General features: G+C 40.6%; 3 protein-coding genes across 5 annotated transcripts in view; 1 reads left to right on the top strand and 2 right to left on the bottom strand.

Annotated features, from left to right (window-relative positions):
- Nucleotides 1–2600: 2600 nt before the first annotated feature.
- Psmd1 (proteasome 26S subunit, non-ATPase 1) lies at nucleotides 2601–106663 on the bottom strand. The gene is made up of 25 exons (XM_090355020.1): nucleotides 106526–106663; nucleotides 98217–98260; nucleotides 97525–97598; nucleotides 96166–96335; nucleotides 91021–91226; nucleotides 88672–88815; nucleotides 86822–87048; nucleotides 86443–86503; nucleotides 84205–84333; nucleotides 82075–82163; nucleotides 81068–81146; nucleotides 80003–80176; nucleotides 77727–77838; nucleotides 76377–76573; nucleotides 72218–72313; nucleotides 70155–70219; nucleotides 37484–37598; nucleotides 26116–26232; nucleotides 18131–18233; nucleotides 15760–15929; nucleotides 13833–13925; nucleotides 12037–12123; nucleotides 11330–11476; nucleotides 4105–4260; nucleotides 2601–2816 (listed from the first exon to the last, which is right to left on the bottom strand). The coding sequence occupies exons 1-24, from the start codon at nucleotides 106539–106541 to the stop codon at nucleotides 4114–4116; spliced, it is 2862 nt and encodes a 953-aa protein (XP_090211146.1). The 5' UTR covers nucleotides 106542–106663; the 3' UTR covers nucleotides 2601–2816; nucleotides 4105–4113.
- Nucleotides 50984–68908, top strand: Htr2b (5-hydroxytryptamine receptor 2B). 3 transcript variants are annotated; one of them, XM_090355019.1, is made up of 5 exons: nucleotides 50984–51068; nucleotides 51753–52233; nucleotides 58036–58236; nucleotides 64458–65389; nucleotides 68781–68908. In XM_090355019.1, exons 2-4 carry the CDS (start codon nucleotides 51885–51887, stop codon nucleotides 65348–65350), a joined length of 1443 nt encoding a protein of 480 aa, XP_090211145.1. In that variant the 5' UTR covers nucleotides 50984–51068; nucleotides 51753–51884; the 3' UTR covers nucleotides 65351–65389; nucleotides 68781–68908. The 3 variants fall into 3 exon arrangements, with proteins under 3 accessions (XP_090211145.1, XP_090211143.1, XP_090211144.1); XM_090355017.1 differs by lacking the exon at nucleotides 68781–68908 and having other exon boundaries at nucleotides 64458–65592; XM_090355018.1 differs by lacking the exons at nucleotides 50984–51068; nucleotides 68781–68908 and having other exon boundaries at nucleotides 51746–52233; nucleotides 64458–65592.
- A 10976-nt stretch (nucleotides 106664–117639) lies between the features above and the next one.
- C21H2orf72 (chromosome 21 C2orf72 homolog) overlaps nucleotides 117640–121896 on the bottom strand; it is an 8929-nt gene continuing 4672 nt past the window's right edge. The window contains exon 4 of the mRNA XM_090355016.1: nucleotides 117640–118705. Coding sequence (XP_090211142.1) covers nucleotides 118566–118705 — 140 coding nt within the window. The 3' untranslated portion in view covers nucleotides 117640–118565. The remainder of the gene's footprint in view (nucleotides 118706–121896) is intronic.

Genomic DNA, 121896 nt, shown 5'->3' with positions numbered 1-121896 from the left:
CTGTCCCTGAGTTCTTCAGCTCAAGGCTACCACCCTATCCCTTTAGCCACAGACCTACTTCCTGTCTTCTAGTGGTTAATTAAAGATAAGAGTCTCAAGGTCTTTTGTGCCTGGACAGGCTTTGAACTTTGATCCTCAGATCTCAGCCTCCTGAGTAGTTAGGATTACAAGCTTAAGCCACCATGCCCAGCTGGCACTTTTCTCCTGTTAATAACCAAAAAGCTGGAAGTAGAGGTACAAAGCCAGGACAGGAAGGAAAGTCTGTGACACTTGTCTCTTATTAACAATTAACAGCCAAAAAGCCAGAAGTAGAGGATCAAGTGGTAGAGTACCAGCCTTGAGCAAAAGAGAGACAGTACCCAGGCCCTGGGTTCAAGCTCTAGTACTGGCATGCATGCATACATTAAAAATACTCCAACAACATTACTTCCACTGGTTTCATGGCTGTCTATCTCACTTGTACTCTGGAATAGTGTCCCATGGCACCTTTAGGAGTGGGTTGCTGCCAGGCTTCCTGCTTTTATTTATTTTTGCCAAATCTGGGCCTTGAACTCAGGATCTGAGCACTGTCCTTGGACTTTCTCAAGGCTAGAACTCTACCACTTGAACCACAACACCACTTCCAGCTTTTTTCTATGTATGTTGTACCGAGGAATCGATCCTGGGTCTTCATGCATGCTAAACAAGCACTCTTCCACTAGGCCAAACTCCTGGCCCCTTTTTAATTTTGCTAGTCCTGGGGCTTGAATTCAGGGCCTGAGCACTGTCCTTGGGCTTTCTCCAGGCTAGTGCTCTACCAGTGTCATCTCTAGTTTTTTCTGTATATGTGGTACTGAGGAATTGAACCCAGGGCTTTGTGCATGCTAGCCAAGCACTCTACCACTAGGTCATACTCCCGGCCCTGCTTCTTCTATTAAACATGCCACCTCAAGTTCCTATCTTGTCCACATGATTTAATTCCAGCATGTTAGCTCTCAGTGCCATGCACTCTCTAAGAAATCTTTTGTTATTGTTGTTGGTGTGATTCTCAGAATTCAGAGTAGCTAGGATTACAGGCATGAACTACCAGCTCTCAGCTTCCTAAGAAATATTCTATGGAAAAATAAATATCAGAAAAACAGAGTACTACCATAATCAGATCCAAGCTGCCATTCAACTATATAGTATGCATTTTTTTTTTTTTTGGTCAGTCATGGGGCTTAAACTCTGGGCCTGGGTGCTGTCCCTGAGCTCTTCAGCTCAAGGCTACCACCCTACCCTTCCAGCCACAGCACAACTTCCGGTTTCTTAGTGGTTAACTGGAGATAAGAGTCTCAGACTTCAGTACCAGAGCTAGCTTTGAACCACGATCCTCAGATCTCAGCCTCCTGAGTAGCTAGGATTACAGGTGTGAGCTACCACGCCTGGCTTATAAGGTATACTTTCAAAGCTATAGCCTTCTCAAGATTTAAATTCTGAACTGCACTGCCTAATAAGAACTAGTGCATTGCCTAATAAGACTAGTGTTGACTGCCTCCAAAAGCTCAATCTATTATTTTGGAAGGAATGAAATAGCTTTGGCAGGCAGCCAGCAAATATATCATCCTGCCCACATTACTCAACTCTGGACAGTGACATCACTGAGAAACTTCTGTTCTTTTCAGCATTTTGTATATTAAGGGAAATTCAAGAGATAACTGTCCGAAATACAAGCAATGTTAAGAGCTTGAACAGGAAGGACATAGCTAATGAGAGGCTAGGAAATGAGATAATCTCTTTTGTAGAATCATCTGATATTGAGGAAATAAGGAATTTACAAACAGGGGACACAATGAAATTAACTGAGTAGAGCCATCCTTGGGGATCAGTAACCTTTAGACCTGGACTTAACAGCAAGACTGTAGATGATTGTGTTAGGGCTGAGCTATTCAGGAGTTTTGTTTGTTTGTTTGTTTTCCAGACTTAAAACCTAAGCTAGAGATGCAATTCAGCAATAAAGTACATACTTTTAGTATGTTACAAGGCTCTGGATTCCATCCTCAGAACAGTGAGAGAATGAGGGAAAAAAAAAGTCTTTCAGACTCAACTTTTTTTTTTTTTTTTGCCAGTCTTGGGCTTGAGCTCAGAGCCTGAGCACTGTCCTTGGACTTGCTCAAGGCTAGCGCTCTACCACTTGAGCCATAGCACCATTTCTGGCTTTTTCCTAAGGATGTAGTACAGATGAATCGAACCTGGGTCTTTGTGCATGCTAGGCAAGCATTCTACCACTAGGCCAAACTCCCAGCCCCTCAGACTCTATTTTTATTATTTATTTATTTTTGCCAGTCCTGGGCGTGGGCTCAGGGCCTGAGCACTGTCCTTGGACTTTCTCAAGGCTAGAACTCTACCACTTGAGCCTCAGCACCACTTCCGGGTTTTTCTATATATGTGGTACCAAGGAATCAAACCCGGGTCTTCGTGCATGCTAGGCAAGCACTTTAACCACTAGGCCAAATTCCCGGCCCTCAGACTCTATTTTTAATGTAGCTCAGGTTGGTCTCAAACTCAAGATCAACCTGCCTCAGCATCCTGACGCAGTCTGCCTGGCTTACTGGGGGAGAAAAAAAAATAACAGACTAATGTCTGGAGATTTTAATATATTTATTTCAAAACCAAGTTCTGTGAAAGAACACACTAAATAGTCATATATCTTCTCTTCAACCAAAGACTCGGAGACAAGGTTCTTCAGATGAGCACAGAGGCAATGATACATGCATTGAGCGGCAGTCTCAGCACGAGGTCCCTCACAGGCATTTCCAACATGAGCCTGGAGTCTTCTTAGGTAAGCCAATGAGATCCTGGGATAGAGGAATGGGTTGTGATGGTAGGAGTTGACGTCATTCTTTGTTTCAAAATTACTTAAAAACAATAACAATAAAATCCACAACTACCAGCAGATGATAACTAGAACCGGTCCCCAACTCTGCCTCGGCATCCATACTTTGTTCAAGAAGCCAACAGACCTCTGAGCTGTTCCATGGTTAGCTGCTCTGAAGCCCATAATTGGGAGATTTCAATAAGGAACCAAGAAAGGCTGCATTAGCTGACTGACTAAGGTCAATGTGTCATGGTCTGAGCAGTCACAATACACCGTTGCGTGCTGGTGAGTAAAGCTTAGGAAACCAGGGCTGAATGCTAATTCTCAACAGTAGGCTTAAGTGGTGGAGAAAGCAGTGTATCTCCCCTTTTCTCTGCCTTATTCTGAGGCAGGAATACATTTTATTATGAACAGCAAATATTGTCTTAATATAGCTGAGATTTTTGTAAAACTGCTAATCAATGTGTAATGCTATGCTAGATTTGCAACCTAAAAATGCTTCCATTTATTTATTTTTTTTGGGGGGGGGTTATTTGGGGAAAAAGTAATAAGAGTATGAATTTAGGGCCTTGAGCCATGTGTCCATCCCTAAATGTACTTTTTATTTGAACAGAGTGAAATAAGTTATAAAGTTCTAATTTTCCTTCACGAGTAATAAATTCTTATTTTTTTTGAAATTGCAATAGGATGACATCATTAGAAAAACCCAATTATCATTCACAAGAGCCTTCATACATGTGATAAGTATTAAAAACACACAGGAGAACTGAGCATTAATCTCATACAATTAAATTATTCCTATCTTTTAAATCTAAAGATCGACTTTAACATCCTTTCCACCTGTATGAATCCAAAGTTTCTAGAAGCATCACGTCTTCAGCACCTCTGAGGTGTGACTGCTCCATCAAGCACGTCAGTGCCGGGCTACCGGTGCTTCTCATAAGTCTAACTGACCCACAGCAAGGCGCCTACAGCAGAATTTTCTCTATGGAAGATGTACAGTATATTTACACTCTGCAGCAAGCTTCCTATCTCTGTAGGAAGCTCTAAAAATAGTTACAGACTAGCCACTGTGAATAACATGGTACATTATACTATTTCAGGTTGAGAGTCAAAGAAGAAAGAAAAGAGAACCTGTGCTTTTATATATATACAGAAGGGGTCAAAAAGTGGGCAAGTTTCCGATACAGAAGGCATGCCCACGAGAAGAGCAAGGTGAGACCACGTCCTTGCCAAGTCTTCCTGAAGTGATTATGGTGAGCACTCACCTGTGGTCCTTAATCATCAATGTATTCAAATGGCTCTGGGGGCTCTGGCTCTTGCTCTTCCTCCTCAATTTTTGGGCCATGTGCTGCCACAGGTTCCACCAGCTCTTCAATGTCCTCACTGGTGTCCTTCAGAATTATGATGCCCCCAATGGAGAGCTGAAACACAGCACCATATCAGCCTCACTCAGGTTTCCACATGTTCTACACTTACAAAGGCGCACGGAGACCTGCTAAATAGTACTTGGTGATTCGCCAGGTAATGACTGAGGGGGAGCCACATTAGAATAAAGACAATTGTAGCCCCTATGGAGTGTTAAATATCCCATGCTGAGCCCCAGTAGCTCACACCTGTAATCCTCCATATTTAGGAGATTGCAATCTAAGGATCATAGTTTAAAGTCATCCCAGATAGGAAAGTCTGTGAGACTCATCTCCACTCTATTACCAAAAAAGCCGAAAGAAGAGCTGCAGCTCAAGTGGTAGAGTGCTCTCCTTGAGCAAAATAAGCTCATGGACAGCACCCAGCTCGGAGTTGGTCCCAGGACTGACACCAACAAACAAAATTTAAAAAAAGGAAAAACCCCTACCAAACAAAAACTTTATCCCTGTGGCTCTAAATGTGGCTCTGTTTGAAAGCTGCATCTCAATTTAAGAAGTGTCTCCTGGCCAAAGAGCTGAAAACTAACTTTACTTTGACTGCAGGTAGAATATTTATATTTTTTTCCTGAGATGGGGATTTGAAGTCTTGATCTAATGCTTTAGCTCACTAGCTGACACTCTCACACCTAAGCCAGAGCCTCCAACCCTCAATGTTTATTATTTTAATTTGGCATTTCAGTGCCTTCCTACTCAAGACAGTGGCCTAGTGGTGGAGTGCTCCCCTAGCATGCACGAAACCCTGAGTTTGATTCCTTGGTACCATATTCACAGAAAAAGTCAGAAGTGGTGCTGTGGCTCAAGAGGCAGAGTGCTAGCCTTGAGCAAAAAGTGACCAAGGACAGGGTCTAGGCCCTGAGGTTAAGCCCTGGGACTGGCAAAAAAAAAAAAGAAAAAAAAAGAAAAAATCGGGAGCAAGTGGCTCATGCCCGTAATGCTAGCTACTCAGGAGCCTGAGATTCAGAGATTACAGTTTGAAGCCAGTCTGCCAGGAAAGTCCATGAGATTGCCTTCAATGAACTACCAAAATGCCAGAAGTAGAGTGGTAGATCAACTAGTAGAATACCAGCTTTGGTTAAAAGCCAAGCAAGAACAGTAGGCCCCAGAACCAACTCACAAAGACATACAAAAGTAAAAAAGTGCTCCATCCTGGATCTGCATCTTAACAAGCCTCTCAGTTTGACATGCAAGAGAAATACACACAAAAAAGCCAAGTGAAGTAAGGCAGACCCAAAGAGAAGTGGGTTGCATGGTTTTCCACTTTTGTAAAAACTAGAATATGTCTATAATATTTTCTTTTCTCTCTCCTTCCTTCTTCTTTCTCCTTCCTTTCTTCCTTCCCTTCCCCCTTTCTTTCTTTTCTTCCTCCCTCCCTCCCTCCGCCTCCCTCCCTTCCCTTCCCTTCCTTCCTTCCTTCCTTCCTTCTTTCCTTCCATCCATCCATCCTGGGATATGAACTTAGAGCCTGGGCAGTATCCCTGAGCTGCTTTTACTCAAGGCTAGTACTCTACCACTTGAGCCACAGCATCATTTATGCCTTTTTCTTTTCTGTTTATGTAGTACTAAGGAATCAAACCCAGGGTTTCATGCATACTAGGCAAACACTCCACCACTAAGCCACATATTGAATCATATCTATGATTTTTTTTGTGTTGGTTCAATGTAGTGTTCTACTCCTTGTGCCACTTCTGGTCTTCTGGTGGTTAACTGGAGATAAGAGTCTCATGGACTTTCATGCCTGAGCTGGCTCTGAACTGTGATCCTAAGATCTCAGCCTCCTGAGTAGCTAGGATTACAGGTGTGGCCCTCGGCTTGGCTCTATGATATTCTTCTTTTTTTTTTTTCCCTGCCAGTCCCGGGGCTTGAGCTCAGGGCCTAAGTACCGTCCTCAGGCTTTCTCAAGGTTAAAGGTCTACCACTTGAGCCACAGTACCACTTCTGGCCTTTTCCAATATGTGGTACTGAGGAATCAAATCTTTGTGGATGTAGGGCAAGCACTCTTACCACTAGGCCAAACTCCCGGCCTGGCTCTATAATATTTTATTTTATTTTTTGTCGGTCATGGTACTTGAACTCTGGGCCTGGGCGTTGGCCCTGAGCTCTTCAGCTCAAGGCTATCACTCTACCACTTGAGCCATAGTACCACTTCCACTGGCTCTATGATATTCTTAATAGGGGATCTCAATAACCCAATTGCGTAGTGCATAGGTCCATCTACAATGAAGCATATCAACATGAACTCTCAAGACATGGAAATAAGAGGTTCTTCTTATGTCCTGCATGCAGTTTTGTTCTTTTTGTTTTTCATTTCTCTTGGTTTTCTGTGTCTTGTGTCCTGTATATAAGACCATTCCAGACGTGGAAGGGAAAGGGAACCAGAGATGGCAGGACAAAGGAGGGAGGAACCAATGTAGCATTGACCCTCACTTGACACTATGTTGAATAGGAACAGGTTGGGGAGAAAGGGAGTAGGAAGGGTAAGAAGGAGAAAATGAGGAATGAGGTAACAGTGTTTAAAAACAAATTTATTCATTATCTTATTTATGCAACTATAACCCCTTGCTCATCATCTTTTCAATTGAAAAAAAAAAAAGCCAAGTTTTCCTCCAGAAATTCCAGAATGATGGAGAAAATAAAAAATAACACAGAGAGCAGACACCTACATGTTTCATTGTAATCTCTTAAGTCCTTGTGATGCAAGAAATGAGAAGACACATGAGAACAAAAGAAAAGTAGAAGACTGAAGCAATTCTATTCGGTCCTCTCTCAATATATTAGCAGAAGGTAAATCTAAACATCAAACTCTTCACCCATCTGTGGTGTGCTAATCTCATTCTGCTTGCTCGCCTGTGTCAAAGGAAATGGAAAGCTGCGCTCTGTAATTCAATCAGTCAATGGTGGCGGCACATCTGGGAAAAGCACATTTCTACCACAGCACATTCTGGGCAGGCAAAAGCAGCCCAGGCTCATCAGTGAAATGACTCCTGTGCCTATAGCCGTCTCTGCAGCTAAACCTAATCCAATTTTCACTCACTACCATTCTGCCCTGCCATGCTGCAAACCTGGTGTGCCTTCACGAACTGCCAACTCCTTTCCCTCTTCCAACAAACATAGCCACAAACACGAAGCCCTAACTCTTCCTAAGCAGGTTTGCTTTTCTTGAAGAGAATATATTTTGACTAGACACTGCTTTTACTGCTGATTCCCATGGCAAGAACACAGAGTATATGACCACTGTTCCAATCCTCCAAGGCCTGTAATGTTAGCTACTCAGGAGGCTGGGATCTGAGGACTACGGTTCAAAGCCAGCCTGGGCACGCAAATCTGTGAAACTTTTATCTCCAGAAAAACAGAAGTGGCACTGTGGCTCAAGTGGTAGAGTACTAGCTTTGAGCTGAAGAGCGCAAGGACAGCACCCAGGTCTAGAGTTCAAGACCAAGGAGGAAAAAAAAAAAAGAATGATACGAACATTAGTGTCCGAGTTTCTGTGTGGACATAGCTTTCATCTTACTTGCACATTTTCATGTACCTAAGAATAGAATCATATTATAGGGTAAGACAAAATTTGACTCTTTTGACTTTTTGAGGGACTGCCAAACCTGCTTTCTTTCAAGATTTTTCAAAATTTAATTAATTAGTTAATTTTTTTTTTGCCAGTCCTGAGGCTCCTGGGCACTGTCTCTGGGCTTCTTTTGCTCTACTACTTGAGTCATAGCACCACTCTGGCTTTTTCTGTGTATGTGGTATGGAAGAACCAAACTCACGGTTTCATGCATGCTAGGCAAGCACTCTACAACTAAGCCCCATTTGCTGCCTCTGATTTTATTTTTAAAAATGTTGTTATTATCATTAAAATTTTATTTTATTATTATTGTAAAGGTGATGTACAGAGGGGTTACGTTGCATACATCAGGTAATGAGTACATTTCTTTTTTAACAGTGTCACCTCTTCCCTTGTTTTCTCCCAGTTCTCTCCTCTCACCCTCATCTCCTTTCCCCACAAGTTGTGTAGCTCATTCCTCCCCCTCCCTCCTCCTCCCCCTCCCCACCCCTCTCTGCCAAGGGGCTTGAATGGTTTTTGTCCTAGCCCCACTTCCCATTTTCTAGAGGTTAATTGGAGATAAGAGTCTCAGGTCCTTTTGTGCCTGGGCTGGCTTTGAACCTTGATCCTCAGATCTCAACCTCCAGAGTAGCTAGGATTATAGGTGTGAGCCACTGCTCCCAGCAGTTTTCAACATAGTGCACTGCAGCATTTGTTCACCTTTTGTTCCTCCATTTCTGTGCTTCCCCTTCCCCAAACAGATAAACATATATAAGTCAAAGGGTACAGAAAAAAAAAAAGTTACAAAGGAAAACAAACAAAAACCAGCCAAAAACAAATAGCAAAAAACCTTGTTTTCACTTCTTAGAGTCCCAAACTGTTTTCATTAGTAACATCCTTGCCAATATCTCTGTTTCTAATCCATCTATCCATCCATCTAAATTAAGCAATTATACTGGTATTAGGGCTTAAACTCAGGGCCTCTTCCTTGGCTTTTTCTTTTTCTTAGTCATGGCGCTTGAACTGAGAGTCTGTGCACTGTCCCTGACCCTTTTTTCCCCCTTGTGCACAAGGGGAGCCACAGCACCACTTATGGTTTTCTGCTGGTTAATTGGAGTTAAGACTTTGATAGACTTTCCTACCCAGGCTGGCTCTGAACCTCGATCTTCAGATCTCAGCCACCTGAGTAGCTAGGATTACAGGCATAAGCCACCAGTGCCCAGCTTGGCTTTTTCACTCAAGACTGGTTCTCTACCACCTACACCTCCAGTTCTAGCTTTTGGCTACTTAACTGGACTGTCTCATGGACTTTTCTGCCTGATATGACTTTGAACTCTCAGTCTCCTGAGTAACTAGGGTTATAAGAGTGAGCCACAAGTTCCTAGCCATATCTTATATGTGTTGCCCTAATATCTCTATTTAGTCAGGTTACTAGTTAGCTATTAATGATTTGGTAGACATTTTCTTCCTCCTCCTCCTCCTCCTCCTCCTCCTCCTCCTCCCCCTCCTCCTCCTCCTCCTCCTCCTCCTCCTCTTCTTCTTCTTCTTCTTCTTCTTCGTCTTCTTCTTCTTCTTCTTCTTTTTTGCCAGTCCTGGGCTTGGGCTCAGGGCCTGAGCACTGTCCCTGGATTTTTCTCAAGGCTAGGGCTCTACCACTTGAGCCACAGCACCATTTCTGGCTTTTTGCTATGTATGTGGTACCGAGGAATCGAACCCAGGCCATCGTGCATGCTAGGCAAGCACTCTACCACTAGGCCAAACTCCCAGCCCTGGGTACACAAAATACCCCAATCTTTGTTCTCAGAGTGGGCTAAACCTTTGACAGTCAGCCAATCAACTGACAAGTCTTTGTTAGTCTACTTTTGCTTGCACATCTACAGATGGATCAATTTTTTTTTTGGTGGGGGGGAGGTCATGGGGCTTGATCTCTGGCCTGGGCATTGTCCCTGAGCTCTTCGGCTCAATGCTACTGCCCTACCCTTGAGCTAAGCCCCACTTCCTGTTTTCTAGAGGTTAATTGGAGATAAGAGTTTCAGGTCCTTTTGTGCCTGGATGGCTTTGAACCTTGATCCTCAGATCTCAGCTTCCTAAGTAGCTAGGATTACAGGCATGAGCTACCCAGGCCCAGCAAGATGGATCAATTTTTATAGCTATCTCAGGCTTTTTATGTTTTTGCCAGTCCTGGGCTTTCTTCAAGTTTAGCACTCTCCCACCTGAGTCACAGCACCACTTCTGGCTTTTTCTGTGTGTCACAGAGGAATTGAATCCAGGTCTTCGTGCATGTTAGGCAAGTACTCTACCACTAGGCCCAACTCCCAGCCTGTCTCAGACTTATTTTGAGTATAAGTTCAATAATCACAGGATTTCAACTTGTAGTTACCAGTGTGTTCATATGGCTTCATGGTCTTGAACATATGCCTTTCTGATTTTAGCTCTTTATAACAAAGAATGAGGGCTAAGTATCTCTAGGTGGGTGCTGGTAGCTCACCAGGCCACTCTTACAAACAAACCTGAAAGTGGAGGTGTGGCTCAAGTAGCAGAATACCATCCTTTACTCAAAGAGCTGAAGAACAATGTCCAGCCCTTGAGGTCAAGTTCTACTACTAGGGTGCACATGTGAGCTCATGCACACACGTACACACAATATTATTTCATATACTATATTTACTAGTTGTTTCTTAATATATATGTTGAGATATAGCTCAACTGGCAAGAGAAATTTATAGATGCTGAATGTGGAAGATATCGCTAGAATGAAATGAGTTCCAGCTCAGACAATGAATATACTTCTTTGGGGTTGTCAGTTTATTCAATTATTATTATAGATCAGGTAGTGTTAAATCACTGGATGCACCATTTTAAGTATTTAACAAGCAACAACCTATTTAATGTTTGCAGCATCCTCAAAAGTTACTTCCATAGGGCTGGGAGTTTGGCTTAGTGGTAGAGTGCTTGCCTAGTATGCACGAAGACCCCAGGTTCCATTCCTCGGTATTACATGCATAGAAAAAAAAAGCTGGAAGTGGTGCTGAGGCTCAAGTGGCAGAGCTCTAGCCTTGAGAAAGTCCATGGACAGTGCTTAGGTCCTGAGCTCAAGCCCAAGACTGGCAAAAAAAAAAAAAAAGGTTACTTCCATATAAATTTCACTGATGAAGAAACTGAAACACAAACAAATTAAATGGCTTGTCTTGTTTCATGTGGAAAGTGAGGTAAACAGAAGTGGTATGTGGGCTAAGAATCAAGGCTCAAATCTGGCATATCCAGCTCTACTGTTTGTTTCTAATCACCATGCTGTCTTAGCAAAGTCTGTGGCACAAGAGGGGAGGAGTTCACAGGGTAAAGCACTTTAAAATCTAGATGAAAGAGGAAATGCCCTCTTTTTTTTTGCTAAGAATAGACTTATAAGTATTAGTAAAGTTGTTCCAATTTCTTGGGATACGAGCATAATTGTGATTCATTCAATATCATATACACAGATGACCCCTCCCCTCCCCCCATATATAGCTCTTAGAGCAGCCAGTTACTTACTGGTTTGAAAGGCTGGTATCTACAGGTCTCTGGCATGGTTAAGACTTTAAGCTGGGCAGGCATAACTCGAGCTGGGTTATCCAATAATTGGAAGTTTGGCTCAGGTTCCTTTTTCTTCTCTTTTTCTTCCTTTTTCTCTGCCTCATCCTAGTGGGAGAAAAAGGCAACTCAATAAATGTTCACGTTTGTTCTATGTCACTGAGTAACATTCTACTTAGGGAGTAACTATGAGGTGCAAAATACAGTGATATATACAATGGAAGTTTGAGTCAAAAGCTATTAGACTCGAGAAGGGAGAGTAACTTTGCTTAGGGTAAGAAAGGCATTTGCATTGGTCTTAAAGGACAAGATTTTCCACCAGCAGAGATCAAAAAAAGAGAATCTATTGAAACAAATGATAATGCTTCATTCTCAAAGGTGTTTTCTTTCTCCTTCTAGAACCTCCATGGATGTTACTCTGCCCTTCAAAACCCATTTTAATCATCATTTTTCTCTAGGAACTCATTCCTGATTGGTGTCCTTTCATTCATTGTACAAACGGATAATCTAGATTTTTCTAATAGTAGGATATGATTCTGTATGCTGAGAACAGAATAATGAATCTGTAAAAAGGCATAAACAAAGCATAATCACGTTTACGTAATAAAGACTAAATCATGATAAAGATGAGATACATCTAACTCATATAGCCAGTAAGGTATACCTACCACTTCCATTTTTTCTTCCTCCTTTTTTTCTTTTTCCTTTTCTTTCTTTTTAGCTTTGGCAGTAATAGATAGCACAGCAGTAGAAACCTAGAGAACAAGATAAATTATTGTAATCTGTTACCTACATGTAAGACTTAAGTTCAAAGAGAATTTAGTATCACTTCCTGAATTTTCTTATTTCCTGGCAGCAAGTATTATAAAGAACAAAATAATTGGGGAATACATGGGAAAAGCAAGCTGAGTATTTACATAACTTACAACTACTGTCACCAGGTGAATCTTGGCTCCTATAGCCTACTCAGGATATGAATGTGCTGCCCTACTTCTCAGATAAAAAAATCTGAGTGTTATATCCTTTCTTGCTTTATAGGGAAAACACTGGAGGACACAGAAATTTCCTCTAGTCCTAGAGATGTTCTCATGACCAGCTGTCTTGTAATGGCAATACACAGAGACAAGTAGCAAATCAAAGGTAGAACAGGGTTTTGGAAAGCTGAGCAATATGACTGGACAAGCTGATTGTTTCAGTACCTTAGAGGGGGTCTGAAGCAAGGATATTTGTCACTTGACACTCATGAATTTGGTCAATTATATAATTATTTCTACTTATAAACAAGTCTTATAGCAAATAATCCTTAACTGAGTAATGTGAAACAATATATCAAAAGAAAAGGACCACTTTCTCATATATAAGTACCATGAAAGGATAACTTTAGTGGGTATAATTTCATGGGCAAGTGCACCCCTTTAAGTGATCCATCTTTTTATTTTTTAATGTATCAATCTTTATTACATACCACTGAGTATCCTATAGGTTATTGGCAGGAATATGTTATATTCATTTTGAAAAGCAGATTAGTTAATTCTTGTAAAATAACATGTATTACTTTGCACAAATAATTCCACACCTAATTCTATCCAACTAGAAGATGTACTTGCACAAGTATATAAGTGTTCGAAAAAATTCTTATTTCATCTGTACTAGAGACGATGAGAAATAATCTTTTTTTTTTTTTTTTGGTCAGTCGTGAGGCTTGAACTTGGCCCGGGCGTTGTCCCTGAGCTCTTCAGCTCAAGCTACCACTCTACCACGTTGAGCCACAGCATCACTTCCAGTTTTCTGGTGCTTATTTGGAGATAAGAATCTCAGAAACCTTTGTGCCCAGGCTAGCTTTGAACTGTGATCCTCAAATCTCAGCCTCCTGAGTAGCTAGGATTACAGGTGTAAGCCACATATACCTGGCAATAATCTTAAATGTATATCTGATAGCTTGATAAACCAAATGATAGTCTACACTTGAAGGTATTGCTCAGCAGCTTGGGAAAAAATGAGATCCATATACACTGAAAATATTATGGTTCCCCCCCCCTTTTTTTTTTGCCAGTCCTGGACTTGAGCTCAGGGTTTAAGCACTGTCCTTGGACTTTCTCAAGGCTAGAGCTCTACCACTTGAGCTTCAGCACCACTTCCAGCTTTTTTCTATGTATGCGTTACCGAGGAATTGAACCCGGGTCTTTGTGCATGCTAGGCAAGCACTCTATCACTAGTCCAAACTCCCGGCTATGATTATATTTTTAAAATAAAAATAAGACAGGTTGTGGAGAATGACAGTGGTACACAGACACACAGTGTACTGGCATACTCAAAGAAAACTTTCAAGAGACAGTAGTGGGGATTCTGACAACACGGAACTTTAAATCCCAAGAAGAAAAGGATTAATGCAGTGAAAATAATCTCAACGAAAACACTGTGGTTCCATTATATAACTGGCTGCTCAAAGGAACAACAAGCCTACCTTTTCCTTTTCTTTTTCTTTTGGAACTTCCAGAGGGGCAGGATATGCAAATGTGGATGGTTTACAGTTTGATTTATACTGAACTTTCGGCATCTGAAGAAATGAAAGAAATTTGTAAATAAGTAAAACAATCAGCATCAAGATTTAGGTATTAGAAGTGGAGGTGTAACTCAAAATGGTAGAGCATTAGCTTTAAAAAAAAGATCTCAGGGACAGCACTCAGGCCTTGAGGTCAAGCCCCACAAACATTTAAGTTCTATGTTTTTAGCAAACATTCAGATGCAGTTTCCATGCAGGTTAAAAAGGTAAGGGACTGGGAACTGATCCCAATCTAAGCAAGTAATACTTGCTTCATCATATCAGTATGATGAAAGAGTCAACCAGTTAATTTTTCAGCCTAGAATTTTTCCATTCTGTAATGTGGCAAAACATTTTAATGTTGGTGATGATGACCAGACATAAGAGTTATTTAAAGGTCAAAAAGCCTTGGATCTTTACAGAAGAACAAGATGAATCATCATATCACAGGACTAAAAAAATCTAAATACAAACAAATATCATAAAAAGGGCTAGAGGCACGGCGCAAATGATAAGAGTGTGAGTTCAAACCCTCGTACTGGTAAAGGAAAACCATTTTAAAAAATGTGATGATAGGGCATGTAGTCTTTAGCCTATGTTCACTTGTTCACTAGCTTCGTTCTGTCCGAATTCCTCATTCTTGGAATTTTTCTTTGCCATCACCAAGGAAAAATGTTCTTATTTTGCTTTTCTCTTTAGTAGTTAACTCTTTCATCAGTTACTCTAGTATTTCAAAATTTGAAAAAGTATATTTGTCTCAAGTCCTCTTTCATTAATTACCAAAGATTTAAGTCCTTCCTTCCTTCCTGCTTCCCCTGCTCCTACCCCCATCTCGTGTGTGTGTGTGTGTGTGTGTGTGTGTGTGTGTGTGTGTGTGTGTGTTTGTGTGTGTGTTGGCCCTGGGACTTGAATTCAGGGCCTGGGTGCTCTCCTTGAGCTTTTTTGTTCAAAGCTAGTGATCAACCATTTGAGCAACAGCTCCACTTTTGGCTTTTTTGGTGCTTAATAGGAGACAAGAGTTGCATGGACTTTTCCTGCCTGTGCTGGCTTTGAACTAAAATTCTCAGAATCTAGCCTCCTGAATAGCAAGCATAGCCTGGCTAGTTTAGGTCCTTATTCCTCCCCCCCCCCCCCCCCGCCCCACATTTACTTTTTTAAATTTATTTTTATTTATTTATTTTTTTTCTTTTCACATTTACTTTTGTCAGTCATGGGGCTTGAACTTGGGGTCTGGGTGCTCTCTCTGAGCTTTTTTTGTTCAAGGTTAGTGCTCTACCACTTTGAGCCATAGCAACCCTTCTGTTTTGTAGTTAATTGGAGATAAGAGTCTCCAGGACTTTCCTGTCCTGGCTGGTTTCAAACTGTGATTTTTAGGTATCAGCCTTCTGGGTAGTTAGGATTACATGCATGAGCTACCAGAGCCTAAGTTTTTTTTTTATTCCTTTTTATTCAAGTTGTGGTACAGCACTGTAACAGCTTCTATTGATACTAAAATAATCTTCCTAAAATGTAAACCTCATGCATTTACCTTATCTGACTGAAATCTTTCACCACCTTTAGGATTAAATAAAATCACTTAGAGTAGTCTATAAATCCTTTCCTTATTCTTGCATTAAGATTTGTCTTTCACAATTCCCTCTCAAAATATGTACCTAATTGCTAGTAAGGAAGCTGGGTTTCTAAGACTTACCTTACACTAACACATTCCACTAACCAAGGTGATGACTCAAGCTGAAGGGAAATACTCTATTGGAGATGGACTTCTCTTTAAAATTTCAGAGGAATCGTGTGTGTGTGTGTGTACACTATGAATAGGTTACATTGCAATGATGAGGGCTCACAAACAAACCTTTAAGTCCTTGTTAAGGCCAATGACACAGGTTGGGGTATAAGCCAATGACAGGAAGTGTGAAAGAGGGAACCAGAACCAGAACTGGGTAAAGACAAGGACGCCAACCACGGAAGGCATATGAGTGTGTCCAGTCCTGGACTGTAAGGAGATTGTGACGTTATGACCACCTGTAGAAAAATAGAGAGAAGCCATGAACAGCAATCCAGCAGTACTTCAACAACTCAAGAGGAAATACAGAAGTCTATAAGTGGCAGTTCAAAAGAAAACTAAGATGGAGCTAGGCACCAGTGGCTCATGCCTGTAATCCTAGCACTCTGGTTCTCTAGAAAATTATCTCTGAGAAAAAAAAGAAAAAGAAAAAGAAAATTGTCTCTAAGGCCGGGAGTTTGGCCTAGTGGTAAAAAGTGCTTGCCTAGCACGCATGAAGACCCAGGTTCGATTCCTCGGTACCACATACATAGGAAAAAAAAAAGGCAGCAGTGGTGCTGAGGCTCAAGTGGTGGAGCTCTAGCTTTGAGAAAGTCCAAGGACAGTGCTCAGGCCCTGAGCTCAAGCCCAGGACTGTCAAAAAAAAAAAAAAAAAAAAAAAGAAAATTATCTCTGAGCTGACGCTGACAGCTAACACCTGTAGTCCTGTCCTATCTATTCAGGAGGCTGAGATCTAAGGATCATGGTTCAAAGACAGCCTGGGCATGAAAAGTCCAAGTCTGTGAGACTTTTATCTCCAATTAACCACCAGAAAACCACAAGTGGTGCTGTGGCTCAAGTGGTAGAGCAGTAGCTTTGAGCTGAAAAGCTCAGGGACAGCACCCAGGCCCAGAGTTCAACTCCCATGACCACCACCACCACCACCACCATCAAAAAAACAACCAAGATTGAAGGGCACAAAAAATGTGATTTTATGGAGCTGGGAATTTGGTCTAGTGGTAGAGTGTTGCCTAGCATGCACGAAGACTGAGGTTCTATTCCTTGGTACCATATACATAAAAAAAGCTGGAAGTGGGGCTGAGGCGCAAGTAGTAGAGCTATAGCCTTGAGAAAGTCCAAGGACAGGGCTCAGGCCCTGAGCTCAAGCCCAGGACTGGCAAATAATAATAAATAAAAAATAAAGTTAAAAAAGGAATTAAATTCCACAAGACAAAGACACAGTAAGAAGAAAGAATCATATACAAGAACAATGAAGTAAATTAAGTATATGTTTCATTCTTTCCTTATTTATTTATTTATTTATTTATTTTTTGTTGGTTATGGGACTTGAACTCTGGGCCTAGGGGCTGTCCTTGAGCTCTTCAGCTCAAGGCTCCAGCCCTACCCTTGAGCCACAGAGCCACATGTGGTTTTCTGGTGATTAACTGGAGAGAAGAATCTCCAATTAATCACCAGACTTAATCTCTGGGACTTTTTAGTGCCCAGGCTGGCTTTGAACCTGGCTTTAAACTGAGATCCTCAGATCTCAGCCTCCTGAGTAGCTAGAATTACCAGTGTGAGAGATCACGCCCAGCATTTTTTTTTTTTTTTGGCCAGTTCTGGGGCCTGAACTTAGGGCCTGGGCACTAACTGAGCAAAAGTACTCTTGGGCCACAGCACCACTTCCGGCTTTTTCTTTGTATGTGACATCGAGTAATCACAGCTAGGCCACACTCCTGGCCCTGCTCTTTCCCTCTTACCTCACTGAGATGTTCCCAATAATAAAGTTAAGGAATAACAATGAAAGGATGTTAATGTAACATATTAAGAGAAACCATTCTCTCATTGAAAGAAATCATAATGTAGTGGGCAAAAAATGAATTCTGGAGCCAGATGGCATGCTCAAAACAAATAGTAAGAAAATTAAACCCAGAAGAGACTCTAAAAAAGAAAATAAGAGCAAACAAGCAAATAAAGTTAAAAGGGGCACTAGAAGTTTATGTCTGTATTCTTAGCTTCTGAGGAACTGAGATTTGAGGACCACAGTCCAAAAGCCAGCTTGGGCAAAAAAGTCCATGAAAATCCATGTCCAAAATGACCACCAAAAAGCAAGGGTAGATGCCCAAGTAACAGAATGCCTGCAGCCCCAACCAAGCCTGGGGCGGTCTTGAGAAATTGCCAGGCATGTGATGCTTGTCTGGATTCCTCGATAGCTGAGGATAGCAAAATGAAGGCCAGTTTAGGCAATTAGCCTACTTAAAGAGAATACAAAAATTAAAAAAAAATTAAAATAAAAAGGATCTCTATGAACTGTAGCTAGAAATGTGTACTTGGATGTTTTCCAGAAATAATCTACTTCAAACTCAATCTCCACTATGGCACATAATTAGGATACTAGATTAATTATTTATTAATTTGGTTTAAATAAGTAAGTACAGTTGGAAGATGAAAAAATTCTTACCTGCATCCAGGATGCCCTGGGCCAAAATAGCGCCAAACTTGGCCATGACATCATCATGTTTATCGTTGATGACTTTGGAATATAGCTGTCTAAACTGATTCACCTGAAGGAGCAAGAAAAGGAATCATTTAATAACTATTTATTTGTGGTATCAGTGAAGCGCAACCAATAGGTTGCTCAAATGGTAAATGAGACTGGGTTCTGAATTTCACAACATGTAGAAGAGAGGGAGGTAGACCAGACATGAAGCAGAACAGTGCTGTGTTTGACATCATGAGTATTATTACGACTTCCTGCTTGTGGGCATTTGGTCTGTTTTCAATCATCACTTACACTGCTGGGTTCAAGGGCTCAAGGAACACTGAATACGATTTCATTTTGCACTACTGTCAGCTGTCTATGGCTTTGACTGCACTCAGAATTACAGTTGTGCTGTGAGTACATTACTGATACACTAAAGATTTTCAATATGTGCACACATTCATTTTCTGTGGACTTGAGAATCAGCACACTTATCTAAAGGAATACACCAAATCAGAAAATGTGCTCACAATCAGGCTGAGATTTCCAGTAATTTTTGTTCCCTTCTTTACTCTTTTCTGTAGTTTCTGAAATTCCTCCCCCCCCCCAATCTCTTTCCTTCTGCCTTTGTCTTGGTCTGAGAGGCCCACAAAGGCAGAGTGATAGATTCAGACAACTGTATCTTATAGATATCATTGCTCTTACAAGCCACTAGAGGAACTCACTAAGCTTTTCTGGGCCTTTTCTTTTTGTTGAGATAGGGTCTTACAATGTTGCCCAGGCAGGTCTTGAACTCCTGAGCCTAAATGATCCCCTTACCTGACTTCCTAAGTAGCTGGGGCTATACATATGTACTACTGTGTCTGGTTATTATAGTTTTTCTGAACCTTAGTTTCTTCATTTCTACTTACTTATTACTTAAGGTAACATATATATTGTAATAATGTACAAGGCATCTCATCATTCAATAAACGTAGCTTTCTTACCCTATGAGGACAAAATCACCCTCGTACTTTTTGACTATTAATTCTGCATCCTAATAACTGCTAACAAAATACTGTTCTTAAGCATGCTTCTCATTTTTTATTCAAGGGAGCAATAGATTATAGTTGGAGGAAAATAGTGAGATGTCACTGTTGAGAAAATAACCATTTATAAGTCACTTCCCTAGGTCTTACTTTAACTATAAAACCCAGAATGATTAAAACACCACTAAATTCCCTTCTAGTTTTAAAAATCCTAACATTTGGTTTACGCTGGTTCAACAGGTCAAATTCCTTTGATCTGAAATTTATTTTAGATGAACACTTACATTACCTTATATAGGATAGAAATTTATGTATGAAAGGTTTATGACACATTTCATGAACTTACAAAAATAATACATTGGGCAAAGTATTGTATGTAAATTAGACAATTTAAATACAAAATAGCACTCAAAAAAGGAAAGCATGCAATGAAATTGAAAATGGGACTTTAAAAGTCAATATAAACATAAAACAGGTTTATCCAATTAATAGTAAAAAGCGAGTTTAAAAATTTTTATTAGTAGCTGGGTGCGGTGGCTCATGCCTATAAACCTAGCTATTCAGGAAGCTGAGATCTGAGGATCGAGGTCCAAAGCCAGCCCAGGCACTAAAAGACCCTAAAGACCATTGAGCCCAGGCTGGCTTTGAGTAGCTAGGATTACAAGCATGAGTCACCGCTGCCTGGCTTTTATTAGTTTATATTACTTACATGTATGTGTGGGTGTGGGGGCACTTCACTGTTATTTCCCCCACATTTGTTTACACTGCGCTCCAATCATTTTCATCTCTCACTCATGTTCCTTGCCCTGTCCCACCCTCCAAAATAGCATCTTCAGCAGGTTTCCTTGTTTTGTTTTGTTTTTTTCCCCCATAATTGCAAATAATCCATCTTGACAGTATTTGGCTTCCCTTCCCAGTCCAGTATGTTTCAATTGGTCCTCAGCCACCTACAGAGTCTGTTCCCCACCCCATTAATAGCTTTTATTCAGTTTCTTCTCTATGCTGATTTCATATATGAAACATTTCCTTTTATTTAGCACATTTCGTGAGCCACCAACACCCAGATCAAATGAGCAATTTATAGCAGCAAAACGCTTGAATATTTATAACAAGTAAAATAAGACCCATAAATGAATTTATAATTTCATCAGTTTTATAACCAAATGAGGTCTTAAAAGTAAACAAACCTACTCAATTATTGGAGCTTTTTATGTTTTACTATTGTGAAAGGCTTATGAATTAATTTTCTGGCAGATTTCTAGATCTCTCTATTCCATTATGATTCTTTCATATGTTATTATTTCATTTCCAAATGACATAATATCTCAAACTCTGTGCCTAAAGTGAAAAATGGGGAGTAGGAAGTTGGCCTGGTCGCAGGGTGTTGCCTAGCATGTATGAAGCCCTGGGTTCAATTCCTCACTACCACACAAACAGAAAAGTAGCTCTGGGGCTCAAGTGGTAGAGTGCTAGCCTTGAATGAAAGAAGCTCAGGGATAGTGCCCAGGCCTTGAGTTCAAGCCCCAGCGCTGGCAAAAAAAAGCCTCCAGCTGCTTCCAGCTTGCCAGCCTGAGCACTGTCCTAGGGTTTTCTCAGGGCTAGAGCTTTACCACTTGAGCTACAGCACCATTCCAGCTCTTTTATGTGGTATTGAGGAATCGAACCCAGGTCTTCGTGCACGCTAGGCAAGCACCAGTAGGTGAAATTCCTGGCCCTTGATGATGTTTTTTTTTTTTTTTTGGTAGGTCATGGGCCTGGGCGCTGTCCCTGAGCTCTTCAGCTCAAGGCCACTGCCTTACCTCCTGAGCCACAGGAACACTTTGGGTTTTCTGGTGGTTAATTGTAGGTAAGAGTCTCACAAACCTAGTGCCTGGGCTAGCTTTGAACTGCAATCCTCTGATCTCAGCCTCCTGAGTAGGTAGGATTACAGGTGTGAGCCACCGAACCCAGCTTCATGATATTCTTGATACTTCATAATTTCTGTGGGTTGGTTTTTTTTGGTTGTTGTTTTGCTTTTGATAGTCCTGGGGCTTGAACTCAGGGCCTGAGCACTATCCTTGGGCTTTCCTTAAGGCTTGAAATCTATCACTTGAGCCACAGCACCACTTCCAGCTTTTCTATGTATGTAGTATAGAGGAATCAAACCCAGGTCTTTGTGCATGCTAGGCAAGGACTCTACCATTAGGTCAAACTCCTGGCCCATAATTTCTGTTTTGTTTTTGTTGGTTGTAGGGCTTGAACTCTGGGCCTGGGTACTGTCCTTGAGCTCTTCAGCTCAAGGCTAGTGCTCTACCACTTAGAGCCACAAGAGCACTTCTGATTTTTTGGTGGTCAACTGCAAATAATAGTCTCATGGACTTTTGTGTCTGAGCTGGCTTCGAACAGTGATCCTCAGATCTCAGCCTTCTGAGTAGCTAGGATTACAGGCATAAGCCACTGCACCTGGTGATGTATTCTTCTACATAACGACTATCTCAAATTGTGCAAATGGATGACCCATATAAAGGCCCAGTTTGGCCAATCTGCGATTTTTAATCTTTAAATTATAGAAGTTTACCAAGCTGGGATAAAAACATTCTACTTATGTGTGCATTTGCACACATGTGTGCTGAGAAACTATGACTTGAACCCACATCTCAGCCACCAGAGTAGCTAAAATTATAGCCATAAGCCACCAGTTCCTGGCTACAACCCTACTTCTAAACAATGTACTTGTCACTGGCACTGCTGGCTCCTGTGTATAATCCTAACTATTCAGAAAGCTGAAATCTGAGGATAGTGGTTCTAAGCCAGTTTGGTAAGGAAAAATTTGTAAGACTCTTATCTCTAACGAACCACCAAAAACCTAGAAGTGGAACCCAGAAGTGGAACCTAGAAGTGGCAGAGCTCTGGACTTTTATGTTCCCTGCCCCCCTTTATGGTTGTGGGGCTTCACAGGGCCGAGGCCTGGGCACTGTTCCTGAGCCTCTTTGTGCTCAAGGCTGGTGCTCTACCACTTTAAGCCACAGTGTCACTTACAATTTTTGAGTGGTTAACTGAAGAGTCTCATGGGGACTTTCTGTCTGGACTGGCGTCAAACTGTGATCCTCAGATCTCAGCACATCCTGAGTATCTAGGATTACAAGTGCAAAGTCACCAGCATCTGGCTAGAGCTCCAGTCTTAAGCAACAAAGCTCAGGGATATTGCCCAGCGCCACAACTGAGGGGGAAAAAAAAAAAGACAGCCTAAGCTTTCTGATGGTCTGATGGTCACAGGTGAGGAGTAGTGTACCTGTTTTTACATTTATCTATCTATTTATTTATTGAATCAGACTTTAAAATTTAGTAAATCTGTCTGTCTTTAGATACAGTACTTGCTTCAAAGACCTGCTAAAGGTGGATTTTACTTAAAGACAGATACTCCATTAAGAGCTGCATCCTTTGCATGTGTGTGTGTGCGTGCATGTGCGTGTGCACACACGAGTGCATGCGCAAAGACACACACCAGTCCTGGGGCTTGAACTCTAGGCCCGGGCACTGAGCCTGAGCTTCTTTTGCTAAAGGCTAGTGCTCTACAACTCGAACCAAAGCACCACTTGTGGCTTTTTCTGTGTAAGTATTATGAGGAGGCAAGCACTATACCACTAAGGCACCTTCCCAGCAGATGAACTGTATTCTTAAGAGAAAATAGTGCCAGGGAGAGGGAAAGTGGGAGAAAAACATGGAAAGGGGTAACAATGTTCAAGAGTTTATGTACTCACTATCTGATGAATGTAAGTGTATCCCCTCTGTACATTACCCCAACAATAAAATACAATTTTAGGGGGCTGGGAGTTTGGCCTAGTGGTTAAAGTGCTTGCCTAGCATGCATAAAGACCGGGGTTCGATTCCTTGGCACCACATACATACAAAAAAGCCAGAAGTGGTGCTGAGGCTCAAGTCGTAGAGCTCTAGCCTTGAGAAAGTCCAAGGACAGTGTTCAGGTCCTGAGCTCAAGCCCAGAACTGGCAAAAAAAAAAAAAAAAATAGTCATAAAATACAATTTTAAAAGGTGGGGGGCAGGAGTTTGGCTGAGTGGTAGAGGCTTGCCTAGCATGCACAAAGACCTGGGGTTTAATTCCTTGGTATCACATACATAGAAAAGCCGGAATTGGTGCTGTGGCTCAAGTGGCAGAGTGCTAGCCTTGAGGAAAGCCCAAGGACAGTGCTCAGGCCCTGAATTCAAGCCCCAGGACTGGAAAAAAGAAAGAAAGAAAGAAAGAAAGAAAGAAAGAAAGAAAGAAAGAAAGAAAGAAAGAAAGAAAGAAAGAAAGAAAGAAAGAAAGAAAAAAAGAAAGAAAGAAAGAAAGAAAGAAAAAGAGAAAGAGAGAGAGAAAGAAAAGAAAGAAGAAATTTACAGAGAAAAATAAGAGAGAAAATAGTGCCAAAGACATATAAAAAGATGCTAATTGTATAAACACGACCCTAAAGGTCTTTCTAATTGGGTTTTAACAATCCAGGCGTTTATGTATGTTAGTCTATGTTTGTGATGTGAACAAGTAAGAAACTAATAGAAACAAAGCAAAGATGTATTAGAGTTACTTAAATTAAATGCCACCCAAGGAGGTGGCATTTAATATTACACGAAAACATTTCCTTTGGAAATTTCCTTAGTGAAACTCAGAACTTTATCTAGTTTCTTTTTGGGGGCAGGTTACAATTTTTGATGAAATTAATGTCTGTTCTATAGATGTAATATCTGTTTGAGATGTAAACAAATCAATAGAATAGGACTCTATAGATAAGCAAAAAATTTACATCTCATCAGAAGTAGAGACATTGTCATAGTTTTGCTTTTGTGCTCAGTGTGAAAACATTTACATTTGCACACTTAATTTATTTTAATGGCAAGGCTACCACTACAGGTTCATTTCAACATTCTTTTTCTCTTTGAACTAAGTGAGGTTTGAACTTGGCATCATGTGAACCTTACTTTCAGCCGTCATTTCAAAATTTTTTATTAATCTCAATATTCTGATACGAGCTGAAGATGGGAATGTGACCCAGTTAAGGCTTTAACCATCAATGTAACTTTGAGTTATTAAAAAGGCTAAATTATATAAATTCCTATACATTTTCATCTTTTCTAAATATGAAAACATTTTAGGGTTGAATATTTTCCCCCTCAAACTATCTAGTTTGCCCTACTCTAGCCCCAAAGGATTCAAGGGTATGATTGAAAAATCAATGGAATCATACAGAAAACATGGTAAAACATGTATCTTGTTGATAATACAAGTAACATGAAAGCAGTACATGAAACCAATGTGACAAAATATCTACATGTCTGACTGTTCAAGGAGGTACACTTGCTTCTTTAATGATATTAACTTAGTTGGATAACCTCCAAAAGCTCAGTGCAAGATCAAAAGCAAAAATAAAAGCTACTCATGATAGCTACTATATTTAAAAATTTTTGAAATATGTTTATATCAGGGCCAAGAGTATGGCCTAATGGTAAAGTGCTTGCTTAGTGTACATGAAGCCCTGGGTTTGATTCCTCTATACCACAAACTCAGAAAAAGCTGGAAGTGGTGCTGTGGCTGAAGTGGTAGATCATTAGCCTTTTTGTTTTCTGCCAGTCCTGGGGCTTGAACTCAGGGCCTAGGCACTGTTCTTGGACACATTTTGCTTAAGGCCAGTACTCTGCTACTTGAGCCGCAGTGCCACTTCTAGCTTTTTCTGTGTATGTGGTACTGAGGAATTGAATCCAGAGCTTTATGCATGCTAGGTGAGCAATCTATCAATAGGCCACACTCCCGGCCCTTTGCCCTGAGTTCAAGCCCAAGGACTGGAGGGTGGGGGTGGGGAAGAGTCATAAAATTAGGTGAAATGTCAATTGATAGTAAATGCTTGGGAATTGAACTTAAATGAACAAAATTCTATACTTCAATGAAAATGAAGATGTTCTCTATCTGCTTAACAAAGCAATTTGTCAGAATTCCAACATTTTTTTTCTTTAACTTAATTGCTTCTTACATATATAAACAGAACTCATGAGGCTACTAAGGCTCTAAGTTTAAGAATTTGAAGATAGGGGGCTGGGAGTTTGTCCTAGTGGTTAAAGTGCTTGCCTAGCATGCATGAAGACCCGGGTTCAATTCCTCGGCACCACATACATAGAAAAAAGCCAGAAGTGGTGCTGAGGCTCAAGTGGTAGAGCTCTAGCCTTGAGAAAATCCAAGGACAGTGCTCAGGCCCTGAGCCCAAGCCCAAGACTGGCAAAAAACAAAAACAACAACAACAACAAAAAAACAAAAACAAAACATGGATGTACTTTTTAAATATTTAGGTCGTGCTACATAATCATTAAAAGACCATTGTCTCAGAAGGATGGGTAAAACAGTCAAGGTAGCAGGGTGCTGGTGGCTCTCGCCTGCATTCCTAGCTAATTAGGAGGCTGAGATCAAGGTTCAAAGCCAACTGGGGGAGGTGGGGAGGAAGGAGGAAGGACCTGAGACTCTTATCTGTATTTAAACTCTAGAAAACAGGAAGCAAGGCTAGGCTCTAGGGTAGGGTGGTAGCCTTGAGCTGAAGAGCTCAGGAACAGCGCCCATGCCCCACCCCCCAAAAAAGTCAAGGGTGATTTGAATTTATACCCTATATAGAGTATCAAGTCGTTCCCACTAAACAGCTTTAAAGGACATTGGGAGGCAATAAAGTTTATGACTTTGCCACATGAGTTATACTTTTTCAAGTATTACTACCTATTTAAATTAACAGTGACTATAAATCCACGAAACATGCAATATTACATATTTACACTTTTCCTGTTCTCTGTCCCTAAAATGGTTCTCTTCATTTCTTGTGACTTTAATGTTCAGTATATTTCAAATAAAAATACCCTCTAAAGAAGGCAAAATAAATGAAGGAAATTCTTAGCCAGTTTTCTCACAGAAAACTTTCTTGTTTTCTTACCTTTGGACAAGTGATTTCGGTCTGCTGGATCATGATGAGAGCTGATGCTATGAGGGCGCCCTGCCTCACGTAGTTCACAGGGTCATTTGTCATTGGTTCTAGCAAATTAATTGCTTCCTGAAAGCCGTAACAGAAACAAAACCAAGAGCTTTATTTTCATCTAAAAGTACAGCAACAAATTCATTTAAGACTACCTGAAGTACAAAAGTTCAGAAATAAGGCCGGGAGTTTGGCCTAGTGGTAGAGTGCTTGCCTAGCATGCACGAAGACCCGGGTTCGATTCCTTGGTACCACATACTTAGAAAAAGCCGGAAGTGGTGCGAAGGCTCAAGTGGTAGAGCTCTAGCTTTGAGAAAAATCCAAGGACAGTGCTCAGGCCCTGAGCTTAAGCCCAGGACTGGCAAAAAAAAAAAAAAAAAAAAAAAAAAAAAAGTTCAGAAATAAGTATTGTAAATGAAAAGAAATAAGTATCGTAGAACTCGAGTGCTCCTGTCGTCAGGTAAAAGAGGTTATAAAAAAATTATGGAAGGCTGGGTGCCAAATGCTATTGGTGCTTGTGATCCTAGCTACTCAGGAGACTGAGATCTGAGGATCACAATTCAGAGTTTGCCCAGTCAGGAAAATTTATGAGACTCTTATCAACAGTTAATCACAAAAATAAGCTGAAAGTAGTAAGAGTACTACTATCTTTGAGCAAAAAAAGCTCAGGATAGCACCCAGGTTTTGAGTTTAAGTCCTAGGATCGGCATTAAAAAAAAAAAAAAGAAGAAAAAACAAATATTATGGGGGGAAAATCATATAGAGGAAATGGGATTAACCTTTTGTAAAGTACCTATTATTGTTTGGAATAGAATTTGGTGTCATGTTATCACATTACATTTCTACAATTAGGCCAAACTCCCAACCCCATCCCATTTAGTCTTAAAACACAAAAAAACTAACCATAATTAATGGAACAATCTTCATGAACAAAGAAACTCAGAGTTTAAAAGTTAAATATCTTGGCATCTGGAGTCCGGCCTAGTAGTAAGAGTGCTGGCCTAGCAAGCACGAAGACCAGGTTCAATTCCTCAGTACCAGATACGTAGAAAAAGCCAGAAGTAGTGCTGTGGTTCAAGTGGTAGAGTGCTGGCCTTGGGAAAGTCCAAGAACGGTGCTCAGGCCCTGAGTTCAAGCACCAGGACTAAAAGTTAAATATCTTGTTCAAAGTAATGTATTACTAGCCCCCAAACTTCTTCTATGTATTTAAACTCTTTCAACTATTTAGTGCAAAATAACTTCTTTAGATGATTTCACAAGCCTAATTTAAAAATTAACTTTGAAACAGTTCACAGCTAGCCCAAGCAGGAAAATTCCAGGTTATTATCATGAGTTAGCTAGCAAAAAGTTGAAAGTGGAGCTCAAGTGGTAGAGTACTAGCCGTGGGCAAAAAAGCTCAGGGACAAGACCTAGCCCCCAAATTCAAGCCCTTGAACCAGAACCAGAAATAAAAACAAAGACCAAATCAAACCAACAACAACAACAAAAAAAAACCCCTACCCTCCCACTCAAAATAAGAAAGATTCTACTTAGTATGGGAAACAAATTAATAGACTATGTATTTAATGTACTTAATTGTTGCAAATAAAAGGCAATATGCAATGGGATTTTTCTAAACTTTATTAGTTATTTCCCCAATATAACAGATTTATAAGAAAAGGATTCCTCAGTTAAATAAGGGCAATATATTTATTGCTCATCTGGTAGACTCAAAATGTATACAAGTAGGGCCAGGAATTTGACCTAGCAGTAGAATGCTTGCCTAACGTGCACAAAGTCCTGGGCTCCATTCCTCGGTAGCACATAAACACAAAAGGCCAGAAGTAGTCATGTGGCTCAAGTGGTAGAATAGTCTTGAGAAAGCCTTTAATAAACAAAACATGTACCTTGTCCTAGCATTTATCCACTGCATTTGCCCTATACAACTTCTGTAATACCCTGAAGATTTGGGAAATATCAACTACAACTTATCAATAGGAAAATACCTATGAGGGACAGAAAAATGGGATTATAGCATCACCACACTCATTTCTAGATTCGTAAATTATTTACCATGTACCTTTCATTCTAAGATAAAACCAAGAAAAGAAAGACTACATTGAATTTTTTTTTTTTCTTTCTTCCAGTTCTGGTGCATGAACTCAGGGCCTGAACACTGTCCTTGGGCTTTCTCAAGGCTAGAGCTCTACCACTTGGTAGGGCCACAGTACACCTTCCAGCTTTTGTCTATGTATCTGGTGGTACTGAGGAATCGAATCTGGGTCTTCATGCATGCTAGGCAAGCACTCTACTACTAGGCCAAACTCCCAGCCCCTGAATCTTTTTTTGGGGGGGTGGGGTGGGTGGGAAGGGAATTATTTTAGATTCTTCTACATGTGGACTTAAACTATCCTTGGGCTTTCCTCAAGGCTAGGGCTCTACCACTTGAGTCACAGCACCATTTCTGGCTTTGCTATGGATGTGGTACTGAGGAATCCAACCCGGGTCTTGGTGCATGCTGGGCAAGCATTCTCCCACTAGGCCACACTCTCGGCCTGCATTTGAATTTTTATAGTGTTGGGGACGGTGGAGTGAACACCTAGCGCATCCTAGCCATTTTTACCAATACACCACTGAACCATACTTTGCTCCTTTGTTTTTATTTTGGAACAGGGTCTGGATAAATTCTGTAGGCTGGTGTCCTAAGGCCTGAGTTTCCTGAATAGCTGGGATCACAAGCATGTACCATCAAGCACAACGTAAACATATACTGCTCTTCTTTATGAAGCAGTTATGATAAAAATCACAGTCAGATAGCTTCTGATAACCAGGTCAAACAAATTATCCAGAAACAAAGCAGACTTGTTTAAGTCTGAGTAATAAACATTTTTCATTGGATTAACTTGTCAGATTCTGTGTCTCAAAGAACATTTGCTCCTAAATATTACATTACGTGTAGAATAATCTGGAAAGAAAATCTAATTTATATTTAATGTATGAAGTCTGACATAAATGTCAATTAAAGACAGAAGAAAAAAAATGGCAAGTAAAATGTCCAATTACTTTCTTCCTTTGTATACAGAAGATATATTGTAGGGAGAAAAAAAAAATACAGGCCAGTTTCTACAAAGTGAGTTTTGTATGCCCAATGACCGCTCTCTTCATTTTTTTTTTTGGCCAAAAAGTGGGGCCGTGGAGTAGGGCAGTAGCCTTGAGCTAAAGAGCTCAGGGACAGTGCCTAGACCCAGAGTTCAATCTCCATGGCCTACGATAGGAAAAAAAAAAAAAAGTAAAAGCAAACTTTTCCAGTTAATGCACAAGAAATAAAAAACAAAGTTGTATATGTATGAAATCCCTATTCTAGATGCTGATTTTTTTTTTTCTGTACCAATTTAGACGAAGTTTAGGTAATCTCTTTGAAAATCTTGTTCCTTACCTGAAAACAAAAACAAAGCCCAGTAGTTTTGTAAAGTCAGTTCCAATTTTATAGTGCTCTGGCTTTTTTTTTTTTTGCCAGTCTTGGGCTTGGGTTCAGGGCCTGAGCACTGTCATTGAACTTTCTCAAGGCTAGCACTCTACCACTTGAGCCTCAGCACCACTTCTGGCTTTTTCTATGTATGTGGTACCAGGAATCAAACCTGGGTCTTCATGCATGTTAGGCAAGCACTCTACCACTAGGCCAAACTCCCGGCCACTCTCTTCATTTCTTTTTTGCCAGTTCTAGGGCTTGAACTGAGGGCCTGGGCTTTCTCAAAGCTAGCACTCTACTACTTGAGTCATAGTACCACTTATTTGTGTGAATGCAGTAACAAGGAACCCAGGGCTTCGTGCATGCTATGCACACATTCTACTGCTAGGCCACACTCCTGGTCCCCCTAATGACCTCTCTAATAAAACAAAAGATACATTTTTTTTTTTTTTGGTCCATCATGGGGTTTCCTGCTTGTTGTCCGTGAGCTCTTCAGCTCAAGGCTAGCGTTCTACCACTTTGAGCCTAGCACCACTTCTGGTTTTCTGGCAGTTAACTGGAGATAAGTCCCACAGACTTTTGTGCCCTGGCTGTGATCTTCACATCTCAGCCTCCTGGGTAGCTAGGATTACAGGTGCTTGGCCAAAGGATGTGTGTGTGTGTGTGTGTGTGTGTGTGTGTGTGTGTGTGTGTGTGTGTGTGTGTGTGTGTGTGTGTGTGTGTGTGTGTGTGTGTGTGTCTTGGGGCTTTTTCTATATGTGGTACTGAGGACTCAAACCTGGGTCTGCATGCATGCTAGGCAAGCACTCTACCTCCTGGCCCAGAAGATACATTTTTATATGCAAGAAACTCCTCGAAAGAAATTGTATCAAAAGAATATGTAGTTAGCAGTAATCATGTTGTTCATAAGACTTTACGTATCAGTAGTGGGAATACAAACAGCAGCTAAACAGTCAAATATCATGTGGGAATAAGGGTTATCAGGACAGGATGAAATGTCTCTGTAAGTTTTTACATAGCCCTTGCCAATATACTAAAATAAATTTATTTGATTCGTATCTTGAGTAATGTGACTAGATAAAAGTTACTAGGAAAAGTCACTTCACATTGATAAAAGGAATATCCACCAAGAGGATATAAAAATTATAAACACATACACATCAAATTTTGGTACTTCCAGCTTCATTAAACAAACACTATTGGGCATAAAAACACAGACAGACAACAACATAACAACAGTGAATGACTTCAATATTTCACCCCCACCAGAAGATAGGTCATTTAGATTTAAAAAAAAAATCTGAATTAGGGGCCGGGAATTTGGTCAAGTGGTAGAGTGCTTGCCTAGCATGCATGAAGACCAGGGCTCAATTCCTTGGTACCACATACATAGAAAAGGCTGGAAATGGTGCTGTGGCTGAAGTGGTAGAGCTGTAGCCTTGAGGAAGCCCACGGATAGGGCTCAGGCCCTGAGTTCAAGCCCCCGGACTGGCAAAAGAAAAAAAAATTAAATTACTGCAATGCTAGGGGCTCATGCCTTATAATCCTAGCTGAGATCTGAGGTCTATGATTCAGAGCCAAACTAGAAAGACAAACTCTGAAAGACTGTTTAATCTCCAATTAAAGAGCAAAAAGCTGGAAGTAGAAGTGTGACTCACGTGGTAGAGTGTCAACTTTGAGGGGAAAAACTGAGTGAGAGCATCAGGCCCTGAGTTTAAGCCCCAATATCTACCGCCACCACCAACTACTTCAGAATTAAATGATACCACAGATCAAATGGACTTAAGAGACATCTACAGAATATTCCACATAACAGCACAGAATATATTTCTTCTCAACAGTCCACAGAACAGTCTCCAAAATAAATCCTAGTTGATGACATAAATCAAGTCTTTAAAAACACAGGAAAACTGAAGCAATTTTCTCCGTTTTATCAGACCACAATGGAATAAAACTAGATATTAGCAACAAAAGATACTACAGAAAATACATGAACACATTAAAACTAAAGAGTATACATCTGAATGAGCAGTAGTCATGGAATAAACACATACTAAATCAGAAAAGTCTTGGAAAAAAAATTAAAAGCAGAACTTAATAACATTTGTGTTAGGACCGACATTATAGAACCAGAAAGTTTAAATTAATGAGCTCAAAACCAAATAATTCTGAAGCTCTTAGACAGACAGGGCAAAGCAAACCTCATATCAGGTGAAAAAAATGATAAAAATCAGAGCAGTAAATTAATGGAGACAAAAAAAGAAAGAAAAAAGAATGAACATAAGTTCATTTATTCAAAGACAAGATTGACAAGCCATTAACTTAATCAAAAGATAGAGAAAACTTAAATTAATAAAACTAGGAATGTGCTTGGCACCAGTGGCTCACGCCTATAGTTCTAGCTACTCAGGAGGCTGAGATCTGAGGACAGTTCAAAGCCAGCCAGGGTGGAAAAGTTTGTGAAAGTCTTTCCAATAAACCACTTAGAAAAAGGCAGAAGTAAAGCTGTGGTTTATGTGGTAGTGATAGCTTTCTCAAGGATGGCGTTCTGCCACTTGAGCCACAGCACCACTTCTGGCTTTTTTTGTGTTTCTAGTACTGAGGAATCAAACCCAGGTCTTCATGAATGCTGTGCAAGCACTCTACCACTAGGCCATGCTCCTGGTACAAACCCAAGACCAGCAAAATAAAATAGGAATAAAAAGGGGATATTCATAACAAACACCAATGAAATTCAGGGGACAATTAGAGAACATTTCAAAAAACTCTATTATAATAAACTGGAAATTAGACAAAATGGATAAATATCTAAAGCCATCTGGCATAGTAAAATGGAGACAATATATACAGAATTACAATAATGAACAAGATTGAAACCATAAGAGTCTCCCAACAAAGAAAAGTCCAGGGTCAGACAGCTTTACTGCTGAATTCTACCAGACATTCAAAGAAGAACCAACACTGATGCTACTGAAACTACTCCATAAAACAGAAAAGGAAAGAATGTTACAATCATTCTATGAAGCCAGTATTACCAGAATAGCCAAACTGGATAACGACACAACAGAAAAAGAAAATTCCAGACTAACTACCTTGATGATCACTATCTCAATAAAGTACTTACAATTCAAATTCAACAACACATTAAAATGGTCATGCAGCTTGGTGTAAGTGGCTTACGTCTGTAATCCTAGCTACTTAGGAGCTGAGATCTGAGGATTTGGGCTCAAAGCCGGACTGAGCATTAAAAAGTCTATGAGATTCTTAATTTCAATTAACCACCAGAAAACTGGAAGTGGTGCTGTGGCTCAAGGGGTATGGCAGTAGCTTGACCTGAAGAGCTCAGGAGAAATGCTCAGGTCCAGAATTCAAGTTCCACAACAGACCCCCCCAAAAAAAAAGGTTGTGCACCATAATCAAGTTGATTTCATTTCACTCCAGTTCACACAGTTCACACAATCCTATGTGTGCACTATCGAATATAAACAGAATAAAATACAAGAACCACGAGATCATCTTAACAGTTGCAGAAAAGGCTTTGGGCAAAATCCAACATCTTCTGATAAAAGCCATGAAGAAACTAGAAATAGATAGAACATGCCTCAACATAATAAAGAGTATATATAACAAATTTATACCTAACATCGAGTCAAATGGAGAAAAAGTAAAAACTTCTCTAAAATCAGGAATGAGACAAGGGTGTCTACTTTTTCACATTAAGAGAAAGAAAGAAAAGAGATTCAGATAGGAATGGAAGAAGTCAAGTGATCTGTATGCAGATAGGATTCTAAACTTGAGAGAGCAGTGTGGCTGCACTGCAGCAGCAGGCTACAGTCGCAAAGTTGAAGTCTTGGATCTGTATAAACACAGCCACAGGAGTGCACACAGGGACTGCTGTATTTAGATAAAGCTTCACTGTGAATTTACTGGGACTCTGGACACTGGGAACAGTGAATGTCTTTTCATAGCTGTACTGCAGCAGTGCAAGGACAGCTCCCAGCCAGGCTTCAACAACTTACCCATGCTAGAGAGGGCATGCTAGAGCCCTAACAACCAGCTGGCTCTGCCTGCCATGTGTCTCTGCAAGAGGGTGCTCAACCAAGCCCCAATAGCCTGCCAAATTCTCTGTATGGATCACAAAAACAGTGCCCACAAAAGCAGTGCTAATAGCCAAAGAAATGGTGTGTCAGGACCACAATCTTGCCGGACAGGGAGCTACCCCAAAACAGTAGGAAAAAGGGCTACAGATCTGAGTCCCATCATGCTACAGACCAACCTGCCCTAAGCAAAAGGGCTGAGAACCTCTGTCCTCCCTTCCCGTCCCGTCCCCCGCCGGCCAGCCCTGAACTACTAAGAAGAGGGCTGCAGAAGTCAAGAGAACAGCAAAGACAAAAATACTCCAACTCACCGGAACTAATACATGAACAGCTCTCCAGCACATTAGAGAATTCTCTCTTGCTCACTGGTCAATCATGGGGCTTGAACTTGGGACCTGTGCACTTGTCCCTGAGCTTTTTGCTCAAGGCGAGTGCTCTACAACTTTAAGCAACAGTGCCATTTTTTTTTTCCTGGTGGTTAACTGGAAGCAAGAGTCTCACAGACTTTGCTGCTTGGACTGGCTTCAAACCACAATCCTTAGATCTCAGCTTCCTAAGTAGACAGGATTATAGGTCTTTGCCACCAGTGCCCAATTCCCCCCCCCCCTCTCTCTCTCTCTCGTTAATGCACTTAATCAGGTTTATCTGTTGTTTCGTTCACCTCACTTTTTTCTTCTGTTTCCATTGCCTCTTTTTACCTGGCTTAGGTTGTTTAGAGTTGGCTACAGCAGCGTTTAGACCTTGAGACTCACGGCTTCTGAACTTCAGTGGAGTAGACTGCATAGTTTCTTTCTTTCTCTTACTATTCTAGTCTTATATACTCATCCCTTCCCCTCTTTTCCTTCTTCTTCCTTTTCCTTCCACTATAATCAAGAACTGCATTTCCCCATCGATCTCTCTTGCGAACTATTACATCTCCATTCTTTCCTTACCCTATCCATAAAAAAGCTCTTAGATCTGATTAATGCTGTAAGCAAAGTACCATGACTCAAAATCCATATACAAAACTCAGCTTTTAAACTAATAGACTGAAAAACAATTAAGACAACAATCTCATTCACAATAACCTCAGCAAGGACATATTTAACTAAGGTGAAAAAAACAACTCTATTAAAAAAAAAAAAAAAACCCTGGGGGGAAAACAAGATGAGAGGAGGGGGTGGGGAGAGGGAAATGGGGACAAAAACATGTGAAGGGATATCAGTGTGTGAGAAGTAATGCACCTTCTATCTGGCGAATATAACTGCAACCCCGCTATACATTACAATTTAGAAAAAGTAAAAAAACCCAAAAAACAAAAAACTATAGAATACTGAAGAAAAGCTGAAGACACTAGAAGATGGAAAGATCTCCATTTTCACAGATTAGAAAAACACTGTGAAAGTAATCACCCTACTAAAAACCCACTTAAAGCAATCTCTGTCAAAATTCCAATTACCACTGAAACAGAATTCACACAGCAGCACCAAAGACTAGCAATTTTGAGCAGAAAGCAATGGTGATAGTATCACAATGTCCCACTTCAAATTACACTACCAAGTTATTATAACCAAAACAGCATGATATCAGGTAGAAAAGCAGACACAAAGACATATGGAATAAAAGGCCCAGAAATAAGCTCATATAGCTATAGCCTTTTGATTCTCGATAAAAACATATATTGGAAGTAGAAGTAGAAACTTTACAGGTTGATTAAGAGTATTATACAGGAAATAGGAACAGGACCGTTAACCCTGTTCCTGCTTGTCTCACATTGTTGTTGAGTTACTTATTCTGTGAGTTGCATTGATCTAACCATATCAAATTATGTTAAATGATTACATATCTTTCTTGATTATATTGATTTTCTTACTCTGGTCTGCATCCCTAACTCTCTATTACCAGTTTTGTTTGTGTGTACTTTAGCTGGCTTTCTTTGACCTGGAAAAATTCATGAAGTTGTGATTCTTTTATTTTTATTATCTGTAAGTAGTTGTGCAAAGAGATTTCAGTTCAGTGTATAAGTTTATAAGTACCATTTATAAACTTGATCAATGTTATCCCTTTCTGTTGCTTATTAATTCTTTAAAAATATGTAGAAACGTAACGCTATTTGGTTCCTCCTTCATGGAGAACTGTAGCTAAATGTTTTTACAATAATTTGAACTACATCTATTGGATAGCACAAGATTTAGCAGCGAGATAAAAGCTGGATGAAAACATGTAGTTTCAAAGGGTTTTGTTTCATATTTCTCCAACTTACCCTTTAAATATTACTGTCTATGCAACAAGCATCAGTAATGTTTTGGTAGTACTAATTTTGTGGTCATTGTTACTCGTCAATAAATTTATTTTCATTTATACTTGAGTGTTTTAAACCTTTTTTTAAATACTGTGTGAACTGTGGAACATTTCTGTCTTTTATATTGAAGTAATTAAAGATTAAAAAACCTAAAAAAAACCCATATATTGGAAAAAAGACAGCTTTTTTTTTTTTTAAGTTTCTTGGAAAATTAGATAGCTACATGTAGAAGTCTGAAACTGGGTCCTTATATATCACTCTGTATGAAAGTCAATTTAAAGTGGATCAAAGACCTGAAATTTTGGAACTACTATAAGAAAACATAGGCATGTGCCTATCAGAGGCAAAGTGTGACTATTTTGTAGATACTATGAAGACTACTTGTTCATCAATAGGGAGTTGTGGAGGTAGTAGAGAGGGGTGATGTTGGTCAAAATAAAAATAAAAATAAGTTCTGGTGCAGAATGGATAGCAGGGTGAATACAGATAACGACTATGTACTGTGTATTCTTAAGCACAAGAAGCATAGATTTAGCATGCTTTCACCATAAAAATGTGTGAGAAGGTAGACATGTTTAACCCGATTCCAACATTATGAACATGGCACCTCATTAATGACAGTTTTAGCCACGACCAAAGGCTCACACTTATAACAGCTAATCGTGAGGCTAAGATATAAGGATCACAGGGGCAACGCCAGTCCAGGAAGTGCCTATTAGATTTGAGACTCTCACCAATTAGACAGCAAAAAAAGAGAACTGGTGGTATGGCTCAGATGGTAGAGCACCACTAAATAAAAGCATGAGGTCCTGAGTTCAAGACCCAGTGCTGGCATAAACAATTTGCTTTTATTTACTTTTTAGTTGGTTGTGGGGTTTGAACTCAGAGCTGAACACTATCCCTATATTTTTGTGTTCAAGGCTGGCCCTATACAACTTTGAGCTATGGCACCACCTCTGATTTTCTGGTGGTTAATTAGAAATAAGAGTCTCATGTATTTTCCTGCTTGGGCTGGCTTTGAACTGTGATCCTTAGATCTCAGCCTTAGTAACTAGTATTACAGACACAAGCCTCCAGCACCTAACTATATGAGCTGATTTTGTTGGCTTCAGGTAAGAATCATGTTTTTTCTAATATCAATTATACAATTAAACACTGAAAATACCCATGTAAATGACCAGACCAGTTCTTTAAAGGATGAAAAAAAAAAAAAGCTAGTTTATTTTATTGTATTTCTATATCATTCTCTCCCCACCACCAAAAAGAAAAATGAGTGATTTCAAACAGAGACTCACTGTTATTGTTTCAGAAAAAGCATTTCATGTAATGTGACTTTGGGCCTTCCCACAAAGCACTGAGAGAGTACTAGGAAGCTGTATGAGCCAAGTTTGGTCTTAGACATCAGACCACTCTTATATTTATACAGCTGTTACATAAACTTCTCTACAAGGAAAAACAGTCTGGCGCCAGGAAAGAACCCACCCCACTGGCTTTGAGCTTTACCTTGTTTCCTGTGCCAGCACAGCAGATCCCCAGGGCCATCGCCGCTCCGTAGCGCACATGAGGGTTGTAACTCTCTGACAACAAAGAAACCACACTGGGGCACTGTTCAGGGGTCCTGAGGAGAAACAGAGTATGACGGCATGGTTATAGGCAACAAGTCATAAATAAAATGGGAAGAACTTTAATTTTTTTTTGTTTTAAAGCTATGGGTATCAAAGTCATTGACAAATAAATTGCAGAATTAAGACTTCCCACAATTCTAATTGCTGATAGTGGAAATATATCTTCAACCACAGCTTTGCACTCCAGTCATTCTCTGGTTCCCTCTACAGAGACAAATGGCCATGTAAGGGATAACATACTGCTCCATATCCACTTTCCTAGTCACTACGCCTTCTGTTCCAGAAGTCATGTCATAGAGACTGCTAGATGTTTCCAGAGGTGCATGAAAGACCATTTTAAATACTGTAGTGTTATCCTACTTATATACCAAGGTGGTTAGTACAAGACTTAGGTAACTGTTTTTTTTTTTAATTTATTTTAATTTTTTGTCTGTGGGTGGGGCTTGAACTCTGGGCCTGGGCACTATCCCTGAGCTCTTCAGCTCAAGACTACTACTCTACCCCTTGAGCCACAGTACCACTTCCAGTTTTCTAGTGGTTAATTGGAGATAAGAGTCTCATGGACTTTAGTGCCCAGGCTGGCTTTGAACCTCAATCCTCAGATCTCAGCCTCCTAAGTAGCTACAGTTATAGGCGTGAGCCACCGTGTCTGTCAACTGTTTTCTTTTCTTTTCTTTTTTTTTTTTTTTTTGCAAGTCCTGGGCTTGAGCTCAGGGCCTGAGCACTGTCCTTGGACTTTCTCAAGGCTAGAGCTCTACCACTTGAGCCTCAGCACCACTTCTGGCTTTTTTCTATGTATGTGGTACCAAGGAATCGAACCCGGGTCTTCGTGCATGCTAGGCAAGCACTTTAACCACTAGGCCAAACTCCCGGCCCATCAACTGTTTTTTATATTTTAGTAAATGATAAAGTTTTTTTCTCCCTCTAATGCTCCCCACATTTTTCATATTTCTAGCAATGGTAAGAAGAGGCCAAACCTGACTAATAGAATCCTGACTCTCCTTTCCTGTTCCAGTGGCTAACCCTGTGAGTCTGCAGGACTAGGATAGTCAAGACAAGAAGGTAAGATGGAAACTCTAGGAAACTAGGAATATTGTGATTCGGAACCTTGGAGGAGGTATTTTTCACTATTCTACAAGATACTATAAAAATATATACTGTGGGTGCTGGTGGCTCATGCCTGTAAATCCAAGCTATTCAGGAGGCTGAGATTTTTTGGGGGGGAGGGGGAGGAGGGAAATCAAAGCAAGCCCAGGCAGAAAATTCCACCACAGCCCATCTCCAAAATAAATAATAAAACACTGGCTAGAGGCATGGCTTAAGTGCTAAGAGTGCCTTAACAAGTAAACAAGCTGAGTGAGCCCAAGGCCCTGAGTTCAACCGCCAGTACAAGAAAAAGAAAAAAAAAGGGCAAAAAAAGTAAACGCACTGGGCGTGATAGCTCACGTCAGTAATCCTAGCTACTCAAGAGGTTGAGATCTGAGGATCGAGGTTCAAAGCCAGCCCAGGCACTAAGGAATGTGAGACTCTTATCTCCAATTAACCAGCAGAAAATGAGAAGTGGGGCCATGGAGTAGGGCAGTAGCCTTGAGGTAAAAAGCTCAGGGACAGTGCCTAGACCCAGAGTTCGAGCTCCATGGCCTACAATAGAAAAAAAAAAAAAGTAAAAGCAAACTTTTCCAGTTAATGCACAAGAAATAAAAAACAAAGTTGTAAATGTATGAAATCCCTATTCTAGATCCTGATTTTTTTTTTGCTGTACCAATTTAGATGAAGTTTAAGTAATCTCTTTGAAAATCTTGTTCCTTGCCTGAAAACAAAACAAAACCCAGTAGTTTTGTAAATTCAGTTCCAATTTCATAGTGCTCTGGCTTTTAAAAGTGAACCATAGATTTAAATCAACGCCCTTACCCTTATTTCAGGACAACTTTAATGAATAATACTCCTGTGGAATAAACAGGACACCACAAAGAATACTGGAGAGTTTCCACAACCTAAAATTGACATCACCATCATACAACTTTTTCTACTCCCAATCAAACTATGAATTTAAAGCTCTTCCTGGGCCAGTAGTGGTAAAGTGCATGCCTATCATGCACAAAGCCCTGGGTTCAATACTACATATACAGAAAAGGCTGGAATTGGTGCGGTAGCTCAAGTGGCAGAGTGCTAGCCTTGAGAAAACCCAAAGACAGTGCCCAGGTCCTGAGTTAAAGCCCCAATACTGGCAAAATAATAATAATAATGATGATGATGATGATGATGCTCTTCCCATAACTGATACCTAAATCCTGATAAATTCACATTTTTTTTCACCCAATTACCAATAGAATCACTGAAGACTCAGGTCCCAAGAATTAAGGGGTGAGATTGAATACTCTACATAACTATAATTTTTTAAAAATTACTTAGTAAGAAGCAAAGAGATTCAAACTCAATTTATAGACTTCACCAACGAGAATCTTCTTTTAGGTTTAATGTATAAGAAATACACCAAGCCCTTTGTATCCTTTCCTCTCAATTTATAATTCTGCTAAGAAATAAAAACCAGGGATAATTTTAACATACACATGAGCAATAGTTCATAAAGGCTAACCAAGTGTTTTTAATTTAAACACTGAGTAGAGTATCTCTCAAGGGCTCAGGAAGAGCACACAGGTGAGATGTGTGCTGGGACTTGGTAGAAGGAGCTATTGAACACAAAGATAAATGTGAACAAAGAAAAAATAATGGCGTAAACTATTAATGAGACAAAACATTGAAAATAAAACACTGGGAATACTGACACAGTGGGTATCAAAGCTTTTTAATAGCATTCTCCAACTCCCTGAACCTTCTACTTTGTCAAACCAATTCTAGTGAATATGTCAGTCTCCATTCCAGTGGATGTGTCACTTTATTTTCCAGTATTCTGCTTTTTCCTATGTCCCACTTTTGCTCATGCTATAATCTGTTTAAGTCTTGCTAATGAAGCATATGTATGCTTTATGTGTACATTTGCACTACCAGGCTACTTGTCCCAAAGACCAAATGAGATCATGCATGTGGAAGAGTTCTGAAATATACATGCAGTACTAGATAAATACATATTATTTGTGGCAGTCTCTCTGAATTGTTATACCTCAAGGATAGGTCTGGTGAATCATACTTACTGAGTGCTCGTGATTCATAAACTGGTGGGTTTAAATGCTAACAAACATTCAGGAAGAATGGGTTCTGATTTAAGCTCACTTAGGTCTTGTTAGTGACTATTTGCCAATCATTTGATAATGAGGATTCTAAATCACTTTTGGGATAAGAGTCACTCCTCCTAACGCCCTAGCCTCTGTCATAATGTGTAGAAGCTATTTTGGAAGTCTGGTATTCCCATATAAAGAAAGAAATGTATCCTTTTGGGATTTAAATTTTAGTTTACATAGTATTATGTAAAGAAAATGGGGAAAAAATCTTATTACTTTCACATGTATAAGCAGCAACAGTAAAAGGAGTACATTAGTCCCAAGTATGTAATTGACTTTATAATGTAAAGCTGTTATTTTGTGCTTTAAAAAAAGGAAATACACACTGAAATAAGAACCAAAATCTGGTTTTGTGTTTCAGTAAAATTTCTTGGCTTGTAGCTAACAGCTATTTTGCCAGTGTTGCTATTTGAACAAGCCTTTCACAAAGCAAAGACCGTTCAAGACCATGTGCCCCAGTCACTGACATACTACCCAACCATAAAGTGCACATATCAATTTCTTTCTTTCAACATTCTGGCTTTTAACTACTTTTTTTTATTGACTATTTTCTGTCACCCCAACATGAAATCATGTCCATAAATGAAGACATTTTCAAGAGTGTGGTATCTTTTTTCTCCTCACCCATCTTCATTAATAGGAAAAACACAGCAATACATGCACACATGCAGAAACATTCTTCCTAACAAGGATCATCACAAAGTAAGTTTTTTTGCCAGTCCTGGGACTTGAACTCAGGGCCTGAGCACTGTCCTTGGGCTTTCTCAAGGCTAGTGCTCTACCACTTGAGCCACAGCACTACTTCTGGCTTTTCCTATATATGTGGTACTAGGAATTGAACCCGGGACTTTGTGCATGCTAGGCAAGCACTCTACCACTAGGCCAAATTCCTGGCCCCATAAAATAAATTTTGTAGTTAGAAACCTTAGGATAGTTCCCTGGCAGAACTCCTAATATATAATAATTTTCATTCAGTTATTAAGTTTCACAATGTCAGACTACAAACAACACATTCCTGTTGTGTTGTGTACATGCCTCTATTTAAGTCCTTTGTACTCTCTAGCAGATTCAAAAATTGAACAGTATCCTGAATGATGTAAGAGCCTGTTGGATATTTAAAACAAAATATGTCAGAGATGCTACAGTCAATTTAAAAAAAGAGGAAGAAAGGGCACCCCCACAATGACACTCAGTTACATAATCCCCACAGCCAGCCATATCCAGTGGAATCCTTATTATCTCCATAAATGTCCTCTAACTTTCCTTTTTCTTTTGTTTATTATGGTAGAAAGAACAAAGGAATAAGACTCAGAAAGAGTTGGACTCTGATTTTAGTACAGCCATTTATTAATAGTGACAAGCACTGAATCTCTCTGAGGCTTATTTGTTTCATCCATAAAATTTAGTATCTGCTCCCTTTCATGCTTGCTGCAGAGAGCTGATAGTGTAGTAGAATAAAATACTATGCCACATCACTTAGGCAAAGAACCAGAAACTGGCTTCCGACCAGAACCAGGAATTTGTTAATATACTGTAGTTTGAGGATATTTTTTTGGGGGGGTGGGTGCGGGTGGAGGTGTCCATCCTGGGGTTTGAACTAAGGAGCTGGGTTGCTGTCCCTGAGCTTTTTTGTTCAAGGCTAGTGGTCTAACATTTGAACCATAGCTCTACTTATGGCTTTTCAATGGTTAATTGGAGACAGGTCTCAGAATTTCCTGCCAAGGTTGACTCTAAACTGCAATTTTCAGATCTGTGCCTCCTGAGAAGCTAGGTTTATAAGCATAAACCAGCAATGCCCTGCTATATTTACATTTACATCTATACTTATATTTAGGAGTCTGATCTCTAGATTTCTTCATCTTTTTTTTTTTAGAAAGAGCTAATATAGACATTATTCTTAAGCCAACTACAAAATAAAACTCATTCCTCGCCCTGTTCCATCCTAGTTATCAGCACTTGAACTCAGAGCATCAGTTTCTTGCCCTGATTGCTTGCTTCCACAACTCTATCTGGTGAAGTCTCTTCTGCCCGGGCTAGATCTGAACCTTGATTCTCTGGGTTTTAGTTGCCCAAGTAGCCAGGATTACAAGCAAAGCCACAAATGCCTAACTCAAATACTAAAAGCCTAATGTAGAACAAGAAGATTACAATAAAGACTGAAATAGGTTTTGTAAAGACTATGAACTAAAAATCATTTTTAAAACATCAGTCACTTTCAATCTAATAATTCCAACTCAGACACATTCTTTAGAAAAAAATAAATGTTAAGACAAGGAATGACATGTTCATTAATAAAATAACTTAAGACATTCATCTCTTCAAGAATATAATAAAATCATAATATTATGTTTATTTCAATGTTCCAGCAGGCAGCCCTGAAAGGACAAAGGCATGTTTCTAAGCAATGATTAGAATGCAAACACTCACTGAAAGCCAAATTTGTGCACATTAATCTTTACACACAAAAATCACATATGGTGTATATGTGTATAATTTTTTTAAAGTAATGCCTAATAACCTCAGAGATGATAAGCTTATATCACCATTTGCAACCTATAATGAACCAATGGATCACAGATTGGTTATCAAGAAATAACATCACCAGCTGGGTGAGGTGGTTCATGCTTATAATCCTAGCTTCTCAGGAGGCTGAGATCTGAGGATCACTGTTCAAAAGCCATCCTTGGCACTAAAAATTGAGATTCTTATCTCCAATTAACGACTAGAAAATTGGAAGTGGCACTGTGGCTTAAGGGTAGGGCAGAAGTCTGAAGCTGAAGAGCTCAGGAGCAGCGCCTAGGCCCAGAGTCCAAGCCCCAGGACTAGCCAAAAAAAGAAAGAAAAAAAAAGAAATAACATCACCAAAACAAAAATAACTACATCTTATATATACCATCAATCTTAAATTTATAGGAAAATGGTGAGCGACAACTTGAACTGAATCTGAACATGGTCAACCTAGAGTTAACGTAGACATCTCTATTGTATGACATGAGAATCCAGTGCAGTGAAGCTGGCAAGCTGCATTCCTAGGATAGATGTATTAATGTCAGAGCTCTGGAGAAAAGCATACTGGATTCACATAGAACTGTGGTTGGTTTTACCTCCAGTACAAGGGCTGGCCTTTATTTCATTTGACTCAGGGTTCCAAGGCTATAGCACCCTACCAATAGATGCCTGGGGCCAGGGGTATTCAAATATGCAATGAACAGGCTGGAAAGCTGGTGAAACAAGAGGTTTAGAAAGGAGGTAAATGGGGGCAATGAGGACTTTAAGAAGCTCCCTGCCTGTCAGCAGAACAAAGACCACAGGCATAGCCAGAGTTGGATGTTTGTCCAGAAAGGGCTTGAAAATCTCTTACCTTTTACCGCAGGCTCCACATAAGCAGGAGGTAAAGATGGAGCAGAGCACAGTGCAAGTGCCTGGCGTGGCTTAAATGGATGCCCCAGAAGAGGGTCAACCAGCAAAACTAGGAGATTTCCTTCTTCCCTTCCTCTCTCCCTCCCTCCCTCCCTCGCTGGCTCCCTCCCTCCTTCTTTTTTTGGCAAAGATGTTTAAGAATTCTGTCAAAACACCAGCTCATAAATGAAGGAAGTAGTGACAATGACCAAGAAGCACTGTACTTGTAACCTGACTTACAGAATTGTAACCTCATTGTACAACTACTTAATAATGATAATGAAAACAATGGCGCACCACTAAGTTAATAGAGCACAGACTCCAGTGGCCACACGCAACAATGAATGCACACTTATTACAATATAAAAATACTTTGGAAAAAAAAAGTATTTTGAAAATGTTACTAAGCAAACAACATTCCACAAGAAAAACAAATCTATAGAAGAGAAGATAATCTGATTTCCTGACTTGCCACATTATAATGTTCAAACTGTTTGATTATCAACAAAATTTATGAGGCATGCATAGAAATATGTCCACTCACAGGAAAAAATAAATTAACAAATTATTCCAGAGGAAGCCCAGGCTTTGGGTGTAAATCATTTTAAATAAAATCATGGAGGGCCGGGAGTTTGGCCTAGTGGTTAAAGTGCTTGCCTAGCATGCATGAAGACCCGGGTTCTATTCCTCGGTACCACATACATAGAAAAAAGCCGGAAGTGGTGCTGAGGCTCAAGTGGTAGAGCTCTAGCCTTGAGAAAGTCCCTGAGCTCAAGCCCAGGACTGGCAAAAAAAAAAAAAAAAAAAAAAATACATGGTGCCAAATAAAGTGCATATTTCCTTGTGAAAACGGAAAATATTAAAAAAATAAAATAAAATAAAATCATGGAGTCAGGTGTCAGTGGTTCGTGTCTGTAATTTTAGTTACTCAGGAAGCTAAGATCTGAGGTTTGAGACTTAGAGCCAGATGAAGCAGAAAAGACCATGAGGAATGGAGTGGGACTAAAGTGGTAGACAGACTGGTAGCCCTGAGTGAAAAGGCTAAGTCCTGAGTTCAAACTCTAGTCCTGGCTTGATAAATACATACATATTTATATACATATATACATACATACATACATACATACATACATACATACAGTCAAGAACGAACTCTAAAGAAATTGGGAGAACAAAATATCACCAAATAAAAAGAGAAGTATCAACTCAACAAAGGAAGAAATAGAACAAGCAAAACAAATTCTACAGCTGAAAAGCTCAACAACTGACACAAAAAGTTTAATAGCAGCACTGAGCAGTCAGAAGGAACAACCAAGTAGGCCTAGTGGGAGATGACTGTAATAATCCCAGTACTTAAAAGGCTGAGTCAAGGAAGAGTCTATGCTGAGATTGGAACCAACTTGGACTACATAGTAGGGTACCAATGACTGTGATGAAGACAAAGAAGAGGAAGAACAAAGGCAATGAATATGATAACAGAGATAATAACCAATGATTTTAAAGACAGATCAACTGAAGCTACTCTGAAAAGCAGAAAGAAAAAATTAAAAGGAACAGAGCCTAGGATGTCTATGGTGGGTCAGGATATTTATGGTTTGGCCTACAGGTGGAGTGCTTGCCTAGCAAGTACTTGGTTTTGATTCCTTGGTTAATTACCACATACACAGAAAAAACCAGAAATGGTGCTATGGCTCAAGTCGTAGAGTGCTAGGCTTGAAAAAAATCAAGGACAGTGCCTTGGCTCTGAGTTCAAGCCCCCAGGACTGGCTAAAAAAAAATCTGTGGGAAACCATCCAATTTTCTGATATATGTGTAATGGAGTCCTGAAAAGAAGGGAGGAAGTTCGGAAATAATGACCTCAAACTTCTAAAATCTGATGAAATACAAATTAAATTCCAAGCAGTGTAGACTTAGTGAACAAGCAGGTTTCTAGCAGCAAACAGCTAATAAATAATAATAAATGAATAATAATAATGATAATAAATTACCAAATGGTGAAGTTCAAAGGAGAAGGACAAAGGGGATGAAGGTGAGGGATTCTGAAGTGTCAGGATAGGGAGGTTTAGTGCAGTATTTGTTAGTGGGCTGGGTAGGCATCAATGAGGCGACATTTAAATTAGACAACAGAAGGTTGAGGAAATAAGCCAAATGTTTACCTAAGTTAGACAAAAGTAGCAAGGCCTTGAGCATGTTCAGGAGCAGTGAAAAAGCCAATGGTTTAAGTGCAGTGAAGAAGGGGAAAGCAATCAAAGACACAGTCTGTATATTAGAAGAGTATGAGGAGAATGAGAAATACAGAACCAGAATGAAGTGCCTTGAAGCCATGAAAAGTTTCAAGGAAAAACGTGTAGTCAATAGTGCTGAACACGGTATGTTACTATTAGTGTTAATGGGTTGTAAGAATCACTTTCAATCTACCAAAAGCATATTTCTTTCCTAATAAACATTCTGTCATTTTCACTGTAATTCAAAGAGTTATAGAGGTCATTCTCTCCCTTGAGATGATTCACTTTCAATCTATAGAAAAAAAATATATGCCTGAAAGTTTATAAAACTACGAATGATATAGCTTAAAGGCCAATGTCATAAAATTCTAACCAATATAGCCAAGCCTAGATCAATGCAGTGCCTAACTGTGCTTTTTTTTTTTCTTTACCAGTCCTGGGCTTGAGCTCAGGGCCTGAGCACTGTCCTTGGACTTTCTCAAGGCTAGAGCTCTACTAGAGCCTCAGCACCACTTCTGGCTTTTTTCTATGAATGTGGTACTGAGGAATCAAACCCAAGTCTTTGTGCATGCTAGGCAAGCACTATACTACTAGGCCAAACTCCCGAATAACTGTGCTTTAAACTTGGGAATCTCCTGTCCTCTTATTCCTCTGGATTCAAAATATATGGCTCCACCTCCTCAAATGTGACACCACTGATGATGGTCTTCTGGAGATCAACCTCCTGGTGGCTCAACCTCCTGAGTATCAAGGTTCAAAGCCAGCCTGGGCAGTTAAGTCCCTAAGACTCTTATCTCCAGTTCCCCAGAAAACATAAGTGGAGCTATAGCTCAAGGTGGCAGAACACTAGCCTTGAGTGACAGTGCCTAGCCCTGAGTTTAAGCCCCAAGACAGGGACAAGCAAAAATGTAAATGCTCTCAGTGTTGGTGGCTGGCACCTGTAATTCTTGCTATTCAGGAGGCTGAGATATGAGGACTGCAGTTCAAAGCCAGCAAGGGCATGAAAGTATGGGACTCATATCTCCAATTAACCACCAGAAAACTGGAAGTGGCACTGCAGCTCAAAGTGGTAGAGTACTAGCTTTGGGCTGAAGAGCTCAGGGACAGTACCCAGGCTCTGAGTTCAAACCCGACAACGACAGACGAAAAAAAAAATTGTAAATTCAGTTGTCAGGGAGGGTTCAAAAACAGACTGTTTGGAATTCTGTTTTAACCTGCTTGCTGATTTGGTCAGAAAAAAAAACAAAACAAAAACAAAAAAGGAAGCTAAAGAATCCCTGATATGTGCTGTGAATACTATTGGTAGCTTTTTTTTTTTCTTGCCAGTTCTGGGGCTTGAACTCAGGGCCTGAACACTGTCCTTGGACAGTCTTTGCTCAAGGTTAGCACTCTGCCACTTAAGTCACAGCACCTCTGGCTTTTTCTGTGCATGTGGTTCTGGGAAATCAAACCCAGGGCTTCATGCATGCTTTCGGGGTGAGCAGGCTACCATTAGGCCATGCTCCCAGCCCTGAGAATCCTAGTGGAATGAGCTAGTTTTAGCTCTGAAACATTTGTATGATTTATTTTTCCCATTTGTGTGTTTTAGATGAAAATCTTAAAAAAAATGCATTTTAACATCCTGATATCCAAATCATGGATGAATGAACATAATTTGGCCTTTTCTGAAATTCACGGGAACTATCACACTAGGCTACCAGTTACTATCCCACATAACTCTGTGGAGGGCTCAGTTTTATGAGAGCTGCATGTATTTATTCTGAGTAGATCCATATGTTTATAAATTCTTTAAAAAATTACTTTCCCCCAGATAACCCTGATTGCTATTATGAAAGTATTTGTTTACCTTTTAATTTGTTGCTCTAATCTGTAATAGGCAGAGAAGCATGTTTATTAAAATTGCCTGCAGTGAGCTGTTCACTAGACTTTCTTTCTTACTAATCAGGTTTATCATCATGTGAAAAATTAGTTTTTATTAAAGGGAAAGAGAGGCAAAATATGTGTGTGAACAGTAAAAAGACTTGGAGTGGGGACTTACAGATTCCTTTCTAATGGAAGTACACAAGGATTTTGGAGAACAGGTCTAATTATTTGCTGACTTAAGAGAATCATCTACTTTTTTTTTTGTCAGTTATGGGACTTGAACTCTGGGCCTAGTCTCTGAGCTCTTCAGCTCAAGGTTACCGCCCTAATAACTCCTTGAGCCACAGCATCATTTCCGGTTTTCCAGTGGTTAATTAGAGATAAAGAGTCTCATAGATTTTTAGTGCCCTGGCTGGTTTGAATATTGATTCTCAGATCTCAGCCTCCTTAGTAGCTAGGATTACAGGTGTGAGCTACCACACCCAGCTGAATCATCTACTCTTTACATAATTATTTACTATTACTTTTCTTTTTGACTTGTAGCTATGCTTCTAGTAACCTGAGATTGCCAAATGGGCAGTTGTTGCAAATAGTTATGTTCCATAGCCATTAACCCCCTCACCCCTCTCTCTTGTTCGTCGTGGGGCTTAAACTCTGGGCCTGGGTGATGTCCCTGAGCACTTCAGCTCCAGGCTACCAAACTACCCGTGGAGCTACAGCACCACTTCTGCTTTTCTGGTGGTTTATTGGAGATAAGTCTCATGGTCTTTAGTGTGCCCAGGCTGGCTCTGAAACAGGATAATCAGATCTCAGCCTCCTAAGTAGCTAGGATTACAGGCATGAGCCACTATGCCCAGCTGCCTTTATTTATTTTTTTATTTTTTTGCCAGTCTTGGGCTTGAGCTCAGGGACTGAGCTCTGTCCTTGGATTTCTCAAGGCTAGAGCTCTACCACTTGAGCCTCAGTACCACTTCTGGCTTTTTCCTGTGTATGTGTTACTGAGGAATCGAACTCGGGTCTTTGTGCATGCTAGGCAGGCACTCTACCACTAGGCCAAACTCCCGGACCCTATTTTTTAATTAGTGCAAAAAAATTTTTTTAAGGACCATTTGTCAAGAACTGATCAACAAAAATGCAACAATCAAATTAACCAAAGTACCATTTAAGCTACTTTTTGCATAATGAAAGAGAATGAGTGAATGGAAATGAAAGGGTTAATGCTCACAAGACACTGCAGCAATCACTATCATCCATGGTTGGCACTTTAACATACTCAACCATTATTGAACATGTTTTTAATCTACAAACACAAATAGATGATTTATTTCACACAGGACTTTGAATATAATGATTGTGCTATTTTCAATCTGACATTATTTCTTTTATAAATTTCTACCAGTCTGTGTAAGCACAGAGGCCAAATTGTTATGGGGGGAGGGGCAGTATTTAAAAATAATTTATTCCTAAATAGAAACCCTGGCACACCCAAGTCCATCTGATTGCTTAGTAATGTATATTCCCATCTAGAATTCTGAACATTTTTCTAAAATATAGCATTTTAAGTTTTAAAAGAAAATACTACACTGGGTGCTGGTGGCTCACACCTATAATCCTAGCTACTCAGGAGACTGAGATCTGAGAACTGTAGTTCCAAACTCAGGCAGGAAAGTCTGAGACTTACCTCCAATTGAATACAAAAAAAAAAAAAAAAAGTGGAGCTGTAATTTAATGGCAGAGCATTAGCCCTGAGCAACAAAAGCTCAAAGAAAGTGCCCAGGCCCTGAGTTCAACCCCCCCAAGAACAGCACCAAAGCAACAAAGTTCTTAGCAGAACTGAAATGAAATATTTCCTAGTAACTTTCAACACAAGCTAAAGAGCATACATTGCAAACAACAAAATAGCACAAACACCATTAGCGATCTAGAAGTAATGAAATACAGCAAACACTAGCATTTTCATACTAAGCCAGCCTTACAATTTAGAGAAAATAGCGTAACTATCAAAATTTATACATCAAATATCTGAAATAAGGCAGCAATATATTTTCACCAAAGATTATACACTTTCTCCTGTGTAAAAGCTGTGTACCAAGTTCCAAACACAAAAGCTATTTAAAAATGAACAGTAACAAGGTTAGTGCCAAAACCTGTGTATATATGTAGAATTTACATCTTTCTGTGTTCTTCTATATAAGGTTGTGACCACAGCAAATTAACTGTACTCCACAGCAAAGGCACAAGGCTAGGTAAGAATCTCGTTTCACTGCTAGAATACAGAACTGTGAAAATCACTGTGTGGTTAACAGGGCAGAATGTTCACAAAATAAAAGCTCTAAAATTTCTAGATTATATCTTACTTTTTTCTTCAAGCAAGAAAAACAACCTATGCTTAATCTCAAATGCAATTAATGTAAGTTAAACTAACAGTTTACTGTAGTCTTCAATATCAAAGAGCTCTTAAGAACTTAACTTGAGTAACAGTCATGAACTGGTTCAACACATTTAAGTGGTCATTTTATGAATTGTAATGAGCGCTGCTATGATCTAAAAATGATGTAGCAAAGAGGAAATAACCTCCTTGGCATGCTTGCAGCTATTTCACTGATTGTAAGCGCCAGTGCTGGACGTGGATGTTCAGAGTAAGTCAAGGAAGGAAGATCTCGGTTACAGCAAGTGGGTCCACTGAACAGATCCAAGAACAACTTGCTTGAGAAAGGAAAGCCACAGCAAATGAGAGGTAAGTACTGAACCGATACCTAGGAAACTAACTAAAGGGTCTGTGGTTTTGCTTTTTAATCTTGAAGACCTCTGCTTACAAAATCTTTGATGGTTTAGAATTTACAATTGTTAAAGAGTAGATTTTACATGAGATTTGTAAATCTAATTTTTAAAATGGCTTATTCTGTCTTTTAGCCTCTCCTACTTCCCAATTAAACCAAAAATAGCAAGGAAAACATAGTATTTAAACAAAAAGTGAATTAGTTCAAATTTGGCATATTTGGTAGCTAAATTAAAGAAAGTATTTGTTCAGATATGCTACAACAAATGAAATTACTAAAAGCAATTATTTAGCTCCTAGTAATATCTATTCTTTATGTTCTTTTAAACTGAAGGGGTTCCAAAATGCATAATAAAAATGGCATTTTAGGGCTGGGAGTTTGGCCTCTAGTGGTAGAGTGCTTGTCTAGCATGCATGAAGACCCGGGTTTGACTCCTCGGCATCACATACATAGAAAAAAGCTGCAAGTGGTGCTATGGCTCAAGGGTAGAGCTCTAGCCTTGAGAAAAGTCCAAGGACAGCGCTCAGGCCCTGAGTTCAGTCCCCAGGACTAGCAAAAACAAAAAAGCATTTTAATCAGCAGTAAGATAGACTTTTCTTTATACACACACACACACATATAATTTTTTTTTTTTTTTAAAGAAAGGACATACATCAATTCTGGTTTCGTGTGTTTGGCATGAGCATGATGCCTTCAAAAGGCAGATAACCAACCTATCTACTGACTATGCTAAGCACTGTTTGGAACTGGATCGAATTGCAGCAAAACAGCAAATGGCAATCTCCTCCAGAATGTCAGAACAAAGCACAATTCCAGAGCACGTTTTTCAGAGTACATTTGATCACTTGATCTCTTCTAACCAGTCTGGATTACAGACAGAATCAATGCCAGAGGAAATGAAAGCGCTTGGTAAGGAACAGGGAAATAAACTGCACTGGGCAGCTCTTCTGATTCTGGTGGTGATAATACCCACGGTGGGTGGAAACACCCTTGTCATCATGGCTGTTTCACTGGAGAAAAAGCTGCAGTATGCGACCAATTACTTTCTAATGTCCTTGGCAGTGGCTGACTTACTGGTTGGATTGTTTGTGATGCCGATTGCCCTCTTGACAATAATGTTTGGTAAGTATTTCCCTTTCTTTTGCCATCAAACCATTAAACTATGATACACTATTAGCAAATTAGATAGTCATTTGCTCTTTATAGTCTTTTGAATAAAAGATGGATTGGGGGGCCGGGAGTTTGGCCTAATGGTTAAAAGTGCTTGCCTAGCATGCACGAAGACCCGGGTTCGATTCCTTGGTACCACATACATAGAAAAAAGCTGGAAATGGTGCTGAGGCTCAAGTGGTAGAGCTCTAGCCTTGAGAAAGTCCAAGGACAGGGCTCAGGCCCTGAGCTCAAGCCCAGGACTGGCAAAAAAAAAAAAAAAAAAAGATGGATTGGAACCAAAGATACAGCAGGTAAAAGTTCTGCATTTTTCATTATTTTTGACCCCCCTCACCTCATAATATTGGGAATAAATCAACTCTTTTCTCAATCATCTAATGAAATCAAATAAGCCATTTAAGCTAACAATATTCATAAATTCTGCCTACTTTCCCTAAAATCAAAAAAAAATAGATTCAATGCCTTAACTTTTCTATCTTCCAAATGCCATTCCTCTTCATAAAGCAATTTGTAACTAGGAATAGGTATGCACTAGGTTATGTACTAGTAATTAGGTTTAGTAGTTAATTACTAAATTCAAAGTTCAATCACTAAACTCCAATTTAAGTTTGGTATTATTATAAAAATTCCTGCTACACTCATTGCAATTTTTTTATTTTGAAATGGAATACAATCTTTGCATATGTGTTGTTTTAACAGCAAGTTTAGATGCTAAAAGAAAGGTCCTGGTTCAGTGTCCCAAAAGATACATCTGCTTAATTTCTTTTGTCTGGCCCTATGTGTTCACAGACCTTTTAAGAAAAATGTGGATCAAAGCCCTAGTTTTTGTAATAAAAGAAATTGTAGTTGATATTGAAATCTTTGTTCTAATAAGATAATGATATTAATACAAGCATAAGTAAGTTCTAATTTATTTATATCATTTCTACTTATATCTGTTGATGAATTATGAGTGTTTCTACCTTAAAGTCAGGATTAAAAGGATTTAACTTAATATTTGGTATAAACTGATATTCCATTCAAAAATCACTTAAGATAAAAGATTATCCATAGCAAAAATTATATGTATGTTGAAAATAAACACTAAGTTACAGGAGTAAAATTTATTAAGCTAGGATACATTAATTTAGTACAAAGTAAGAAAATTTGGTACTTTAACTATTTCTATAAATAATAGAAATATACCTGAAGCTAAGTACTAGTTTCCTAGATAAAATGTGAAGGTGAGGGGCTTAAATCTTCTATAGTAAATCAACATCTGCCCGGGCTTTAGTAAATCAAGAAATTCTGTGATAGGACAAGCCAGAAAGAATAAGCTATTCTGCTTTTACTCAGGTTCTCCAGTCATTAGTATGTCTTTATCTATTAGAGTTCCCCTTTATAAATTCATAATCCTTTGAATAGTCGAATGCTACATATAACCATAAAAATAGTCTTATGGGGAATTTAAACAACTTAATTCTGAAAAGTATAAAAGAAATAAGGTAAAGATTATGTAGTGGTATATGGGTAATTGTAAAAACCGTATGCCATAAACAATAATTTGCAGGGTATACAGAAACTGTCAAAGCGCTTATTTTACACTATTGCAAAATTTAGCTAATATGCTATGATGAATAAATAATTGAATGGGTGATGCAGAAGTGGATTTTAACTTTGAGATCCTGAGTTCATAAATATCAAATATCTACTTCATGCGAAACACTGCGTTAGATACTTAAATTATAAGCTAACTGCTAAGATTAGAATCTTAAAAAGAGAAAGCAAGCCGAAAAATGAAATTAAAGAACAGATAACAAAGATTTCCCATATATTCTGTAAGAATTTTTTTTTTTGGGGGGGGGGTCAGTTCTAGGGCTTGAATTCTGGCCTAGGCCTGAGTGCTGTCCCTTAGCTCTTCAGCTCAAGGCTAACCGCTTTACCACGCTGAAAATGGCAGGCAGCACGACGATTTTCTGATGGTTAATTGGAGATAAGAGCTCAGGCTGGTTTTGAACCTCAATCTCAGCCTCAGATTTCAGCCTCCTGAGTAGGATTACAGGCATTAGCCACCAGCCCAGTGGCCATGAAACTCTTATCTCTAATTAACTACCATAAAGCTGAAAGTAGAGCTGCAGCTCTAAGAGGTTAAGCAGTAGCCTCGAGTACAAAAGCTCAGGGAACTGCTCAGATGCTGAGTTTAAGCCCTAAGACAGGCACATTGAAAATAAATAAATAAAATTAATATATATGTATATTCTAAGAATGCTGTGCCTACAGAGTTCACAGTGGTACGTAGTTTATGAATTTATTAGAGCAAGACAAATCCTAACCACCTTTTATGTTTAAAAAGGACCTGGTTTTCAAGTACTTTTTTTTCTTTCTTTTTTTAAAATGGCAGTACTGGGCCTTGTACTTGCTACGAAGGTACTCTATCTCCTCAGCCATGTTTCCAGCTTACTTTGTTTTGTTTTGTGATAGGGTCTTTTTGCCCAGGCTAACCTGACCACAATCTTTCTAATCTTCCTATTATCCATGCTGTAACTCAAATGACAGATATGCACCACCATACTAGCTTTGTTTTGTTGAGATGACTCGATACATTCTTAAGGTTTTATCTTATTTCACCAAGATGACACACAAGGGATTACATTTACGTAAGCCAGGGAATGAGTACATTTCTTTTCGTACAGTGTCATCCCTTCCTTCCCTCCCTGTCTACCTGAGATTTCATAGTTCATTTTCTTGATATTTTCTTAAACATTCTGTCTGTAGTTACTTCACTTCATTATTTCGTTTTAGATTATGTCTAAGTGCTCTTGGATATAATACATTATAACAAATAAATGTAATTATAAATCTTGAGACAAACTACAATTCCTAAGAAAAACAACCATAATGGGTGAATCAATGTAACAGCGATATTCACAAGACAATATTCTGGAAATGAATTTTACAACTTGGGAGGGGATGGAGGAGGGAACGTGGGAGAAAAACATGAGAAGGGGTAATGATGTTCGAGAAGTAATGTACTCACTACCTCATGAATGTAACTGTTACCCCTCTAAGCATCACCCTGACAATTAAAAAAAAAAGACATGTTAACTATCTTAACACATCAATATAATACCATACCAATTTTCAGTTACTTGATAAATGGAAGCTTTTTGTTTATGTCTACCAAAATAATACTAACTTGAAACAAGTTTAAGAATTAAAATATAAGAACCAGGAAACGCCCATTTATAAAAATGTCCAGAACTATTTTTACTTTGTATAATTCATAAATTATCTGAACTTATTACATTAGGCAATTATAAAAGTCTTTTCCCCTGGCTTCACCCATGTAAGGCAAGTGCTCCACCATGAATGAAGTTTCTTTTTTTTCTTTTTGATCTGGCCTTGAATTCATACTATCCTGCTTTAGCTATTATGTGCTGGTATTATAGGCATGTACCACCACATCGTTATTCCCCCCTCCTTTTTTTTAGCCAGTCCTGGGGCTTGAACTCAGGGCCTATGCACTGTCCCTGAGCCTCTCTGTGTTTAAGGCTAGTGCTCTACCAATTGAGCCACAGTGCCACTTTCAGCTTTTTCTGTGTATGTGGTACTGAGAGGAATCAAACCCAGGGGTTTGTGCATGCTAGGCAAGAACTCTACCACTAGGCCACACTCTCCCCAATCCCTCCCTTTTTATTTCTTATGAAAGTTTCCAATAATTTCAGTAAGTTGTATAGCCTCGTTAATTTCACATGTATCTCATGAAATTAGGGATCCTAAATATTTGGGCTAGTCTTGGTAATCCTTATTCTCTCATTCTTTCTTAATGTATTCTGCCAGGAAGCAAGGCTAACAAGGCTTCATAGACTTAATCAAATCAGTGCTGGAAAGCTTTCCCTCTTAGCCCTCAATTAGGAATATGCAGGTCAGATAGTAAAATTCCAAAGACATGCGCTTTTTACATGAGTTCTCTTATGGCTTCCTGTTCCTGGCTACAAGATTCACGACTAGAATTTTCCAGACTTTAATTTCAAAAGAATAATCCAGGGCCGGGAATTTGGCCTAGTGCTTGCCTAGCATGAACAAAGACCAGGGTTTGATTCCTTGGTACTATATACATAGAAAAAGGCTGGAAGTGGTGCTATGTCTCAAGTGGTAGAGCTCTAGTCTTGAGAAAGCCCAAGGACAGTGCTCAGGCCCTGAATTCAAGCCCCATGACTGGCAAAAATAAAAAGCCAAAAAAAACCCCAAACACCCCCCCCCTCCCCAAAACCCATAACCCATGATCAAAATTGTGAAATAGCTAAATTTATTATCACAGTATTTAAAAGGACTCTGGAGATTACATTCATTTATACAACACAATAATTACATGCCTTTTTAGATCCTTAGTATTATATTCCCTCCCTCTCCTTTTTCTTTTTTTTTTTTTGGTGCCAGTTCTGGAGTCTAAACTCTGTTTTTTTCTGCTCCTCACTGACACTACCACTTGAGCCAAAACTCCAGTGCCCCATTTTGATGTTCAGCTGGAGATAGAGTACTGAGGATTGTTCTGCCGGGGCTGGTTTAGATTTCAGCTTCTTGTGCAGCTAGGATTACCAGGCAGCACTCTTCTCATCCTTCTCTGAATACAGTTCAAGGCAACTATACAGTTTGAGGCTATTTCACTGAAACCCTGTTAGACTCCTGAAAAGTACTATATTCAACACTATTTACAATTCTTTCCCTAAATCATGGTCTGGGCTTCTAATCTCTACCTATAAGAGCCTTAAATATAGACAGCTCACAGCTAAGTGTTCTGTCATCCTAAAATGGTTATCTTGATTTTCCTTCAATTTCCTCAGTCACTTTGTACCAGTCAAAGTGAGGTATATTTGCAAAGCCAAGTGTAGGAGACACATATTTTAAATTTTATCAGTATACATACAACAGTCAAATTGTAAAATGGACTGAGACAATCTCATATGAATGGTGTATTTTGGTAAATGGATTTTAACTGAATTCTAAAATAAAATTTAGTTGTTTTAAAACTAGAAATATATACGTAGTGGGCATATATACAACATATAATTTATTAAATCCAAAAGAATATGGACACTTGTGGTAGAAACTTATTGAAAAGCTCTGCCAAAACAATCACATTCAAACCTAAATTTGATTAAGTATTTCTAAAATACTTAAGACTGCAGACGTAGTTATTAGAGGTTAAATAACTTAAGTATTTAAGATGCTGATTGCATCTCCAGTTCTTGGAATGAATATAAAGTTTGAAAAGAACAATGTATTTCATTAAGGAGAATCTGAAGCTATTATATTTACCATCTCTACTCAAGAACTATTTGTGACAAAAGAAAAAAAAAATCTCCAGGCTCAGTGGCTCACTCCTGTAATCCTAGCTACTCAGGAGGCTGAGATCTAAGGATTGTGGTTCAAAGCCAGCCCTGACAATAAAAAAGTCCATGCGACTATTATCTGCTGTGGCTCAAAGGGTAGGACAGTAGCCCTGAGCTGAAGAGCTCAGAGACAATGTGCAGGCCCAGAGTGCAAGCCCCACAGCCAACCAAAAAAAAAAGTATCATGCCTTGAAATACTATATTTAATATTATTGTCTTAAGGACCTGAAGTGAAACATTGTCTTATAGAGATTAAGTCATAACATTTCAGATGAGTAAATGAAAAAGGTTCAAAAATATGTATTATTTCTTAAAAAAAAAAAAAGCTTAAACTGAAGGTTGTCATTTTGCAAGAGAAAATGTTTATTTTTCTTTCTTTCAGAGGCTATGTGGCCCCTTCCACTTGTTCTGTGTCCTACCTGGTTATTTCTTGATGTTCTCTTTTCAACTGCATCCATCATGCATCTCTGTGCCATTTCAGTGGATCGTTATATAGCCATCAAAAAGCCAATCCAGGCCAATCAATGTAACTCCCGAGCTACGGCATTCATCAAGATTACATTGGTGTGGTTAATTTCAATAGGTATGTGGGGAATGACAGGCTGTGGGTAGAGTGCATAGCCTTTAATTCCTTTTGATTAGGAGCATGCCAGTTTTAGTAGTCCAAGAAACTCTTCAGAATTAAATAGTAAGACACTCTATATTAATATACTAGTGCAACTGGTACTATGTTACAGAAAGTTTCTATAACATTCTATAATAGCTGGAAAGAAGTGGTAAGGTTCATGTCCCTAGAACCAACTTCAGTCTTTATTACACTACCATCCCACTTTAATTTTGATATGCAAAAAAGCTATGAGTAAAAAATTATCATAGCCAGGCAGTAGCCTTGAGTTGAAGAGCTCAGGGACAGTACCCAGGCCCAGAGTTCAAGTCCAACAAACGACAAAAAAGGAAAAACAAAAAAGATGGTCATCATATTTATCAATAGAGAATTAAGGTCTAGCTAGTTATGAGTACCATCACTTAACAAAGAGATGCATCTTAAGCTGTACTGGAAAAAAATAGAAAAAGATAAAGAAAAAAAGCACCCAATAAACCCAAACATTCTGTAACTATTTATCAAAGATCATAAATTCAACTAGGAAGCCAATATTCCAACATGGATTAAAAAAGCAATCAAAACTTTGTTTTTGTTTTTTTTTGCCAGTTCTGGGGCTTAAACTCAGAGCCTGACCACTGTCCTTGGGCTTTCTCAAGGCTAGGACTCTTGATCACTTGAGCCACAGAACCACTTCTGGCTTTTATTTTCTGTGTATGTGGTACTGAGGAATCAAATCCGGGTCTTTGTGCATGCTAGGTGAGCACTCAACAACCAGGCCAAACTCCCGGCCCCAAAAGTCTTAAATGTTAAAACTTCTAGATGCAGAGAAAATGTTAAACTGATATTCCCAAATGATTTATAGAAAGAAATCACTATTCTTCTAAATTGTTTTATATTCTCCTCCCCACCCCCCCTGCAGTTCTAGGGCTTGAACTCAAGGTCTGTGCACTGTCCTTAGATACTTTTTGCTCAAGGCTAGCACTCTGCCACTTGAGCCACAGCGCTACTTCTAGCTTTTTCTGTATATGTGGTACAAAGGGCTTCATGCATGCTAGGTGAGCTGAGCACCCTTACCATTAGGCCACAATCCTATACCTGCTTCTCATTTTTTTTTTTTTTTTTTTTTGCCAATCCTGGGCTTGAGCTCAGGGCCTGAGCACTGTCCTTAGACTTTCTCAAGGCTAGAGCTCTACCACTTGAGCCTCAACACCACTTCCAGCATTTTTCTATGTATGTGGTACCAAAGAATTGAACTCGGGTCTTCGTGCATGCAAAGCAAGCATTCTACCACTAGGCCAAACTCCCGGCCCCCCGCTTCTCATTTTTAATGCTCAAAGATAGCAGCAATGAATCAGTACTTCACATGAAGTAAAATACACATTATTCAAAGCTCTTACAAGCTAATGTCAGGAATAAAGTCAAACACACTTATCAATATAATGATCTGATTGCAAATTCACATCTTTCTAGTTTAAAACAATGAAGAGGAAAAACATTAAGAAACTGAAAGTGTGAAAGGAAAAACAGTATTTCTCCCAAATCAGATTAACAACATGGTAAAAAAAAAAAAAAAGCAAGAAAGTAAAACACACAAATTCATCTTTATATTTCTGTAATACTGCTATAGCCAAACTTCTTTTGAAAAGTTTAGAGGTTAAAAAAAAAAAAATCTAGAAGCCAGGCACAGTGGCTCACGTCTATAATCCTACCTACTCAGGAGCCTGAGATCTGAAGATTGAGGTTCAAAGCCAGCCTGGGCACTAAAGATATCTAAAGACTCTTATCTCCAAATAATCACTAAAAGGGGAAATGGAGCTGTGGGGTAGGGCAGTAGCCTTGAGCTGAAGAGCTCAAAGACAGCACCTAGGCCTAGAATTTGAGCCCCATCACACACACACACACACACACACACACACACACACACACACACACACACACACACACACACACACACACACAAAGTGTAGAGGTAAAAAGCAAGGAGTGCTGCTACTTTTCGTGGGGGGAAAAATACAACTAGAGTTAAGAAAAAGTCTATTCAGAATGAAGAGAGTTGTAAGCACTGAGGAAAGACCAGTTTAACAGAGGCTGACTTGACAGTACGGAACAGTACTCCCTGCCCCAACACACAATGAAGACAGGAAACAGTGGTGCTAACCAAATTTAAGAAAAATGAAGAAAAACCAGCCATTCATTTTAAATGACTCTTCTGTCTATTTCCACTGACCACAGGCTCAGTCCACAGAAACAAATTTTATTTGTAGGGAAGAATAAAGAAGGGCTAAGGCATGACTCAAATGGCATATATATGCAAGTGAAGAGACCCTGAGTTCAACCCCAGGTCCATCAATAAAATAAAAAGGACATAGGGCATTTGCCCTAGTGGCAGAGTGCTTGCCTAGCATGAACAAAGACCCGGGTTCAATTCCTTGTTACCACATACATAGAAAAGCTGGAAGTGGTGCTGTGGCTCAAATGGTAGAGCACTAGTCTTAGAAAGCCCAAGGACAGTATTCAGGTCGTGAATTCAAGCTCTAGGACTGGCAAAAAAAAAAAAAAAAAAAAGAAAGAAAGAAACCCAGAGGTCACAAATAATGGGCATGAGGACTCTTACAGCTTTTTTTTTTTTTTCATCAAAGCAAAGGCAATGCCATTTTTGTTGTTTTTGGTCAGTCCTAAGGCTTGAATTCAGGATCTAGGTACTGCCCTTGGAAACTTTTTGCTCAAGGCTAATGCTCTGCCACTTGAGCCACAGCACCACTTCTGGCTTTTTGTGTGTATGTGGTACCAAGGAATTGAACGCAGGGCTTCATGCATGCTAGGCAAGCACTCTACCACTAAGCCACACACTCAGCTCAGCAATACCATTTTTCTACTTCTTAATTTTATTACAGAATGAATCACAATTTAATACTTTGGAAAAAAACAATGCAGATGACAGTTCTATGACGTGCTGAAGAGTTTTTACTTTCGTCTTTGGAATTTAGTTATTCTACTTCTGTGCTTTAAATGTGTCCACCAAAGTTCATGTGCTGGAAGCTTAAGCAACAATGTTGAGAGGTGGGGCTTAGAGGTGCTGAAGTCATGCGGGCTCTGCTCTGATGGAGTGGGTACATCCGTGTAAAGAATTAAGATGCAGCTCAAGAATCTTGAACTTCATATCCTATGTAAAGTGAGCCCAATAAAATTTGTTCATCATAAGCCACCCATGTATTACCGCTTGGTAATTCTGTTATAGCGGCAAACAATGGGCTAAAACACCACAGTTAAGTATATGTTTTAAAAACAGAGATTAAGGGGCCAGGAGTTTTGCCTAGTGGTAGAGTGCTTGCCTAGCATGCACAAAGACCCGGGTTCAATTCCTCGGTACCACATACATAGAAAAAAGCCAGAAGTGGTACTGAGGCCTAAGTGGTAGAGCTCTAGCCTTGAGAAAGTCTAAGGACAGTGCTCAGGTCCTGAGCTCAAGCCCAGGACTGACAAAACAAAAACAAAAACAAAACAAAAAACACAATAGAGATTAAAAGTGGGCACTGGTGGCTCATGCCTGTAATTCTAATTACTCAGGAGGCTGAGAGCTGAGGATCACCGTTCAAAACAAGTCTGGAGCAAAGTCCATGAGACTCATATCTCCAGTTAATCACCAGAAAACCGAAAGTGACACTGTGGCTTAAGTGATACAACACCAGCCTGGAGAAAAAGAGCTCAGGGAGGCATCCAGACCCAACTGATTAAAAAACAAACAAACAGAAAACAAAAAGCAAAAGTGCAAATACTAATCAGAGGATAAAGGATTGAAGAGTCAGAAGATCATCAATGGGATGAAATCATGAAGGTGATGGTAATGGCACAGCAGAGAGGAAGACTGCTGCAAGTACTGAGGGACACGGACAAATGTCATCAAGATGACTACGTGGGAAAGGGACATTTTGATGGAATGAAAGAAGAGTAGAATGATGTCCTGGAAATAACAGGGTACAGATCAGCAAACTTTTTCTATAAAGGGTAAGAAAGGAAGTATTTTAGGCTTAGAGAACCTGTGGTTTCTATCACAGCTACTCAACTCTGCTATAGAAAAAAAGCAGCCAGCCACGCGCGCACGCATGCACACACACACAATCTCTGTGGCTGTTGGGCCGGGGGTTTGGCCTAGTGGTAAAGTGCTTGCCTAGCATGCACAAAGACCCTGGTTCGATTCCTCGGTACCATATACATAGAAAAAAGCCGAAGGGGTGCTGAGGCTCAGGTGGTAGGGCTCTTGCCTTGAGAAAGTCCAAGGACAGTGCTCAGGCCTTGAGTTCAAGCCCAGGACTGGCAAAAAAAAAAAAAAAATCTCTGTGGCTGTGTTCCAGGAAAGCTTTCACAAAAACACAATGTGAGTTGAATTTGACCTTTAAGCTGTAGAATGTTGCCAAGTATACAGAATATTTTTTCTAGTGAAGATGAGAAAAAGAGTAGTGGCATACACTATAAATGGTTCGAGGAAAACACTTTTCCTGGTTTTTTTGGCTACCATATATAGCCTCTGTGGATAATGAAGTACTTTTAGATTCATAAGCCAACACAAAGTTTTTGTTTTTTGTTTTGCCAGTCTTGGGGCTTCAACTCAGGACCTGAGCACTGTCCCTGGTCTTTTTCCTCAAGGCTAGCGCTCTGCCACTTGAGCCACAGCACCACTTCCAGCTTTTCTGTGTATGTGGTACCAAGGAACTGAACCCAGGTTTTCATGCATGCAAGGCAAGCACTCTATTACTAGGCCACACTTCTGGTGTGGCCTCAGTTCAGATTATTAAATGATATCTGCTATTCCAAAGGCGCAAAGATTCAATATAATCCTTGTCATTATTCATTTGCTAATAAGGAACTTGGTTAAGCAACATATTTACCTATATCACATTTTACTCCTATTAAAGGACTTCTAATCTTAAAAATATTTTTCACAATTCTATACTCTCAAATTACTAAGTAGCATTTAAAAAATAAAAATGAGCTCTTTATGGACTAGGAATATGGCTCAATGTTAGAATGCTTGCCTAGCATGCACAAAGAATTTGTGGGATGGGTTTAGTTTATGTTGTTGCCTGACCACCTCCCCTCGTTATTTTCTTCCTAAAAAGTCAGAAGGTAGCTGATGGCTCAACCTATAATCCTAACTACTCAGGAGGCTGAGATCTGAGGGTGGCAGTTCAATGCCAGCCCAGATAAGGAAGTCCAATTAACTACCAGAAAACCAAAAGTGGAGCTGTGACACAAAATGGTAGAGTGGTAGCCTTGAATGGAAAAGCTTAGGGACAGCACCCAGCCCTGAGTTCATGTCCCATGACCAACCCCGCCCCCCCTCCCAAAAAATCAGAAGGAAAGGATTAAAAAACATTCACAAAGGAAACTGTATCTCGAAGATAATAAGTGAATTAAATATCTATTAAGAATTAAGATACTGAATGACTGACTGTACTGTAGTTTCTCTAGATTCCCTTCCTAATTCCTTTTCCTTAATCTGGGATAAGCCAAAAATCAAAAACTGTTTCACAGGCAGGTGCCAGTGGCTCATATCTGTAATCCTAGCTGAGATCTGAGGATCTTCAAAGCCAGCCCTGGCACTAAAGTCTGTGAGAATCTTATCTCCAATTAACCACCAGAAAACTGGACGTGGCACTGTAGCTCAACTGTGGAAGAGCACTAGCACTGAGCTGAAGAGCTCAGGGACAACCTCCAGGCTCAGAGTTCAAGTCCTATAATCCGCAAAAAAAAAAAAAACAAAACAAAAAAAAACAACCAAAACCCAGAACAGATAAAGATAGCCCTCTTCTTTCATTGATATATTATGCCTTTAGAGAAACAGCCACTATAAATTTGAAATCATGAAGCCATTTTTGTTTAAAAAAATAGCAGTTTTGAGGCTGGGAGTGTGGCCTAGTGGTGCTGTGGCTCAAGTGGTAGAATGCTAGCATTCAGAAAGCCCAAGAAAAGTGTCCAGGCGCTAAGGTCAAACCCCAGGACTGGCAAACAAACAAAGAAAAACAAAAAAGATTTTGCTTACCTAGGCTCTATTTGCCAAAGTTCCATTGATAAATCTCAACAGACTCTACACTGTGGGTCTCAGGAATTACACTGCATAGGTCCATATAAAGTCACTAGGACAAAATCTGAATAGAAGTAGAAAATATAGTAATGACACCACCTTGTTTCCTCTTCCTTAGGCATTGCCATTCCAGTACCTGTCAAAGGACTAGAAAATGATGTGTTGAACGCCAACAATATCACCTGCGAACTGACGAAGGAGCGTTTCGGCAATTTCATGCTCTTTGGCTCTCTGGCTGCCTTCTTCACACCTCTCACAATCATGATTGTCACCTATTTTCTCACTATCCAGGCTTTACAGAAGAAAGCGTATGTGGCCAAAAGCAAGCCACCTCAACGTCTAACATGGCTGACTGTGTCTACTGTTTTCCAAGTGGAGGAAACACCTTGCTCATCACCTGAAAAGGTAGCAATGCTAGACTGCTCTCGAAAAGACAAAACTCTGCCCAACTCAAATGATGAAACACTTATGCGAAGAATGTCTTCGGTTGGAAGGAAGTCAGCACAAACCATTTCCAATGAACAGAGAGCCTCAAAAGTCCTTGGAATTGTATTTTTCCTCTTTTTGCTTATGTGGTGCCCCTTTTTTATTACAAATATAACATTAGCTGTGTGCGATTCCTGCAATCAGACTACTCTCAAGAAGCTCCTGGAGATATTTGTGTGGATAGGCTATGTTTCCTCGGGGGTGAATCCTTTGGTCTACACCCTTTTCAACAAGACATTTCGGAGTGCATTTGGTCGATACATCACATGCAATTACCGGGCCACAAAGTCAGTAAGAACTCTCAGAAAACGCTCCAGTAAGATCTACTTCCGAAATCCGAGGGCAGAGAACTCTAAATTTTTCATGAAATCTGGAATTCGAAATGGGATTAGTCCTGCCACATACCAGAGCCCAGTGAGGCTCCGAAACTCAACCATTCAGTCTTCATCAGTCATTCTACTAGATACACTTCTCCTCACTGAAAATGAAGGTGACAAAACTGAAGAGCAAATCAGTTATGTATAGCAGAAGCTGCAGTTTCTGTCTAATACAACAGTGATTAAGGTGATGAGCAGGACATAAGAATTGTAAAGATGCATGTCGTACATCAAACCATCTCTTTAAATGGATAGCTATGTGTTATGATTACCCAGTTTTCCTTACTGGGGCAAAGTAACTCATGAGAAATATAATTTTTTTATGGTTACAAACAAAAACCACCCAAGTTTTATCAAAACATTAGGGGTTTTAAATGAAATAAAATTAAGTAAATCAATAAATTTCAGCCTTAAAAAAATCAGTGCTATGAGATTTTATGTAAAGTTGTGTTAAAAGTAAAATGAAGTCAAGCAAATAAGCATTAGCCTTGTATCCATTGTTCTAAAAGCCTTGTACGACAGGTAGGCAATGTCCTGCTCTATTGTTTTCATCAGCTGCTGCAAGCTGCTTGTGCTGGTAACTTTGCTATTTTAAATAGCCAAATAGCCCTTGTCAGAAAAAAAGATTCTGATTCCTGGCATATGAACAGAAGTGACAGCAATGAGAGTGAAAACTAAATGCATACACAATGTCACAGGTAGATGGAAGCTAAGATTGCCTGCAATAGTCAAATGTAGTTTTTTTCCTTCAATCAGGAAACTATCTTGATAGGCAAAGAAGAATTGAATGACACAACAAGGAACAGGAGCTTCCACTAGTTGTTTATTAAATGGCTACCACTAAGTACCTAATCACTGGAGGTAAGGGAGAGAGGTGGAAGAGGGGAGAAGAAGGAAGGACTGGGGGGAAAAGGGGAGGAAGAGGGAAGGAGAGGGGAAGAGGAAAATGAAATCCCTCTTGGGTACTTAAGCCATGCTCCTAAAGATACTAAATGCATGAGCTCAAACTGGAGGTATAGGATCTCAATCTGGGGATCTAAAGAGTAAGTGGTGTCACAAACTGTGATCACAGCTGCTTGTTTTCCCTTTGAGTAGGCTGAACTTCAGGCACAAAAATTTTTATTCACTATTTCATTTTGTACTCTCAGATCAGGAAATGAGACCAACCTGTGCCACTTACAAGATAGATGATTAAATTTTACATTTTAAAATGATAGTTGTTTTGTGCCTCAGATTATATTTTATGCAGTCCTTATAAGGATTAGATGAATACTCAGGAGGCATTCAGTAAATAGTAGCCAATTCTTCTGTGTGTATGCCAGTCCTGAAGCTTGTATTTAGGGCACTATTTCTGAGCTTTTGTGATCAAGGTTAGTGCTATGCCACTTGAGCCACAGCACCACTTCTGGCCTTTTCTGAGTAGCTTATTGGAGATAAGATACATGATGCTCAGAACTCAGTCTCCTGGTAGGTAGGATTATAGGCATGAACCACCAGTGCCTGGCTCCAATCTGAACATCTTTATTTTTCTTCAGCTTTAAGGAAGTACAAGATCATCTCTAAGTAGTTTCCAGTTTTTACCTCTTAACCATTATTGTAACTGTAACCCATCTATACATTACCCTGACAATAAAATACAATTTTTTAAAAAAAGAACCATTATTATGGAAAAGTAACACAAAAATATCCCTTAGCAAGCTAGGCCAAAGGAAAGGCTTGAGGAAGAGGGAGAAAAAGAAGAAGAGGGAAGAAAGGAAAAGACCCTAGAAGAGTAAGCATATAAACAACTCATTGCCTCTAACTTGATCTGACTATCCTGTTATGAGGTAGAAAGAAGCTTATTAGCAAAGTCAGAAAACAGTTCACAGGAGACATCTGCTGCTGAAACAGGGAATTTAACTATGTATAAGCTATAGGAAAATATGCAAGCAGAAATTAATTCTGACCATCCAAAATATAGCATCAGCTAAAAAGGGAAGAAAAACAGTTTCAAACAAGCCCATCAACTTCCTATGTACAGGATATACATTCCAAACATGACACAGTCACTGACAAGAGAAACAATTCATAGTTGGAAATGAAGAAATAAAACAATGTAAAAGACAAATATGAGTAGAATCTTTACACACATCAACAATTGCTAAGGACACATTTGGAAGACTATCCTTACTATAATAAAATTATTACTTCTCCAATAAAAATTAAGAAACAGCTGGGCACAGTGGCTCATGCCTATAATCCTAACTACTCAGGAGGCTGAGATCTAAGGATCAAGGTTCAAAGTCAGACTAGGTACAAAAGGACCTGAGACTCTTATCCCCAATTAACCTCTAGAAAACGGCAAGTAGGGCTTGGTCAAGGGCAGGGTAGGGCAGCAGCCTTGAGCTGAAAAGCTCAAGAGTTCAAGCCCCGGGACCCCACCCCCCAAATATATATATATATAATATATATACATATGTATATACATGTATGTGTATATATACATATATATGTATGTGTATGTAATTTTAGAACTCTACTAGCAAATTCTAGACAAGAACCAGTACCTGCAAACAATCCCAGCCACTGGCAAGGTAAAAACTGGGAAGATAGTGATTCTATATCAGCAAGCACAAAAAGTTAGTGAAAGCCCATCTCAACAAATAAAACAGGTATGGTGTCTCTCACCATATAGAACCATATGTATCTATCTATCTATATATTTTTTCCCTATATATAAAATCCTCCTATGCAGAGGAGGCATAGCTAAAAGGACCACAGATGGAGGCTAGGCTGAGGCAAAAACACTAAAACTCTTATCAGAAAAATAACCAAAGTGAAATACAGCTAGAAGTAGACTCAAGTGCAGAATGCCTATCTAGCAAACTGTCTTGAGTTCAACTATTCTAGCTATGTAGTATAGCTAGAATACATAGCTACCAAGTTTTACAGATCTGGGAATTTGACAATTCTATGAAATGCATCACATAGGAAATAATCTTACTAATATTAACCATTCCCTATTTAAAGCTCCTAGACTAGGAGGATCTGGATCAACATGCTGATAGGATTTAGTGAAGTGTCTCTAGCTGTCTGTGTGAGTAGGTGGACACAATGATGGTTAGAGGATGATACAGTGAAGAAAACTAGTATCTGGCTGAATAACTTCACTGAAGACAACTGTTCTAAGGAAAGACACATTAGCTTATTAGCTCATATAAAGCTCTTGGCTTTGGTCTACTCTCTTTCTCTGTTCTTGTTACTGTTTAATGCTGAAATTTGATCTCAGGGCCTTGCCAAACATGTTCTCTACCACTGTACCTCATCCCTGTATACCCAACTGTTTTGCTTTGTTTCAACATATTTCATCCACAATAGGAAGAAAATATTTTACAACTTGCAATAAATGAGTATTTTATCTAGTTATTTTAAAGTTATTAACTAGTTATGAAGTTATTAATTTACAGTGGACTTTTGTACGGGTCATGCCTTCCCCAGGTATGACTTACTTTCAGTCTATTGTAATATGTTCCTTTCCTAATAAACTTCCCTTGTCACTTTCACTGCATTAATGGCTGCCTGAATTCTTCTCTTGGCAGATGCAAGGATTCAAGTGAATAGATGGATATGGAGAATGTGTCTATATGAAAGTAAAAGTTTTCCATCTGGCCCTACAGTTTCCCAAACTTCAGGTACCACTATGATGCCACTTTGTTGCCATCTTGAAATTCTGTAAGGGCAAGACCACCTTCAGGCATCTATGACTTATTGCAACAAAGCCTTGCTAAGCAATCCTGAGGAAACAGACAGGTAATGACCAACAGACTGTTCAGAGGATCTCTGAACCTATCTGGGCCTCTGAACTGTGCGAACTATGCCTATCTTTCTCACCCCTGCTTCTAATCCTCCTTATTTAACCTAAGGCATTGTCTGAACTGCTCAAGATAGGTGAAAATACACTGAAGTACTATCTTCCTGTGTCTGTAATTTTATAAACAAATATATAAGCAAGAAGTGTATGCAGAATTATGTAACAGTTCACAACAAATCTTCACTCCTAGGAAACGTGGAGTAGAAATCTCTTCTAGAGATTGTAAGGACTTACTTAACATAAACTTCAGGAACCAGTATTACTGTGTGATTTCATCACAAGTAAAATGTAAGACAGTATCCAAATAGTGCTAAATAACCTGCTTTCATTGTATTTTAACATTTAACATCTCACGTGGAAGAAGCTCGGTATTTGACATTGGGGCTGATATGACAGCACTGAGAACTATAGAAGAAAATCTGCTATATCACTAGCACCACCATACTTACATAGAGCCAAGTGGTGTAATGCAGTGTTCTAAAGTCTTTAGATACACTGGTTATTTTATTAATTGTCAGGAAAAAAATATTCTCCAACAGGTTACTATTATAGTCATTTTTACAGATGGGACAACACGGGCTCAAAGAGGCTGAGTAACTTGTGCAAAGTCACTTAGCTAGTAAGAGGTGAAGTGAAAAGTCACCCTGGACAGATCAGATTGAAGCATGTCTTCTTAAACACAACTACATTATACTTCCAGGAAGGAGCATCTGAACAACTGCAAGCCAAAATAAGCTTTATTAATCTTCAGAATCTTAATGTTTTTCCCTACAGACAAAGCTTATTACCTTTTAATTTCATTGGAGCCTTTGGAATTAAAAAAAAAAGTGTAATATATAATGTAATTAAATTATTCATATACACAAGAGAATAAGTAATGGAGGTATTATTTGCAATTTAAAAATTAAGCTGGGTACTAGGAAAAATGGATAGAAATAATTTGAGTTGTTTTACTTCTCAAATAACTCCCAAACCCAAGATAAACAACTCAGACTGTTAATGTTTCTTGCAAGTAATCTACATTCCTCAGATATTTAGTTGCTGTTTGGGTGACTAGAGGGGGGAAAAAAAAAGAACAGTACTAGAAGTTAGAAATTATTACCTGAACAGAATGAACCCAAGTGATTCCACTGCTGCCCTCCTGACATCGTCGTTGACATCACTGACCTAGGGCAAAGGCAATGGCGATTATGTCATATCATGCATTCTGTACTAGGCTAAATTCCCAGCCTGAATCATTCTAATGTGAATCAGACCTCATTTGTACTTCTCCATTATGATGTCCTTCCCCTCACCATGTTTATCAAACATTATGCTAAAGCAGCATACTATAAATGAAAACTTTCTGAATAAAATATTTGTTTATTTTAGGCTTTCCCCAATTTGGGGGAAGGGGAGCCTCATGTAAGAATTCCATTTCATCTGGGTTCGATTCCTTGGTACCACAAACATACAAAAAAGCCAGAAGTGGTGCTGTGGCTCAAGTGGTAGAGCTCTACCCTTGAGAAAAAAACCTAAGGGCAGTGCTCAAGCCCTGAGTTCAAGACACAGGACTGGCAAAAGAAAAAAAAAGAAAAGAATTCCATTTCAATGCTAAGAAGCTTTTAACAGTCTGGTCAAGTTGAAGATTCAGAGCAACTTCTGAAGACATTTTAGCTGCATTCCTAAATGCTATTTTTGCAAGCAAAATACATTTAGAACATGGTACATACTGTACTATGAAAGGATAATTACTAATGCATATTATGGAATGTGAGCATCTCTGAAAAGAAGGAATCAACAATACTGCTAAAGACTTCTTCATGAGGATGCCCCTGGGCTTACCTTTTCTTAGCATGATAACAGAAGCCCACTATTAAGACATATGTGACTGGGCACGGTGGCTCATGCCTATAATCATAGCTACTCAGGAGGCTGAGATCTGAGTATCGCAGTTCAAAGCCAGCCCAGGAAATAAAGATCATGAGACTCTTACCTCCAATTAACCATCAGAAAACTGGAAGTGGCTCTGTGGCTCAAGGGGTAGGGCGGTAGCCCTGAGCTGAAGGAGCTCAAGGACAATGCTCAGGTCCAGGGGTAGGGTGGTAGCCTTGAGCTGAAGAGCTCAGAGACAGAGTCCAGGCCCAGAGTTCAAACCCCATGACCGATCAAAGAAAAAAAAAAGGAAAGAAAGAAAGAAAACACATATGCACGGCAGGGAGTTTGGCCTAGTGGTTAAAGTGCTTGCCTAGGAGGCCGGGAGTTTGGCCTAGTGGTTAAAGTGCTTGCCTAGCATGCACAAAGACCTGGGTTCAATTCCTCGGTTCCACATACATAGAAAAAAGCCGGAAGTGGTGCTGAGGCTCAAGTGGTAGAGCTCTAGCCTTGAGAAAGTCCAAGGACAGTGCTCAGGCCCTGAGCTCAAGCCCAGGACTGGCAAAAAAAAAAAAAAAGAAAAGAAAACACATATGTGGAAGGTCCACTGTGTGACTAGACAATATTATTTATTCTTTTGTTTGGTAGCAATACTGGGACTTGAACTCATGGTCATTTAGTTTGCTTGCTCCTGTAAGCCATGTCTTCAGTTTTGCTTTTTACTAGTTATTTTGGAGATGGAATCTGACAGATTTTTCTGCATAGGCTGGCTTTGAACCACAATCCTCTGTATTTCAGCAATCTTAATATTTAGTATTATAGGAGTGAGCCACCAGCACCCTGCTACAAATATTTATTCTTGATAAACTACAATCAAATTGAAAGGACCATGGAAAAGCCTACTATGAAACATGGGGACTGGCTTTCCTGAGCAGTGTGTCTTACCTTACTGATGTGCCATAGGGTACTTGAACATTAACTTTAGGGGCTAGAAAAAAGTGGTTTGTTTCTTCTTGTTCTTTAAACTTCCCTATCCTAAGACGATACATCTCACGTAGCTTTATGAGGACATTTCCTGGGAGTGTAGTTGAGAAATTACACTGCATGGTTCTGTAGACTTCTATCACACTAACACACCATTGTTCTGTCATTATCTGAAAACCCAGGTGACTCTGGTACTTGGTATGGCTTACTGTGTCCAGTGAATGAAAATCTGCACCTGAGACAACTGATGGGGGGCATATGGCACGTGTGCCATATCACCTAGATACTTTATCTGTAAACTTCCATCCCATAGGTCAGAATACTCACTGCAACATGAAGGAGGCGACGAATAGCTTTGTTGTTCCCAGAGCCACAATAAGCCATAGCTACAGTATACATTCCAGACCTTCGAAGAATTGGGTCCTAAAAAAAGATAGTTAAAGAGCAAATCATGTTGAGCGAGATAAGTCAGGGTCAAAGGAACAAAAGGCGCATGGTCTCCTTGATATGTGGACATTAGATCCAAACAGTACAAAAGTGATGACAACATATTTGGGTACTCAAGGTTATTGATGTGGTCTTAGTGCTATAAATATAACATTTATATCTCTAAATATAACACAGACATACAAATCTATGATGGGCTGGGTGCGGTGACTCACACCTGTAATCCTACCTCCTCAGGAGGCTGAGATCTGAAGATCAAGGTTCAAAGCCAGCCTGAGCACAAAAGGACCTGAGACTCTTATCTCCATTTAACCTCTGGAAATTGGGAAATGGGGCTTGGCACAAGGGTAGGTCAGTAGGCTTGAGCTGAAGAGCTCAGGGATAGTATCCAGGCCGAGTTCAACACCCATGACCCACAAAAACAAAAAACATCTATGATAGGATATATACTCTATAGACATAATAATATGTTATATAGATTGGTATGTATCTATGACATACAAACTCTCAACTTAATTTAAATTATGTTCTAAAATCTATGTATCAGTGATTGCATATAGACTTCCTTCTTGAATACTTGTTTGTTAAACATGAATTTGAAATATGTCAAAATCAGTGCTAATAAAATCTTTCAAAAAAAAAAGAATTAAACATTAATCTTCAACTTTTTCTTTTTTTTGGTCAATCATGGGGCTTGAACTCTGGGCTTGGACACTGTCCCTGAGCGCTTCAGCTCAAGCCTACTGACCTACCACTTGAGCCACAGTGCCACTTCCAGTTTTCTGGCAGCTAATTGAAGATGAGAATCTCACAAACTTTCATGCTCAGCCTGATTCTGAACCACCATCCTCAGATCTCAGCCTCCTGAGTAGCTAGGATTACAGGTGTGAGTCACCATTGTCCAGCTAATCTTCAACTCAATCCAAATAGTAACTGCTAATAGGCACACTGGAGCACGCCTATTGTCTCAGCTACTTGGGAGGCCCAAGCAGGAGGATTACTTGAGCTCAGCCTACAGAAAATGAGACCCAGTCTCCGAAACAAGAAAACAAATAGGCTTACATACAAACAAATAGTAATTGTTATGGTATAATGGGTGTAGTAGCATAGTAGCATCTATAAGGTTCTTCCCCCAACTCCCCCGCCCCCCCCCCCCCCCCCCCCCCGTTGTGGGGCTTTAACTCTGGGCCTGGTGTTGTTCCTGAGTTCTTTAGCTCAAGGCTACCAACCTAACCCTTGAGCGGAAGCACCACTTCCATATTTATTTTTTAAGAAACTGTGAACTCAAGAATTCTTTCATGGTTGGCAGTTTCCTAAAGGAAGTAAAACTCTAATAAAGGGCGACTTGTTTTTGCCAGTTCTGGGGCTTGAACTCAGGGCCCAAGCACTGTTCTTGGGCTTTCTCAAGGCTAGTGGCCTGCCACTTGAGCCACAGTACCACTTCCAGCTTTTTCTATGTATGTGGTACTGGGGAATGGAACCCAGGTCTTCATGCATGCTAAGCAAGCACTCTACCACTAGGCTAAACTTCCGTCTGTGACTTGTTCTTAATTTCCAATTGTATGGGTAGCACTTCCATCCTATGCATTTCTAGGAAATATATACTCACTTGTTCTTAATCCCCAATTTTATGTTTAGTACTTCCATCCTATATATTTTAAAGAAATATACACTCAAACAGTCAACACCACAGCTACATGGTAGCAATATATATATATATATATTTTTTTTTAATTAATTTATTTATTTTTTGCCACTCCTGGGGCTTGAACTCAGAGCCTGAACACTGTCCGTGGGCTTTCCTCAAGGCTAGTTCTCTACCACTTGAGGTACAGCACCACTTCCTGCTTTTTCTACGTATGTGATAAGGAATTAAACCTGATCCTCGTGCATACTAGGCAAGTACTTTTCCCACTAGGCCAAACTCCTGGCCCAGCACTTCCATTTTTAAGACAAACAATAAAGAAGCTGGCTTCTCATTATTCTATATTTTAGCTAATCTTTTTGCCTTATTATCTAACTACAGAGAAATATGGAATTTGATATTAAATTAGTACCTTTATCAATGAATTGTGGAAATAGTTCATATTTGTCACTTTTAGTGACTTGTACAACTTACAAACTGACTACCTATCATATATAATACCACTGTACTAATAAAACAAGCTGATACCTGTTATCCTAGCTACTTAAGAGTCTGAGATCTGAAGGTCACGGTTTGAAGCTACCTCAATCAGGAAAGTACATGGGAGTCTTTATCTTCAACTAACCACCCCCTCCCCCACAAAAGACAACAGAAAGAAGAGCTGTAGCTGTGGCTCAAGTGGTAGAGTGTTAGTCTTGAGCAAAAAAATTCAGGGACAGTGCCTTAGCCTGAGTTCAAGCCCAAGGACCAGCACAAAAAAAACTTGAAAAAAAGTAAAAATAAAAGATAACAAAAAAAAAAAAAAAATACAGGGGCCGGGAGTTTGGCCTAGTGGTTAAAGTGCTTGCCTAGCATGCATGAAGACCCAGGTTCGATTCCTCGGTACCACATACATAGAAAAAAGCCGGAAGTGGTGCTGAGGCTCAAGTGGTAGAGCTCTAGCCTTGAGAAAGTCCAAGGACAGTGCTCAGGCCCTGAGCTCAAGCCCAGGACTGGCAAAAAAAAAAAAAAAAAAATTACAAGTAATTAATTATAGAGCTATCACCATTTTCTGATGAAAGAACATGAAGCAATAAACTTTGTACTATATTTTATGAAAATGGTACTCTTCTTAATTTAGACAATTCTAGTACAGGGACTCACATTTACGTCTGGGGCTGCTAGGACTGCCATACTCCTATTTATGCTTCTCACACTGTAGGATGATAGGTACATATACTGCATCCAGATTTTTATTAGCTGAGATGAACTTTTTGCTTAGGTTGGTCTTCAACCACGATTCTCTAATGTCTGCCTCCTAAGTAGCTAGGATTGCAGGCATGAGCCAACTGTGGCCATTCAAAAAACAAACAACCTTTTCAAAATTAACTTGTCTTTTTTCTTTTGACAGTCCTGGGACTTGAACTCAGGACCTGAGCACTATCCTTGGGCTTTCTCAAGACTAATGGTCTACCACTTGAGCCACAACACCATTTCTAGATTTTTCTATGCATGTGGTACTGAGGAATTGAACCCAAGGCTTTGTGCATGCTAGGCAAGTACTCTACCACTAGGCTATACTCCTGGCATAACTTGCAAATTCTTAAAGAACTTTTCTGGAGCCCGGCACAATGGTTCGTGCCTATAATCCTAGCTACTCATGAGGCTGAGATCTGAGGATCCCAGTTCAAAATAGTTCAAAGTCAGCCGGGACACTAAAGTCCATGAGACTCTTATCTCCAATTAACCACTAGAAAAACGAAAGTGGCATTATGGCTCAAGGAGTAGGGCAGTAGCCTTGAGTTGAAGAGCCTAGGGACAACACCCAGGCCCAGGGGTAGGGCAGTAGCCTTGAGCTGAGGAGCTCAGGGACAGTGCCCAGGCCCCAGAGTTCAAGCCCCATGACTGACCAAAAAAAAAACTTTTCTGGATCTGTTTATCTGAATTTTCACTGACTTATAGCCATGGTAAAATTGAAGATCTTTAAATTACTACTTGCATTTACCTCTGCTAATCAGTGATTTTCCTTCTTAAATTTTCTTGCAAATTATATGCCTTGCAAGAAGTTTGATGAACAAATATACTAGGTTTTCTGAGGGGAACAGAGACATTTTTTTCTTTTCTTTTGGTCAGTCATCGGCTTGAACTCTGGATCTGGACACTGTCCCTGAGATCTTCAGCTCAAGGTTATCATTCTGCCCCTTAAGCCCATAGCACCATTTCATTTTCTGGTGGTTAACTGGAGGTAAGACTCTCATGGACTTTCATGCCCAGGCTGCCTTTGAACTGTGATCCTTAATTCTCAACCTCCCGAGTAGCTAGGATCACAGGTGTAAGTAACTAGTGCCTGGCTCAAAGATAATTTTCTAGAGAACCAGAGTGCAGAATGTGACAGAGAAGATAGTGGAGCTTTACCTTATCACGACAGAGGGATTCGATGAGCGCATCAGCCTCTTCCATTCTTCCATACATCACTAAAGCAATGCCAACTGCAAGACCACGCAGAATCTTCTCATGTTGAGTTTCTTGTGCATAACCAACCATGTCTTCAATGGCCTGGGCATTTTTAGAGCCCAACATAACCAAACCTAAAGCCAGACCAGCTGCTTCTCCTAGGGAGTAAAAAATTAAGAATAAGTATTATGTTTACAAAGTCAATGAAAATATCCAATGAGTACCAGGGGCTCACACCAATAAGCCTAGCTGTGATTTGAGACTAGCCTGGGCAAAAACGTCTATAAAACTCCTTCTCAACATGCATCTGTCATCCTAGCTTTGTGGAAGTATAGTCAGATTGTGGTTCAGACGTGCAAGGGAGAAGGAAATAAGGGCCTACGTGAAAACTCACCGAAGCAAAAAAGGAATACAGATGTGGCTCGCAGTAGAGTATTTCCTAACCAAAGTGAGGCCCTGAGTTCAAACCCCAATTTTTTTTATTAAATAATTTATTAACATTGATTTTTATATCATATTTCAAATGACATGTTTAACAAACAAGTATTTAAGAAGGGAATCTCTATATTATCACTTAGATTTTAGAACATAATTAAAATTAGGCTAAGGGCAAACCCAAATTTTTTAAAGGGGGGAAAAGACTTCTTTTCTTTTCTTTTTTTTGGTTGGCCCCTAAGCTCTTCAGCTCAAGACTACTGCCCTACCCCTTGAGTCACAGTGGCACTTCTGGCTTTCTAGTGGTTAACTGGAGAGAAGAGTCTCATGACTTTAGTGCCCAGGCTGGCTTTGAATCTCGATCCTCAGATCTCAGCCTCCTGAGTAGCTAGGATTACAGGTGTGAGCCACCATGCTTGGCTGGGAAAAGATTGTTCAAAAAACAAAAACATACCTACTTGATTTATATCATTTATCAAAATATCCACTCATTTCTGATAGCATTTTTTCAAACCATGTGACCAAAAGGAAGATATTGTATACAAATACATTCACAGCTGTTTTAAAACAATCTTGATGAAATGCACCATTAAAACCTACAGTAACTTCAAAGGAGATATTATGGCACCATTTTCCTACATTATCACCAACCACCACAGAGTAGCCTCATGGTACAAATAGATAATTCATAACTTCTGCAAAAGTCAGCTCCTATATACAGGATATATTTTGGAAATATATCACAAAATGTGATAAATCTGCCAAATGGGGCAAAATCCATTCCTTCAAGTAAATGACCCATTATACTTTCAAGAGGTGACTAAAATATTTCAACAATTACATTAATGAATCCTAATGTTTATTCTTTGGAAGTACCTGTCACAGCATCATCCTGGTAAAGGTTTGTTTTAAGCAAATCATAGACATCCTGGCGAGCAGTTCCCATGGCAGCCAAACCAAGGCCCAGACTGCCTCCGTGTCGAACAATCTAAGGAGAAAACATTGGCTCCAATGATTTTGTATACAGTGCTTAAAATAAGCTTTATTTTTTTATTTTTCATCTGTATGGGGCTTGAACTCTGGGCCTGGGTGCTGTTCCTGAGCTCTTCAGCTCAAGGCTACTGCCCTACCCCTTGAGTCACAGTGGCATTTCTGGCTTTCTAGTGGTTAACTGGAAAGAAGAGTCTCACGGACTTCAGTGCCCAGGCCGGCTTTGAACCTCGATTCTCAGATCTCAGCGTCCTGAGTAGCTAGGATTACAAGTGTGAGCCACTGCGCCTGGCACTAAGCTTTAATTCTTATTTTAAAATTTACTTTGATATTAACTTTGTACATGTTGGCATGATGATAACAATGAAAGATCTAAGAACACAAAATCCAGTGATAATCTCAATTTCAGTTTCAGCAGATCAGTGCTTATCCATATAAATTATAAGCAGAGAAAGAGAATGAATAAAAGAAAGTGGACAGGGAGGGAAATGGGTACCAAGACATGTGAAAGGGTATCAATGTATGTGAATTAATGCACCTTCTATCTGGCAAATATCATGTAACCCTTTTACTAATTACAATTAAAAAAAATGCAAAAATAAAAAAAAGTAGACAGAGGGAGTATAACTCTTCCAATAAATTTAAGTGTGAAAAGGAGGATGAAAAATGAACCACTAAGATGCAAGTATTAGGAAAAGATTTTTAGGGGGTAAGGGAAATGGGTGAAACCTAGCATGTTTGTGGGCCAAGAAGGAGACAGTATACAGGAGAAGCTAAGAAAGAAAATAGAAAGGTTTCCAATGAAACATGGTAATGAAGAAAGAGAAAATAGGGTCAGAGCATAAAGTTGGTCTTCATGAGACTTCAGTGGGTTAGTGGGTTGAATGCACACTCTCCTTTTACTGATGACTTTGCCTTGAGACTATTCTTCCCCTCTTGGTTAGACTTGGAACTGTCATTTAGGAAGTTACTACCTTGCTCTACACAAATTATGGCTCTGACTCAATTCAGGCCAAAAGGATGCTCCTTCCCTGGAATTTTAATGTTTCCCAAGTAGAACAATCCAAGGACAAAAATATCATAAAGTTCATTCAGTCTGACAGGAGGGCCCTGAAGAAACAATTCAATTAGCTCCTGCTACACAGACCGAAAGTACCCAAAAGATTCTTATCTCCAAACTCCTAAAGCTAATCCACTTGGCCACTATGGCCAAGTAGCAAGATACAAAATTAACCCATAAAAACCAGTAGCCTTTCTGTAAGCCAACAAAGAACTGGAAGAGAAGGAAGTTATGAAAATAACACCATTTTCAATAGCTTCAAAACAAACCCAGAAAACAAAAACACACACACAAAGGAATAAACCTAACCAAAGATATACAAGATCTCGGTTTAGCCGAGGTGGCTCAGGCCCGTAATCCTAGCTACTAAAAAGGCTGATATCTGAGGATCAAGATTCAAAGCCAGCCTGGGCACAAAAGCACCTGAGACTCTTATCTCCAATTAACCTCTAGAAAACGGGAACTGGGGCTTGGCTCAAGGATAGGGCAGTAGCCTTGAGCTGAATAGCTCAAGGACAGTGCCCAGGCAAAGTGCAAGCCCCATGACCCATCCCCCCCAAAAAAAGCGGTGGCTTATGCCTGTAAGCCTAGCTATGCAGGAGGCTGAGTAGCCAGCCCAGGCACTAAAGTCCATGAGACTCATATCTCCAATTAGCCACTAGAAAGCTGGAAGTGGCGCTGTGGCTCAAGAGATAGGATGGTGGCCTTGAACTAAAGAGCTTAGGGACAAGGCCCAGGCCCAGGGGTAGGGCAATAGCCTTGAGCTGAAGAGCTAAGGGACAGTGCCCAGGCCCAGATTTCAAGCACCACAAAATAAATAAATAAGTATTTTAAAAAAAAGATAGCATAAATAAGAGGTCAGGATATCCGAGGCAGAGTCAGACCCTGTTCAAAAACTATGAAAACAAAAGGGAATGGGGAGGTGGCTCAAGTGGAAAAACACCTACCAACCTAGCATGAGGTCCTAGCTCAAACCCCAGGACAGAAAAAAAAAAAAAAAGTCTATGAAAACAATGTATTTTGGGTATTCCCAAATAGCCTGACATAGTATAATTTCCTAGTATTAAGTAATGGAAAGTTAGTTTTCTACTTCAATACTTACATCATTACTGGCATTCTTGAGCTGATTGAGCAGATAGTCAATTATGTCACCACCATGATTGGCATGAATGAGACCCAGTGCATAGAGGCCTCCACCTTCCTGATAGGCTGATCCTGGAGAAGTGTCCTTTGGAAGGTATGTTGCCATTAACTGCAATGCTTCCTTCTCATGACCCTGTGGATTTGAGTAACAAAGATGTCAGCAAGAGAAAGGGAGAGAAAAAGCACATATACTATCACTGTAATTCCTGCCTTTCCCCAGGATTATCCATTTGCTTGAGGAAAGGGAACTTGTGAAGGATGCTCTTTTTCCCATTCTTTCAAATGAGGAGAGCTTTTAAGAGACATTAGAGTTAGAAAGACATTGTAAATGCTTCCATTTATTATTATTATTTTGCAATAATTTCCTCAAAAGTTCACCTTAGACTATGCAAATAACATTTCAATTTACCCTTTGCAAAATGTTAACTGGCTTAGTCTTGAGAGGAAAGAATTTCTACTTTTTTTTTTTTTTTTTTGCCAGTCCTAGGGCTTGCACTCAAGGCCTGAGCACTATCCTTGGGCTTTCTCAAGGCTAGCACTCTATCACTTGAACCACAGCACCATCTATGTATGTGGTACTGCGGAATAGAACCCAGGTCTTCGTACATGCTAGGCAAGCACTCCACCACTTGGCCAAACTCCCAGCCCCAGAATTTCTACCTTTTATTAAAAAAAAAATACACATTTTAATCTTTCTTGCTCACAAAATATACCTGTCAGCCGGGAGTTTGGCCTAGTGGTAGAGTGCTTGCCTAGTATGCATGAAGACCCGGGTTCGATTCTTCGGTACCACATGCATAAAAAAAAAAAGCTGGAAGTGGTGCTGAGGCTCAAGTGGTAGAGCTCTACCCTTGAGAAAGTCCAAGGACAGTGCTCAGGCCCTGAACTCAAGCCCAGGACTGGCAAAAAAACTAAACAAAACAAAACAAAAAAACCTGTCAATGAATTGTAATAGACTTTTATTTCTTAATTCCAGAAAAACTACTTCTGGTGCCCACTATTCACAAAGAACAATATATATTACCTTATGAATTACACCCAAACTGGCTGTAGCAGTAAATTTTGCCCAGTTTGTGGCTCTGGCCAACCATTCCAAGTTATCTCTGTAAGAAAACAAAGCTCATTGTTACTGCTGATTCTATCTTACGTTCTAAGGTTTTTGAGACAGGATTCACACAGTCCAGGCTCACCTTGAACTCTAAATCCTCTCATCTTAAAGGCCTCTCAAGTACTGGGATTAAAACCATACAAAATCATGCCTGGCTCTAAGTTCTGAATATTTTAAAGATTCTCAAAATACATTATATATAATTCTAATATGAATAAAAGGAAAATTAAACTTTCAGAGATAGATTTCCTTCAAAGGCCTATTATCAAGGTAACAAAAGGAATTAATCTTTTTTTTTTTTCTTTTCTTTTTTGGTTGGTCATAAGGCTTGAATTCTGGACCTGGGCACTGTTCCTGAGCTCTTCAGCTCAAGGCTACCACCCTACCCTTGAGCCAAGCCCCACTTCCTGTTTTCTAGAGGTTAATTGGAGATAAGAGTCTCAGGTCCTTCTGTGCCTGGGCTGGCTTTGAACCTTGATCTTTAGATCTCAGCCTCCTGAGTAGCTAGGATTACAGACATGAGCCACCACGCCCGGCTTAAGGAATTAAAGTAAGTAAAAATATGAAAAAAAGTATGTATAGCTGGGCAGCAGTGGCTCAGGCTTATAATCCTAGCTACCTAGGAAGGTAAGATCTGAGGATTGTGGTTCAAACCCAACCCAGACTCATCTCCTATTAACAACCAAGAAGCCATAAATAAATGGAACTGTGGCTCAAATGGGTAGTGTTAACCTGGAGCATTAAAGCATAAGGACAATGCCTGGACTCTGATTTCAACCACTAGGACTAGAAAAATAAAATCAAATATTCAGGACCAGACTGGCTGGCAGAGAAAGCTCTCTACATAGAGGTATAACAATATCTATACAGTTAGAGCTAAAGATGATTTTAAAGCAAAGTAGAAATCTTTTAAGCATATTTACCTTAGAAACTGGTCACTGGTAGTCCCACAGTGCATAAAAGAGTTTGCTATAACAGTTGCTGTGTGACATACAGAATTCCGTACTGCATCCTACAAAAATAAACAGTATTTTTATAATTGACCAAGCACTTGTATATAACATGTATGTGTATGTGTATATCTGCACCCACTCAAGAGACCTATTTTGTAATGAGAACAGAAACAAACTGATCTGAAATTTAAAATATTGATCTTAGGGCCAGGAGTTTAGCCTAGTGGTAGAGTGCTTGCTTAGCATGCACGAAGACCTGGGTTCAATTCCTCAGTATCACATACATAGAAAAAAGCCAGAAGTGCTGCTGAGGCTCAAGTGGTAGAGCTCTAGGCTTGAGAAAGTCTAAGGACAGTGCTCAGGCTCTGAGCTCAAGCCCAGGACTAGCAAAAAAAAAAAAAAAGTATATATATATATTGATCTTAGCTGTGTGCTGGTGACTCATACCCGTAATCTTAGCTCTTTAGGGGGCTGAGGTTTGAGGATCACAGTTCAAAACCAGCACAGATAGTCTTTGAGAATTTAAATCTCTAATTAATCAACAATAAAGCTGGAAGTGGGTCAATAGCTCCAGTGAGAGAGCACTAACCTTGAGCAAAAAAGCTTAGAGATAGCACCCAGGTCCTGAGTTTTAGTGCCAAAAAAGGAAATTAATAAATAAATAATAACAAAATACCGATATTGAGCAGAGGTGTGGCTCAAGTGGTAGACATAGGCTTTGAGTAGAAAAAGCAAAGCGGAAAGTGTGAAGCCTTGAGTTCAAGCCTCTCTCTTGGTGCAGCAGAGGGGAGGAGAGTGGGGAAAGGGGATAGAAGGGAAGGAAAGGGGAAGAGAGAGAAGAAAGCTAAAGTTGCTGGTGGCTCATGTCTATATTCCCAGCTATTTAGATGGCTGAGATCTGAGGATTTTGGTTTGATGTTGACCCAGGCAGACAAACTCCAGACTCTTACCTCCAATTAATCACCAAGAAAAAAACAGCTGGAAGTAGAGCTGTGGTTCAAGTTTGTTTTGTTTTTATTGTAGTTGCTAGAGACTGAACCCAGGGGTATACAAGCTAAAAACTAGTTCTCCCACTGAGCTTCCCACACTGTTATTTTATTCACTGTTTTTATAAAAAGTTTAAATACTAATTTCTTTGACTAGGAATAAACGTATTCAATAAGAAATGAAAGTAAGGGCCAGGAGCTTAGCCTACTTGTAAGAGTGTATGACTAGCATGCACAAAGATCCAGGTCTGATTCCTCAGAATTACATATACAGAAAAAGCGAAAGTGATGCTGTGGCTCAAGTAATAAAGCATTAGCCTTGAGAAAGCCCAAGGACAATGTCCAGGACCTGAGTTTAAGCCCTAGGACTGGAGGAGAAAGAAAGAAGGAAAGAAAGAAAGAAAGAAAGAAAGAAAGAAAGAAAGAAAGAAAGAAAGAAAGAAAGAAAGAAAGAAAGAAAGAGGGAAGGAAGGAAGGAAGGAAGGAAGGAGAAAGAAGAAAGAGAGAGAAAGAAAGAAGAGAGGGGGGGGAGAGAGGGGGGAAGGGAGGGAGGGAGGGAAGAGTGGGCCCAGGCACGTGGCCTAGTGCTTGCTTAGCATGCACAAAGCCCTGGGTTTGATTCTTCGGTACCATATACACAGAAAAAACTGGAAGTGGTGCTGTAGCTCAAGTGTAGAGCACTAGCCATTGAGAAAGCTGAAGGACAGTGCCTGTGCCCTGAGTTCAAGCCCCAGGACTGGCAAAAAGAAAAAACAAAAACAGAAAAGAAAAAAACAAGAAAGAAGAAAGGGAAGGAGGGAGGGAGGATGAGAGGAAGAGAGGGAGGCAGGGAGGGAGGAAAATGTCGGTGGCTTACATCTATGATACTAGGTAAGCTAGGATTACCTTAGGATTGTGGTTCAAAGCAGCCAAGGCAGGACAGTGTGTAAAACTCTTACCTCCAATTAACCACCAGAAAACTAGAAATGGTGCTGTGGCTCTAAGTGGTAGAGTGCTAGAGCTTTGCACAAAAAAGCTTAGGGATAGCATCCAAGTTGTGAATTCAAACCCGACAACCAACAACAACAACAAAAGAAACAAACAGACAAATCTCCATTATGAATGAATTTCCTACCTTTGTGTTTTTTAGAATCATGAGGTCTGTGTTGTTATTTCTTATTAGGAACTGTAAATGTAACTCAATAGCCATTTCACCACTTAAAATTTTAATCATTTTCAAAGTCTGGTCCTTGGGCTCTGGACTCTGTCAAAACAAGAATCAAAATTCATATATTACTGGGATTCACTAAGCCATCTTTATTCCATAAGCCCTAAATTAATTAAAACTGTAAATATATATAAACATACATACAGGGGCCGGGAGTTTGGCCTAGTGGTTAAAGTGCTTGCCTAGCATGCATGAAGACCCGGGTTCGATTCCTTGGTACCACATACATAGAAAAAAGCCAGAAGTGGTGCTGAGGCTCAAGTGGTAGAGCTCTAGCCTTGAGAAAGTCCAAGGACAGGGCTCAGGCTCTGAGCTCAAGCCCAGGACTGGCAAAAAAAAAAAAACAAAAACATACATACACACTCTAAAATTTTAATGGTAGAATCTAGAAAACTCAATCATTATTTGAAAGAAAGAAGAAAATGTTACTTACTTCTTTTATTAGATACTGCAGATATGTTACCAGTCTATAGACAAATACAATTCATTCAAAGCTAGTTCTCAAAATAAAATAGTTTAGTATTTTTAAAAGGTAGGATGAGTTGGGAAATTTGCTCAGTTGTTACATACTTGCCTAACAAGCTTATGGTCCCCCTGGTTGAGATCCTCAGCAATAAACAAACGAAAAATTACTACTGGGCGCCAGTGGCTCATGCCTGTAATCATAGCTACTCAGGAAACTGAGGATCATAGCTCAAAGCCAGCTCAGGCATAAAAAGTCTGTGAGATTCTTATCTCCAATTAACCACCAGAAAACTAGAACTGGCACTGTAGCTCAAGTGATAGAGTAGAGTATTGTCCTTGAGCTAAAGAGCTCAGGGACAGTGCCCAGGACCAGAATTCAAGCCCCACAACCAACAACAACAACAACAAAAAAAAAAAAAAAAAAAAAAAAAAAAGAAAGGAGAAAAAAGAAAAAGAAAGAGAAAAGAAAACAAAAATTACTTTATATACAATAAACTTACACTTTGCTTTGGCAATATTGGGCCTCCCTTGTACTTGCTAGACAGACACTTCTATACTAAACTTGTACTTTAGGTGAAAAATTCCCTAGTTATGATTCAGAAAACCAAAAATATCTTAAACCAACATGTATACATAATCTTATGAACAACTAAACACCAAGACAACTCTCTACCCAGAAGAACAGCTCAACTTTATACATCCAAAAGTCGTGACAGAGAAAACATGACATTCAATCCATGACTGTTGCTACTCCTCCTCTTTTTTTTTTGCCAGGCCTAGGCTTGAGCTCAGGGCCTGAGCACCGTCCTTGGACTTTCTCAAAGCTAGAGCTGTACCACTGGAGCCTCAGCACCACTTCCGGCTTTTTTCTATGTATGTGGTACCGAGGAATCAAACCCGGGTCTTCGTGCATGCTAGGCAACCACTTTAACCACTAGGCCACTCCCAGCCCCTCTCCTCCTCTTTTATACATCATAAACACAACTAACCTGCCTCTTACATGATAAGATATACTTTTTTTGTTTTGTTTTTTGTCAGTTGTGAGGCTTGAACTCTGTGCCTGGGTGCTGTCCCTGAGCATTCCATTCTAGACCTCTTAAGCCACAGAACCACTAGTAAGATATAATTTGTAAATGTCATGTTTTATGCGCACTTTGTGAAAGGTAATTGAAGCTTTTCTAAGCAGAGATCGTTCTGAGGTAAAAACTCAAGATTTTTATTACTTTAAAGTGCTATTTGGAATTAATTTTTTTAATTTAGTGGGGCTTGAACTCAAAGCCTGAGTGCTTCACTCAAGGCTGGCATTCCACTATTTGAATTCTCACTGCACTTCTGGCTTTTTACTATTTATTGGACTTAAGAGTCTCACAGACTTTTCTTTTCAGGCTAACTTTGAACTTCAATCCTCAGATTTTAGCCTCCTGAGACACTAGTACTCAGCCCTAAGCAACCTATTTTTATAAAATGACCTTCCTTCTGAGTTTTATTTAACAGTAACTTCAAAAAGGTAGGAAACTCAAGTGGTAGAGAGCTGGCTTAGCAAGATGAATGAATGAGGTTCTGAGTTCAAAGCCCAGCACTGCCCTCCCCCACCAAAAAAAAGAAAAAAAAAGCAGGTGATTATGATGTACCACAGGAATAACTATTAAATAGCAGTGTCAACTTCAAAAGTACACTCACCACTTCTGGTGTCTTTCCTACCAGTGCACTGCCTGTCTTTTCTTCTGTTTCCATTGACTCACTAAAATGAAGGGAACCAACAATTTATAATTAAATTTTACCAAATAGAATTTGTGTTATATCAGATCTGTACCTTGTCAAATTAAGTTATTTTACAAGATAATAATGCTTGCCCTTTGAGTATTTCCAAGGAGAATTAAGGAAAAATTCTAAGCATTTCTGAGATGAAGGAACCCAAGTTATTCAATTCTCCCAAACAAATTGAAAAAAAAAATTCTTCAGCAGAATTAATAAACAACAAACATAACAAAATCAGATGACCCCTAAAATGAAATAAAGATGGTTCAGTTAGTTCTGATGCAGAAAAAGATACTTATACCCGTCTTTCTCTGATCCTGGAACAGTTCCTGTATTGGTGGATCCAGGCACAGAAGCAATAGGGGTACCAACAGTTCGAAGATTCTGAATTACAGATGATAAAAACTGCTGGCTAGCACTTTCATACAAATCAAAACAAATCTGATACGCCATGAGAAGGTTGTCTTCCTTTACCAGTTTTTCTAGGATATCGCTCACAGCCTGAGGATCATCTAAGAAAATTAAGCACTGAAAAGGAGACAAAAGAACAAGCATACATAAATGAAAACTTCATCTGCAAAATATTTTTAAAAAGGCAGTCTACATTGAAATATAATCACAGGTCAGGTGGAGATTATGGTGTCTAGCATTTTAGTTTTGAACCCAACACTGCCTAAATGTTTCTGAAGTGAATCTGCTTTTAAAAAAAGGCTGTACATATAACATTCACAAGTACTAACATGGTGCCTGGTAATTAACATTACTCAGTAACAGATACCAAATGAATCATCTCTTCTTTGAATTCTTATCCATAATTTACATCCAAATAATGTTTAACCCATACTATCTGCACTGCTATATACTCTAGGAGTCATTCATTCATGTAACACTTTTGGGCTGCAATAGAATAAGAGAGATCAAAATGACCATTATATGCATTTCTATTCTTAATCTGCCACATATGTTAACAAAATTATCCTCTAATAAAATTAGGCTTTCATTTTAAAAACGCTGCTTAAATTTTCTTCCACCTGGGCCAGGGGTTTGGCACAGTGGTAGAGTGCTTGCCTCGAATGCATTAAGACTTGGGTTCAATTCCTCAGTATTACATACGTAGAAAAGCCAGAGTGGATATGTGGCTCAAGTGGTAGAGTGCTAAGCCCTGAGTTCAAGCAAGGACAGTGCTCAGGCCCTGAGTACAAGCGCCAGGACTGCCAAAAAGCAACAACAACACCAACAAAAAACACACTGATAGTGTCTCCAGGGAAGAGAACTGTGGCTGAAGGAAAAACTTTGCACTGTACTGTTTAAATTTTTTTCTGAACAAATTCATCAAAGGGATAAGGACTGGGTGGTAGCCTAGTGGTAGAATGCTTGTCTAGCATGCACAAAGACCCAAGTTCAATCCCTCAGTATCACATACATAGAAAAAGCCAGAAGTGGTGCTGTGGCTCAAGTGGTAGAGCTCTAGCCTTAAGAAACTCAAGGAAGCCAAGAATAGTGGCTCATGCCTATAATCCTAGCTACTCAGGAGGCTGACATCTGAGGATCAAAGTTCAAAGCCATGGGGGGGAGGGCAGTAAATACCACGAGACTCTTATCTCCAATTAATCACTAGAAAACAGGAAGTGGGACTATGACTCAAGGGGTAGAGTGGTAGCCTTGAGCTAAAGAGCTCAGGGACAGCTCCCAGGTGCCCAGTTCAAGCCCCACAAGCGCCCCCCCCCCCCAAAAAAAAGAAAAAGAAAGCCCAAGGCCAGTGTTCAAGCTGAGTTCAAGCCCCAGGACTGGGAAAAAAAAGGGGGGGGGATATAATATACCCAAATGTTTGGTTGTGTTCAAATAATGAACCTGGATAATTTCTACATTGCATAATTCCATACTTCCTAATGACACAGGAGAGAATAAGTAGTTTTTATCTTCTTTCCTTTTTTAATGTGGTTCCAAAATTTCTTTAAATCCTCTGATTATTTTCAAAACACACAAAAAAGAATACATAAAAAGAATTATTTAAACAAAACAAGCATTTAGTGTTGAGACTATTTCTTATGGACTATATAAAGAGCAACTGATAAACATATAATAAACAGTAATGTAATTATGATTACATGGCACAGCACAGAATAGAGTAATAAAACACAACATAATTACCTGACAAACATTGATGAAATCAGGTTTCTCTAAGTTCATGTAAATTTTAACCAGAACTCTTAGGACTTTATTCCGAAACTGTTTATTCTGCATTAAGGACATGCAGAGCTTAAGGCTATATGCTAGCATTCCTGGGACATCATTCTGAAATATAATTAAAAGGCATATCATTATTTAATTACTTAAATATATTTTTATTTTGAAATGGAATTATTTTCTACCTTCTTAACCATTCAGAACTGCCAATTATCTCAACCCTTTAAACAATAAAAATCTAGGGCCAGGTATAGTGGCACGCTCCTGTGCGTGTGCATGTGTATGCACACGCGCATGCACACACATACACATGTGTGTGTATACGCACATGTATACCTACACACACACACACACAGAGCAAGTTTTGATTCAATAGTGTATAATGAAATTAACTTGGGCTGTGACTAGCAATTTTCCTGAGAAACATTCCAGTTAAAAACTATCAACAGTTTACGGTCCGGAGTTTGGTCTAGTGCTAGAGTGCTTGCCTAGCATGCACCAAGACCTGGGTTCGATTCCTTGATACACATACAACAGCAGTTGCCACTATGTATTCACAAAGAATTTCTTGGAGCTGAAAACATAGCTTAGTTTATTTGTATAAATGTGCATAAAACCCAGAGTTCAACTACCAACACATACACACAAAAATTATTTTAAATGAATTATAGGAAATATTTTAATATTATTCACATGAAGAGAAGAATTATTTAATATATTCTCATTTGTTTTACTTTTTAAAACAAATCATTACTTTGCTAAACCAGGACTTAGGATTTGAAAGCAGTAATGAAATGTACAAAAATACCTGATGGTTTCTGGTAAGGAAGACAATTGTTAAATAACTACTAAAAATATTTTAAAAATCATGGGCTGGGGGTGTGGCTCAAATGGTAGTAAGCATGAGTCTCTGAGTTCAAAACACAGTATCACAAAAAGAAAAAAAAAAAGTTATTATGAGCCAGGTGTGGTGGCTCACGCCTGTAATCCTAGCTACTCAGGAGGCTGAGATCTGTGCGTTTCAGTTCAAAGCCAGCCCAGGTACTAAAGACCATGAGACTCTAATCTCCAATTAACCTCTAGAAAACAAAGTGGTGCTGTGGCTCTAGGGCTAGAGGGATGGCCTTGAGCTGAAGAGCTCAGGGGCACTCCCAGGCCCTGCTAGTAGAACAGAGGTGTTTAGTAGGGGTACATCAAGGGGGTTAAGAGACCCACCTGTCGGGGATCAACATCCCACAGAGTTCAAGCCCCACGACCAACAGAAGAAAAATAAAAAAGATATTATGGAAAAGCCCAGCATTCCATGAAATTAACAAAAACTACCAGACGAGTCTTCGAAGTGGAGGATGAGAATTTATACTGACGGAAAGTTCTACAAACAACTAATAACTGAACTAAGCTCTAAACAAAACAGGAATATAGCACGTAAGAAAAGGAAAGAATATTTTTTCAACAGAGTAGGGTAGAGCAATAAAAAGAATGGACAGATGAGTAAATGCAATATGACTGAAGTACAGAGAAGTAACTCAAGGACAGTGCAAGGTGGTCAAGGAAAATCCACTTAACTCAGGCTTGAGGGCCACTGTGGTTGGTGACTTATAGTCACCATAATTCCTGGATACTTAAATCTGTTATCTAGGTTTAAGTGTAGTAAATGTAACTTATCAATACATTGTACTTAAAAGGTGATGGTAACTCATGTGGCCTCCTTTGTGAAAAAAAAGAAATGTGCCAAGATAAAAGTAGATACTCTGGGCCAGGAGTTTAGCCTAATGGTAGAGTGCTTGCCTAGCATGCATGAAGACCCAGGTTCTATTCCTTGGTACTACATACATAGAAAAAGCCAGAAATGGTGCTGTGGCTCAAGTGGTAGAGCTCTAACCTTGAGAAACCCCAAGGACAGTACCCAGGCACTGAGTTCAAGGCCCAAGACTGGCAAAAAAAAAAAAAAAAGTAGATACTCTATCTTGCTTAGCATGCACAAAGCCTTGGGTTTAATCCTTGGTACCACATACACACAAAAAAACAGTAGTAGTACTGTGGCTCAAGTAGTTGAGCACTAGCCTTGAAAAAGCCCAAGGTCAGTGTGCAGGCTAGTCTTGAGTTCAAGCTCCAGTAGTGGCAAAAAAATAAAAGCAGATACTCTAGGAAAGCATAGCCAACATTCATATATACACATAAACCAATTTTTAAAAACAGCATCTTATTTTTAACTAGATTTTCTTTTCACTAGTAACTAAATTTTCAGTTTGAAATACTTGCTTTGCTAATTCACCAACAATAAGAAGTTCTAAAATGCTATCATCTACCTACCGACTCCAGTACGGTCTTCTCAAACACATCTAGTCGTCGGGTCTCCAGAGCAATACCAATAGCCTGTTTATATTTGTGATCATCTAGACATCGCTGAAACATCTTATTTACAATGCCTTCCAGTCTCTGGTCAATTGGCTTTTTCTCTCCCTCAGGCAAATCAGCATTTTCCACACACTGTTTGGTATAGTGATCGATACATTTTGCTATGGAGAAAACAAATAACTGATTATTTTATAAACTGAGCTAAACTACCAAAAAGGACAAGGTCTCCATTTATAACCACATATACTCATAAGGTAACTATAAATACGCACATTTTAAAATGTTACTTGATATTTTCAATTCAAACATTTTATGGGGGGCCAGCAGTTTGGCCTAGTGGTAGAGTGCTTGCTTAACATGCACGAAGACCGGTACCACATACATAGAAAAAAAGCCAGAAATGGTCCTGAGGCTCAAGTGGTAAAGCTCTAGTCTTGAGAAAAAGAACCCAAGGACAGTGCTCATGCCCTGAGTCCAAGCCCAGGACTGGCAAAAACAAACAAAAAAAGTTTTATGAGGCTGGGAGTTTGGCCTAGTGGTAAAGTGCTTGCCTAGAATAAAGATGCAGGTTCAATTCCTTGGTACCATATACATTGAAAAAGCCCAAAGGTGGTGCGTTAGCTCAAGTGGTAGAGCTCTAGCCTTAAGAAAGCCCAAGGATGGTGCTCAGGTCCTGAATTCAAGCCCCAGCACTAGCAAAACAACAACAACAACAAAAATACAATTTATGCAAGATGCAGCTCATGTCTATAATCCTAACTACTCAGAAGGCTAAAATCTGACAACTGCAGTTTGAAGTCAGCCCTAGCAGGTAAGTCTGTGAAACTCTCATCTCCAATAAACTACTCAGAAAAAGCTAGAAGTGGTGCTGTGAATCAAGTGGTAGAGCACTATCCTTGAGCGCAAAGAGGCTCAGGGATATTGCCCAGGATCTGAGTTCAAGTCCCCAGGACTAGGGGAAAAAGAATAGCCAGGTGAGGTGGCTCACATATGTAATCCTAGCTACTCAAGGAGGCTGAGATCTAAGGATCGTGGTTCAAAGTCCAGGCACTAACTAAAGAACATGAGAAAACTAGAAGTGGTGCTATGGCTCAAGGGATAGGGCATAAGGGATAAGCTGAAGAGCTCAGGGACGACGCCCAGACCCAGAGTTCGGGTCCCACACTGACAAAAAAATGACCTACAAAAAAAAAAACAACACACCAAAAGACAGACAAACCAAAAACAAAAAATGTAATAATACAATTTTCAAGTCAGATTTCTTTGAAATCATATCTAGATTTTCTAGCTACAAGCAGAAAAGCTACCTTTCCTTCATACAGAACATAAATAGCCACTTGAGAGGAGTAATGTATGTAATTATCCTTTCTATAACTCACTGGTTGGTCTCCCCTTTCAAAGGGAACTAGGACAAGATAAAGTAGTTTCAAACTATAACCCTAAAACCCAAGTAATTTGAACTAGCATAAGGAATTGTTAGCCCACTCTGATGGCCCATGTTCAATGAGTTTGCATTTCTAGGGAAGCTGTAGACTTTAAAATGGGGGTATGCCACATTCAGGGTTCATCCAGACAGAACTACAATGGTTAGAACCCAATAAACCAGAACAAAATAGAAGTCACAAAATGGATACTAAACACTTCTGACTGTAGAAAATTTTCTTCAGGGCCCAACAAGAGCTTTTTCAATCAACTGCAGGTGGAAAAATCACCCTTATCCCATCACAAGAGAAGCTAAGAATCAAGGCATTTGGAAACATTTCCTTAGATCATATAATTGAAGGGAAAAAACTGTACCTCCTAAAGTTTCAAATGAGGTTTATTGTTTCATATCAAGTTTATATTTACCTCATAACTATATTCCAGATTTATATGGTAACTAATGTCCCAAATCAAGCCTTATTTCCAGCTTACCAAAACCAAGAGAAACTTTCCCTTTCTTACATTTTCTGTAGGTAGTATTTATGCAACTCACTAAGACTGTAGAGAGTCTTTTCAAAATTCTACTTTGTACATCCCCTTAAATCTTGCTGACATACACAAAATTATGTCAGTACAAAACCACATGGGTGACTCTTACTTCCATCCAAACAAAAACAAATAAAACTGGTGTCTGGATTCACAATCACTTTTAATAAGCTGAGACACATCGTTTAGAGATAGGGAAGGCTTCTATCGTCTCATCGTACTTTATAACTAGTGTCCTATTTACAAGGACGATTTGTACATGGTTAGCAATACAAGCACTTGTAGATCATTGCTGGAAAAATGATCAACACTCATCAGAAAAAATCCCTAAAAACAGAGAGAAACAGATGTGTTTTACTTCTCACTTTGTTTCATAGTTTCCATTTTGGTTGTGCCAAGGATTATTATGTAGACATTTTAATTATACACATATCTTAGTGTATATATCAAATGCCTAAAGCCATTGACCTTTGGGCTTGAACTCTGGGCCTGGACACTGTCCTGAGTTCTTCAGTTCAAGGCTAGTGCTCTACTATTTGAAACACAGTGCCACTTCCAGTTTTCTGGTAGTTAATTGGAGATAAGAGTTGCATGGACTTTCATGCCCAGACTGGCTTTGAACCAAAATCCTCAGATCTCAGCCTCCTGAAGTAGTTACAATTACAAGCATAAGCTACTGGTGCCCAGCGACTATTGCTTTCTTTCTTTTTAATTTTAATTGCCAGCCCTGGGGCTTGAACTCAGGTCTGGGCAGTGTCCCTAGATACTTTTTGCTCATAGGTAGCAATTTGCCACTTGAGCCACAGCGCCATTTCAGGCTTTTTCTGTGTATGTTGTATCAAACTCAGGCTTCATGCATGCTAGGCAAGCACTCTACCACTAGGCCACACTCCCTGCCCTATTTTATTTGTTTTTAAAAGTTATTCTAGTGATGTTCTAGTATTAAGCCTTAATGTGGATTTTCCTTAACAGGATACCTACATGGTGGCTCCTGCTTATAATCAGACTCTCGAGATATTAGGATCATAGTTCAAAGCCAGACTGGGAAGGAAAGGCCATGAGACCTTTATCTTCAATTAAGTTTAAAAAAAAAAAAAAGCAGAAAGTAGAGCTCAATTGGTAGAGCACTATCCTTGAGCAAAAAACTCCTCAGGGACAGTGCCTAAGTCCTGAGTTCAAGCCTCTCGGATCAGCACAAAAACAAACAAAAATGTCACAGAAGAAAAAAAATGTTAAAAATGTAAACAAAGAATTCTAGTTAAAAACTAGACACAATGGTATGCTGTAATCTCTGATACTTGGAAGGTAGAGGCAGGAGGGTTGTGAGTTCAAAACCAGCCTGATTAAATTAGCAAGACATTTCCTCCATCTCTGAATAAAAGAACTGGGCTGGAGATGGCTTATTTGGGGTTTAGACTCAAGGCCTGAGAGTTGTCCCTACGATGTTTTGCTCAAAGCTAGCACCCTATCACTTTGAACAACAGTGCTACTTCTGATTTTCTTATGGTTACTTGGAGATAAGAGTCTCCTGAGGACTTTTCTGCCTGGGCTAGCTTCGAACCATGATCTTAAGATCTCACCTCCTGAGTAGCTAGAACTAGCTATTAGGCATGAGATACTAGTGCCCAGATGAAAGGTTACTTAGTGGCAGACTGCCTGTCTAGCAACGAGGAGGCTTCAGGTTCAAATCCCAATAATACCTAAGTTAGAACTTCAAAGACACTTTAAGGTACAGTGCACCTTTTTGATGCTAACACGTTCCCAATTTAATTTCTGAAAGAGAATCCAATTCTCTGCCTTTAAGAGTAAAAGTGGGCCAGGAATTTGGCCTAGTGGTTAAAGTGCTTGCCCAGCATGCACGAAGACCCGGTTCGATTCCTTGGTACCACATACATAGAAAAAAAGCCGGAAGTGGTGCTGAGGCTCAAGTGGTAGAGCTCTAGCCTTGAGAAAGTCCAAGGACAGTGCTCAGGCCCTGAGCTCAAGCCCAGGACTGGCAAAAAAAAAAAAAAGAGTAAAAGTGATGGGGCAAGGAATGTGGCCTAGTGGTATAGTGCTTCTCTAGCAAGCACGAAGACCTGGGTTCAATTCCTCAGTACCACATACACAGAAGAAGTGGAAGTGGTCTTGTAGTTCAAGTGACAGAGTGCTAGCTTGAGCAAAAGAAGCTCAAGGACAGTGCCCAGGCCCTGAGTTCAAGCTCTAGGACTGGCAAAGAAGAAAAATAAAACAAACAAAAGGAATTCAAGTGATGGCCAGGAGCATAGGCTAGTGGTAGAGTGCTTGCCTAGCATGCACAAAGCTCTGAGTTCGATTCCTTGGTACCACATATCCGAAAAAGCCAGAAATGGAGCTGTAGCTCAAGTGGCAGGGTACTACCCTTGAGCAATAAGTGTCCAATGATAGTGCCCAGGCCCTGAGTTCAAGCCCCAGGACTGGCCAAAAGAATCCAGGTGAATACTATAAGTTTCCTCTTAGTCAACGATGCAAAGTACCTACACTGTACATTCTTGGCATAGTACGTGCTCAGGAACTCTCCGGCTCAGGGCCTGAGCACTGTCCTTGGACTTTCTCAAGGCTAGAGCTCTACCACTTGAGCAGCAGAACCATTTCCGGATTTTTTTTTCTATGTATGTAGTACCAAGGAATCAAACCCGGGTCTTCGTGCATGCTAGGCAAGCACATTACCACTAGGCTAAATTCCCGGCTCCTTAGACATTTTTTTAAGCTACAAAATCTTTAAACAAAGAAAGTTTTCATAATTTGGGGAAGTTTTTGTTTGTGCTGGAGACTGAACTCAAGGTCTCAGATGTGCTTGGCCAGCACTTTAGCACTGCACTACAGCAGAGGCCCAGGCCTTACATAGTTATTGAACTTGTAACTCTGGTTGAAATACAAGATAAAGCTGGGCAGAGTGGCTCATGCCACATACATAAAAAAGCTGGAAAATGGTCCTATGGCTCAAGAGGTAGAGCTCCAGCCTGGAAAAAGCCCAAGGACAGTGCTCAGGCCCAGAGTTCAAGCCATGGGACTGGCAAAAAAAAAAATTGGACACATCATATTCAGAAAAAAATTAAAATGCTATATATGCCAGGGCAAGAAGGAAGTGGAAAAGATACAGAAGGAAATTACCTATAATAGTTTCCACATATTCAGAGTTATCATTGACATTGAAGAGGTCACCTGCTCCAAGAGCATAATTCAGCGATTCTTCAAATGCCCCCAGATGATAAAATACTTTAGATGCCACCAATGCTGCAAACTGCCGACTCCGAAAACCTTCATCTTCATATAAAACTTCTCTGAAAGAAATTAGGAAAAGATAGGCCTTATTTAAGTTGCGGTATTCCTTAAAAAAAAAAAAAAAAAAATCCCAGGGGCCAGGAGCGTGGCCTAGTGGTAGAGTGCTTGCCTAGCATACACTAAGCCCTGGGTTCGATTCCTCAGTACACATACACAGAAAAAGTCGGAAGTGGTACTGTGGCTCAAGTGGCAGAGCGCTAGCCTTGAGCAAATAGTGTCTAAGGACAGTGTCCAGGCCCTGAATTGAAGCCCCAGGACTGGCAAAAAAAAATCCCAAATCTAGGATCAGTTTTTTTTTTTGGGGGGGGGGAGGAAGGGATGGGGGGTGAGATCAGTCATGGGGCTTGAACTTTGGGCCTGGGTGTTGGCCCTGAGCTCTTCTTCTGCTCAAGCTAGCACTCTACCTCTGAGCCACACTGCCACTTCCAGCTATCTGGTGATTAATTTCTGGAGATAAGAGTTTCACAGGCTTTCCTGTCCAGGCTGACTTCAAACTATGATCCTCAGATCTCAACTTCCTGAGTAGCTAGGATTACATACAGGTGTCAGCCATCAGATGCATTGTACTTATAACCTGATTTGTTGAAAGGAAACCTCTTTGTACAATTACTTAAACAAGAAAATAACATAAATCTCAAATCTAACTGGGTGCCTGTGGCTCATGCCTAAAATTCTAGCTACTTTAGAGATTGAGATAAGAAGAAAAGGGTTCAAGTTCACTCAATTCAAGTTTTCAAGATGCCCTCAACTCATAACTGAGTGCAGTGGCTCACACCAGTTATCCCAAGCTCCATGAGAGGCTGAGATTGGGATAACTGAGGATCCAAGCCAGAGCAGGACAGAAAAGTCACAGACTCCATCTCCACGTAGGGAAGCTGGATTTGGTGGATTCACTGTCATTCCAGGAAACCTGAAATAGGTGGGTGGATGTTTAGTCATGAATGTGGGAAGGAAGCAAGATCGTATCTCAAAGAACAATCAGTGAAAGGGTATGGCTCAGATGGTAGAGTACTCACCTAGCAAGAATGGGGCATTGAGTTCAAACCTCAATACTGCCCCCAATCAAAAAGCCCAAATCTAAATATTCAAACCACAATTTAGAAGTTGCTAAAAAAAACCCAAAGACTCACATCCACATAAAATGAAAGAAGATCTACTTTACTTAAAAGTATAGAAAAAATTGCTTACATTTTGTCTACGGACTCCGAAATTTCTGCCCAGAAGTCATTCACAACTGCATTCAATTTATGTAGTGCAAATTCCTGTGAAAGATAAAACAAAAATTCTATTTTTATTTTGTTTTAGCAAGACATTTCCTTTAAAAGTCCCCCAAAAAGCCGGGCCGCAGTGGCTCACTGCTGTAATCCTAGCTACTTAGGAGGCTGAGATCTGAGGATCAAGGTTCAAAGCCAGCCTAGGCACAAAAGGACCTGAGACTCTTATCTCCAATTAACCTGTTGTCCCTGAAGAGCTCAGGGACAACATCCAGGCCCAGGGATAGGGTGGTAGCCTTCAGCTGAAGAGTCCAGGGACTTCACCCAGGCCTAGTCCAAGCCTCAGGACCCACCAAAAAAAAAAAAAGTCCCTAACAAATCAATGGCCAAATACACAGTAATATTTTCTAAGACCTTTAATTTATGACAAACACAGAAATAAATAAACTCATATGCTTTTCCTTGCATTTATTATACATTTCCTTTCTGTAATTACAAAACTTCAGACTAATCATATACTGCTATTCCTTACTAGAACAAACTTTTTCCTTCTTTAAGTATTCATTATTGCTTATTAGTTTCGATAGAAATGAATAGTCACATGAAGTAACATTCCAAAATTCTGTCAAATGGAAATAACTTTAAATGTTTGCCTTCGATGCATACCTTAAGCTGTGGTTCTTCTTCATCCAGAAGAGAAATAATTCCAGCTATAAGACAAAAGGTATATCATGACTGTAAAACATGTGCACACAGATAGAAATGAACAAGTGGGAGCCTTTATTCTCACATACAAGTGCAGCACTTTTTTGTACAACAGTGCGAACAGTGAAGGTGGAGGGACCTTACCAACCAAGGGCTTAAGGAGCCATAAATATCCACCAAGCAACAAGCACCTGTACCTCTGAGATTCTGAGTATGGATATACATGATTGTATTTTAAATTTAATTGTATTGTCAGGGTGATGTACAGAGGAATTACAGTAATATACATTTCTTTTTTTTTCCTTTTTTTTTATTTAAGGTTTATTATTCCTTATAAATCAGAGCTTAGTTAGGAGTTTTCAACATCAATATCTTAAAGTCTAACACTGGTACTTTTTTTTTTTTTGCCAGTCCTGGGCTTGAGCTCAGGGCTTGAGCACTGTCCTTGGACTTTCTCAAGGTTAGAGCTCTACCACTTGAGCCTCAGCATCACTTCTGGCTTTTTTCTATGTATGTGGTACCGAGGAATTGAACCTGGGTCTTTGTGCATGCTAGGCAAGCACTCAACCACTAGGCCAAACTCCCAGCCCCAGTAATATACATTTCTTCTTGACCATTCTTACTCCTTCCCATGTTTTTTTCCCACTTTCCTCCTGCCAAACTCCCCAAGGTGTAAAGTTCATTTCCAACATACTGTCTTGTGATTATCATTGTCACATTAGTTCACTCTTTGTCCTTTGTCTCATCATTTTGTTGTCCCCCTTCCCTTCCCTAATTCAAATAAATACATATAGAATACACCAGGTACCAAAATCAGATACAGTGATTCACATAGGACACTAAAAACATCCACCAAGAAAATATACCTGATTTTAAAACAGCCTGTGAGTGTGAACAGCTCTTGTGACATGTGTACCACTCAATGGGAACTGTCACATGTTAGTAAGCCTAACAACTTTGGAGATGGACTTGATGCTCAGGTGAAGAACGCTGCCATAGTCTCACAACCAACTAGAATCTGAAACTAGAAAGTTTATCAAGCATTGATAGAGGCAGGGATGGTAACAGCCACAGAACTGAGAACTGATTGTGAAAAAATGTGGCATTTTACACAAAGCACCTGTTTGCCTCACTTAGGAACATCCTAGCACTTAAGGTCTTTCAAGATGAGCCCAGCTAACTATTCCCTTCCTATTTCATCTCTCCATTCTCCCATTTCTTATAAACTATTATATGAAGTAGATGGTATGCTTGTTCTTAATGTACAGTAGTTTTATTCCTAATTGTCTCTCTCATGGTTCTAACATGAGAAAGCACTCAGTAAGTCTTTAAGAGAAAAGTAATTAAAATTGGTCAAAATATATGCCATTCTTACAAGATGAGGGGTGGGGATAGGGGGAGGGACATGGGGATCAAGACATGTAAAAGGGTATCAATGTATGTGAATTAATGCACCTCCTATCTGGCAAATATCATGTAACCCTTCTATTAATTACAATAAAAAAGATATGAAAAAATATATATGTCATTCTTGTTATAAGCAATCCTAGCTACTCAAGAAGATGAAGTCTTAAGAAACTTAGCTGGAAATCCCAGGCAAAAAAGTCTACGAGACTCCATCTCCAAAATAATCAGCAAAAAGCTAGGCTCAAGTGATGAGTACTAACCAAGCAAGCAAGCCAAGGAAGTGTGAAGCCTTGAACACAGGCAAAAACACTGGTACAGTCAAAAAACAAAAAGCAAAGTGGGGTTTTGTGGTCACGCCTGTAATCCTAACTACTCAGGAGGCTGAGATCTGAGGATTGAGGTTCAAAGTCAGCCCAGCATCAAAGGACCCAAAACTCTTATCTCCAATTAACCTCTAAAAAATGGGAAGTGGCTCAAGGGTATGGCGGTAGCCTTAAGCTGAGGAGCTCAGGGACAACGCCCTAGCCGAGGGCTAGGGTGGTAACCTTGAGCTGAAGAGCTCAGGGATAGCACCCAAGCCCAGTTCAAGTCCCATGAACTACCAAAAAAAAAAAAAAAAAAAGCAAAAGTATATAAGTTAAATTCTGGGCAATCCCATTTGGGATTCAGAGGCTAAGATAGGAAGATTCTGAATTTGACATCAGTTTGGGTTATAAAACCTTACCTTAGAGAGAAAAAAGTATCGTTTAGGGGTGACTTTACTAGGGGAACTATAATTTTATTTTTCTTTTAATTTTTATTGTTATTATAAAGGTGATATATAGAGAATTCATTTTTCCTTAAAACTGTAGGAGTTTATATTTGAAGTTGAAACATTAACTGTTAATCAACCTTTCAAGAAATATTGTGTGTGTGGGATATATATATATATATATATATATATATATATATATATATATATACTGTCATCAACCTCATTTATACCACATCATTTGCCTAACATAAATGTGTTTAAAAATGTGGTCCCTGGGCCAACAGCATTAACATTATCTGGAAACATATTAGAAATACAAACTCAGGGAGGGTGCTCATTTTTCCACTCATGGCTGGTACTCCACCACTTGCTTGTCAATTGGAGACAGTCTCATGGACTTTTCTGCTCAGGTTGGCCTCGAACTGCCATCCTTGGATGTCAACCTCCTGAGTAGCTAGGACTACAAGCAGCCACTGGTGCCCAGAGAAATACAAATTCTTAGCCTCACTCCATACCTTGAGACTTGAATATAGGGACTGGATCCCAGAAGTCAAGCTTCCCTGTGATTCTTGTGTTTACTACAGTTGAGACCCACTGATTTATTTTACTGACCAAAATTGGAAACTTTCACATATAATTTTAGAATAAACTGTATGTACACAAGCTAAGCTAGCAATTACAAAATTGCTTAGGGAGGGGCCGGGAGTTTGGCCTAGTGGTAGAGTGCTTGCCTAGCATGCACGAAGGCCCAGGTTCGATTCCTTGGTACCACATACATAGAAAGAAAAAAAAAAAGCTGGAAGTGGTGCTGAAGCTCAAGTGGTAGATCTCTAGCCTTGAGAAAGTCCACGGACAGTGCTCAGGCCCTGAGCTCAAGCCCAGGACTGGCAAAAAAAAAAAAAAAAAATTGCTTAGGGAAAAAAAAATTGTATTTTTTTTCAACAGAATAAACTATCTCAATTAATTTCAAGGTGCTCATATTAAGGTACCTCTTTCCTATCACAGCAACAGGGAAGATTTTATTAAATGAGGAACAAGTCTGCTCATTCTGGATTCTGTTACCTAAGCAACGTTCCCCATATGACTTATCTAAAGAAATAACTGTCCTTGTCAAAAGAATACTCTTTAAAGTACAGTCATGCCAAAAATATTATGAGTAAAAGGCATGGAAATTGTTTCATCATAAAGGAAACCAAATTCGTTCAAATATTTCCCATATAGTTTATGAAATAGTTCTGGAACAATGAGTTGAAATTGTGATTTGATTGATGAGGTAATTTGGTTAGGAGATATAGCCATTGTAAAGTAAAGGTTTGCCAAATAGTTTAGCGGTCCTTAGGGAACCATAAGGAAATGGGAAAGAGCACAAATTTAAGAAAGCAAAACTAGGGGATAGGACTACTCTGAAAACATAAAATAAAAAAATAAAGGACCTAGTAGTATAGGTTTGTAGGGCAAATCCAGAACTTAGGGACTAAACAGATAGCATAGAGAAAAAATAAATTAACAAATGAATCATTGTAGCCATTAGATGCTCCAATGAACTATTAAAAATAGTTCCACTGGGGAGGGGAGTTTGGCCTAGTGGTAGAATGCTTGCCTAGCATGCACTAAGACCTGAGTTCAATTCTTCAGTACCACATACATAGAAAAAAGCTGGAAGAGGTGCTGTGGCTCAAGTGGTAGAGCTCTAGCCTAGAAAAAGCACAGGGACAGTGCTCAGGACCTGACTCCATGTCCCTGGACTGGCAAAAAAAAAAAAAAAGTGAAAAAAAAATAGTTCTATTAGAAGTGGAGCTGTGGCTCAAAGAGACAGAGTGCTGGCCTTGAGCACAAAAAACTTGGCAGTGCCCAGGCCCTGAGTTCAAGCCCCACAACCAATGTGCATAAACAAAAAAAGGAAAAACATTTTCATTATCTATCTATTTATATTCAGTGAAAAGGCACAAACTAGTAATATGGAATAGATGATGGACCAGAATGCTATATTTGGACAGTTTTTCCAAGAAAAGCTGGACTTTTAATTTAATTTCACTTAGGACTAAGTTGTTACACAGTTGTTTTGATTAGAGGGTCAGCATGTTGTAGTAGAACACAACTACATCAAATATTCACACTCCATACATTAAAATTTCATTCTACAAAGACAAAATAGAACTCTCCTTTGATAGAGGAATGGGAAAAGCCTAAGGATACTGAAAAACTGTTAGATGCCAACAGGAAATATATAGATATTGTCTAAAAGTGCTGAGTTAACTTACAGTAGTATCTGGATATTATTAGTATAGAGGTATGCACATCCTGCTCCTGCTTGGAAGTTTAAGACAGGCACTGGTGGACATGCCTACAATCCTAGCTACTCAGGTGGTGCAAAGTTATCCAGAGAAGGAAAGTCCATGAGAATCTGATCTCCACTTAACCATGAAAAAGGAAGTGAAAGCTATAGCAAGTAGTAGAGTGCTAGCCTTGAAGCACAAGGCTCAGGAACAGCTCCTAGGTCCTCAGGTCAAGCCCTTGGACCATGTACGCATGCGTGTTTGTGTACACACAAGCACGTGCACACACACATGAACATGCAGTTTAATGAAAAAAATTGCCTCTGAAGATCAGGAAGGGAAAAATGTAGAAGACTACTGTTTTAAAGCTCTTTGGTACTACTTTCCTCTATGTCCTATGTTTTTTAAGTTAAATGGAATCCCTGTGATTTCACATCTTTCCAATAAGAAAGCACCTATCTTTAGGTGCTTCCATCCTCAAATCTCACACCTGTAATCCTAGCTATTCAGGAGGCTGAGATCCGAGGATCGTAGTTCAAAGCTAGCCCAGGCAGGAAAGTCCAAGAGATTTTTATCTCCAATTAACTATTTAAAAAAGCAAAGCCAAAAAAGAAAAAAAAAAAAAAGTGGATCTGTGGCTCAGGTGATAGAGCACTAGCCTTGAGCAAAAAAGCTCAGGGACGGCACCCAGGCCCTGAGTTCAAGCTTAAAAAACAAAACAACAACAACAAAAAACCTGGTACCAAAATAAATAAATCAACAAAAAACCAGCAATCACTTCTTATTCACCACTGTCTTTGGTGACCATCAAGTGTCCAGTGAATACAGACACACCAGCACCACAACACTGGACTGTTTAGCACCTGGGACAGATCCCAAGCTACAGGACAGGAAACTAACAAAAGGCTTGGAGAAGCTAATAAGTAGCCCAACAAATTTAACAAATGATAGCTAACAACATGAGGTCAGAGTAAGGTCAAACAGTCTTTTGACCTCTACCTCAAAAACTCGAGGGACTCACTTATTGATTTGACTGGTTGGCTGATTTCTTCAATTAAGGTATACCTCTGAACTGCTGCCATATTCTCAGCAGTGTTCTAAGAGCAGTGAAAAACATTCTGGCCAAATTTCTACTAGGGAAGAAACGCAGTGCTCAGGGAAGTTGACAAAGCAACTAATGTTGTGATGGAGAGGTGGCAGCAAGGGAGGAGAAAAACCAGCATTTAATAGAGTAGCTACCTAGATAAAACTAACACTTGAGTTAATTAAGACTAAAGATCAAGAAGCTGAGACAAGGAGAAAAATTGAGCAATGGAATAGAATGTGCAAGTCCTTCAAATAAGAAACAAATTAAACAAATGGGCCGGGAGTTTGGCCTAGTGGTATAGTGCTTGCCTAGCATGCACAAAGACCCGGGTTCGATTCCTCAGTACCACATACATAGAAAAAAGCCAGAAATGGTGCTGAGGCTCAAGTGGTAGAGCTCTAGCCTTGAGAAAGTCCAAAGACAGTGTTCAGGCCCTGAGCTTAAGCCCAAGACTGGCAAAAAAAAAAAGAAACAAATTAAACAAAAAGACCAGTATGACTGGGATACAATGTGGACAAGAGACAGCACCAGAGAATTTTAGGCAAAGATCACAATGACTCAATACCTATGCGCATATGACCACATAAAATGATGCTTATCAAAATGAACGCCAAGGAATGGAAACAAGAGGATTTTTTTTTCAATGTACTGTTTGCAGTTGTTTCTTTTTTCTTTCTTCCCCCTTTGGTTTATTCCCTGTTGACACTGTTCTTACCTATTCTTACTATTTCTGTACCTATTGTCTTATAAATGTATATGATTTGTGGCAGGGAAGGGGAACAACAGAAATGATGGAACAAAGGGTATACCAATGCAACAGTGATACTCACTAGACAGACACTACTTTGGAAAGAAATTTTACAAGTTGGGGTGGAAGAGTTAAGTGGGAGAAAGTAACACTGTTCAAAAAGAAATGTTCTCATTACCTTATTTAAGTAACTGTAACCCCTCTGTACATCATCTTTATAATAAAAAAAAATTTTAAATAAACAAAAGCTGCTATGGTCTTTAAAAAAAAGTTTTAAAAGAAAAACTCTGAAAACAAGAACAAAGTCAACAGAGGTACTGCAGAAGAATAAATTCTTATGGCTACTATCACAATTCAGGGAAGAGGGGAAGGTGGTTTGGGACAAGACAGAAATGAGAGGTTATTTCTGGGTTCACTCTAAGGGTATTGAGTTAACACAGAACTTTTGAGTTCCGTAAAAGCCACTCCCTGAAGACAGCTATACTGTGAGCCGGTGGCAATGGAAGACGTGAAATGGACAGAGACCTAAATTTACAGGTAACAAGAAATTTAATATTTTGGAGGTTTTGTTTTGTTTGCTAGTCCTGGGGCTTGAACTCAGAGCCTGAGCACTGTCCTTGGGCTTTCTCAAGGCTAGAGCTCTACCACTTGAGCCTCAGCACCACTTCCGGCTTTTTTCTATGAATGTGGTACAGAGGGACCAAACCAGGTCCTTGTGCATGCTAGGCAAGCACTCTACCACTAGGGCAAACTCCTGGCCTCAATTTAATGTTTATCTTAAGTTCCTCCTCTTACTAAACTAACTTCTCTCAATCATTTATATATGCTGTAGAGACAAAAGACCAATTCCAGATAAAGTTTGTAGTTACTAAGGTGTTTGAAAACAACTACCTTAAACTCACACTGTAATCTTAGCTACTCAGGAGGCTGAGATCTGAGGATCTTGGTGCAAAGACAGCCAGGGGAGGAAAGTCAACGAGGCTCTTAAAAAAAAAAATAGAAAAGCTGGAAGTGGAGCTGTGGCTCAAATAGTAGAATGCCACTTTGGTACTTGAGTGCAAATGCTAAAGGACAGCGCCCAGGCCCTGAGTTCAAGCCCCAGTACCAGCACTGTATCATCTCGCACTGCCCAACTTCCTTAATTAATCTTCAAAATACTTGGGAGCTCCTTACCACCCAGCTGACTGTCTTCAGATCACCAGTTTGTTTGTGAGATACCTATGGACAAGGACACCGTAAAGACACAAGAAAGCAGCCAAGGGTGGGTCCAAACCAAACCAAACCCAGCAAGTCTGTGGACAGCTCTAAAAAAAAAAGTCAGTCCGTAATTAGTTTTTTTTTTTGAATCTCCATAAGCTGATCTCCATCTATAGCTCTTCTATTTCAACTGTCACTACCCTAACTATACAGCCACTGTCAGAGCACAAAACTTGCTCCGCAGACCCATGAGTTCTTGGATGCTGAACACCAACCTGGAAAAAGTTGTTGCGCCGGCTCGCTCCGCTATCATGCTGTCTTCGGGGTGCTGTCTCCAGCGAACCAAGTTCTCTGGGTGCCTAACTGAACACAAGGGCACTGCCCCGAGCCCGAGCCTGGCATTTCAGATCTCACTTTCGGGAAAAGGAATGCTCCATGGCCGGAACCAGAAGCATCTACGCAGCAGCCTCTCCAGCCACCCACCCCAGACCCCCGTGAAGGAACTGAGGGGGAAAGGCCAAGGCCGGGAAGAGTCCGAGGGGTCCCCGGCGCGGGGGTGTGGCAAGAGAAGGACGCCAGGCGGTGAACCCGGCTGAGTCCAGCTCGGTTCTCCGATCGACTCACTGTCGGGCCCGGGGCCCGATCGGCCTCCCAGCCCCCGAAACCCGGGTGGGCCTGGGTGGCGAGGGGCCGCGCGGCCGGCGCTCCGCTCGGAGGTGCCCAGTCACCGGCCCTGACTCAGCTAAAAGCCGGCTCGGGCGCGGCTGCTCCCTCTGGACTCCGACTCCTAGACCCACTCACCGGCGGAGGTGATCATGGCTGCGCCCTGCACTCGCCCGTCCGCTCGCTCGCTGTCTTGGTCGCGCCGAAATCTGTCAGCTCGGGCCCCGTTCGCTGCCCCGCGCCTCCCGACTCTCCCGGTGCGCGGCTCAGTCAGCGCCCGCTCAGGCCGCCGGCTCGCTTCGAGTCTAGGACCCCGCCCGCCCCGGGGCTGCCCGCCGCACTGCCTGCCGCCCAGCGCAAGCTAGTGTGACACTACACGGGGTTTTTTTTTGCACCGCTGCCCCAGGAACAGAGGGTGAAAAATGATTCCATTGTTTTCTATAACCTTCCTTGAGGTCAAGGTTTCTCAGAGGTGGGACTATGGTTCTGCACCTGCATCCGGCGTTCCAAGGGCAACTCCTGCGAGGAAAGGACCCGACCATTCACCCGCCATTGCTAAGGGAAAAGGTGATAGGAAAGGGGGACACACCTTCCACAGTGCCCTCTGCTGTCTGGGGTGTCTCACTGCACCAGTCCCCATCAAGACCGGGAATTTGGTGGGGTTGTGGCCTGTTTTTCTTTAAAGTGACTTTCTGCCCTTGAACTGAATCCATGGTGAGTGACTGAGACACGAGGGGACTCAGTGACTCTAAGCTGGAAGGAAAGGATGGTAAGCAGAAGACTCTGATTGCTCCGGATTTCTAGAGGGAACTAAAAGGTCATGTGAGCTACAATTGTGAGCTTAAATTTTCTTTTTAAAATTATCTTTAATTAAAATATGATGTAAAAATCAATCTTAATAAATTCTTTAATTAAAAAATTACCTTTAATTAGTTGCACAAAGGGGTTTCAATCCAGTATGTTCATGAGTACAATACCTCTTGCTCAGTGGCACCCTTTCCTCATTCACCCCATCTCTCCAGACCCCACCTATCTCAATTTCCTAGTTCCATTTTCACATAGGCACATTGAATAATGTGATTACATTCTCCCACCCTTCCTCTCTCCATTCATCCCTTTTGCCTTGACCAGGCCTATCTCCCACACACACTGCCTGTTCCAGTTTCTTGTATTCATTTAAATAAATTTAAAAAAAAAACACAAAGTGATAATAGAATCACTAGTGTATTTTAGCTCATTATTCCTAAAGTGTGCTTTCAATGTGTAATCATGATGAAATATTGAGCTATTTTATAGTTTAAAAAATGACAGGGCCGGGAGCTTTGCCTAGTGGTAGAGTGCTTGCCTAGCATGCACAAAGACCTAGGTTTGATTCCTTGGTACCACACACATAGAAAAGAGCCTGAAGTGGTGCTGTGGCTCAAGAGGTAGAGCCCTAGCCTTAAGCTCAAGGAGAGTATCCAGGCCCTGAGTTCAAGCCCCAGGACTGGAAAAAAAAAGGAAAGAAATGGGACTTCCTAGTCTGAGGCATAAGGATCTTGAGGTTTGTTTTTTGTTTTGTTTTTGTTTTTGTTTTTTTAAGGATCATGAGTTAAAGGTCAATGTGGGCTACATAGTGAAACAGTCTCAAAAAAAAGTAACTTTCTAATTTTTTTTGGTCGGGTTGTGGGACTTGAACTCTGTGCCTAGGCACTGTCCCTGAGCTCTTCAGCTCAAGGCCAGCCCCTACCCCTTGAACCACAGCACCACTTCCAGTTTTCTAGTAGGTAATTGGAGATGAGTCCCATGTACTTTAGTGCCAGGGCTGGCTTTGAACCTCTATCCTCAGATCTCAGATACTGAGTAGCTAGGATTACAAGTGTGAGCCACCTCGACCGGCTTAACTTTCTAATTTTTTATTTTTTTATTTTTATTTTTGCCAGTTGTAGGGCTTGAACGAAGGGCTTGAGCACTGTCCTTGAACTTTTCTCAAGGCTAGAGCTCTACCCCTTGAGCCACAGCACCACTTTCAGCTTTTCTCTATGGGCACTGAGTGCATGCTAGGCAAGCACTCTACCACTAGGCTAAACTCCTGGCCTTAACTTTATAATTTTTTAAAAGCAAACTCTGCCTTCAAAATAAACCTCACAGAAATGTTTGTTTTTCATAACAAATCCACCAGTAATCAGTCTATTGTAAAGCTAAACAATGAATATTGCTTATATACTTTTAGAATAACTCATACTGTACATTTACCTGTTCCAAAACTTAGGAGCAAATCTGAGGTCAGTAGCTTGCACCTATAACCCTAGCTACTCTGGAGGCTGAGACCTGAGGATTGAGGTTTCAAGCTAACTCAGACAGACCTGCAGGAAAATCCATAAAACTCCATCTGGAAGGAAAAAGCTGGGTGTGGTCATGTGTACCTGTCATCCCAGCTATGAAGGAAAGTGAAAAATAGGAGGATCACCATCCAGGTGTCGACCCAGGCCGGAAGCAAAACCCGACCTCAAAAATAACCAGTGACAATGGGGTGTCATCCTAGCTACCCAGGAGGCTGAAATCTGAGAATCATGGTTCAAAGCCAGCCCAGGCACTAAAGTCCATGACTCTTATCTCCAGTCAACCACCAGAAACCCGGAAGTGGTGCTGTGGCTCAAAGTGGTAGAGTACTAGCCTCAAGCTGAAGAGCTCAGGGACAGCACCCAACCCCAGAGTTCAAGCCCTACCACAAACAAAATATAAACAAAACAGTGGTATCAAAGGAGGATAGCCTTAGGAGAGGAACACAGAGGCACAAGGTCTCTCTGCCTCTGATCATATAAAATTTTATATACCAAAATAAACTCCAGGAGAGAGAAACAAGAGGGAGGGGGAGGAAGAGAGACACAGAGGGTTCTTTTTCTTTTAACAACAACAGAAAACGACATTAATATAACATCTGCTAGCAACCTCATGACCCTGAGTTCAAACCCCAGTACTGAAATAAAGCAGGAAGAGGGAAGAAAGAAACGAAAAGAGAAATAGTAGTTCAGTACAAAGCACTTGCCAATCATGCATGAGGTCCTAAGTTTGATTCCCAGTACCAAGAGAAAGATGGGAATGGAAGGGAAGCAGGAAAGAAGAGAAGAACAAAGAGAGAGAGGGAGGGATAAAGGGAGAGAGGAAGGAAAATCGGGGGAGACAGGGAGAGAAAAGGGAGAAAGGGAGAGAGAGAACTGCAAGTCCCTTGTGAAGCAGCTGCTGTTCAGCTCCTAAAGTGTTCTCTTGCATGTAGGTGAGTTAACTGTGTGGCAGTTAACACAGTTTGTCTAAGAAAAGCCATAAATTATCATTCCACTCGACATTTGGGGAATATAGTTCATTCATTCATTTTTTGTAGGTTGGAGATGGAATGCAGAGCATGTACTCTACCACCCAGTCATAGCCCCAGTCCTAGGATTTTAAATGTTGGCAACTCATGAAAATGTTAGCATGTATAAATGCTTCTGCTCCTTAAAACCCTCTGTCCACCCAGGGCCCATTTCTCTCACCTCTGCCTTCTGTGTTTCTCGGCTATGGATGCAGGAACTTGAGAGCACCCCAAATGTTTCCTTCCCTCTCAGCCAGTCGGCACCAGAGCTTGTTCCCTAACATCTGTCCTGCCAGCTGTTTCTATCCTCACTCCATTGCCTATGTCCATCTTTCTGTCCCCGGAAGCAACAGACTCCCAATAGCTGTGGCTTCCTGCTTGCCATCTCCCAACCTTCCTGAACAATCCTCACAGCCAGCCCGAAGCACCATCCAAACCAAATAAAGGAGTCATTCCCTCCATTTCTTACATGGGAAGTAGTAAACATTTCTCTTCTGTTCTGTCTCTTAAACCCACCAGTTCATTCTCTCTATTAAACTCCTTGCTTTGCCTTTCTTGGTCTTGGGACTTGAACACAGGGCCTAGGTGCTGTCCCTTAGCTTTTTTGCTCAATATTAACCCTCTATCGCTTGAGTCACAGCTCCACTTCTAGCTTCTTGGTAGTTAACTGGAAGTTAGAATCTCATTGACTGTCCTCTTTAGGCTGACTTCAAATTTATGAGATCCTCAGCTCTGACCTCCCTGAGTAGCTAGGATTACAAGTGTAAGCCACTGGCCCTCAGACTCCCTTAGCTCTACCACTTGAGCCATACCTCCACTTCTGGTATTTTGCTAATTAACTGGAGATCAGAGTCTTAAGGACTTTCCTGCCTTAGCCGACTTCAAACCATGACCTCAGAACTCAGCCTCCCAAGTAGTTAAGATTACAGGTACCAGCCACCAGAACACACTTGCTTTGCCACACACCAAACCAAACAAACAAAACTAAGTAAGACCAGGAGTCCTCTATATTTTGTTGCACCCTGACTCACTGCACTCCAACCATCCTAAAGCCCCATGACTCCAGAGTGGCCACCATGCACCTTTGCTTTCTCTCTTCTGGGTTCTCTCCCTTACACACCTCGTCAATACCACTTGTCTGGAAGCCCAGTCAAAGCAGCATCTCCTCCTGTAATTCTAACTACCCAGGAGACTACGATCTCGGCAGGAAGCATTTTTGATCCGTCCTGCTCAGCTCCCTTACAGTCCTTTACCTCACACAGCTGAATCAGGCATCCTTGACCCTGAGCCAACTGTACGGGTTACTATGTACAGCTCAAGGGCAAAGCCACATCTCACCAGCCAGCCGCTAGAGCAACCAGCACTTAGTAAATGCTTGTTGCATGAACATCCTAGCACTGAGATCTATAGCTGGAAAACCTCTGCCATCTCCAAACTCTCAACAGAGCTCTGTTTTTGAAATAATACTGACATCACAGGAGGAATTCTGACAAAATGAGCTCAGCTTCTAAGAAATGATCCCTTCCCAAATCTAGAAGGGCCACAAAACATCTCAAAGTCTGGGGTCCACGGTGGCCTTCCCCCGGGGATGGGGCCTGGTGGGGCCTGCAGGCTTGATGGGCATCAAGGCCACAAGTTGTGCCCTGAGCTGTCAGTCAATCCTCCTCCCGCGGCGCCCCCTGGCGGACAGCCTGGGAACCTGGGCGGAGAGGGCCGACGGAGGAGGGGTGGGGGGGCCCAGCCGAGGCAGGCCACGCCCCTAGTTGCCTAGGAAACGGCGTGGTCCGCGCTCCTGTCTGCCTAGGAGCAGACCTGAGAGTCCCAAGGAGTCCAGAGGAAGACAAAGCCTGGGGCGGGAGGCGCAGCTGGGAGACTGGAGAGGAGGATCCAGGCCCCTGGGTGGGGGGGTGGGGGGGGAGAAACCTGGTTTTCCATCACCTTGTTCTCCCCTGGAGGATTCCCCCAGATGCTGTCAAGGTTGTCACAGCCCAGGGACAGACTCACTGGATCCAGAGACTTATCATGTAAAATAAAATGTGAACTCCTTTATTAATAATGAGTAGTTGAAATAATATTTTGAGCCTGGTTTGGTGGCAGCTGGACTGTAATTCCAGCTAATTGTAATGCTGCGGTAGGAGGACCACCAGAAACCATGTAGAAAAAAGTGAGAATCCTATCTGAAAAGCAAACTAAAATGCAAGAGGCCTGGGGGTGTGGCTCAGTTGGTAAAACGCTGGCTAGCACCGCACTCTTGAGTTTAATCTCCTGCAACATAAAATAATATTTGAGCTAAAACATGTAACTAAGCTAAAATTAATTTGAACCTTCCTTTCTGATGTAGCTACTAGAAAATGGAAAGCCACATAAGTGCCTTGCCTTAGACTTCTCTTTCTTTAATTTTCATTTCTTTTTCTTCTTTTCCTTCTTGCCCTCCTTTCCTTCCTTCCTTTTTTTTTTGTTTTTTGCCAGTCCTGGGCCTTGAACTCAGGGCCTGAGCACTGTCCTTGGGCTTTCTCAAGGCTAGATCTCTACCATTTGAGCCACAGCACCACTTCCAGCTTTTTTCTATGTATGTGGTACTGAGGAATGGAACCAGGATCTTTGTGCATGCAAAGCAAGCACTCTACCACTAGGCCAAACTCTTGGCCTTTCCTTCCTTTTTTTTTTTTTTTTTGCCAGTCCTGGGCTTGAGCTTAGAGCCTGAGCACTGTCCTTGGACTTTCTCAAGGTTAGAGCTCTACCACTGGAGCCTCAGCACCACTTCTGGCTTTTTTCTATGTATGTGGTACCGAGGAATCGAACCCGGGTCTTCGTGCATGCTAGGCAAGCACTCAACCACTAGGCCAAACTCCTGGCCCTTTCCTTCCTTTTTTGATGCTACTCCTGGAGCTTGAACTCAAGGCACTGTCCCCAAGCTTTTATGCTCAAGGCTGGTACTCTACCGCTTGTGCCACACCCCTACTTCAGACTCTTTTGCTAGGCAATTGGAGATAAGAGTCTCGTGGACTTTTCTGCCCAGATCTTTGCCTCCTGAGTAGTTAGAATTACAGGTGTAACTCACCCAGCATCTGGCTCTTAGATTTCTCTTGAACCCCCTCCTTTCACCTCCAAGTCAGGTCTAGTTCTTGGCCTCCTTTATGGTCTTGCCTGCTGTTGGGAGCTGTTGGTGTAGACTAGACCACAACAGAGGAGGAGGGGTGTAGAAACTGTAGAGAGAGACCCCCAGTTCTTCCAGGAAGGAAGCGGCCAGGGGGTGGCTCCCTGACAGCCAGGAATTGTGGGGTGAGCAGTCCACATGGAAGGAGGTGGTTAGGGAGAGCTCAGTTTGTGATTAGGATGATGATGGCAGCAACATCCCACTCTGAGGCCTCCTTGGCCAGTCAGGAAAAGAACTCAGGACTCAAAATGAGTGTTTGGTCACAGGATTCAGCTAAGCACCCAAGGAGTCCAGAGGAAAACAAAGCAAGCCCAACTTACCCCATGGGGCAGGACTGGTTGGGGCTGGGAGTCTGGAGAAGTTCCAGCCCCAGTGGGAAGCGGATTATCCAACAGCCTGTTCTCTCTTTCCTCACCTGTAGAAACCCCAGATCCTATCAACATGATTACAGCTCAGGGGGTAGCCTATGCCATTTCCAAATACCCCAAAATGTAAAGCCACCAAAGGCCACTTGCCCGACAGCCAAGGTACTGCCGGAGTGTGTGCAGGATTCCTGGTAATCCCTTCTATTCATAGCTCACCACTCTGGCCCCCTGAACCCCAGAGTTATGCAAGTTGCAGACTGCCCCAGCCAAATTCCACCTGTGTCCCAATCCTAACACACAAAAGCAGGTCAGAGAGCCTCCCAGGCCAGTTTCCTCCCCTGGCTGGCTGGGACTGCCATGCCAAGAGGACAAAGTCCAGCTGTGTCGCTGTGTGGAACTGTAAAGCTGGGATGGCTTCAAGTTAAGAGTCATCGTTAACTTCTGATGACATGTACAGGTCTGAGGGCATAAGTACTTGGCAGTTAATAGGATCTCTCTCTTTCTTTCTTTCTTTCTTTCTTTCTTTCTTTCTTTCTTTCTTTCTTTCTTTCTTTCTTTCTTTCTTTTGTTCTTTTTCTTGCCAGTCCTGGGCTTGAGCTCAGGGCCTGAGCACTGTCCTTGGACTTTCTCAAGGCTAGAGCTCTACCACTTGAGCCTCAGCACCACTTCTGGCTTTTTTCTATGTATGTGGTACTGAGGAATTGAATCCAGGTCTTTGTGCATGCTAGGCAAGCACTCTACCTGTAAGCCAAACTCCCGGCCCTAGGATCTTTTTCTTTTCCTTTTTTTTTTTTTCCAGTCCTGTGCCTTGAACTCAGAGCCTGAGCACTGTCCTTAGGCTTTCTCAGGGCTAGAGCTCTACCTCTTAAGCCACAGAACTACTTTTCTGTGGTACTGAGGAATCAGTCCTGGGTCTTTGTGCATGTTAGGTAAGCACTCTACTCCTAGGCCAAACTCCTGGCCCTAGGGCCTGTTCTTTTGTTTTGGGATTTGGTGCTAGGACTGGAGCTTGCGCTCAGGAACTGACTACTGTCTCTTAGCTCTTGCACTTTTGAACCCCAGCTCTACTTCCAGCTTTTTGGTGATTAGTTGTAGATAAGGGTCTCACACATTTTTCTGCCTCCTAAGTAGCTAGGATTATAGGCATGAGCCTGCCCTGCTTCCCTTTATAGGTTTGCTTGATATTTTGGTTTGGCAACCAAGGGACTCTTGGAGACAAATTACAACATGAACATGAAAAAAGTTTATCTGAGACTCAGTAAACGACAGTTTAACTCCAGCTAACCATCTATATGTAAAAAAACACACACACACCACCAGAACCATTTTTTTTTCTTTTTGCTACTTTGGGGCCTGAACTCAGGGCCTGGGCACTGTCCCTGAGCTGATTTTGTTCAAGGATAGCACTCTACCACTTGAGCCATAGCACCACTTCCAGCTTTTTCTGTTTATATGGTACTGAGGAATCAAATCCAGGGCTTCATGCATGCTAGGCAGGCACTCTACCACTAGGCCACATTCCCAGCCTCAGAGCACCATCGTTAAGAAAATATCTTAAACCAGGTCTGGTGGCTCATGCCTGTAATCCTAGCTACTCAGGAGGCTGAGATCTGAGAATTGTGGTTCAAAGCCAGCCCTAGCGGAAAGTCTATGACTTAACCTCCAACTAACCACCAGAAAACTGAAAGTGGCGCTATGGCCCAAAGTGGTGGAGCATCAGCCTTGAATGAAAGAACTGAGAGACAGCATGCAGACCCCGAGTTCAAGCCTCATTATCACTACCAGCACCCCCCTCCCCCCAAAAAGTCCAAATCTAATTAGCAGGGTTGTGGAGATGTCACCATGGCTGGAGGATTTTCAGGTCACAGACAATTCCAGAAGCTTCATCACTGGCACAGATCCCCAGCTCCCAACCGGTCCCTGTAAGGAATGCACTGTAAGAAGGAATGGAAAGATAGTTCTGCATTTGACAAGGTATCAGAGAGGTACTGTTTGAAGGGATCCCTTTCTTGACTTCCCAAAAATCCATCCACTCTAGTCATTTCCCATCTTTATGACAAAGGACTTGACCTGAGGCAGGGGCTGCAGAATCTCTGATAACAGCTCAGATTACAAGAGCAGCTAAACCAGGTGGAGTTACCAGAATTCCTCCCCATCCCACTTCCCTTGGCCTGCCAGGGAATTCCCTCCCCTTCCTTTGTCGTCAGAGCAGTGTGCCTGAAGCCCACAGAGATGATAGGTCAGTTCAAACAGAAAAGGTGTCCAGTGGTTGCCCCAGCCATCAATCAACCATGCTGAATTCCATTGGCCACCTGCATATGGCCAGCCCAACCACATGGCTGGGGCCTATAAAAGTAGCCTATAAGATCAGGTGGGGTCGCTCTCTCACTCACATCTTAGAGGCGGCCCTGACCGGTCAGTATGATTCTCCATGCTAGGCGCGGAATAAAACTCTGTTTAACTTAACTTCTAAATTCCGCTTTTGTGTCAGACTTGTTCCTTTGATCACGGACCCTAACACTGTTCAGTTCATTAGCTAGAAAAGAATAATCCAGTCCAGTTGAATGAGGCAAAAATCCATGACACACTAGTGATTTATACAGAGTCCACAGGTGGCCTGGCTGCCAATGGGTGGGGTGGGGGAGAGAGGAGGAGGCCACTGCTTCTTCCAGGGCCCATGGCCTCCCTCAGCCCATCTTAACTTTCTGAGAGGATGGGACAAGGGCTCAAAGTAAGTGTGGGAGGTGGGGAGGGCAAATCACAAAGGAGAGGGCATACCCAACCCACCACCCAGAAACCCTTTCAATGTTTTTGGATGCCAGTACTAGAATCTGAACTCTGGGACTCATACTCTTGGCCAGTTTATTCACTCAAGGCAGGCTTCAAATAGAGATGCTTAGATCTCACCTTCAGGAAATCATAGCATAAAACGAGTTTTTGTTTTGTTTTGTTTTTTGCACGGGGGTGGGGGTTGTTGGTCATTGAACTCTGGGCCTGGGAGCTGTCCCTGAGCTCTTCAGCTCAAGGCTACCGCCCTACCCCTTGAGCCACAGCCCTGCTTTCCATTTTCTAGGGATTAATTGGAGATGAGCCTCATGTTCTTTAGTGCCCAGGCTGGCTTTGAACCATGATCCTCAGATCTCAGACTCTTGAGTAGCTAAGATTACAGGCCAAAAACTAGGTTTTTAAAATGTGCAGCCCTTTTTTTAATATGCCAAGTTTCAGATATTGATAACAAATACAAAGGATGCGCGTGTGTGTGTGTGTGTGTGTGTGTGTGTGTGTGCGTGTGTGTGCGCGCGTGTGGATGGGGCTTGAACTCGGCCTGGGCACTGTCCCTAAGCATTCCAGCTCAAGGATACCACCCTACCCTTGAGCCACGCCCCACCTCCTGTTTTTTAGGGGTTAGTTGGAGATAAGAGTCTCAGGTCCTTTTGTGTCCTGGTTGGCTTTGAACCTTGTTCCTCATATCTCAGCCTCCTGAGTAGTAGGCATGAGCCACCACCTGGCTACAAAGGATTTTTCAGTCTTATAACTTTTGCCTCAGACAAATGCCTCGCCCAGAAAAGGCCCCTCCTCTTACCAAATAAAACTCCATAGAAATCAGTAGAGAAAAATACAGCATCTTCAAACATGGCGATCTCTCCCATTTAAAAGGAAAATGAGCAATACCAATAATTGAAATTTCCTATCATCTAATGTGGAGACAATTCCGGGTTAGTCACATAGTGACTACTGCTACCCAACCCCAAGATGCCACCCTGCCTTAACCCACAGCACCCAATGGGGCAGGGCAGGGGTAGCACTAGACTCCCTACTACAGAAAAGAAATGGTGGCCCCCTGTGCATCACAGAGCCCCTGTTATGACCTCCAAATCGCTACCATTACAGAGAAGCAGAGATTACTTCTCAAGGTATACAGCTGCTTGCTGGGTGCTAGGCAAAGAACAGGCACAAATGCCTTTTCTGTCCAATGAATCAGAAAGGAATGAAGGGGTTTATTTGGCTACTTCCCTGGGCTCCTGGAGCTGCTCATACTTCCAAAGACTGGTTTCTTGCAGAGGAGGCAAGAAAGAGATATGGCCAAGTTGTCCCTGTGTGTGGACATGGCCTCACCAGCTCTCTACCACCCACCCTGTTAGACTCACATACACAGAAGATTCAAGAATTTAAGAATGTTTGGGCTGTGTCTGTTCTGACCTTGTGGTCAGAGGCTTGAACATCCTACACCCCTAGCTTTCCTTTGTTCTGTGGGTAGCTCCTAGTAAGCTTATCATCAAAGGACTTGGCCCAGAAAGTAATGTGGATGTGAGATAAGAGTAGAAGAGAGGGGTCCTTTCTTCTCCCAGGAGTGCAAGGCTATTTCTGTCCTGGCTCTGCAATACACAGACAGTCTTGGTTGTGGTCCAACAATCCCCAACACTCACACTAAAGTCTTTATTTTGGCTTGTGCTGAGAGCCAACATCCCAGGAAGCTTGAAGATGATTCCTTCTAGAATGACAGAGAGATAGAACTGGCCCCCTCCAGTTTCTTAAAGGTATCACAGTTGGTATTTTGAGCAAACCAGTTCTTTGCTGTTGGATTGTCCTGAATATCATGAGATGCCCATGACATGCCAGGGATGTGTCAAGTCACAGTGATTCCCAAGCATGTACATGTGTGCTCACACGTTGTCTGGTCCCTTGTTGAAAGCCACTGGCCTGGCAGTCCCTTCAATCATTTGGAAAACAGAAGCCCCAGAGGTTGAGTGACATGTCCAAGGGCACAGAGCTGATGATTTTTTTTTTTTTTTTTTGGTGCTAGTACTAGGGCTTGAACTCGGGGTCTGGTGCTATCTCTGAGCTTTTGTTCTCAAGGCTATCACTCTACCACTTGAGCCATAGCTCTTCTTCCAGCTTTTTGGTGGTTAACTAGAGGTAAAGAGTCTCATAGACTTTCCTGAACTATGATCCTCAGATCTCAGCCTCCTAAGTAGCTAAGATTACAAATACGAGCCACTGGCATCTGGCTAGATCTGATGACTTCTGACCTAGCTTTCCTCTTGAACAGCTGCCCAGAGCACTACCTTAGAGAGACAACGTCTCCAACTTAGAGAAACCAATCAATCTCACTGTGATTGAAGACTGAGTAAACCCTCATGGGGAGTGGATACCAAGAGATTGGTTCTCTGGGTTCCATTTGTCTTAGCAAGTCCCACTGCATAGTTGGTAACAGTGAATGTGACAGCTCTGAGCAGGTGAGGTCCACGTGCAGACATAGGCTCAATGAGAAGGGCTAGATCCCAGGCTGAGATCAGAGCCAGGGACAGCCCAAGGGTTCAGCCTTTATCTCCTATCTCCTGCAGGCTCAGGTGGAAGGTGGACAACTCCATCCTGGGCCCTGGATCCATTTCCATGGTCTTCACAGTCTCCATTGGGAAACATGGCAGTCAGTGCCAGCTCCTCCTCTGCATCCTGGGTGTTCCCTGGATCACAGGAGAAAAAATGATCAATGAGAAGCCAAAGTTTATGAGGTGGTAAAGTGAGGACTGAAAGAGAGGAAGGTGTCTGTTCTGAGTAGCTACTTTAAAAAGTCAAACAGTGGGAGCTGGTGTCTCATGCCTATAATCCCAGCTACTCAAAAAGCTGAGATCTGAGGATTGTCGTTCAAAGCCAGGAAACTACATGAGACTTATCGCCAATAAACTACCAAAAAAGCTGTAAGTGGAGCTATGGCTCATGTGGTAGAGCACTAGCCTTGAGTAAAAAGGAAGCTCAGGGATAATGCCCAAGCCCAGAGTTCAAGTGGGAGCCCTAGGACTGGCAAACAAAACAACAACAATAAAAAAGCCATTCAACCCAGTTCGTGGCTCATGCCTATAATCCTAGCTACACAGAAAGCTGAGATTTTAGGATCCAGGTTCAAAACTACCCCAGGAAGACAAATTTGTGAAACTCTTATTTCCAGTTAATCAACAAAATGCTGAAAGTGGAACTGTGGCTTGGGTGGTAGAGCTACAGTTTTGGGAGAAAAAGCTGAGGAAGAGTACAAGGCCCTTGGGCTGGGAGCGTGGCCTAGTGGTAGAGTGCTTGCCTAGCATGCATGAAGCCTTGGGTTCTATTCCTCACTACCGCATCTACAGAAAAAGCCAGAAGTGGCGCTGTGGCTTAAGTGGCAGAGCACTAGCCTTGAGCAAAAAAAGTGCCAGAAAGTACTCAGGGATAAGAATTAGCACACACACACACACACACACACACACACACACACACACACACACACGAGACCTGAGATGTGACTCCATGGTAGAGTACTTGGCTATTGTGTGCAAGGTTAGGGTTGACCCCCAGCACCACGTAAAAGAAAACAAGAGGAATGGGAAACTGAGAAAGGAGGGAAAACATGCATAAAACTAGAGAGCTGAACCACAGTCATAATTTCTATTTATTTGTTTTGCAGCGGAGTAGCACTGAGGCTGAAACCTAAGGCTTTGTACTTAGTAGGCGAGCCCTCTACAGCTTAAACTATGCCTCCGGTCCTTTTTTCTTGAGTCACATATATTGTTTGTGTTTGGGGCTTTAACTCAGGGTTTGGTTAGTTTTTTTACCCAAGGATGATACAGTACCACTTGAGCCACAACTCTACTTCCAGCTTTTTGCTGGTTTACAAGAATCTCTTGGATTTGTCTGGTTTTCAACTGGGATCAGAGAGCTTCAGAGAGCTGCTTCATGATAACAGCTTCATGAGTAGGTAGGATTAGAGGTTTTAGTCATTGTACCCAGCACTGTATTTGTATTTGTATTTTTTTTTTTGGTTGTGGGACTTGAACTCTGCCTGGGCGTTGTCCCTAAGCTCTTCAGCTTGAGGCTACTGCCCTACCCCTTAAGACACAGTACCATTTCTGGTTTTCTGGTAGTTAACTGGAGGTAAGAGTCTCACTGACTTTAGTGCCTGGGCTGGCTTTGGATTATAGGTGTGAGCCACTGCTCCCAGCTCTAGCACTGTATTTCTAAAATACTCTCACTTTTTGCCCAAGTGCTCCAGGACCACAATTCTCTATTTACATGGGAGGTATGTGATTTTTTTTTCCTTTTGCTGGAGCTGGCCTGGAATTATGATCCTCCTGAGATCTGTCACCTGAGTAACCAGGATGACAGACATGAACCATGACATCTGACTGCACTACAGCTTTAAAAGATGTTACCGCATTGGCTAGAAGTTTGGCCTAGTGGTGGAGTGCTTGCCTAGCATGCACGAAGACCTGGGTTTGATTCCTTGGTACTACATACATAGAAAAAAGCTGGAAGTGGTAGAGCTCTAGCCTTGAGAAAGTCCAAGGACAGTGCTCAGGTCCTGAGCACTAGCAGAAACTGAACAAAGTATACACAAGAATTCTTTATTTTATAAGTGCACATTAATTTTTACTTTTTTTTTTTTGCCAGTCCTGGGCCTTGAACCCAGAGCCTGGGCACTGTCCTTGGGCTTTCTCAAGGCTACAGCTCTACCCCTTGAGCCACAGCACCATTTCTAGCTTTTATTTCTATGTGATACCAAGGAATCAAACCTGGGTCTTTGTGAATGCTAGGCAAGCACGCTACCACTAGGCCAAACTTGCAGCCCCAATTTTTACCTTTTTTTTTGTTTTTGTTTTTTTGTAGATCATGAGGCTTGAACTCTGAGCCTGGGTAATGTCCCTGAGCTCTTTCTGCTCAGCACTCTACCACTTTGAGCCACAGAGCCACTTCTGGTTCTCTGGTGGCTAACTGTAGATAAGAGTCTCATGGACTTTAGTGGGGCTGGCTTAAACTGCAACCTTCAGATCTCAGCCTCCTGAGTAGCAAGGATTACAGGCATAAGCCACTGGTGCCCGGCTTAATAATCTTTTTTTCCATCCTAGGGCTTGAACTCTAGGCCTACACACTGTTCCTGAACTCTTCAGCTCAAGGCTACCACCCTAACCCGTGAGCCACAGCACCACTTGCGGTTTCCTTCTCTCCTTCCTTTCTTTTTTTTTCTTTGCCTGTCTTGGAGCCTGAACTCAGGGCCTAAGCACTGTCCTTGGGCTTTCTCAAGGCTAGTTAGTGCTCTACCACTTGAGCCACAGCACCATTTCCAGCTTTTTCTATGTATGTGGTATTGAGGAATCAAACCTGGGTCTTTGAGGCCAAACTCCGGGCCCTGCCACTTCTGGCTTTCTGGTGGTTAACTGGACATAAGAGTCTCATAGTCTTTAGTGCCTGGGCTGGCTTTGAACCTCTATCCTCAGATCTCAGCCTCCTGAGTAGCTAAGATTACAGGCGTGAGCTACTGTACCTGGCCACTTCTGGGTTTTTGAGTGGTTAATTGGAGATGAGTCTCATTAGGACTCTGCCCGGCCTGGGAACGAACTGTGGTCCTCTGATTTCATTCTCTTGTATATCTAGGATTATAGCAATGAGCCACCAGCACCCTGCAAATTTTTATGTTTTTAAAGAAAGATAGGGCCAGGAGTTTGGCCTAGTGGTAGAGTGCTTGCCTAGCATGCAGGAAGACCTGGGTTTGATTCCTCGGTACCACATACATACAAAAAAGTGGTAGAGCTCTAGCCTTGAGAAAGTCCCAGGACAGTGCTCAGGCCCTGAGCTCAAGCCCAGGACTGGCCAAAAAAAAAAGAAAGATAAAGTATATGGATGTGTAAGT

Source organism: Megascapheus bottae, chromosome 21 (genome assembly GCF_031878675.1).
Source record: "Megascapheus bottae isolate mThoBot1 chromosome 21, mThoBot2.hap1, whole genome shotgun sequence".
NCBI lineage: Eukaryota > Metazoa > Chordata > Mammalia > Rodentia > Geomyidae > Megascapheus > Megascapheus bottae.
Note: the sequence above shows the minus strand (reverse complement) of the source record. Positions and strands in the feature narration are given on the sequence as shown.

Excerpts from the sequence above, each read along its gene's own strand:
- Htr2b (XM_090355019.1), top strand. The coding sequence starts at position 51,885 with ATGGCAATCTCCTCCAGAATGTCAGAACAAAGCACAATTCCAGAGCAC. Across the intron at positions 52,234-58,035 it reads CCTCTTGACAATAATGTTTG|AGGCTATGTGGCCCCTTCCA; the intron begins GTAAGTATTTCC and ends TCTTTCTTTCAG. Across the intron at positions 58,237-64,457 it reads GGTGTGGTTAATTTCAATAG|GCATTGCCATTCCAGTACCT; the intron begins GTATGTGGGGAA and ends CCTCTTCCTTAG.
- Psmd1 (XM_090355020.1), bottom strand. Across the intron at positions 26,233-37,483 it reads GTGCTGGCACAGGAAACAAG|GAAGCAATTAATTTGCTAGA; the intron begins GTAAAGCTCAAA and ends TACGGCTTTCAG. Across the intron at positions 12,124-13,832 it reads AAGAAAAAGAAAAGGAAAAG|GTTTCTACTGCTGTGCTATC; the intron begins GTAGGCTTGTTG and ends CTTGTTCTCTAG.